The sequence below is a fragment of the Thamnophis elegans genome, chromosome 4, assembly GCF_009769535.1.
Source record: "Thamnophis elegans isolate rThaEle1 chromosome 4, rThaEle1.pri, whole genome shotgun sequence".
NCBI lineage: Eukaryota > Metazoa > Chordata > Lepidosauria > Squamata > Colubridae > Thamnophis > Thamnophis elegans.
The window spans coordinates 121,895,488-122,039,666 of record NC_045544.1 but is presented as its reverse complement, the minus strand read 5'-3'; the positions used below and the strand labels follow the sequence as shown (position 1 = coordinate 122,039,666).

The window sequence follows — 144,179 nt, the reverse complement described above, 5'->3', positions numbered from 1 at the left end:
GCCCATCCTATTGAGGGCCTCCTTTGCAGATCTTACCATTCATTCTGCCTGGCCATTGGAGGCCGGATGGAATGGCGCAACCAGGGCATGTCTGACTCCCTGAGCTGCTAAGAATGTTTAGAATGGCATGGCGTGAATTGGGGCCTGTTGAGACTAGTACATCGGGGAGGCCATGCGTGGAGAATAATCTCCATAGTACCTTGATGACCAATTCCGCTGTAGTGGAATTCATCAGGACTACTTCTAACCATTTTGAATATGCTTCCACAACTATGAAGAATGTTTGGCCATGGACTGGTCCAGCAAAATCAATGTGTATTCTGGACCATGGTGCTTGTGGGCACTCCCACTCCTTGGTGGGCGCTTCCGGGGGAGCCGGTCTGGACTCCTGACAGGGTGTGCATGTAGCCACCCATTCTTGTATGTCCCTGTCCATGTTAGACCACCAAACATAACTCCTTGCTAGAGACTTCATTCTAACAATCCCAGGATGCCCTACGTGCAGTGCTTCAAGGACTGCTATGTGCAATTGTTTGGGAATGACTACCCTGTCCTCCCACAGCAAACAACCGTTAATAACCGACAGTTCATTCTGTTTGGAAAAATACATTTTGAATTCGGCCCCAACAGGCCCCTTGGGCCACCCCCTTCACACCCAGTTCAAAATTTGCTTTATTATGGGGTCCTTTGCAGAGTGGCGTGCAACGTCACTAGATGAGACAGGTCCTGTTTCCAGACAGTCAGTGAGGAGGACCAATGTCTCGGGAGTGGGGTCAGCGAGGACTATGGGCAGTGGCTCAAGGCATCCACGTGCCCTAACGTGGTGCCCGGTCGGTGGATGAGGCAGTAGGAATAGGCTGCTAGAAAGATTGTCCATCTGGTCATCTGGGGAGATAGAGAAACCAGGGTGGGGCAATCCCCAGCCAGCAATCCCAACAAAGGTTTGTGGTCTGTGACTAGTTTGAAATCGTGGCCATAGAGATATTCGTGGAATCTCTTTACTCCAGCTACTGCAGCCCAAACCTCACGATCCATTTGGCTGTAGTTCCACTCTGCGGCGAATAATGTCCTGGAGTAGAATGCAATGGGGGCTTTGGTTTTGTTGGGCATGCGGTGGCTGAGGACAGCGCCGACACCGGAGGGGGAAGCGTCACAGGTCAACACCAAAGGCAGGGTCTGGCTGTATTGTACTAGGAACCAGTCTGCTGATAAGAGTCGTTTTACAGCAGCGAATGCAGTGGCCTCGGTTTTGCCCCAGGATCATTTCTCATTCTTGGCCAGGAGGCAATGTAATGGTTCAGCAACTGCAGCTTTCTGTTTGAGAAAGACGCTGTAGAAATTAAGGAGCCCTAGGAACATCTGTAGTTCGGTCTGATTGCGAGGTGTGGGGGCTTCCTTAATGGCTTTAATTTTTTGTGAGGTCGGGTGGATCCCAGACCCATCAATCATGTACCCTAGGAATTCAACTTTTGGTACATTAATTTGACATTTTTCTTTTTTAAGGTGGGGGCCCTTGTCTCTGATTCTAGCCAAGACTGTTCGTATGCATTTTAAAAGTTGCGCTTCATTTGCAGCCGATACCAAGATGTTGTCGAAATAGGGGACGACTCCTGGAATCCCCTGCAAAAGTCGTTCCATGACACTTTGGAACAGTCTGGGGACAATACTAACACCGAATTGCAGGCGGTTGCATTTGTATGCACCCCTATGCGTCACAATGGTCTGGGCCTCTGCAGTAGCACCATCTACTGGCAATTGTTGCTATGCCTGCGTCATATCTAATTTTGCAAAGATTTTTCCTGGGCCGAGCGAATGCAATAGGTGTTGTACAACAGGTACAGGGTAAGCGCTTTGTTGTAGCGCTTTATTAATTGTACATTTATAGTCTGTGCAGATGCGTACAGACCCGTCAGGCTTGACAGGTGTCACAATTGGCGTCTCCCAGCATGTGTGATTGACTGGCTCTAAGATGCCCTGGCTCACAAGCTTATCGATTTCTTTGTTAATTTTTGGGCAGAGAGCGAAAGGTACTCTCCTGGGCTTTAGCCTAATTGGGGCTATTGTGGAGTCTAAACTAAAGGAAATGGGGGTTCCTTTGAACTCACCCAGACTGGTGCCGAAGACGTCCTCGAACTCCTTAAAGATGGCTTCAGCGGCGTCCTCCTCCATGGAGTTGACTCCGGTCACTTCCATTCCCAGAGCTTGGAACCAATCAAGCCCCAGCAGGCTCTGAAGGTCATCTCTGACCACCGTCATGGGGAGTTTTTTGCAGAATTGTTTGTGGCTTACCCGGAAGGTACCTTGGCCCATGATAGGGACCTGGTTCCCCTGGTAGTCATGTAGGTGGACGTCGGGGCTTCTGAGGTGTCTCTTTTGTAGCTTGGGGATCTTTTGCTTCCATGGAATTATGGTCAGTGACGACACGGTGTCGATCTCCATTTCGCATGGAGAGTCCTCAATGAGGACAGTGACTTTCAACTTTTGGGGGCGAATGGTACAGATTTGTCTAACCAGAACAGTGACATTCAGCCTTTTTGGGTGCCCTGGGCGGCTTCGTGCGGCAGAAGTGAGGTTGCCGATCCTATCATCCCCTTCTGAACCCCGTAGATACTTCTGCCAAGCCCCTGATTTGGGTCGCTGTTTGTGGTTTTGGCCCCCCTTGGGCTGTCCTGCAGCCGCAGGAAAATCGCAGTGGCACACCTTGGTGATGTGGCCCTTCCAGTTGCATCACTGGCAAATTGCTTCGCGGAAACGGCAGGATGATTGGGCATGGTCTCCTCCACAGCTGGCGCAGGGCGGAGTTTGTGAGTTGAATTTTCGTGCCGGCTTTGTGCGGCTACTGCGCATGCGGTAGCTGTCTTCATCCTCGCTTTCAGAGCCCTCGGGCTCTGTCGTCTCGTGGTGGACGCGGGTACTTTTCCACGTGTCTGGAGTTGTGCTGTAGCACTGGAGGGTTTCCATCGATTGGGCAGCTGATTCAGATACTCTAGCTTCATCTAGTGCGATCTGCAGAGAGAGGTTGGATCTAGCCAGAAGCCTTCTCTGCAGATTGATATCTTGCACCCCACAAATTATGTGATCCAGAATAAGGTCATCCAGTTCACGGAACTCACAGTAGGCTGCGGCTTTTTGGAGTGCCGCCACATATTCATTGATCGATTCGCCCTCATTCTGGTTCCGGATATTGAACTGGTACCGGCGAACATATTTGGATCGCTTTGGCACGGAGTGGGTCTTCAGCGTTTGTTGTAATGCAGACCAGGACACTGCTTGTAGAGGGGGTCGGTTCTGAGAGGTTTTTCGCTGTCTCGAATACTTCCCGGCTGCAGTACCCGAGGAACAAGTTCTTTTTCCAGGCTTCTGAAACGCCCGTGAGATCGTTCGCTTCCAGGAAACACTCGAATCGTAGCATGTACAATTCCCAGTGTTCGGTAGCTGGATTATATGGAGTCGGTGGGGTGTACATAGCCATTCTGATTCTCTCTGGTTGTTCAGTGATGGCTAGCTCGATGCCTCACGGGATGCTCCAGGCTGGATGTACTTGCAAGGCTTCACTCTCTTTGTTTGCCTAGTTGCCTTCTAATCCCTCCTTCATCGCTTGTGTTGGATCGGGTAAAGGAGGCACAAAAGGCTTCAGTAAAGAACAGCTCTTTATTGCAAGTCAAGTAAACATCCAGCTGGGGAATGGTCGGGCAGCATCCCCTTTTAAAGGGATCTGTCAGACCTCTTGACCAATGAGATTCAACCTCTGTTCCAGCGGGACCTTGGTGGAAACCTCTGTCAGTCTGTCAGCAGGTGTGGGGGGGAATCTAACATTTATAGAAAATCTACAGAATAACAGAGTTGGAAGAGACCTTGGAGGTCTTCTAATCCAACTCAGCTCAGGAAGCTCAGGAAGGAAACGCAATACCATTTCAGACAAAAGGTTGTCCAATCTCTTCTTAAAAGCTTCCAGAGTTGGAACATCTAGAGTACGAATGTACTCAAGCTTTTCCAGTAAAATTCAAGACTGTGCAGAGATGAACAGATTGATTTTGAAAATAAAGAGGAATCGGTGTACTTCAAGACATGGGGAAGATTTTATGAATGGTTAGAGAAAAACATACAGAGAAGAAATAAGGGAAAAATATGAAACTCAGACGATACCCCATTAAGTAGAAAAGGGGGGGGAGAGGGGGAGAGGAAAGAAAATAACAGTATAAAAGTATATATTCAAAAGTAAGATACAAAGGGTGGGGAGACAATCAGGATAGCTTTGAGAAGAAAAGGGAACAAGAAATGATATTCAACTATTTATGGGTCTGCGGAAATACCACCCCAAGAAAATAAAAATTAAAAGCTGGAAGAGACACCTACAACAATAGAAAAAGAAAGGAAGAGAGGAGGAGAGGAGATAAGAGGAAGAGGAGGGAAGGAAGATAGAGGTAAGAAGAGGAAGATGGAAGGGAGAAGGAGAGAGGGTAGGAAGGGGAAGGGGAAGAGAAGAGTAGGGGAGAAGAGCCAAGGTGGCGCAGTGGTTAAATGCAGCACTGCAGGCTACTGCTAGATCAGCAGGTCAGCGGTTCAAATCTCACCGGCTCAGGGTTGACTCAGCCTTCCATCCTTCCGAGGTGGGTAAAATGAGGACCCAGATTGTTGGGGGCAATATGCTGACTCTCTGTAAACCGCTTAGAGAGGCCTGAAAGGCCTATGAAGCGGTATATAAGTCTACTGCTACTGCTATTGGGAGAGGTAAGGGAAGAAGGAAGGGAAAGGAGAGAGGAAGGAATAAAGTAAAGAAGGGAGGGAGGGAGAAAAGAAAGGGAAAAGAAGGTGGTGTCAAAACAGGTGAGGGATGGTAAACAAAGCAACCCAAACTGTATGTTATAACCCTGTAAATGAAATGACAAATGTATAAGAAAGACGAATGTAAAAAAGAATAATAACTGTGAATGTATATCTATAATTGTATACAGACAACAACAAAAAAAAACTTTTTAAATAAAAGCATTTCCAGTGAGAACATCTGTTTTCTCTGCGTAAGTCCATGGTTGAAGTAATCAAAATATTTTTTACCCAATGATCAAATTTAGGTAGTTTTGGTGCTCCACTAATTTAGACTCACGAGATCTGGAAAGCAGAGATCATTACTTTACTTTTTCTTATGTTCCATCCAGAAGGTACAAAAGGTGCATTCTGTCACTGTATGGTTCACCTGCCGAAATGTTTATTTCTTATGGGAAATAAATGATAGAAAGCATCAGAAGATACTGCAAAGACAGTACCTGAAGAAACATCAGAGGATGCAATAGGACAAACAACATTGGCAGAAGAACGACCTACTGTATGTCTCAGAGTTTTGAAACAATAATATGTATTTATATCCTACCTATCCCCCCAGGGGCACTGAATTATGTACTTTCTCATTAGGACAAGAAATCTGTGAATAATCGTTGGAGCATGTGTGCCTCCCTCTGTAATTATGCCTGAAAGGTTTTGAAAAAAGTAGCAGTGAGAAATGTGTGCTGCTTATGTGTGAAGATCATTTGAGTGTATAATAAGATACTTATTATTTATTTATTATGTCGTTCCATTTGATGCTGCTCGACTCCAAACAGCCCTGGGCAGCTCACAATACACCAAAACAATATAAAACCCATATAATAAAGATAAAGAACAACAAAATCAAAAGGAGAGTGTTGGAAGAAATGCCCTTCTGGGTTCAGTTCCAAGTGGGGAGAAAGACACTGGAAATGTGGAAGCTGCTTGGAAAGATGATTTTAATGGTGGACGGGACCACATGGTTTGAGGTCCTGGGGGAAAAGATGATCACATGCTTCAAAATGTTGGGTGAAGAAGAAAAAGAAAAAGAAGAGGTTTGCTGAGAGTTCCTGGGGTTTTTTTATACTCTCTGTTCGGCCTCTACCTCTCTGTTTCCTGTTCCTGTGTAAGAAATGTATTCTGATTGGTTGTCAGACTCCCATGCGGCCTTGCAGGGGCAACTCTCTAGGCTGTGTTTTGAGTCCAAGTGTGGTTGATGATTGCCTCTTCCCAGGTGCCCTGTGTTGAGATGGGTAAAGGGCTAATACTATCATGCCTTAATCCCATCACCCTGGAGCTGAAGGGGGAGATCTTTGATAAGTAGAATAGACTGGTTCAGGCATTTTAATGGCCCATTGACAAAGGTGGGGGCTATTAAGAGTGAGTCTGTTTCCTGCCTAAAACATGTTTCTCCATTTCTTATCCAGGGAAATATAGTATTCTGCCTTTTCAATATTTCCTAGGATATTTCATTCTCCTAGGAGAGGGGTGGGTGCTAACTTCCTACAAGAGGAAACTGTAAACCCAGCAAACCCCGGAAGATCCCACTAGCAATTGACAAAGGGCAGAAATCATGGTAGCCCAGAGCCTGGGAGAACAGCCTGGTCTTTATGGCTCTTCAGAGCAGGGGTCTCCAACCTTGGCAACTTTAAGCCTGGCAGACTTCAACTCCCAGAATTCCCCAGCCAGAAAAGCTGGGAGTTGGAAATCCTCCAGGCTTAAAGTTGCCAAGGTCGGAGACCCCTGCTTCAGAGTGCCAACATGGGGGTACCAATCAGAGCTCAGGGGGAACTTTCTTCCAGAAGGCAGGTGCTGCATCAGAGAAAGCATACTTTCTGGATCCTGATAGATAGCATTCTTTAATAGAAGGAGCATGGAGCATGCCAACATTGTCAGATCGAGTCCATTCTGGTAGGAACCACATTATTAAATATTTCTGGAGCTTCAATAACGTGATTGTCTTGTTTTATATGCTTTTTTTCTTTTTTAAAAAAAAGAAAGAGAAAATAACATTGACTAACCCACGTCCTTGGATTTTTTTTCTTTACAACCAGAAATAATTAAGAAAAGCTCCAGTCTTAAGGCACACCATCATGTTCATAATATTATGCTTTAGCAGGTCTAAACAAAATATCTTTGGAACGATCTCCCCGTGGAGATTCGTACCCTCACCACCCTCCAGACCTTCCGCACAGCCCTCAGAATCTGGCTATCCCGTCAGGCCTGGGGCTAAGACTGTAACCCGCCCAAATGGTATGAATGTTGTGTTTTAATTATGTATTGTCTTATATGTTAAAAGTTTGTCTCCCCCCCACCCTTTTTGGGTTGTGAGCCGCCCTGAGTCCCCCCAGGGAAAAGGGCGGCATATAAATAAACTTCTACAATCTACAATCTACAATCTTTGTCTTAAGGGCCTTTATTCTAATTTGGCCCTGCTGCACCTTATTTTTAAAAGTCATTTCCATATATTTTAATTCTATGCCTGAGGTCTTTCCTCTTGGGCTACCTTTAGCCCGAGCATGCCTTGGGGAAATGAAATAATATACAAGATAGCTCTCCTTCTAGCCTTCTGATTGGCTGGTGGTTTAGAAGCCAGCTGTGCCCGGTTCTGATTGGTTGCCCTCACCTTCCCTTTCCAAATCCTCACAACTTTTGCACTTTGAAACATATTTGCCGTTGCCTTAAAAATGGATGGGGTCCATAAATGTGCTGAAAAAAATATGCGTGTTTCCAGACAGGTGAACCTTGGAAGCCAGCATTATGGAAGCTGTGCCTCATCCTAGATCTTAGCAAGGGCCGCTACTGCTGCCTGTGGTGTTTAGGAGAGATTAGAAGAAAGCCATGGGATCAGTGTGGAGTACTCAGTCAGTGCATTATCTGCCCTCTCCTGATCCAGGCTTCAGATTATCATCTCACCCAAAGCCAAGCCAGCAGTCCGACATAAAGCTGTAGCATTTGTTAAAGCAGGCAGCCCTTTTCTCTTTGGGGCATCGATCACGCTGGACTCTGGAGATAAACAGGAGAGGAGGTGCATCGGGCAGGCAATGCTGTAGCAGAGTCTCCAAGCAACAGCGGCAAGAGCAGTTAGCTCCTCTGGAAAGGGAATGGGGGAATGGCAGATGAAAGAAGCAGCATTCAGAAGAAGCCAGTAAATCACCACCTCCTTTTTTTTCCGCCCTCGGAATCTGGGAGCTACACAATTGCATCCCGTGGCTCGGATCCACCACCTTTTGTCTGGCTCCCTCCTTGAACACTCACCCAGCCCCATTGTTGCACGGCAGAGCGGATCATTTGCAGCCAGCCGAGGAGAGCATCCTACCTAATTGCCCAGGGGAGGCTTGGAAACGCTGAGAATGGGAAGGGACCTCCGGTGTTCCCAACGCGGGATCTGAAGGAGGAGATCTTTGGATGCAAGTGGCCAAAGTTCAGGAGCAAGCAGAGGTAAGCGAAAGGCTCGAACGTTCATTAAAGACCTCTTGTCGGGCTTCCTCTTTGGGGGTGGGGTGTCTGTGTATTATTTTTGCTTGTCCGATTTGTGCAGGTCAAAGGGCCTTCGGAGATACTTCCAAATTCATCTTTCCTATTTAACTCCGTTACGTGGGCAGAACCAAACTTAAAGGGAAATGAAAGAAGGGATCTGCAATCCAGATGGATCTTTCCTGTCCAAAAGCTGTGCATTTTTAGATGCTGTTTGCTAGGAAGCAACCGTGAGAAAGGGACATCACCATAATTTCCTGGATGTGGGTTTTCCTAGCAGACTGAATGGACCATTGTCAGAAGCAGCATGGCTGTTATACCAATTATGCCGTAACCTCACCCCATGTAATTGAAAGGAGCGTATGTTGGCAGTGCAGTATATGTAAACATTTGCTATTTTTTTGTGCTTATTCTCATTTAACTTTTTAAAGGGGCGGTGCAATGGTAGGCTGGAGAAGAAGGACGCACAGTCTCCAAATAGTTGAATGTACAAGCTTCCCAGAATGGTATGGTTGGAGCACCGTCAGGAAATCCACTATCCTGAAGCACCAGATAGATTCCATGCCTAATTTTTGTACCTGCTTAATTACATGTGATTACTTAGAGTTTGCTGATATTTATAATGAATAAAAACAAAGATGCACATTAAAAATGCTGACTAATGGCGATTAAAAATTAAAGTGTGCAATCTAGGAATGGCCTTTTCAGTGGTAGCCACTTGGTTCTGGAATGAACCTCTGGAATCCTCTGGTTGGAAGGAGTAATCTTGCAATGTTTCTCAACCTTGGCAGCTTAAAGATGTGTAGCCTTCAGGTCCCAGAATTCCCCAGCGAGCATGCCAAGTTGAAGCCCACATATCGTCAAGTTGGCAAGGTCGAGAAATATTGATCCAGGGCATCAAGTCCAACCACCTACTTTTGCAGGAATCCACATTAAAACATTGACCAAATAGATAGTCACTTGGCTTCAGTAGAATGCCTCTAATAAAAGGGATCCCACTACCTATCTTGATTCTTGTTTCCATGGTCAAAACTGCTCTGATATTTTGAATTTTTGTGTAGTATTGTACCATAATCTTCTTGTAACTTAAATCCATTATTTTGTCCTGGAATGATGAAGAACAGGTCTTGACCTTCTAGGTGGCATCCTTCCAGGTGCTTGAAGATTGCTAGCGTATTCCCATCTTTTTTATTTTTATTTATTTATTAAATTTATATGCCACTCATCTCCCCAATAAAGTGACTCTGGATGGCTTACCGTCCAGAGCTGTAAAAATCTATCCCCCCCCCCCCCACCAAGTCAGGCATACCCAACAGTTCTGGCAATTTCTCTTGAGAGAACATCTTTTCCAGATCGTTCTCATTGCTCTACCCCAAACCTGTTCTGATTTCTCTGATTTTTTTTTTTTAAAAGTAGGCTGCCCAGAACTGGAGTGCTCAAAGGGGGAGTGGGGGGGGGGGTCTGTGCAAAGCAATTATATTTCTAATGTTTGGAAATTATATTTTTGTTGATGCCGCCTCCAATTGTATTTACCTTTTTTTTTTGCAACTGCCTCATATTGCCGGCTCACATTCAGTTTGCAATCGATTCTGGTTTTGACAAATCTCATTATAAGCCAAGCCTTGTGTACCTGTGCATCTGATTTTTGTTCCCTAAATGGGGAAAAAAAACCACCTTGTCTCTGATACATTTCATTCGGTTTCAGACCATTTCCCATATGTATCATAGAATAAAGGCATTTTTTGTTCTATTAAACATTTTAATACGTTGATATCATCTCTTATATTTCTATCCTTCAGTGAAACTTTTATTCAGTGCCTGCTGTTTATGCTTCCTCGGTTTCATTTTCAACAACTAATCTTAACCTTTATTTATTTTTTTAACTTACTCTGCTGTAAGCAATCCTGGGAATGGTTTGTTTTAAAGAAAAGAATGAGGGTTTTAAAAGTAAATAAATGGATATAACAGAGTAATCCAGAATGTCCTGCTTTTGTTCTCCTTGCCTTTCTGACTATTTCTATCTTTACTTTAGATTTCTTTAAACTGGACATGGGCATGTATCCTTTTAGGGAAAAAGTGCTGTTTAAAAAAAGATGGAGCAGCATCAGTCTTTCTTATTTGTGCATCCTGGTGGCTTAAAGTAATATCTCTAATTCTCTATATTATTGAGAATATATTCTCTATAATATTGCTTTTATATACGATCTACAGATAGAAGGAAGTGGGCTTGGGTACTAGATATGCAAGCTTAAATAAAAGCATTGTCATGACTAAAGCATAAAAAAGAAGATACTGTAGTCACAATCGCTTTAACAAAAAGAGAACTTCAAATCTGTATCAGGGCAGTCATTTCATTAGAACAACTCAAAGACCAACCAAATGGTTGAATACTAGTGAATAGTAAGAAAAGAGTGTTTTGTTGGCATTCAAGACATAACACTTTTAAATATAGTTGTGACAAGCTTCCAGACAGGAAAACTGTGCATTATCTCTGTAAAATTTATAGACTGCATTGCTAGTGTCATCAAATCGTCTTATAAAAGTCTGTATCTGAGGCCTCAACAAAAAAGTGCACATTGGCTATATGTATTCAAATTAGGATATCATTCGAAGTGCAGAAATGATTTCAAGGGACATCTAAAATTCTCCTACAGGTTTCAGAAATAAAGAACCAAATTGTACTTGATCCTCACCCCACCCCCATTTTAAATATAAAATCAACTTGTTACTCAAAACTGTTTTCATAAACAACCATTTTCCAGTAGAAAAAGTTGGAACAAGATGAAGAGACAAACCAAACAACTATTATATTAATAAAGATGGAGATAATTGTACATCTATGCAGCTTTTTTTTTTTTTTTTGAATTTGGGACTAGATATGGGGTTTGAGCCCTAGAGGATAAGTTCCAAAAGTAGCTAGGGCCAGGCCCAAAATTGGATACAGAGAGATAATTTAAATCAAATGTCAATTCGTGAATAAGCTTTTTGGTGCTATTAAAATATGAAATTGCTTTTTCTTCAAAGGACTCATCCAGTAGCAGTTAGCAGTTAGACTTATATACCGCTTCATAGGGCTTTCAGCCCTCTCTAAGCGGTTTACAGAGTCAGCATATCGCCCCCACAGTCTGGGTCCTCATTTCACCTACCTCGGAAGGATGGAAGGCTGAGTTAACCTTGAGCCGGTGAGATTAGAACCGCTGAACTGCAAATAACAGTCAGCTGTAGTGGCCTTCAGTACTACACCGTAACCACTGCACCACCTCGGCTCCCTTAATCCAGTAGAATTAACCCATCGAGGACATTCTTCTTGGATGGTTTCTCAATTTTGGAAATGCTGGGGTGTTTGGCTCCTGTATTATGGAATAGTTTCTACCCACCCAGAGACCAGATTGATATCTATCCTGACAACTCCATGGAAATTGGTTTAAACTGAACTTTTTGGATAACATTTGGAGGATCATGGATTGGGATAGACTGTGGTTAATATAAATTCATTGTTTTGCAGTTTGTTTTATGAATTGTATATTTATGTTAATGTTAATGTTTTTATTGAATATGGTCAGTGGTGGGATTCAAATAATTTAACAACTGGTTCGCCCAGGGTCAGATGGGCTGTCATGGGAGGCGTGCCATCCCCGCCCTCCCGCTCTGCTGCACATGCGGGATGAGCCACCCCCAACGACCAACCTGACCATGAGTGAACCAGTTGTTAAATTACCTCCGCCCCCTCCGCTATCAAAGTGGATCCTGGGTGCTGCGCTGCAATGGAGAAACGAGAAACGGAGCAGCTGGCATGAGGGAAGAAGAAAAAGGGAAAGCAGCCTCCTTCCCTTGTGCTGGCCGCTCCATTTCCCGCTTCCATTGCAGCACAGCGCCTAGGATCCACTTTGATAGCGGGGGTGGTGTTGTTGTAATTTAACAATCGGTTCATCTGAACCAGCGCGAACCGACTGAATCCAACCACTGACTATGGCGATATGAAAACCTAGCAGTCTATATGCCCACTAAAATTCTCATATCTGTAACCTGAAATGATGCATCATTGGGCAAGATTTTTTTTTCCAACCAAGGTACCTCAAATGAGCTAAGTTACTAAACGCATCTGAAATCTGGGACACAAGACTCCCACAGAGTTGAAAGTTTGCAAATGTTGTAAAATATCCCCAAACATTTTCTATGGCCAACTTCTGTTGTTTGACTGTGCTATACAGATCAACATGGGCTATTTTCAGGGCAGACACATCTCTGAATATCTCCCTGAATTTTAAACAACTTTTCTAGTATATTAGATAGTATGCCGTTGTTGACCCGCGTTGGGGAATCTGGGAAGGATATATCTCTGAAACAATAGCCCAAGAGGTCATGCATTCTCTTAGTAAACAGATAAGGTTGATGTCAGCCGTCCCTCATAAATGGAAGTCAGAGGGGAGAATCTCTGGAGACTAAATTTCTGGATAGCAGAAGTATCTTTGTTGTGGAAATAGACAATGGAATTTAGTTCGGTTTAAATAAGAGATCAAGATTTTCCCAGTCTTTGCAATGCAGCTAAGCTTAGATTATGAGCTTAATGTTCTTACAGGAGAGAGGAGCTTTTGAACAGTAACATGGATTGTTTTCACTTATTTCAGGTTGTAAGAAAGCCCATCAGTGGACTGACATATCAACTTTCTCTTTTATCAGACACTCATTTTTTTTTACAAAAACATTCATTTTCTTCATATCATGAAAAATATTGAGAAAGTTGGGAAGTTGTTGTTGTTGTTTTTTTAAAGAAGGCAATCATATTCTCTCACTTGTTCTTCCATATTGTCTGCTCACCATTCTGGAGAAGACAGAGAAGGGCTGAAATAAAACATCATTTTTTCCCCCCTGTATGTACGCAGGAAGATCCCACGCCAGAGACGATGGAAACTGAGTGAAGGGAAAGCATAGTCTCTGGCTTCCTGTGATCTCAAAATTCATCCCCCGGCCCTCCTGCCACGGATGCCTGAAGGCCGCAAGCTCCACAGCTCTTTGGAGGTATCTGCACCAAGAGATATGCCTGGAAAGAAGAAGCTCACAAGGCTGGTAGCTGACATTCTTCAAGAACTCCAAAGAGCTTTGGCTTATTTCTTAATTGTCTACACTTTATTGTTAGGAGGCTTCATTTGTGCCGGTCTGATATACCAGATCTTAGCTTCTGAGTAAGGGCTGTACCCAAAATATGTTGTGCTTAATGGGGACGACAATGAATTAATGAAGACAATGCATAGCCTTCTTTCCCATTTGTAATGAAAACAAGCACATCTGTAACTTGGGACGCTTCCAGATGGAAGTCCAGATCTTTGATGATCACCTGACACTGCAGCTGGACAGTTGCCATGCCGATGTTTCCCAGCACATCTGTGTGACTGTTATCATCTCTCCTCCAACAAGAGAAACCTGCTTAGGAGTGGTCATGTTTTGCTGCCAGGCGTTCCAATGGACATTCGGCGCTGTTAAGAAGGTGGGGTGGGAGAGAGTTTCACATATCCTGCCTCTTGCACTTAGCCCCACGGTGACGTTTAAAGGATGTGGCGCTTTGCCACCATGGCCAGTAAAAATGTACAGGATTCACCGTGATTTATTTTGTTTAAGGGGAGAAAGCAACAGGGAGTGATGGGAGGCAATCAGTTTCTGGGTAAGGCCTGCCATTCTCTGGGCTCAGGTGGCAGGGAGAGAGAGCAGCTTCATTGCCTGTCAATTTCTCTGTGAGTGCTACAGGATGACAATCCATTCAGGCCCATCCTGACCATTTTCAAGTGGAATTGGAGGGGATGAAGGGGTGTAAACAAGGACCTCTTAGACATTCCCAGAGAGGCCATGAATGACATGATGAAACAGAAGTAAATGATAAAGCCAGTTTACTCAACTGTTGTTCTCTTTCACAACATTAGGGTGGTTTTAAGGCCAGGATATGCCCTGGACATCCAAATTGATGTCAACCCAGGTAGGCCTTTCTCTCTAATAACCAAACATTTGATTTCTAATGGCAAGGAAATCCACCACATAACTGGACTAAAAATCTTGCCTCTGGGGAAAGGTTATAAGACATAATTTCGTTCCCTTTGCTGTCTCCTTTTCACTAACAGTCACATGGTACTGTTTAGAACAGTGTTTCTCAATCTTGACAGCTTGAAGATGTGTGGATAGCCAGCATGGAGAATTTGGGGAGTTAAAGTCCACACATCTACAAGCTACCAAGGTAGAGAAACACTGATTTAAAATCATTACTTAATTGGCAAGGTTCTTTTGATTGATTGATTGGATATTATTTGCTGCTTAACTCCAACAGATTCTGGGTAGATCATGGAGTTTTAGTAACATACACAATGTTTGCAGTGCTGCACCCATCACTTTCCATGGCTGTTTGTAACAAGTTGACCCACTATTTTTTTTTAATTAATGGGCAACCTTTCTGGAAAAATGAAATTGACCAGGAGTGTCTATGGAGATGCATGTCAAAAAAAAGGTCACAATGATAGCACAACCATGTGATGGATGCCTTGCCTCATTTTAACATACAGCCAACTCGAGTTGAGTACACTTCAGTTGAGAACTGGGCAAAAACCTCTTAGCGGGAATGTATTTTTGATAGCTGCTATAAAATTGTTGATGCCAGTGAATTCTGTATGACTTGTGTCATAAATTCTTTGGGCCAGAGCTCTCTCTAACTTATTTCTCTCCTGAGCTCACACAAATACATATCTATATATCTGAAAACACCCAAGAAGTTATTTCCTCTAGGTCAAGGGCTTGTGTCCAAATTAGTATTATCCACTAATTTGATCCAGTTGAAAAATATGTTGGCATAAATGTTGCTGCCCTTGTGGTCGATCTATAAGGAGTTCAGCAAACTAAAAGCTGCCTTTCGTTACTGCTGCCAGTTAAAGAAGGGATTATGTCCGCCCCAAGGTGGCGCAGTGGTTAAATGCAGCACTGCAGGCTACTGCTAGATCAGCAGGTCAGCGGTTCAAATCTCACCGGCTCAGGGTTGACTCAGCCTTCCATCCTTCCGAGGTGGGTAAAATGAGGACCCAGATTGTTGGGGGCAATATGCTGACTCTCTGTAAACCGCTTAGAGAGGCCTGAAAGGCCTATGAAGCGGTATATAAGTCTACTGCTATTGCTATTGCTATTGCTATTAGGTAAAACTACTTTATTGAGATTGGCTATAATAGCAGATTCTTGCAAATCTGTGCCTTCTCCCCCTTTTTATACTCCCCCAGTGATTTAGAGAGGTGTATGCCTGAGCCACTTCCAAATGTTATCTCTTTCTGGACTTAAAAAAATGTTCTACCCCCTTTTAGCCTTGCTAACAGTTTCTGCATGTATATTTTTTTGCAAAGGTCCTCTTCCTTACTCTCTACAACTGATAAATGACTGACTGGTTTCATTTCCCAGTCAGTCAGCTTGTTTTGCCTGCTGAAAAACAATTAAGAGCCGAGGTGGCGCAGTGGTTAGAGTGCAGCACTGCAGGCTACTTCAGCTGACTGCAGTTCTGCAGTTCGGCTGTTCAAATCTCACCGGCTCAAGGTTGACTCAGCCTTCCATCCTTCCGAGGTGGGTAAAATGAGGACCCAGATTGTTGGGGGCAATATGCTGACTCTGTAAACCGCTTAGAGAGGGCTGAAAGCCCTATGAAGCGGTATATAAGTCTAACTGCTATTGCTATTGCTAACTACAAATCTCTCTTCTAATATGGAACTTTTAACAGACATTTGGAATAGCAGATTTAGTCATCTGCTAAATTCTGATTCACCAGTGACAGAACTAAGGCGGGGCGGGGGGTGGGATACAAAGCTAAGTAGAAGGAACTCTCCTTAGGCTCCTGCTCTTTCATCTATATTTAACACTGACCATCAGGTTACTTCAAAAAACTGGTCGAGTCTTCCATGAAACCCATGTTCAAAATTATTTTGTCTGACAATAGAAGTTGCAGGCCACAGCAGGAGGGAGTGATTGATAACAAGCAAGTCCCCCCCTTGTTTAGTGCAGTAGAAGGACAGTAGTGGCAGCAATGAGTGATAAAGAGAACCCAGTTCTGATATTACAGCTGGCAACATCTGGAAATAGCCTAAGAATATATAAAATGAAGAAACATACTAAAGTTAGACTTCCAGAATTAGAATCGGCTTGCTGGTAACAACAGTCATCTCTGTGGCACTCGGTCCTATCAGATACAAAATGAGCAGGCAAAACAATGCACCAGCTTCACTATGGGGGCACTTATGCAGCTGAAGACCATTGCACATATAGTCCTAGGAACAGCAGCTCTACTGAACTCAACCCAGGAGTGTTGCACAGAGAGAGCCATAGTACTCTTGCACAAGTCCTCAGAGCAAATCAAAGTTAAAAAAAAAAAGTATGGCTGAGCAATCCCATGTTAACCAAAACAACATAAAGCTTGTGATGCATTGAATAGTAACAGCGAACAACACACATTTGGCAGGGCCTGGCGTTGTTTTTCCCTTTACAGGTCAGGGTTAGCTCCATCCTCTGACTGGGTCAGCAACCAAATAGGCAGTGAAGCGTGCCAGAGCATTTCCACAGCAGTGAAGGATGACTTCAAGCGGCCTTATTTACGGGCTCCGTATGAGGCTGATTTCTGCACTAGTGGCTCGGAGTATTACCCAGCCGTCACTGAAGCAGATAGGATTATTGTCATTTTGGTAGAAAGACAGACGGCTGGATGGCTGTAGAGCAGTGCATGCAGTATGCTGGCTGGGAAAGTCTGGGAGTGGAAGTCCATGTGTCTTAATGTTGCCAAGGTGGAGGAACACTGCTCTGGAAGGAGCTATAAATTGCTAGGGCAGCAATGTCAGGTAGATATGGAGGGGAAAGGTTGCTAAGAAGCGTTTATGCCATGATTAGAGTTCAAAGCCATTCTTATTCAAGCTCATCTCCCAGTAAATACATGGATGGAACCCTTTCAGAATAGAATAACAGAGTTGGAAGGGACCTTGGAGGTCTTCTAGTCCAACCCCCTGCCTAGGCAGGACGCCCTAAACAACACTTCAGACAAATGGTTATCCAACATCTTAAAAACTTCCAGTGTTGGAGCATCCACAACTTCTGGAGGCAAGTTGTTCCACTGATTAATTGTTCTAACTGTCAGGAAATTTCTTCTCAGTTCTAAGTTGCTTCTCTCCTTGATTAGTTTCCATCCATTGCATCTGCTTGCCCTCAGTCACTGGAGAATAGTTTGACTCCCTCCCTCTTCTTGTGGCAGCCCCTGAGATACTGGAACACTGCTATCATGTCTCCCCTAGTCCTTCTTTTCATTAAACTAAACATACCCAGTTCCTGCAACTGTTCTTTATATGTTTTAGTCTCCAGACTCCTAATCATCTTTGTTGCTCTTCTCTGCACTCTTTCTAGAATCTCCACATCTTTTCTACATCATGGCCACCAAAACTGAATGCAGTATTCCATGTGTGGCCTTACCAAGGCATTATAAAGTGGTATTAACACTTCACGTGATCTTGATTCTATTCCTCTGTTTATGCAGCCTAGAACTGTGTTGGCTTTTTTGGCAGTTGCTGCTCACTGCTGGCTCATATTTAAGTGATTGTCCACTAGGACTCCAAGATCCCTCTCACAGTTTCTACTATTGAGCGAGGAACCACATATACTGTACCTGTGCATTTTGTTTTTCTTGCCTAAATGTAGAACCTTACTTTTTTCACCATTGTTCATATTGTTGGATAGTGTCCAATGTTCAAGCCCGTCAAGATCCTTCTGTGTCTTAAGCCTGTCTTCCAGAGTGTTGGCTTCAAATGCTCATTAAGTGTGATGCCCTTTAACTTTTTGAAATCAGAACAAGTTTGCTAGAAGCTGGTACCCTTTGTGACTTTATGTTCTTTTGAGGAATCAGTAAAAATCTACATTCACAGTCTGATTTCCCATGTTGCTTTTTCCTCCCCTCTGAAACAAACTAAGTTGCAGACACTTCCCATGCAAGATGTCATATTGAGCTGATCATTATAGGAAAGCAAAAAAAGCAATGTCAAATTATTTCTTAGACCTGATTACACCTACGAAATACCTCCAGTTGTAGAAAAGAGAGAAATACGGTCTTAAACATCCCTAATATGCGATTGACATGCTCCAGATACATAACAACCCCTTAATTTTTATGTCTGACTGAAATTCCTTTCAGTACGTAATCATAGAGGCGTTGAAACCTGTTTATATACGGTAATTTTCAGCAAATTCTCCAACTGTGTCTGTTAGCCACCATATTTTCTAATCACTGTGCACATTGAGCAGCATTAGCAAAAATTGCCAGAAGTCATTTTATGCCGTTATTGAATCGTTTTAGGGTCTTTCTTTCAGGTCATGGTTATAAAAAAAATACCACATGGATAGTGCCTTATCCATAATGACTATGAAGCTCTTTTTAGGATTTTTCCTGTTTTGTTTGGTATATGGGAACCAGTCTAACTCTTTTGTATTCTATGAATTGGACACAGTGAGAACCTAGGTAAGAGAAGACTAGGAAATGACTAAGCCAATTTTTTTTTTTTAAAGGAAGAAAAATTTACAAGTCAATTTTGTTGTCAAGAAAACAATGTAGGTGGCCATCGGCTCAATGTTAAAGTGACTTTATCCACAACATGCTTATTATTAATGCTCTGCAAAAACATTATGTTAAAAAAAAAAAGTTATGAAAAGGCAAATGGTAAATAGATATTGAATAGCCAAACTCCACCTCCTGATTTCCCCTAACCTTATCCACATCATGGACAACTGTGGTCACCAAAAGTAAGGGGCTACGCTTCTTTCTTAATATCTGTCTGCTGTCTTCTGTTTCCCCTGCCACCACAATAATTTGGACAAACTGGAGAGAAGTTTATTTATCTCAGTTTATAAAAGAGTCTATTTATTTATCTGTCAGCATGGTAACCAGAAAAGGTTTTCTTGAATGAGTTTTAAAGATCTGTAATAACTGGTAGATTACTCAATGGCAAAACACCAATTATTTGGATCGAGGTTTGAGGGGGAAAAGCCCTCATCTTGTACAAAATCACCAGCTAAAGATTAGAAATGTAAGTTGAGGAGGTCTTGAATATCTCTAAAAATACACTGTGTCCCCTTGAGGGAACCGATGCTGTTTTAAAGACCAGAACTGTCTACCTACGTGCCGTGTTATGTACATTTATAAATAAAGTGCTAATACAAAGTTACTCAAGACTTCGGTTTTTTTCCTCTCACCAAACCTCCCATATTCTGTAACAAAAATGCAACCCTCCAGCAGAAGGACTGGCTGTCCTGATGGTTCAATTGCGGCCGCTGGATGGTTTCAGAGCAGATGCTAGTACTATTTTAGAATTACTACTGGGAGACCGACCCTGTGTCTGCATGTACCTTCCCCCAAACAGTTTAGTGCATTCTTGAATCAGCCTGAAGCAAAGAAAGATACGCTGGCCCTGAATACCAGCTCCTGTAAAACAGCAGGAGCAGCTTATTATCTTGGCTGGGCTTCCCGGAGATACCTGTTGACTAATTATGGGAAAGAAATGTTCTTCTCCTTATTCATTTATCCAGGTGTATTTCCATTTCCCTGCACCAGAGTTCGTTATTATTTTAGGAGGGTGGTTATTAACTAATGCATCCCGTTTTGGTCATCACACTATAAAAAAAAGGTGTTGATACTCTAGAAATAGTACAGAAAAGAGCAACCAGGATGATAAGGGGAGACTAAAATATATGAAGAGCAGTTGCAGGAACTGGGCATGGCTAGTCTAGTGAAGAGAAGGACCAGGGGAGACATGATAGCAGTCTTCCAATATTTGAGTGGCTGCCACAGAGAGGAGGGGGTCAAGCTATTTCCCAAAGCACCTGAAGGCCAGACAAGGAATAATGGATGGAAACTAACCAAGGAGAGATTCAACCAAAAATATAAGGAGAAATTTTTTGACAGCGAGAGCAATCAATCAATGGAACAAAAGTTGCTTTCGGAAGTTGTGAGAGCTTCATCACTGGAGGCTTTCAAGAAGAGACTGGATTGCCATTTGTCAGACATTGTGAAGGGTCTCCTGCTTGGGCAGGGGGTTGGACTGGATGACGTACAAGGTCCCTTCCAATGAGGTTAATCTGTATCTGTATCTACTAATATTTTAAGCAAGGACTATGTTCATAGTAAGGCCTGGCTTAATGTCTACGGAGATTCTCAGTCATGGTTGTCCCAAAGATGCTTTTTTAAAAGGCAGATGGACTTTGTTTTTTCTTGAAGACGGTTCACTTCTCATCCAAGAAGTTTCTTCAGTTCTGACTGAGTGGTGGAGAATGGAAGGATTTATATTCTTTGCAGTCATCTGGTCGTTAGTACTCTTTCTGAGAGTCATTGAGGCCAATTGGAGGTTTATCTGTGTCCCCAGGGTCACCTGGATGGTGCAAATGGCTGTTCACCAAGAAGGTTCCACAGCCATTTGCACTATGCAGCTGACCTTCAGGGCTCAGGTGATCCTGAGGGCACAAATAAAACTCCAAATGGCCTCAACAACTCTCAGAAGAGAGCTTTGAGTAATAATAACTAGTTAACTGCAAAGAATATAAATCCTTCCATTCTCCACATTCTGTCAGAAGTGAAGAAGCTTCTTGGATGAGAAGTGAAACGTCTTCAAGGAAAAAACAAAGTCCATCTGCCTTTCCAAAAAGCACCTTTGGGACAAGGACTGCCTTCTTCCTCTAAATAGTCCATGATTGGGGAAATGCTGGATCTTGGCTTATTTCTAGGGACAAGAGAGATCTGACATGAGAGGAAGAAGAGAGAACAGAAGTCTTTTGGAAAGCTAAATCCCTGGTCAGACATTATGCTCCTGAATGTAAGCAGAGTGCTGAAAGATACTTAAGTAATAGAAGGCCCCATTTAAAAACATCTTTCAACTGCAGTTGCTTTGGATGTAGTCCCTTAAGACCTCCATGGGCTAAGAAGAGCAGCTGTACTGTCAGAGCCATTCTGGAGTATCTGTTTTTGAGCTGCTGTAGGGTAACATATTCAAGTAAGCAAAGGTGTTCCACAATTGGTTAAAATCCCCAGCCTTGATGAGTGGAAAGGTGGATGAAAATTTATCTGCTTATTTAGAAGGTTAATATGGCCACTGAACTTGTGGCACACAATTCCTGGGCAGCTAAGAAGAATGATAAAAATCAGAAACAATGAAAACATGTTTTGGCACATTGTCATCTATCTCTTTCTGCTACCCTTTCATTTCCTTCCCCCTTTTCCCTTACCAATAACTTGGTTCACATTTTTTTTTGCAAAATTCCAGAAAGAATTCCTAGAAAGAGTGGAAAACTTTGAATTTTGAACAGAGTGCTGGAAGATAGGTCATCTTTTTTCTCCCTTTCTTCCTCTCTGTCTTTCTCCGCTTTCTTTCTGGGTAGCCCAGCTGGTGTTCCTATTTCTACAGGTTGGCCATCCTAGAACCCTAATTTTAAGATTATCTATTTCAGGGGTCGACAAACTTAAACACTCAAAGAGACATTTCCTTTCCCACAGAAAAGGAAACACCGGGAGCCACAAAGGTCCTAACTGGAAGCCCCCTGTTCAATTCTGGAGCTGACCGGAAGTTCAGTTCCCCCACCATAGAGTGCCTCCTAGCGCGGCGTACTTTTTCCTCTACCTGTCATAACCGAAAGCCCTATCAATTGTGGAGACAACTGGAAAACCCTCCCCTTGCCATAGAGTCTTCTCCTGGCGCACTGTGCTTCTTCTCCCCCTATCCCACTTAACAAAGGTCTCACTTAATAGAAATTTTGGGCTCAAAATTGTGGTCATAAGTCGAGGACTATCACCTGTATTATAATATCATGATGGCCCAGCTGGATAATTTTAGATTCTGGATTTAATAATTGTACTGGGAGATATTTTAAGAAGCCATATGTGCAACTCAGAAGACAAACGAACAAATCACATTTCTTTCCTTTCTCCCTCCCCATTTGAGATGCTGTTTCTCAATTTTTAATGCTATAGAAGGGAGACATTATGAATAATAATTAATTATTCATAACTATAAATAATTCAAACATAAAGGAAATAAATGCACATATAGTGTTGGTCTCAGTCTACCTCTTCCAAGACCATGCAACTCTGCTTACTGAATGCGAGACTTGACTCAGGAAAGCACTCCTATTATAACCATTCCTACATTCTTGTAGGAAATAAGATACTCTGATTATCCCAGGATAATCCCTACTCTCACCCAGGGGGTGGGCTTCAAAAATTGCAGCAACTGGTTCACTGCCCTGTTGCTGGGTGGGAGTGGCCATGGTGGGCGTGGCCTAGCCAGCCTCCTGCATCATGGCGTGTGTGTGTGTGTGTGTGTGTGTGTGTGTGTGTGTGTGTGTTTGCCCTTCCCAGGCTATGGAGGCTTTGCTCGAGGGTGAAAACCACTTTCCCTGGGCTCCAGAGGCTCTCCAGAGGCCGGAAATTTCTGGAACCTTCGGTAGGCCTGTTTTCCCCCCCCCCCCCCCCGTCCCTGAGCCTCTGTGTGGGCCCTGCACTTACCTGTCATGATGAACGGGCTGCGTGGAGACTCCTGGGATGGGAGGGGCAGGGTGGGTGTGGCCAGCCAGGAGTGGCATTTGGGGGTTCGTCGAACTGGGCAGAATCCTAGCTTGAGGATCGCCTGAACCCGTGTGAGCACCCAGCAGCCCACTCCTGCTTCTCATCATGAACAAATTTTAATTTCTAATACTGCACTTCAGTTGTGGTACTTAGTGGAAATAGTTCTTATGCAGTCAGAGGAAAGCCACCAGATGTGAGATCATGGCCAAAACAAAAGATAGGTGAAAACCAGATCTTCTGCCCAAAGAAATGGACCTCCAGCCTGTTGCACAGTTTGGGCAGGAGGAATAGGTGGAAAAGAACTTGAAGTGTTATTTCACTGTATACAGGATTTGCATTTGATGCACACTAATCGCCGGAATTCTTTCTTAATGGCTTCTTAGCTTTTCACAATAACGTTAATTACCAAATGTTCCCAGATTCTTTTGTGTTTATTTAAATCTTGCAGGAAGTCAGCACCCTACCCCACTAGAGAATGAAATATTTTGGGGGATATTAAAAGAAGCAGAATATTATATTTCCCCAAAGGACAAATGGGGAAGCATGTTCTTAGTTTAGTTATTGTCATTGCACATGGTACAACGAAATTAAATGCTGTCTTCAGTGTACAAGCTTTTGTTCACATACAGGCCCAAACCTCCCCCCTTGCTCCTGCCTGACTCACCACTTCTGTTTTGCTGGTGTGCCACCCAGCCCTCCAGCTCAACAGCTGCACCCAGAATGAGTGAATGAAGCCAAGTCCCCGCGATCAGCAAAACACAGCAGTTTCTGATGCACCTAGTCCCCACAACATGCAGCCCCAACTCATCCACTCTGTTAGCAAGAGATCCCGCACCAGCAAGAAACACAGAACTTAGAGGTAGAAAGCAGCTCCCAGTCTTAATAGCCCATTAAGCCCTGCAGCAGATGCCCATTAAGAAATCCTGGACCAGCCTATTCACAAAATACCTTCCAGGTGTTGGGATTAAGGACAGGACATGACCTCAACCCAATTCATTGAGAAAAGTGGAAAGAATACCTGTCCGTTTAGAAAGACAGGCTAGAGGCAATAGATAACAGGATAAAATCAATTACACATGCCTGACAGGATTAGGACTAAGGAAGTGATAAATAAGACTCATCTTAAGCCTTTGCGAAATAAGTAAAACCATTCAAATAATAAAAACACACAAAGAAAGCCTCCGGATTACAAAATGCTGTAAAAAAAAACCACTGTATAAAAGCCCATGTAAAACCAAATCAATTGGTCAGCTATCCCAGAACTGCATGGCTATGTGGATGTTGGTTCCAGGGGTGGGTTCTGGTAGGCACTACTGCTGATTCGCTCATGGGCCCACTGTGCGTGTTTGATGTGCACTGCGTGTGCATGCGCAGTGCAATAATTGTTTTGTGCATGCACAGAATCAAAAAACAAGATGGCGGCGGCTATGGAACCGGTTTGGGGGTGTGGCAGGCCTGGGTCGCTGCCAGTTCCAGCAACCCAGGCTGCCAAAGCACTACCAGTTTGGCCAAACCAGTCCAAACAGGTAGGAACCCACCATTGGTTGGTTCAATAAGCAGAGTCCTTCTTTCTAATCTAATCAGCCTCTATGTCATTTCCAGCATCTTTCTCCCAGCTTAGAACTGAACCACGTGGATTTTCCTTCCAATAATCTTGCCTGCCTGGGAGAAGCCCAGATAAAGTTATGGGACTAGTGTTTCATTTGGGAATAAGAATCTTTTTCAAGTGGAATATATTTAAGTAAAAATAATAAATTGGATACCTGTGTTAACACTGCAATATTTTCCCTGTGTAATAGACCTTCTTAGCTGGCTAGGATAATGTTGTTCATCTGGGTTAGCATTTCTCAAACTTGGCAATTTGAAGATGTGTGGACTTCAGTTTCCAGAATTCCCCAGTGAGCACGCATTTTCAAATTGACAAGTTTAAAAAAATACAGATTTAGAAAATCTTATTTCGGTCAAGCTGGTGTTTCTCTGAATACTTTTGTGAGTATAAGGCTTGCGTTAAAAACAGGGTGGAACAACAACTGATGGCCTCCTTTTACCGGTCCACAATAGAAAGAGTCCTCACTTATTGCATCACGGTATGGCATTCTGGTTTGACAGCCGCGGGTAGAAAAACATTACAGAGGGTGGTGAGCACAGCACAAAACATCGTGGCCACTAGATGAGATCTCTAGGGTTCGCTGCCTTAGAAGAGTGAGGAAAATCCTCAGGGACGACTCTCACTCTGGACGGCCCTTCTTTACCCTCCTATCATTGGGAAGGAAATAGAGAAGCATAGGCAGCCGCACAAACAGGCTGAAGAACAGTTTTTATCTGTGGGTTGTCAGACTCCTGAATGCGAAATAACATCATAACTACGTAGTACGATGGATTTGCAGTGCCGGCGCAATGTGGAACATGTTCACACTAGTGCAATAGGACTGGGGGTTTGTTAATGTGATTTATTGGATTAGGGATTTCCTGTCTTCACTGTGAGTTGTATGGGCGATGCACTGAGGGAGCTCAACCAATCTCATTGTACATATGTTGTGCACTGACAAACAATTTATTTGTTTATTTATTGAATTTGCACTCTGTTCAACCATTGGGATATTTTCATTCTTATTACTGGGATTTCTGAGCTGAGTTTTTGGCTATAAAAACAAGTCTGAATCGGGGGGGGGGGGGGGGACTCTACAAATCAGAGTTCCCTGCTATATTAAGTCCAGCATTTTCCCCTCAGTTTTTCCCTCACTAATTCCCCAGAAGTAGTTTGAAAGGAACACAGAGAGGCTATATCACAAAACAGGACCATGTAACTCAGGGGTGGATTCCGGCTTCTGTTACTGCTGGTTTCCTCAGGGATGTGTCTCATGTGCACACTTGATGTGCACTATGCACCCATGTGCAGTAGTAAAAAAAATGCTTCTGTGCATGCGCAAAAGCAAAAAACAAAATGGTGGTACCTATGGTGCCGCTGATAGAACCGGTTTGGGGGCATGGCCAGCCAAGTTACTACCTACTGAACCAGTCCGAACCGGTAGGAACCCATGTTGGAACTCATATAGCTCCCTATCATCAGTATTAAACCAGGGACTTTTCTGCGGAAGTTAGTTTCTTTAAGAACACTGCTGAATTCTTTCCAGCTTTTATATCCCTGTTCTTTCAAGATGTTGAGTGCCGTGAGTCTCCAAGCAAGAAAATTAATTTTCTTGTGAGATCCAATTTTTTTAAAAATCCAGTAAAATAAAAACTCCTTGGGAAATGCAATAAAAATAACACAATCACATCTTGGCTGTGAAAGAATATAAATTTACGCTTAATAATATTCATAATTTTGCTTTACAAAAAGAAATGATTTAAAACAGAGAAACCCTATTACAAATCCCTTCAAGTTTTTTTTTACATCAGAATAAATATAACATTAAGCTGTAATGGGAATTGGAGGTGGATCCCATCTTGTCTTGCCTTTATAGCTAGGATTTACGTTCTGACATCATGACCCATGTTTCATCATTTGTTTGTCTTAATGGATTGTAGCACACACTGGTGTTTCTTTCCAAAGATTCTTCAGCCGTGTCTGTAGAATATGTTAGTGATCCTGCTGTCCCACTGTTGTCCTAGTTGGTTAACAAAATGCAGTATTACAGTCTGACTTTGCCCGTTGCCTGCAGTTTGGTCTTCATTGGCTCAAGCCTTCCATCCTTCCAAGGTTGGTAAAATGAGGACCCAGATTGTTGGGAGCAATATGCTGACTCTGTAAAACTGCTTAGAGAGGGCTCTTAAGCATTATGAAGCAATATATGTCTAAGTGCTATTGCTATTGCTACTGACCAATGAGAATATTTTGAGGCTGCTGATCATAATTATATCAACTGTCCACCTCTTTTCCTGAGATACAAATGACTCCAAGGGAACCTACAATGACTGATGAAAGATAGATTGGCATATGAGCATGTAGCCCAGAAAGTATGCATTTTGTACATCATATCTTCTTGGCACCTTAAGCAAGAATAATTGTTTAGTGTTACATGATAGATAGGAATAAAACTAGTTAAATTATTGCATTGGGCCAGCTAAGCTAAGAGCTTAGAGGGTTGTATGATGTTTAGATGTTAATCATAAAACCAACTCACCTTTTCCCACTCCCATTATGCCATGGCTTACAAGTTAGGCAAACTCATATAATAAGCACCTTAACAGAATAACAGAGTTGGAAGGGATCTTGGTGGTTTTCTAGTCCAAACCCCTGCTTGGGCAGGAAATTCTTTACCATTTCAGACAAACGGTTGTCTAATTTCTTCTTTAAAATCTGCAGCGTTGGAAAACCCACAACTTCTGAAGGCAAATCATTCCACTGATTAATTATCCTAACTGTCAGGAATTTCCTCCTTAGTTCTAGGTTGGATCTTTCCTTGATTAGTTTCCATCTATTGCTTCCTGTTCTGCCTTCAAGTGCTTTGGAGAATAGATTGACCCCCCTCTTTTTTGTGGCAGCCCCTTAGATATTAGAACATTGCTATCATGCCACCCCTGGTCCTTCTTTTCATTAAACTCAATTCCCACAACTATTCTTCATATGTTTTAGCCTCCAGTCCCCTAAATCTTTGTTGCTCTTCCCTAGACTCTTTTTAGAGTCTCAACATCTTTTTTTTATCGTGGCAACCAAAGCTCGATAGAATATTCCGAGAGTGGTCTTACTAACACCTCACATGATCTTGCATACTTCCTTCCATCTAGATGCAGTTCCATTAAGAATTATGCCGTTCCATTAAGGAGAATAAGCACAAATGATAACCCTTTTCACAGGTTTTATGTCTCTATTGATAAAAGAAATATTTCCAATATATTTATCACATTACAAATCATTTTTTCAATCCAAGAAGGCGAGCAATTTTGAAAGAACATTGATCATCTCCTCCAGGGGTGTCAAACAAGCATCATCAAGTGACATATAGCGACTTCCCCCCTCCCCCTGCTAAACTGGACATGGGTGTGGCCAGCGCATGATGCATGTGGACCATGAGCCGGGAGTTTGATAGCTTTGATCTACTCAGTTTTCATTAGCTTAAGGGATGTATCAGTTCTAATCACGTCAAGTACTTGAATTACAGAATGAAGCTGGTTTAATTGTCATTTTCTGTTACAAGTAACTATGAAAGATGCAATTGGTGGTGGCAAAGACCTTGTAATTCCAGGATTCTTTTGTAGAGAGAAGAATGCCGTTAAAACTTCAAACACCTGAAAGGCTTTCACTGAGAAAAAAGGTCTGGATTTGCTTCCAAAGCTCCTGGCGGTTGGATAAGGATGGAAGCTTCATAGAGGGAGATCCATATTCAAACTAAAGAGGAATTTCTTGACTATGACAACAGTTAAGCAATAGCACAGCTGAGCTGAAGTTCTAGGCGCTCCATCACTGGAAGTTTTCAAACGAAGATTGGACAGCCATTGGTCTAGGATGGTCTGAGGATTCCTTTCTTCAGAAGAGGGTTGGCCTTCACATTCCCTTCCAACAATTTGATTCTGTGAAGATCTTATATCAACTGATATAAATCGTTGGTATATGATGAGTGTGGCTATCTCAGAATGCATAGCTATCGTTTAATCTTAAGATAGCCACACTCGCCTCCTCCCTTTTCTTCTGAGCAGGGAAGGAACGAAAGATGACAGCCCCTCTCCAAACATAAAAAAACACCTGGAAGTTTGCAATTAATAAATGAAACAGGAAGCAGGCAGGAAAAGGAAAGAAAATACTGACTGATCCTCAGCAACGTAGGAGCTCAGAAGTTGTTGGACAACGGATCATGTCCTTAATGAACGATGTAGCGTACGATGGTTGGGTCCTCCCTTGGCACAAAATCGGCAGACATCGGTTTGTCACAAATGCTGGAACTGTGGAAAAGAAAGGCAAAGGAGAAATGAAGATGGTATACAATCAGTGGTGGGTTTCAAAATTTTTTAGAACCTCTTCTGTAGGTATGGCCTGCTTTGTGGGAGTGGCTTGCTGACTATGTGACTGGGTGGGAGTGGATTGCCGGCCATGCGACTGGGTGGGAGTGGCTTGCCGGCCATGTGACTGGGTGGGCGTGGCCAACTTGTAAAATGTGGTGAAACTCACTTAACAACGCTCTTGCTTAGCAACCAAAATATTGGCTCAGAAACTCTGGCATTTGAAGCACGCAAGTCTTAAAGCTGTCACGTTACAAGACCCTTGCACCACTAACTCTTTAGGGAAAAAAATCCCAGGGGTGTTCAAACGTGACAGCTTTAATACTTGTGGACTTCAACTCCCAGAATTCCTCCTCTCGTTCTTCATCTTGATGATGTGCGGACAGGCGGGGGGAGGGAGCTGGAACCAGTTCTAAATGGCACTGTAGATTTGTGGAACCTCTTCTATAGAAGAGGTTAGAACTGGCAGGAACCCACCCCTGTATACAATGTAGGGATTAGAAATTATGCAGGATAAAAGGGTTAGCCTACCGAGTAGACAACTAGTTGAAGAACATTAAAATTTCCCAATTTGTTTTATGGCAGCCTTCCCACAGCGACTTTAGGTTTTGAGAAGCCTATCACCGCAGGCAAAAGTGTTGTCTTTTGGTATATAAGGTTCCCACTTTGTAGAATCTCAGGTAGCAAATTTGGGGAAGACCTACCAAAGACTATGGAGAACTTCCACCTCAATGTAGGAAATCTTACTTAGGTTCATCATCTCCCTGACGAGTGGGTCCACTCCATTCAGTCAGAGTCCAGATTCGGCAAGAATCTTTTCCCCTCACGGTTGGGAGGACTTTCCAGATGGATGTGTTTGTCTATTGTGCTGAGCCAAATGTTTGTTAAACGTGGTTTTGAGTAAACCACATTTGGCTGGCCTCAAACACTGTACTAAGCTGTAGAAATCTCAATGGCTTACCTCTAAAAGCATTTGTGTTCTAGTGAAATGTGTGAAGTTTCTCACAATGTCAAGAAAAACACTCCAAGCATGTGAGCTATATCACAGAGTGTAAAGAAAGGACTTTTCTCCATGGGTTCAAGATACCTGATTGGGTCAAGATAAGGATCTTCTTCTGTGTGTGTGTGTCCGTGCGTGTGCGTACATAGACCAGGTTTTCCTGAAAATACGACCTACCATATTTTTTTGGAGTTTAAGATGCACCTTTTTCCCTTAAAAGGGGGGGCTGAAAATCTGGGTGCGTCTTATACACTGAATACAGTATTTTTTGCCTCCTGAAACCCCTCCTCCTTCACCAAGATGGCTGTGCAGCACCTTTAGGAGGCTTTCAGTGTGCTCCTGGGGGCTGGGGAGGGCAGAAATGACTGACAAATGGGCCGTTTTTTGCTCAATCTTGCCCTCCCTATCCCCAGGATCTACAAGCCTCATAAAGGCTATGCCTGCCCTTTTTGGGGGGAAAAAACTGGGCCTGTTTTCATGAAAAACGGGCCGTGTCTGCAGAGTGCAAAAACTTTTTTTAAAAAAAATTGACTCTTTAAAACCTTGGTGCATCTTATACTCCGGTGCGCCTTATACTCCAAAAAATATGGTACCCACAAAACAAGATCTACCCTGATTTTCATGCCTGTGCCCAATGTAAGCCCTACCCCTAAAATAAATCCCGGTTAAGCCCTGCCCACTGTCTGGCTGTACAAGGTGGGGCAAGGCGTAAAAATCAAGCTAGGGCAGTGGTGGTGGGTGGAGGTGCCCCATGCGCCACACCCACTTATGTTAGGACCACCACAGCCAGGCCTTCCAGGCCCTGACACCTGTCACACTGCTGCCTGACTTCTGCAGCCATTTGTGGCTGCTCGTGACCAGATGCCATGTGATGCATCGTGCTGCTGCTGCTGCTCTCAGCAAGACACCACAATCCTACCAATGCCGCCGCTCACACACACACAGTGGCACAATGTACCATGCAACCTCCTGCCACATGGCTGCGAATGGCCACAAGCGACCACAGAAGAACTCAGGCAGCAGCGCAACAGGTGTCAGGCATGGGAGACATGGCTGCAGTGGTCCTAAGGTAAGTGGGTAAGACATCCTCCGAAAAAAATAAGACCTAGTGTTATTTTGGGTCCGAAAAGAAAATAAGACCAGGTCTTATTTTGGGGGAAACACAATAGATAGATAGATAGATAGATAGATAGATAGATAGATAGATAGATAGATAGATAGATAGACAGACAGACAGACAGACAGACAGACAGACAGACAGACAGACAGACAGACACTGTATTTTACAGGGGCAGCCCTTGAAGAGCATTCGGAGACTTCAACTTGTCCAGAATGCAGCCGCACGAGCGATTGTGGGTGCACCTCGGTTCACCCACGTTACACCTATCCTCCGCGAGCTGCACTGGCTGCCTATTGGTCTTCGGATACGCTTCAAGGTGCTAGTCGTCACTTATAAAGCCCTTCATGGTATTGGACCTGGGTACTTGAGAGACCGCCTGCTGCCAATTACCTCCAATAGACTGATTAGATCCCACAGATTAGGCCTCCTCCGAATTTCATCCGCTGGCCAATGCCGACTGGCGACCACCCAGAGGAGAGCCTTCTGTGTGGCTGCTCCGGCCCTCTGGAATGAGCTCCCCGTGGAGATTCAAACCCTCACCACCCTCCAGGCCTTCCGCAAAGCCCTTAAAACCTGGCTGTTCCGACAGGCCTGGGGCTAATGAGCTTTTGTCCCCCCTCGAATGGTATGGTTGTTGTGTGCTTTTAAATTGTGTATTGTTCTGTTCATCTTTTTTATTCCTTATTTGTACCCCCCCCCTTTGATGGGTTGTGAGCCGCCCTGAGTCCCCTTCGGGGGAAAGGGCAGCATAGAAATATAATAAATTCAATTCAATTCAATTCAATTTTTCAGAGTATAAGATGCACCTTTTTCCCTCAAAAAAGAGGCTGAAAATCTGGGTGTGTCTTATACACTCAATACAGCATTTTTTTTGCCTCCCAAAACCCCACCCCCTTCCCCAAAATGGCTATGCACAGCCTTTAGGAGGCTTCCAGAGTGCTCCTGGGGGCTGGGGAGGGCAAAAATGAGTGAAAAACAGGGCGATTCCCCCCCGCACCTCCAGGAGCACTCTATAAGCCTCCTAAAGACTATGCATGTCCTTTTTTTTGACAAAACACGGCCCTGTTTTTGCAAAAATTGGGCCGTTTTGGGGAGGTCTGCAGAGTGCAAAAACTTTTTTCTTTATTTGCCTTTTTAAAATCTTGCTGCGTCTTATACTCTGAAAAATACGGTAGGTAGATGGATGGATGGATGGATGGATGGATGGATGGATGGATGGATGGGCGTGTGTGTGTGTGTGTGTGTGTGTGTGTGTGTGTGTACACATAGTCATAGATATATGAAGCATACTATTTATAGATGAAGGTGGCAATGAGAGCAGCCAGGAGAATGGCAGAGAGGATGGAGAGGATGGAGATAATGACGGTCGTCTCAATTCTCCGCCGTCTGGGCTTGGCAACAATTTTGTCAGGATTTCTCCCTGGTGAAAAACAAATTTATATTTTTATCATGTAATCTTTTCAAGGTGCCATCTTAAAAGAATTTCCGTTCCTCCAGGACTAGAATAATTCTTGTAATGCCTGAAATATTTCTTTGAAATCGAGATATGTAGGGAAGTGAACCTGAGAGCACCAAAACACCTCCTCCAACAGGTTAGACTGATATACTACTAGTCTTCCTGGATTTGTACCAGTAGTCCTTGACTTATGACCACAATGGAGTCTAAAATTTCATTCGCTAAGCAAGACAGTTATTAAGTGAGTTTTGCCTCATTTCATGACCTTCCTTGCCACAGTGAATCACTGCACGTTAAGTTAGTAACATGGTTGTTACGTGAATCTCGCTTTCCCATCAATTTTATTTGTTAGAAGGTTGTAAAACGGGATCACATAAACCCGGGACACCGCAACCATTATAAACCAGGGGGTTGAAAACAACTAAGAGTGGCAAAAATCACAATACTAAAACTAACCCTCCCAGGGGAGAAAGGCAGACTCCATAGACAACGGTTTTGCTCCTTTTCAGAAAGAAACCCAGCTGAAGTTAATACTTATTTTCAGGTTAGTGTATATGAAATATTGCAGAGGTAGGCTCCATGTGTGACTGCCTGACCAAAATGAATGGGATTTGAACAGGCTGGACATGTGACAGGTGATGTTAATGGTACCCATTTTTAGTTACCTTGAATCAATCTGATGGGATCAGACCATTTTGATTCCTTTATGATGACGCCTGTTGAATTCATTGCCAGGAACTTGACCCTAGAAAGAGAAGGCTGTGTGTGTTAGTGACAGTGACGGGTGTTCCAAAATTTGTCAGTAATTGCTTTTTTTCAATAAATGGCAGCTGTTCCTGCCTGATCTTTTTTCCCTACATGCCCTTGACTTCAACACTCAGTGAGGCTGAGAAATATGGGGTTTGTAGTGTGATGCTTGTGGCCAACATTTGTTGGGTAAGGCCATTCTAAATTCTACCATTAACATGGATGGGATTCTTGTCTTGAAAAAAATCCAAATAGCTATGGCACATATGCATCCCCATTCTTTTCCCACCTTAAAGATAAAGGTAAAGGTTCCCTTCACACATATGTCCTAGTCATTCCCGACTCTAGGGCGAGGTGCTCATCTCTATTTCAAAGCCAAAGAGCCAGCGCTGTCCGAAGGTGTCTCGGTGGTTATGTGGCCGGCATGACTAAATGCCAAAGGTGCACGGAACGCTGTTACCTTCCCACCAAAAGTGGGCCCTAGTTTTCTACTTGCATTTTTTAATGTGCTTTCGAACTGCAAGGTTGGCAGATCCCCCACCGCCCATGTTGGCTTAGAACCGTGATGGCGAATCTATGGCACCCGTGCGCATGTCACCTGGCACGCGCAGCTTGCCTGTTTGTCTTCTGGGTTTCTGGCATGCATGTGCTCGCGATGATCAGCTATCCTTCTCACACGCAGCAGTGCCAAAAACCGGTGTGAGCATGCCCGCTGGCCAGCTGGTTTTTGGGTGTGCATGCGTGTTAAAACCCGGAAATTTGGCTTTTCCGGAGCATAATCCCTTAACACACATGGCAGTGCCGAAAACCATCCTGTGTATGCACATCAGCCAGCTGATTGTCGGGCCTGCATGTGACAACATCCAATTAGTCATATTTTTTTGGTCCAAGATTCTTGGAGAAATAACCCTTAGACAATGAATCTTGTCGGGGATTTACTGCCTATATTTCCTAAGACAAGCTATTGCAATCTAAATAATTGATTGAGCTTTTTTCTTAGAAGAAGACATTTTAGATCTATTGTTATAAAACACTGGACAATTCAAAAACAAAGGGGAGTGTAAATAGTGACATCAATACGTCTTGGAAGCAAAGGGGATTTGTAATGGTAAAAGGCTACGAAAAGGTTAATAAAGGTATTGATGCAAATCAGATTTCTCTATCTTTTCTTTTTCTCATTTCATATCTTTATTTATTTTTATTTTTTTGGCTTATTGTTTCTGACTTCTTTTCAATGCTCTGCATAACATTGTTTATCCTGAAAGTTAACTGTGTAATAAGTATTGATATTTTCATGTGGAAAACAAAAATACACCTTCCTTTGGATCAATGGCATTTAAAGATGCTTAAAGAGAGGAAATGCTTAGGCTGAAAAACAAAAGCAAAGAGCTTTGAAAAATGTCCCAGTGAGTCACCATTTATTAATAATATTAATAGCTTCATTCTTAACAGATTTCTTTTAATTGAACAAGAATTGTTCTGGGTAACAACATTGAGTATGAATGTTTCAAATGTTTGGATTTCTACTTGATCACACACACACACAGACACACAAATGAAACCTCATGTTAAAGCCTCATGTTAAAAATTAAAATGCAGAAAGAACTAAAATAAACAAGGGGGGGAAACAAATGGAAAATTAAAGTGTGGGAGATTTTGGATGTTTGTGTGTGTGTATCTATACATCTACAGTATATATGTATACTCAGAGGTGGGTTCCTACCAGTTCGCACCTATTTGGTAGAACCGTTTCGTCAAATCTACCGAACCGGTTAGAAGAGGTTCCGCCAGAGGACCCGGAAAACAGGCCACACCTACAGAAGAGGTTCCAAAATTTTTTGAAACCCACCACTGGTCCTTGGATATGATTATTCTACACTATCATGCTCATATTTATAAAACTCGGTGCCTCTGTGAAAGGTAAGGATGACTACTGTGTTTGTGGCACAATCAGAACATTGCGCGTGTTGAAGTTTTAACGCAAACCAAAGATGCTTTTAAAAAAAAACAAGTTTACATCATATTCTTATGCATGCCACTGCTGTGTGTGAGGTAATTTAAGGTGGTTCTGACAAGTGTCGTCGGCATCTTCATATCTGGTCACATGGGCGGCAAGCCACTCCCACAAAGGAGGCCACACCCACAGAGTAGGTTCGAACAATTTTTGAAACCCACCACTGACCTATACCTATAGCTATACCTACCTACCTACCTACCTACCTACCTACCTACCAGAAGTGGGTTGCTGCTGGTTCACTCCGGATTGAGTAAACCAGTAGTAGCAGTGGCAGGAAGCTCGGGAACTTCAGGGAAACTTTGAATATTCTTTTCTCACCTGTACGGTCCAGGGCTTGGGAGGGGACCATTACAATCTGGCCGCGAAAGATCCACAACGCACTCAGTTTCACTCCCCACACGCAGGATGGTAATATCATTGCTTTTTTCTGGACAGGGGTAGTTTGACACGGTGGTATTCAAAGTCATGTAAAAATAATTCTTGCGAAAAGATTGGTAAGGCAGGGCCTCAGGCGTTTTGGGAGCTTTGAAACTTTTTATAGCTGGAGGAACAAAGAGCAAGTGTTTATTTCTCCATTCCAATAAAGCTGAAGTTGTGAGTGATGAATCCATCACGCCCCATCCACCAAATTGTCATCAAATTTAAATATTATTCATCTCACAATACAAGTGACGTTCGTTAATGTACAACAAAGTTACATTAACAAATAACAAAGGATTGTTACGGTTATTAAAACCATTAAAAGCAAAGAAGAGATGTTGGGCAAAGGGATGTTTTGTTAGTTGCGTTGTCGTGTCTGACACATCGTGACCCCATGGACAACGTTCCTCCTTCCTGTCCTCCATCAGCCACTGGAGTCCATTTAAGCTCACGCCGACTGCCTCAGTGACTCCATCCAGCCACCTCATTCTCTGCAGTCCACTTCTTCTTTTGCCTTCAGTCTTTCCCAGCATTAGACTCTTCTCCAGTGAGTCCTTCCCTCTCATTAGGTGGCCAAAGAATTTAAGTTTCATCTTCAGAATCTGGCCTTCTAAAGAGCAGTCAGGGTTGATCTCCTCTAGGACTGATTGGTTGGGACTTGCAGGCAATCAAACCGGTCAGTCCTAGAGGAGATGAAAACCCTGAAGAGACTGAAAGCCTCATGGACAGTACCAAAAAATGGATGTTAATAATCTCAATATTTTGCCAGTCTCTGGGAATCCCTGGCCCTGAGGGCACAACCAAATCTCAAGAGATCTTCAGAAAGTCAAAAGTGATCAAGACAGCATCACTTCAGGGGGAAGATAATCTATAACATGGATATCACAGCAGAAAAGGTCCATCATTTACGGCTCACCAAATATAGCTCCCTATTTGCCAGAACCTGTAGCATGTCCTCTCCACTGGATCTGGTGGGACAGGAAGATATGATCTCTCATATAACCTGATCCCTTACCACTTAGGGCTTTAAACGTCAAATAGCAATAGCAATAGCAATAGCAGTAGACTTATATACCGCTTCATAGGGCTTTCAGCCCTCTCTAAGCGGTTTACAGAGAGTCAGCATATTGCCCCCAACAATCTGGGTCCTCATTTTACCCACCTCGGAAGGATGGAAGACTGAGTCAACCCTGAGCCGGTGAGATTTGAACCGCTGAACTGCTGATCTAGCAGTAGCCTGCAGTGCTGCATTTAACCACTGCGCCACCTCGGCTCTTCAACCACCATCTTCAATTGGATTGGGAAACAAACTAGTAACCAATGCTGAGCAGAGGTGCAATATTTGCTCTGCTAGAAACACATTTAACTGCGCATGCTGCTGCATTTTGTACCCAAATGAATAGATACTGTACAACTAGTAGAGCATGTAGAGCACAGTACAATAGTCCAACCAGTAGCACATTGGCACTGAAGGAAGTTAGCATCTACCCGTCTCCTAGAAAAATGAAATATCCTGGGAAATATTGAAAAGGCAAAATATTATATTTCCCTGGATAAGAAATGGAGAAACGTGTTTTTAGTTAGGAAACAGACTCACTCTTAATAGCCCCCACCTTTGTCAATAAGCCATTAAAATGCCTGAGCCAGTCTATTCTACCTATCAAAGATCTCCCCCCTTCAGATCCAGGGTGATGGGATTAAGGCATGATAATATTAGCCCTTTACCCATCTCACCACAGGGCACCTGGGAAGAAGCAATGATCAACCAAACTTGGACTCAAAACACAGCCTAGAGAGTTGCCCATGCATAGCCCCATGGGACTCTGACAACCAATCAGAATACAAGCTCAAGATCAAAGGCCAGAGAGGGCATAAAACCAGGGTCTTTCAGTATCTCGCACTTTTTTCTTCTTCACCCACCTTCTTCCCCCAGCATGTGATTCCCCTTTTCTGTTCAGGAACTCAAGCCATGTGGTCCTGTCCACCATTAAACCATCTTTCCAAGCAGCCTCCATGTTTCCAGGGTCTTTTTCCCCACTTGGAACTGAACTCAGAAGGACATTTCTTCCAACAGCACAATACAGCAGGTGAATCACCTGGTAGAAGCAGGGAGAATCACATGGTAGCAGGAGAATCACCTGGAACAAGGGAGTCACGATAGAAGAGGGGACTCACCTGGAAGCCTTCTTTCCATCTTATTCTGTTATTGTTAAATATATTAAAGGGTAACAACTGGAATAACCAAAGGCCATTCCCTTTGGGACAGCCTGTGCTTATTACACATATTCTTAATTACGTAATTCTTTTTCCAGTGGTTCTAGAAAGTACTGTCTTTTTGATACACAGTCTTTGAGTTATGACTGTAATAAAGCCTGGCTATTGGTGGAAGAAATATCTATCTGGTTCAGTTCCAAGTTGGGGGGGGGGAGACACTGGAAACACAGAGGCTGATTGGAAAGATGGCCTAATGGTGAAGCAGAACCACCAAGCACATGTGCATCTGGGTAGCTGACTGACCACTTGGTTTAATGAATACATGGAGTTTTATGCCGGTTCTGACCATGAAGATAAACTGAGAGTGTGCTGGATGCAAACTAACCTACTGTTCCTGGAAAAAAGCCAGGACATTATTATTACTATCATTATAATCTATTTTCAGGCTTCTCTTCTGTAATCCATTGTCAGTGCAGGAATCCTGGATTATTACAACCTCACAGAGGTCATTTCTGCACATATGCCATGCAATCATTCCTTGCGATAAAATAAATTCCCTCGACATCCAATTGAGGTCCAGCCCAGCTGTTTTCCTTTCATACTCTGCGGTTGTTAAGTTCATCTGAGAACAAGTCTATGCACATTGCCAGAGTGAAAAAGTTGAGGATGGGGAGATGGGTTATAAGTTGTTCCAATGTCATGGGAAAGTACAACCCTCTAATATCCAAATCTTGTTTGGAGGGTTGTCTCAGAATAAAAAAATAAGATAAAGCTGTTGATCTTAATGATGGCTTAATACCTCTTTTAATTCCCACCCTCCTCTAATCCAATTTCTGAAAATCATTGATTTGCTGCCGAATTTTAATTCACCCTGTTGGAAACAGGGGATTGTAATTCCCCATCCAATCCCACCTGAAGCGATATTAGAACTCCCAAAGCTTTATCTAATGCAATGTTCTGTCTTGGAGCTAAACTGGATCATATAGTAGAGTCTGTAACCATACATTATCTTTGAACCATGAAAAATCTTTTAAAAAGGGATGTTCTATGAAAAAAATAGCATTTAGACTTATATACTGCTTTACAGTGCTTTACAGCCTTCTCCAAGTGGTTTATAGAGTTTACAGCCTATTTCCCCCAACAATTTGGGTCCTCACTTTACCCACCTCGGAAGGCTGAGTCTACTTTGAGCCTGGTGAGATTTGAACTGCCAAATTGCAGGCAGCCGGCAGCCAGCAGAAGTAGCTTGCAATACTGCACTCTAACCACTGTGCCACCATGGCTCATAGGGCTCAAAAAGCACTGCACAGGAATTTGTCCAGTAAGGTTACTGACCACCTCACCTGGTTTTTACAGAGTTTAACTGGGTTAGTGTTTTTTCAGTAACAACAAACAAACAAACAAACAAACAAACAATCTAGTAATTGCAACTGTGATATAGAACTGTTTCTCTAGAAGGGACCACTTGGGGTTGGTTATTCCCTCTCTTTTAGAAATTATTATTAGCTAAGAATCATAACATACCATCACTAAGAGCCACAACCAGCCATATAACATCAGTTGGATTGACAAGCTTGTTGAAAACACAACGCGGTTGCTGTAGGGCAAAAGTGGAAGTAGTGATCTTCCCTTCCATTTCCTCAGAAGTGAGATGAGGCATATAGTTAACCAGCTCTGGAAAACAAAGAAAACAAAGTGAGTTTCCCTCTGCATTCAGACCCCAAAGCTTCTCCATATAGTGCAGGGGTGTCAAACTCAATTTCATTGAGGGCCGCATCAAGTTGTGTTTGACCTTGGGGGGCCTGGGTGGGTGTGGCCAGGGTGGGCGTGGCCAGCTTGATGTCACTCACGTCGGGGACGTCTGTGGTGGCTTGAGCAGTCTGACAGCGAAAAGACCTCCTAAGAGCCAAGGTGGCGCAGTGGTTAAATGCAGCACTGCAGGCTACTGCTAGATCAGCAGGTCAGCGGTTCAAATCTCACCGGCTCAGGGTTGACTCAGCCTTCCATCCTTCCGAGGTGGGTAAAATGAGGACCCAGATTGTTGGGGGCAATATGCTGACTCTCTGTAAACCGCTTAGAGAGGCCTGAAAGGCCTATGAAGCGGTATATAAGTCTACTGCTATTGCTATTGCTATTGCTAAACTCTGTTTTCAGCCACGGGCTGGTCCTTTGCTGTTTCTAGGGCAGCCCCATGGGCCAGATCTAAGCACCCCATGGGCCGGATTTGGCCCCCGGGCCTTGAGTTTGACACCCGATATAGTGCTTTCTGCAATGGGTTAATCATCGGAGATAAAAAAAATTAAAGCATTCCCCTAACAACCCTTGTTTATCAAAATTGTATTAAAGTAGATTAAGCAGTAGGAAGGGAGATCAGAGATGGTGTTCTGCCGATTCGGACCAGTTCACCCAAACCAGTAGCGGAAATAGCAGGTGGCTCCGCCCACCCGCCCCGGCTCTATGGCATCCCATTTAGGCCCTCCTTTTTTTTTTTGCCAAAAGCACATACACGGAAGGCTGAGTGAGCTCACATTTGCGAACTGGTAGGGAAGGTAAGTGAATACCACACCTGGTTATAAAGGACTATGGGGGTCTTCTAATCCAAACCCCTGCCTAGCCAGGAAACCCTACACTACCTCAGACAAATGGCTATCCAACATCTTCTTAAAGACTTCCAGTGTTGGGGCATTCAAAACCAATGTTCCCTCTAATTTTTTTTCAGTGTGAGCAGAAAAATATAGTGTTTGAGCGGCACATTTTCATGCCTGAGCACCTGAATTTTTTTCACAGATGTTCCACCGAGGAGTATGAAGGAGAGAATAAAGGTGAAAGAACGGGGACCGTGATTTTTTTTATGCACTCTTCAAAGCAGTGGTGATGACCTTTAAACAGATAAAGCAATAGCTATGAGAGTAGACCAAATCCAAAGGTCATTATGGGCCAGTGTTTTTATCTGAACCAGTCAAAATGACATACATGAATATACAACCACTCGCAAGTGCAAGTATTGCCGTTTCAATGGCACTTTGTGGCAAGAACACGCGTTAGTTGCGCTCTTTCCTGTCCTCTGTGTGCAAAGAGGCCAGCCTCAAAACGACTCCTCTCCTTGACTTCCAGTTTGACGGTAGGGCCATTTTCACACGAGACGCGTTCTGCTGTGATCCATTCCGCAAAAGAAGGCTTCTTCTCTGCGCAATTATCTGCGCATCCAAGAAGGAGCAGTTAAAGAAAACGGGGAAGAGGGAAGACAAATTAAAAGAAGGAAAGATGGGAAGAGAGCAAAGATGGGGTCTCTCCCCCCCCCCCCCCCGTCCGTGCACCGCCGTCTAGCAATGCAAAGAGAGAAAGCGGAAGGTCCACAATCCACTTCGCCTCTACTTGGACTGAAGTTAGGAGGCTGACTCGTACAACCAGCGGCGACCATTATTTGGAGGAATAACAATCGCAGCCGTGCGACCGAGATTCGCTCTTGCAGAATCTTTTTTTTTTTAACCAAATTATAAAAAAAAGCCTTTGGAACATTCTTATTCCTAAAGCCAAAAACAAAGGATGAGGCTTGCTAGAGAACCGAGTGGAGGTGATGTGCGAGGGGAGGCGAGGTGCTGTGGTGGGGGGAGATGTTGCTGAAATAATTTGATCTATCAGGAAATTGGATCGGGGGGGGGGGGGATCAGGGGAAAGTCTTTGCCGGCCCGACGCCAGCCATAGCTCTGAATTTGCTTTCCTTTCTACTGAAGCAACCTCCGGCGTTTCGCAAGGCAACCGACAAAAAGCCACTTTCCCGGAGAGGGGGGGAGGGGCTTTTGGAAGAGGGAAGTGGCTGCCCTTCACCACTTGCTGCTTTCGGAGTCGTTTTGAGGCTGGCCTCTTTGCACAGAGGAGCCAGGGAAGAGCGCAACTAACGCGTGTCTTTGCCACAAAGTGTGGTTGAAACGGGAATACTTTCTATGCCACCCCACCCCACCCCCAATACTGAAGGCGATTTAAACAGATCGGTGTAAAGAGGAGACAGAAGCCACAACACTCTTGGGTTTTTGTTTTTCAAATATTTTTTAATCATGCAGGGGTGGGTGGGTTACCGTACGCCACTCCCCATCTCTCAGGAGGAAACAAAATTCCACCACAGCTACGTTTAAGCTTTCGAGTTCTTCAGAATTCTTCATCAAGGAAAGAAGATACTAAAACAAACATACTGACAAATTCCGGAGAATGCGAGTGGTTGTATATTCATGTATGTCATTTTGACTGGCTCAGATAAAAACACTGGCCCATAATGACCTTTGGATTTGGTCTACTCCCATAGCTATTGCTTTATCTGTGTAAAGGTCATCACCGCTGCTTTGAAGAGTGCTTAAAAAAAAAACCACGGTCTCCCCGTTCTTTCACCTTTATTCTCTCCTTCATACTCCTCGGTGGAACATCTGTGAAAAAAATTCAGGTGCTCAGGCATGAAAATGCTCAAACACTATACTTTTCTGCTCACACTGAAAAAAAATTAGAGGGAACATTGATACCCAGTTCCTGCAACCGTTCTTCATATATTTTAGCCTCCAGTCCCCTAATCATCTTTGTTGCTCTTCTCTGCACTCTTTCCAGAGTCTCAACATCTGTTTCACATCATGGCGACCAATAGACTTTGGGTAGGGCTTTGGACTAGAAGACCTATAAGGTCCCTTCCACCCCTTAGATTCCATGATTCCAGATAAACCTGAGGTGTGAGTAGGATCTATCTGTTGGTCAAACAGAAGACTTGGATCAAATGGGATTAAGGTGAAATCCTGCTGTTATTCCCCCCCCCCCCGCCCCCAACAATACAGGTAGTCCTCGACTCACAACAGTTCATTTAATTACAAAGTTCAACGTTACAAAGGCACTGAAAAAAGTGACATGATCATTTTTCACACTTACAACCTTTGTGGCATCCCCATGACCAGGTGATCAAAATTCAGATGCTTGGCAATTGGTTCATACTTATGACCATTGCTGTGTCCCAAGGTCATGGGATCATCTTTTGCAACCTTTTGACAAGCAAAGTCAGTGGGGGAGCCCGATTCACTTCCCAACCATGTTACCAACTTATCAACTCCAGCGATTCCCTTTACAACTGCAGCAAGAAAGCTTGTAAAATGGGGCAAAGCTCACTTGACAACTGTCTTGCTTTAATATCAGAATTTGGGGGCTCAGTTGTGGTCATAAGTCGAGAACTCCGTGACCCGTCAAAAGCGCGGAGGACAAAATCGCGCTCGACGAAAGTGCGCATGTGACGTCATCACAGCGCGACGAAAAAAATTAAAAATTGAAATAAAATTAAAATTAAAGCAAGCCGATTCACATAAAGGTAAGGGTTAGGGTTAGGGTTAGGGTTAGGTTAAGGGTTAGGGTTAGGTTGAGAGCGTTAGCGTTAAGTTTAGCGTTAGGTTAAGGGTTAGCGTTAGGTTTAGCGTTATGTTAACGGTTAGGTTTAGGGTTAGGTTAAGGGTTAGGTTAAGGGTTAGGTTTAGGGTTAGCTTTGGGGGGGTTAGGGTAAGGTTTTAGCTTTATTTTTACATTTTTCGATCACAGCGCGATGTTTTCGTCACGCTGTGATGATGTCAAATGCGCGCTTTCGTTGAGCGCGATTTTCTCCTCCGCGATTTTGTGGTGGAACCGAGAACTCCCTGTTGTAAAATGTAGTCTGGCCTCTTTATGGCGCCTGTACCCAAATGGTTTTCGCTTCTAGATTTGAACGTAGGAGTAGGAAGCCAGAGTAGTAAGAAAATGAGTACCGGTGTTTCCTAATCTGCACGAGGGGGGGGGGGGAACCTATGGTCATGTCACTGTCATCAAATTCCTGCCCCTTTTATTTGTGTTCCTGTACAAAGGAGAGGGAATTTGATTATGTTGAGGTGGCTGCCAATTGGCCTTTTTTAAACCATGCCTGTGGACATTGATGTTTGATAATAGGCCACAACTGTGATGGCTAACCTTTTTCTAAAGTTGTGTCAAAACTGTGTGTGTACTCACACTATCATGTGTGCACGAATGCCCACCCACCTGCGCATGTGCAAGCGATCCCCACCTGCACATGTACACGTGACCCCCCCGTGCATGCGCACGTGACCCCCTTGTGGGAGGGGATTTTTGCCCTCCCCAGGCTCTGAGTCTGGAGGCTTTCCTGAAGCCTTGGGAGGGCGAAAACGGCATGGGGGAGGCCCTCCCTAGGCTTCAGGAAAGCCTCTGGAGTCTGCGGAGGGCGAAAAACAACTCCGACGGGCTGGCCAGAAGTTTGGAAGTGAACTTCCGGTTGGCCCGTTGTGCCTATTCTTTGCCCTCTCTAGGCTCTGGAGGCTTTCCTGAAGCCTGGGGAGGGTGAAAACGGCCTCCCCCAACCCTCCAGAAAGCCAAAAATCAGCTGGGGAGCTGAAGCCTGCTGAGGGCTGCTGTGCCGGCAAATATGGCTCTGCATGACACCTGTGGCACGCACATCATAGATTTGCCATCCCAGGACTACAATATCTCTCCCCCATTTGTTTATATCATCCCTATGAGCATGCTGGAGGATGAAGACACAAAATGGGAGGCTTTAACCCGTAGTCTAACCCCCAACTTCATTAAGTTCACTAAACCTAAGTTCACTATGCATTTCTTTGCATATTTTGAGAGGTGGGCTTTCCTTGGCATCTAGTTAAAATGTTGTCTGCAAGTTCCTAAGTTAGCAGAAAGCTTTTTGTAACGTAAAATCTGTTGCTTCTTGGCAGATCCCTATTCAACTTCAGGCCCTAGGTTAGCAAATAGTTTATGTTGATTTATGGGGTAGAGGCATGTTAAAACTCAGCAGTCAGCTGAGTTTCTAGTTTTCTTTCCTTCCTCTCTCACCCAGACATCACCATTCTGCAAAGAAAGATCTGAAGCAAATACTCCAGAAGATAGGCTCAATACATAGAAGGATCGTGACAGACTTGAATGTTGAGCCCTATCTAAAAAAATGAAATTCAATGGTGAAAAAAGTTTGGTTCTATATTTAGGCAAGAAAAAAACAAATGCACATATACAGTATAGATGGTACCTGGCTCAACATTAGTAACTGTGAGAGGGATCTTGGAGTCCAAGTGGACAATCACTTAAATATGAGCCAGCAGTGTGCAGCAGCAGCTGCCAAAAAAACCAACACAGTTCTAGGCTACATAAACAGAGGGATAGAATCAAGATCACGTGAAGTGTTAGTTCCACTTTATAATGCCTTGGTAAGACAACACTTGGAATACTGCATCCAGTTTTGATCTCCACAATATAAACAGTTGAGACTCTAGAAAGAGTTCAGAGAAGAGCAACAAGGTGATTAGGGGACTGGAGGCTAAAACACATGAAGTAGGGTTGCAGGAACTGGGTATTTTTAGTTTAATGAAAAGAAGGACTAGGGGAGACATGGTAGCTGTGTTCCAATATCTAAGGAGCTGCCACAAAGAAGAGGAGGCTAGCCTAATCTCCAAAGCACCTGAAGGCAAGACAAGAAGCAATGGGTGGAAATTAATCACGGAGAGAAGCAATCTAGAACTAAGGAGAAATTTCCTGACAGGGAGAACAATTAATCAGTGGAACAACTTGCCTCCAGACGTTGTGGGTGCTCCAACACTGGAGGTTTTAAAAAGGAGATTGGATAACCATTTGTCTGAAATGGTATAGGGTTTCCTGCCTGAGTGGCGGGTTGGACTAGAAGACCTCCAAGTCCCTTCTGACTTTGTGAGGAAGAGATGAATTTGGATACATGGATAGACCATCAATTTTAACCATGGACATCCATAGGGAAGAAGGAGGGCCATGATCTGTGATGCTAGCTTCACTGTTTTTACATTTGGGTCAGGATAATGTAAATAAGGAAAGAGCTGGCATCATGCCATCGTGATTTTCCAAAGCCCCTGAAGGCCAGACAAGGAATTATGGATGGAAACTGACCAAGGAGAGATTCAACCTAGAAATAAGGAGGAACTTTCTGACAGTGAGAACAATCAACCAATGGAACAGAAGTTGCCTTCAGAAGTTGTGGGAGCTTCATCACTTGAGACTTTTAAGAAGAGATTGGACTGCCATTTGTCAGAAATAGTATAGGGTCTCCTGCTTGAGCAGGGTGTTGGACTAGATGACCTACAAGGTCCCTTCCAACTCTGTTAATCTGTTAATATTCTGTTAATATAATGTCAATATCATTCTGAAAAATATCTTGACTTGCTCCAGATACTCATGGCTTAGAAATCTTCAAAACTCACTGCACTTACCCAAGTGACTTTTGTATGTGCATTTAAGGGGGGGGGGGGCAGGGGCTGACGATAAGTCAAGGTTGCAGGTAAGCTTGTGCTGACTTAGATGCACACGAGGGAAGCTCAGAATGTCATGAATCATCAGCCAACCATCCATGAGAAGGGTGGCTGGGACAGCAACAGCAATAGCACTTAGACTTCTATACCGCTTTATAGCCCTGTCTAAGGAGTTTACAGAATCAGTCTATTGCCCCCAATAATCTGGGTCCTTGTTTTACTGACCTCAGAAGGATGGAAGGCTGAGTCAACCCTGAGCCTGATGAAATCCAAACTGCCAAATTGCAGTCAGCTGGCAGTCAGCAGAAGTAGCCTGCAGTACTGCGCCACCAGTCAAGCATAGCAGTCAAGGCTTATGAACACTTGGAGAGGGTCTTAGAATATTGAACCATAGTCTTAAGAAAACTGCAGGGATTTGTCTAGGCAGGGATTTGTCTAGGTTTTGCAGTGGTTCTCCTCCTACCTCTCGGACAGGTCGCAGTCGGTATTGGTTGGGGGGCAGAGATTGACCCCTAGGCCCCTAACATATGGGGTGCCGCAGGGGTCGGTCTTGTCCCCCCTACTATTTAACATCTACATGAAACCGCTGGGCGAGATCATTCGGAGGCACGGGATAAGATACCACCAATACGCGGACGATACCCAGTTGTATCTGTCCGCCCCGTGCCAACTCAATGAAGCGGTGGACGTGATGAACCGGGGTCTTGAAGCCGTTAGGGACTGGATGAGGGCTAACAAGCTTGTACTCAACCCGGAAAAGACCGAGTGGCTGTTGTGCTTCCCTCCCAATAATTTGGCTAATGTTCCATCACTCAGGCTGGGGGGCCAAATATTATACCCCTCAGACAGGGTTCGCAACTTGGGAGTCCTCCTGGACCCACAGCTGACCTTTGATCACCATCTGTCGGCTGTGACCAGGGGGGCATTTGCCCAGGTTCGCCTGGTGCGCCAGTTGCGACCCTACCTGAACCGGGAGGCTCTCACAGCAGTCACTCGTGCCCTTGTGACCTCTAGGCTGGAATACTGCAACGTGCTCTACATGGGGCTGCCCTTGAAGAGCATCCGGCGACTTCAGCTAGTACAGAATGCGGCCGCGCGAGTGATTGTGGGTGCACCTCGGTTCGCCCACATAACACCTATCCTCCGCGAGCTGTGCTGGCTTCCTGTTGATCTCCGGGTGTGCTTCAAGGTGCTACTTACCACCCATAAAGCCCTCCATGGTAGTGGATCTGGGTACTCGAGAGACCTCCTCCTGCCAATTACCTCCCTGCGACCTATTAGATCACACAGATTAGGCCTCCTCCGAGTTCCATCGGCCAGTCAGTGTCGACTGGCAACTACGCGGAGGAGAGCCTTTTCAGTAGTAGCTCCGACCCTTTGGAACGATCTCCCCGTGGAGATTCGTACCCTCACCACCCTCCAGACCTTCCGCACAGCCCTCAAGATCTGGCTATCCCGTCAGGCCTGGGGTTAAAGATTATAATCCGTCCCCTCCCGAATGATGAATGTTGCTTCTATTTTTAATTACGTACTGTTTTTATATGTCATTGTGTGTACTCCCTTCCCTATACGTTGTCAGCCGCCCTGAGTCCCCTCAGGGAAAAGGGCGGCCTATAAATAAATTTATCTATATCTATCTATATCTATCTATATCAATCACCCAAAGTCAACACTAATTTGAACACCCTGTAATAAATGAAGGTTAAACAACCTTGTTTATTATATCACAAACCGTAACTTTAGTTCTCACTCACAAAAAATAGAATAGAAACAAAGTTTATCGGGAAAGAAATCTTTTAAAATAGAAACTCTTTGTCCATTTAGTTGTTTGAATGAGCATATTACCAAAAAATTAAAGAGGATATCAATCAGAAAATTGTCCATATAAATCTAGGGATTATAGGACATCACTTAGATTACGATTACTAAATGTATTACAATGATTCTTCATTGTCTTAATTATTAAAAAAGTGGGAACATTTTCCACTGGTCGACTTTCAAGTAGCTTTTCCCCTTTGCTTTCATCTATTCCATGTCAAGATCTGCTTACATATTAACGTTTTTATTTTTCCATTTTCATAGCATATAATCACATGTATACTATTACATAGCCAACATCATATTGTACTATTAAATCTTTACATCAATTCACCTTACCATCAACTCCCCAAAACAATTATTGGCTCTTCTGCTCTCCATACACCATATTTGTACCTTATTTATCACTTTCTTCTCCCTCTCTCCTCCTCCTCCCTACCTCCTTTCTTCCCTCCATCATCCTTCCCTTCTCTACTTCCTCTTCCTCTCCCCTTTCCTCTCCTCCTTTCTCTCCTCCTCTCCCTCACTCCTTTGTCCTATCCCTCTCTTCTTCCCTTACCTCCCTACTCTACTTCACACTCTTCATCTCATTTACTTGGTGTATTTCAGATTCTGAGCAAGCTCCATTTTATGTTGATGGTATCTATAATTCCTTTTCAATATACATATTTAATTTTAGCACAGATCTGCTGAACCAGTTTGCTGTCTATGACAGTTTATGCTATTTGGTAATTTAAAATTTTCTCAAAAGTGTAAAAATGCCATTGAAAAATGCCATTTTTCTTCTTTAAAAGCAGAAACTGGAGAATGGAGGGATCTTTTCATAATTAGGTCCTGATTTTTCACCTTATTTTAGGAAAGGTCTCTGCACAAATCATTGTTCATTCTCTTTCCACCAAATCACTTATACATTGATTAATATTTTCCCCGTGAACAGTGAAAATCTAGGGCTTTGTTAATAATCTGTCCATTAAAAGGACAAGCCATAATTAGCAAGAAGTAGACACTGCAGTCCAAAGGCCGCATTCGCACAAGATGCTTAATTTGATTGCTGATTTAATTAATCTTCTGGATTGGAGTAGTACACTGAACCATGTATCCACCACACTGACTGGTTTACCAAAACATTTTTAGCAAGAAATAAATTAACGAAGCTTAGCATGTTATGGGAACATTTCCCTCTGCCCTCCATCTTCCACCAAGTTTCACACAGTAGATTGACACAGAGCCAACAACCCTAAAGAATTTGCGTTTTGCTGAGGAATGCCCGTTTAACCTGAGGATGTTGGATGAGAGACGTAGCACCTTATCTTTTATACCTTCAATTCCAAATGAGGATGCATTAATTTTCCACGGAATCCACTTGAAATGACAGCCAAGCCACAACCCTCTTACCTTGTGCATGGGCGGCATTGATTGTTATCCCAATCAAAAGTACCATGGGGACTGCCAGCGCGTCCATCATCTTGCCTCCTTTTCTGTCCTGCAAAAGTGTCTGTGGAAGAGTTGAGTAGAGTAGAAGTTGTTTTCCCCTCCTCGCCACCCCACTTGTGGTCCTGCCTTATTAGGCCTCGCCCACACATCTCATCCATTTTTAGAACAACCGCGTATTCTTTGTCTTCCTCCTCCTCCATAGAGGAAGGACACAGGAGAACTGGCAGCAAACAGGTAAGGCTAGTTTTCAAGAGGGGGAAGTAAGCTGAATGTGAGCAAGCAAGCGAATCAACTGGAACAAAGAAGTCAACAGGGAGGGGGGAATTGCAAAATGTCTCACCTGGGCTGGCATTCTCTGGATGCCACTTTTGAGGTGATTTATTTCAGGAAAAGAATGAAGACGTATGCTCTTTGTCTTGGGGGATCATGAATTGAAAGGGTAGGGATTTACTGTAGATATGGATGTGTTTTTTCAAGATGCTGCATGTTCCACAGGTTGGCCTGACATTAAGTAGATAAAAGAAAACCATTTAAGGTATGTGAGTTAAAGGACTGGACTGGCACTAGGAAAAGCCAGTTTCTGGTTGCCCACACTGGTAGATCACTTCTTTTCAGCCCAATCTATCCCAATGTTTTTGTTTTGAGGACAAAAATGAAGAGAGACGCTGCCTCTGAGACCCTGAAGGGAAAGAAACATACCATATTTTTCGGACTATAAGACGCACCGGTGTATAAGACGCACCAAGATTTCAAAGCGGTAAGTAAGAAAAAAAGATTTGTCCTCCCTGGCCCCCAAGAGCACTCTGCAGGCTTCAGCAGGGCCGGGGAAAGGCAAAAACGCCCCCATTTTTGTAAAAAAAAATAACCCGTTTTTTGCCTGTTTCTCGCAAAAATGGGATGTGGGGGGTAGGGCCTCGGGGGGCCAAAATTTGCTGTATTCGGTGTATAAGACATTTCCATGCTCTTTGGGGGGGGGAGGTGCATCATATACTCCGAAAAATACGGTAAGTAATAAAATTCATAAATTAATGAATATTATCTATCCCCAAGATGAAGAGCTTTTTATCTATCTTTAAGCTGGCAAAAAATTGTGCCAGCATGAAATTTGTTCCCTCCGCTACTCAGTTTTCTGCCTCAATAAACTCCATTTCAAATCCCTCAGTCACCTGACTTTCGCTTGATGTCAAAGCTTAATATATCTTCTACATCCGGGACTCTCCTTGGATAGTGTTGAAGATGTGGGCCAAGACGATTTTAATACATGCATGGCAATGGATAACTTAAAGCTGTGTACTTAAGGGGCTATAAAAATGAATAAAACAAGTAGCACGTAACAAATGGGCTTTTTATTATTAAAATTAATAAAATGAAGGCAACATCAAGAAGAGATAGGTTGTCTCTGTACCTGAAATTTCCAATTCCAAGTCCAATGGTTTTTATTGCTTCTTTAATGTTCATTTTAGATGATAACATGAGCACTGAGAGGAATTTACCCCTCATCAGTATGTTTGACCCAGGGGCGAAATCAACTTACCTTCGCTACCAGTTCGCAAATGTGAGTTCGTGTGTGCGGCTCTCCTGAGCTCTGTTTTCACTGGCAGAGGATTGCAGGAGGCCGTGGCAGCCAAAAATGGATCTCAGGAGCCCTGTTGTCAGGCCTGCAGCCATCTTTTCTTTTGGATCTTTGGCCTGCCACACTTTCTATTATTCTACTATGCATTTTCTATTGTGGGAAAATGGGAGGGGGGGTTGTAAGGAGTTAGATGCTACGTAGCCATAACAAAATTCTTTCTAGAAAGCCAAGGTCATCCTTTGTCTCTGTACCTCTGCACCTGACAGGAACTGGATGGGTGGAACTGCCAGCATGGCAGTTGGAGATTGGACCATGTGATGGACTTGTGGGTGTGGGGGGCAAACATCTTGAACGTTCAACTGGGTGGGGAAAACCGGGAAGCTTTCAGATTCGTGTTTTCCCAGATGTGCCAACATGGCCCTCTTAATAAATTGGAACTTTGAGCAATACTTTGCCTTGGACTCTGATTTACTTTTGGATGCTATTTGGAACGCTGACACCTGTTTTCGTTGACAGAGCACGCGGGCTAGTCCTTTGCTGTTTCCAGGGCGGCCCCACGGGCCAGGTCTAAGTACACTGCAGGCTGGATCTGGACCCCAGGCCTTGAGCTTGACATCCCTGCTCTTCAAGTTTGAAGGCCTTGCCAGAGAACCATATTTTAGGAAGGAAAGAAAATGGGGAAAGAAAATTAGCACCACAGTGTTTTGGAGATGATACGGTCCCTATTATTTTGAAGGACGTCTCTATGGAGATTCTCAATCATGCAGGTGATTGTCATCGCATATGGTTGTGATGGACTTGGAAAGTCTCATTGCCCTTTGGAAACTACCTTTATTTTGAAGGACTTTTAGAGCAAATACCCTCAATTCACAAACTAGTCCGCTTTCTTTTCACTTCTCCAGGCCCCCTCTGCTTGCTCACCACTCTTGGGCTTAATTCACATCCCTGTTCAGAAAGAGGAGAGACAGGTAAGGTTAAAAACTCAAGCATTCTACATCAGACAGTAGCCACCCAGATGCCCTCAGGAGGGTAATAGCTTTCCTTCTCTGCTGTTTCATAATGCTAGTTCATAAAGCACATTGTTTCTGATTTTTGAGGCAGGAATTACCTAGGGGTTTTGCCACACTGCAGCTTTCATCTAATTCTCTCTTACCTGTAATGCATGTGGAAATGAATCTGGCTTAAGAAGTCCTTTTCTATTTTTCAGTTCTTTCCTTTGCTTTGGCCAGAGTGATGGCTTGATGATCGGACCGGACCAGTGATGGGATTCAAATAATTTAACAACCGGTTCTCTGCCCTCATGATTTCTTCCAACAATCAGTTCACCAAACTGCTCAGAAACGTAACAACCGGTTCTCCCAAAATGGTGCAAACTGCTTGAAACCCACCACTGGACCGGACCATGTTTGACCTGGCTGTAAGGGATGAGTTTTCCTGCTTCTAAAGAAACCCTCCAGGACTGGGGTGGGGTGGGGGTGGGGGTTTATAGGGAAAAAACCACAATGGTTTGGCCATTTTTCTATCCCATAGGTCAGGAGGAGAAAGCATCTAGATCAGTGTTTCTTGACCTTGGCAACTTTAAGATGGCCAGCTGGACAATTCTGGGAGCTGAAAGCCATGCATTTTAAAATTGCAAAGGCTGAGAAACACTGATCTGGATTGTCATCAATTTTGCCTGAAATCTTGTCAATTTCACGGGTCAAAAAAGAGGCTCATCTTTGCACTATTTCGTTGAATCTTGTTCAAATTGGCAGTGGGGAAAGTGGCCAGAGGCAAGAAGAAAAGTGGCATTCCTACAACAGCTCCAGCAGTCATTTGGGATGGAGAGTCGGATAGTGAGGAGGTTGGGGAGGAAAATAGGCCAGTCCTAGGGGTTGAGGAAAGCTCAGACGAGGGCTCTGCGTCGGAGGCAGAGAGGGAGCTAGACAGCAGTGAGGCAGAAGAACAGCTGGAGCCTGTTCCCAGTGTGTGCATGCGCAGAGCTGCCAGAAAACAAGAACAACTAAGAAAGCAGGATCAACTTGGGAGTAAAGCCACCCCTTGGAGGTGATTGACCCCTCCCATAGGAAACAAGAGGAACGAACGGGGAGTGGGCTTTTGCAGGAAACGATTCGTGCATGCACCCCACCCACCACACATGCGCGGCAGCGACCTCAAGACCAGTTGGCGGGAGGTGTGTGCGCATGCGCAATGGAGCTGGGCTGGCATGCCTGCAGAGAGGGGTCGGTGGGCCACTTGTGGCATGCGTGCCATAGGTTTGCTATCACGGCGATAGATAAATACAACAAAAAATTTTCCAGGGCTGTGAAAGGTCAGGCAGATACATAATGGGACATTCCTACACTGTATATATTTGTCTTATCCGCATCTAAATTGGTGGTTTCCACCATATCATAGTTTCCTCATGCATTGACAAGCACCAATAAGAAGCAGAAGTTTCGGAGAAGATGGGACCAACTGATTACAACATACCTAGCAACACTTCTGATTTTTAAAGAATCATAGGACCATGAAATTCAATGTTTCCCAAATAGAGATCAGCCCTTTGTGAAACAGACTGTTTGGACAACGTCCTGCTCAGAGCATCGCAACTTAGCAAGCTCCAGACATCCACCTTCCGCAATCAGCATCTCAAAGACAACTGATGGGAAAGGGTTGGTTTGTACAAACTGACATTTTTACCCTGCTTTTTAAAATAACTACAGTAGTAAATGTAGCTGAAGGAACGACCTCCAAAAATCCCTTCCAATTCTGTTATTGTTATTGTTACTGTTACTGACTATATTACATTAATAAAGAATCATAAAAATCAAAAATATCTACAAGATTTGAATATGACTTGAATATGAACCCTTTTGGTATTCCAGATGTGGGATTCAATGGAATAATATTGGAGCAATTCCAGGAAACACCAAGGGAAAATTAGAATAGGTGGGGTGCAGTGGTAGGATTCCATTTTTTTTACTACCGGTTCTGTGGGCGTGGCTTGGTGTGCGTGGCAGGGGAAGGATACTGTAAAATCTCCATTCCCTCCCCACTCCGGGGAAAGGTTACTGCAAAATCCCCATTTCCTCCCAATCAGCTGGGACTCGGGAGGCAGAGAATAGATGGGGGCAGGGCCAGTCAGAGGTGGTATTTACCAGTTCTCCGAACTACTTAAAATTTCCACTACCAGTTCTCCAGAACTTGTCAGAACCAGCTGAATACCACCTCTGGTGTAGTGTAGAGAGCTATGGTGACTGGTCCAAAGTCACCCAGTTGACTTTCATGCTTAATGAAGACCTAGAAGTCATTAAACTAGACTAGCATTTCTAAATCTTGACAATTTTAAGATATCTGGACCAACTCCCAGAATTCCTCAACCAGCATGCTAGGTGGGGAATTCTGGGAATTCACACAACTGAAATTAAGGAACACTGCCCTTGAAGACTTGCCCTAAGTCATAACTTTCTGTTTGGGTCTGGGAAACAGTCCATGCTTCTTAAAGTTGTCAAAGTTGAGAAATGGTAATCTAAGCAGCCATATTGCCAGCACTTGCAGATGGCCTGTGAGAGTCACTTAAACAAGACGCTTGTTAAGTAAGACATGCCCAATTTTATGACCATTTTGAGAACTTCTCTTTGGGAAGACTAATGTAAATTGAGCCACGAGTTTCTCACGAGTGGGTGCCCACTCTAAATGCAATCCCCACCTCACACAAATACATATATAAATTTCCCCAAGGATGCAGGAAGTGAACCTCAACCGATGCTCTCTGCTAATTACAAGGATCAAACCAACATGACCTTAAATATGAGATGGGCAAAAGTTTTATTAAACGAAGACCCAGGGATATCTCAGAGAAGGAAATTAGCACCCTGCTTTCAATTCAGCAGGAACTATAGCAAACTACTTTGATCTGGAAATGATGACAGTTCTCAAATACCACCTTTACATACTTGTGTGCTGATTCTGATAAAAATACCTAAGTTGCAGCATTTGTGCATGTCTCATTTTTGGTGTCCTCCCCATGGATTCCTCTATCTTATTCAAATCTGAATTTATCTATGTGCTGTGGATGTAGGGTGTGTCCAGGCTGGGTGTATATGTATTTGTATGCATCCAAAATAATCAAAAGGACAGTCATGATCACACCATAAAGCCCTCCCTCCTTGCACATGTGTGCAATCTTAATGCAGGCATCAAAAGAAAGGAATTTGATGGTGCAATCATGGTTGCCTTCTTGACTTTTTTGACCCGATTCACCTTGGCTTCAACAGATTGATGCATGACCTTGGGAAGTCTTTCTCTCAGATGCTGATGGCATCAGACTAACCTCCATTGTTTGAGAGAGATTCCAAGTTGACACAATTTGTGGGAATTATGGAGCTTAAGAGAGTGGCAGAGGTCAAAGTACTTGTAGAGAAATGTTTCTCTACCACGGAGACTTTAAAATGGCTGGACTTCAACTCCCAGAATTCCCCAGTCAGCCAATTAAAGTCCAAGCATCTTAAAGTTGTTGTAAATTTGTCAAGGTTGAGAAAAACTGATCAATATACTCTGTTTCCCTGAAAATAAGATATCCCTGGATAATAAGCCCAATCGGGCTTTTGAGTGCATGTGCTAAAATAAGCCCTCCCCGAAAATATTGCAACACAGCTGCAGCCATGAGGTGACCACGCTTGCCACCTCCTGAACCTCAAAAATAATAAGACCTCCCTGAAAATAAGACCAAGCGCTTATTTTGGGGGTAAAAAAAACAAGACCCTGTCTTATTTTCGGGAAAACACAGTAGTATACATTTGCCTGCACATCCAAAGCAGACTTCATTTATCACATGAAATGCTCTCATTTCAATAAAGCAGTGCCATTCCCCGCTTCACCAGGATTTATTAAAATATCATTTATAACGAAAGATACAAATCCATACAGAATTGAAGCAAGCAAATCCAAATGGAATTTTCATGCATCTTTTTTGAGCATTCACCCTGTATGACAACAAAGCCAACATGATTAATTGCAATTTGGAGTTCTTGAGAATATTGTTTCAAGGCATAAGGTTGTCCTAAATGAGACCTCCTTCTGATGTGGGCTAAGAATACCGGGATTTCCATATCCAGATTATGACGGATTTGTTCTTTTAAAAACTTGTTTAGAAAAGAAATTCTTTCTATTCTTTTCGTGTCAGTCAAATGCAGTGAAATATGGGTACTTAGGGAAGACATGAGTCATAAAACATACGATTTAAGATGGATCTGCCTTGGATAAACAAAGGCAACTCACCTATTGAATAATTTCAAAAGTCCTCTGAAAGTGCCAGATTATTGCCAAATGCAAGCTCTCCCTTTTCTGGGTAAAGAAAGAGAGAGAAGGTGAGGCTTGGTGAAGAACTAAAAAAGATTTTTGTAGCTCTCTTTCAAATACTTGATAGGATGTCACCTAAAACGTCAAACCATATTTTGTCTTGCTCAAACATTTTGGAGTTATTTGGGGAAAAGATTAAGGTGGGATATAAATAAATATTAAAGATGTTAAGCTATAGAAAAAAGGTTCTGATTAAAATCTAAGGGGAAAAATGTCAACAGGAACTCTTTGAGAGGTGAAACCAGTCATCCAAAGAGATTGATGTTTCTCCTTTGTTTGATATGTGTATTCAAGCAGGGGCAGCCACTAGACTATTCTTGCTTTGGATTTGATTTGGTTTCCTGCAGTGAGCAGTGAATTCCAACTTTATGAGTGTGTGTGTGTGTGTGTGAGAGAGAGAGAGAGAAAGAGAGAGAGTGGGGGGGGAGAGAGAGGGTGGAAGGAGAGAGGAAAAGGGAGAGGAAGGGAGGGAGAGAGAAAGACAGAAAGAGTAAGAAGAAGAAGAAAGAGAAAAAGAAAAAGAAAGAAAAAAAGAGAGAGAGAAAAGAGACAGAGAAAGAGAAAGAAAAGGAGAGAGAAAGAGAAAAAAGAGAGGGGGGAGACAGAGAGAGGGACAGACAGAGGGGGACGGGGGAGAGAGAAAGAGAGAAAGTAAGAAGAAGGAGAAAGAGAGAAAGAGAGAGAGAAAAAGAAAGAGAAAGAAAAAGAGAAAGAAAGAGAGGGGGGACAAAGAGAGGGACAGACAGAGAGGGGGAGGGAGAGAAAAAGAGAGAAAGAGTAATAAGAAGAAAGAAAGAAAGAAAGAAAGAAAGAGAAAGAAATAAAGAGAGAAATAGAAAGAAAAAAGAGACAGAAAGAGAGAGAGAAAGAAAGAAAGAAAAGAAAAAAGAAATGGAGAAAGAAAGTGGGGAAGGGAGAGAGCGAGACAGAGGGGGGCAGGGAGAGGGAGAGACAAAGAGAAAGAGTAAGAAAAAGGAAAAAGAAAGAAAAAAGAAATGGAAAGAAAGAAAGAAAGAAAGAGAGGGGGAGAGACCCCCCCCACATACAGAGAGACGGACAGACAAAGATGCTATAGAAAAAGAATGGAAAGGAACACACTTGGCCATTGTTCACCCTTGAGTCCAGTAGTTTCAGAAGTAATTTCTATTTCTATTTGTCATATAGCAGAAGACATGTGGGGAGTGGCAAATGTTTTGAAGGTATGCGTGTCAACTGTGCTTCAGGATTCAAATGAATCAATGTTTTTCATTCAGGACAATCATTACTCATCAATTCAGGCACAACCCTAAGAATTATTTCGGGTTTCAGTGGGGAAAAAATGACCTCCATATAAGCTGCAGTCCATATAAAGACTTATTCCAGAGGATGCTTCAATTGATATTCTGCCCCACCTCTCAAAAATGTCCATGAGGGTTGAAAAACTTAACATTTAAACTTCATTATGTCCAAAAATCTGCAGAGAACAAAAAAGGATAGAAAATTGAATTGAATTGAATACTTTATTTGACCCAGGGTGATTAGACACACAAGGGATTTGTCTCTGGTGCAGAAGCCATCTGGTTCCCTTTCCCCATTTTATTTTATTTTGTTAAAACTAATCAATGTGCAACATCGGGTTGCACCACAAATATCATGTGTGTGTGGCCTATAGGCAAATAGCCCAGGCAGTTGTTTGCGATGTTCATATACTGTAACACACTTAATGAGGCTACTGAATTGGTTGAATCATAAATTAATCATAGATGTTGGCTTTACACATCATGCTAAGCCAGTTGTGCATGCACACGCACAGAGACACACACACACACACAGACACACACCAACATTAACCATGCTAACAAGGATGGATCAGTTCAGCGGTTTGAATACCTAATGCCATGTAACGGAGTGAGCTCCCATTACTTGTCCCAGCTTCTGCCAACCTAGCAGTTTGAAAGCACGTAAAAAATGCAAGTAGAAAAATAGGAACCACTTTGGTGGGAAGGTAACAGCGTTCCATGCTCCTTCGGTGTTTAGTCATGCTGGCCACATGACCACAGAGATGTCTTCGGACAGCACTGGCTCTTTGGCTTTGAAATGGAGATGAGCACCTTCCCCTAGATTCAGGAATGATTAGCACATATGTGCGAGGGGAACCTTTACCTTACCCTTGCCTTATGCTAATTATTAAGTTCAGCATATTTGGAGAATAGCTGGTATCTAACCAAAAGAATCACTTTCTCTTTTAAACCAACAGAGGAGATTATTACTACAAAATACATCAAAACTTCAATAAGGCCAAATATACAGATATATAAAATAAGGGACTGAAATGCATCAGATTCCCTATTTTAACTGGGGGTGGGGTGGGGGTTAAAAATAAACCCAAAGTAGACATTGTATACAGCAGGAATGGATTTCTTGTAGATGGAAAGCTGGAGAGATCTACAGGTCCACATAGCAAATTAAACTGGAGGCATCTTGAAGGTAGCAAAAACTTGGTGCCCCACAAATGATATGTGTCACACTTCTGCTGCTTGTTGCTTTGGTGGTCGTTTGATTGCAGGTTCAATTCAAGGTGTTGGCTATGAATTTTAAAGATCTATGTCTGCATGAATATGATATTTATATGATTTATGGTTCTTATGTTTTGTGTTTTAATTCTACATCACCCAGAGTCGCTTTGTGAGTGAGATGGGCGATCTCCAAATTTGATATGTATATCAATAAATAAAAACATTGTTTTCATTATAAAGAGAATAAGGTAAAGGTAAAGGTTCCCCTCGCACATAGATGCTAGTCGTTCCTGACTCTAGGGGGCGGTGCTCATCTCCATTTCAAAGCCGAAGAGCCAGCGCTGTCCGAAGATGTCTCTGTGGTCATGTGGCTGGCATGACTGAATGCTGAAGGCGCATGGAACGCTGTTATCTTCCCACCAAAGGTGGTCCCTATTTTTCTACTTGCATTTTTACATGCTTGCCAACTGCTAGGTTGGCAGAAGCAGGACAAGTAGCAGGAGCTCACTCTGTTATGTGATGCTAGGGATTCGTACCACCGAACTGCCGACCTTCCTGATTGACAAGCTCAGCATCTTAGCTACTGAGCCACCATGTTTTTTATAAAGAGAATATGGCACCATTTAAGGTCTCAATGTTTGTTGTTCTCCTCAAAGATAGGCTTTCATTCAATTGTGGGGAAAGACTCCAGAAAGCAAAATCTGTGATATAATATTATCATAGAAAATGATCTCTGAAGATTATTATTTTTTTTGCTTTGGCTTGTAAAGGTGTTCCATAAAAACAAGATAATTCATTAATTTGAAAACATGTTGAACAGGAGATATACAGCTATACACAATCACAAAGGAAATATGTACAGAATCCACTGCCCTCGTGATTCATATATATATTTATATAGAAACATCAACGAAACGTAACATATTATGTGAGGAGAATAAGCATCTGATTTATTTTGTTTTTGTTTACATCTTGCTTTATTTCTGTATAGGAGGCATGCATCATGTTTCCACCTCCTATTTTCTCTACAATGGCAGCCCTATGAGGTATGTTGTATTGAGCTATGCATGCATCCGCCCTGAGTCTCTCGAGAGTGGGCGGCATACAAATCCTAATAAACCTCAAACCTATGAAGATCTGCCCAAAGTCACCCGCTGACTTTCAGGATTGATGAAGACCTCATTAAAGTAGACTAGCATTTCTGAATCTTGACAGCTTGAAGATGGGCCAGCTCCCAGAATTCCTCAGGCAGCATGCCAGGTAAGGAATTCTGGGAGTTGAAGTCCACACAATGTGAAACACTGCCCTTGAAGACTTGCTCTAAGCCATAATCTTCTGTTCTTGTCAGGAAATTAAAGTTCACACATCTTAAAGCTGTCAAGGCTGAGAAACAGTAATATCGGCAAAAGATGGGAGTTCGGAAGCAGCCGTATTGCCAGCATTTGCAGAAAGCCTGTGAGAGTCAGTTGGCAGACCCTGTGGTGCAGAGGTGGGTTCCTGCCAGTTCGCACCAGTTCGGTAGAACCGGTTCGTCAAATCTACCGAACTGGTTAGAAGAGGTTCCACCAGTGGACCCGGAAAGCAGGCCACACCTACAGAAGAGGTTCCAAAATTTTTTGAAACCCACCACTGACACACACACACACACACACACAGATTCACACAGAGAAAGAGAAAGAAAGGAAGAAAGAAAGAAAGAAAAAAGAAAGAAAGAAAAAGTGAGAGATGAAAGAAAAAAAGGAAAAAGGGACAGAGACAAAAGGAACGACAGAGAGAGAGAGAGAGAGAGAGAGAGAGAGAGAGAGAGAGAGAGAAAGAAAACACATGGCCGGCAAGCCACTCCCACCAGGTCACATGGCCAGCAAGCCACTCCCACAAAGGAGGCCACGCCCACAGAGTAGGTTCGAAAATTTTTTGAAACCCACCACTGCTGTGGTGGCCCACTAGCGGCCAGCAGAGCTGGCAGCAGAGTTAGATAGTGAGGAGGTTGGGGAGGCGCATGGGCCAGTCCTGGAGGCAGGGGAAAGCTCGGACGAGGGCTTTGCATCGGAGGCAGAGACCGGGCCGAGGCCATCTGGCAGTGATCAGGTGTCTACAGAGCTAGACAGCAGTGAGGCAGAGGAACAGCTGGAGCCTATTCCCAGTGTGCGCATGGGCAGAGCTGCCAGAATAAAAGGACAACTCAGAAATCAGGGTCGACTTGGGAGTAAAGCCACGGGTGGGAAAGTGATTGCCCCCCCCCCCATAGGAAATAAAAGGGGAGTGAAAGGGGAGTGGACTTTTGCAGGAAACAATTCATTTGTTCCATGGTTAGATTCGTTTCAAGAGCGTGAAGATCTGTCCGTGAATCTCAGAGACTCTGTGCCCAGTCTTTTCTTGCCCAGCACCTCATTTGAAAAATATTTACATGGCTGTTTTCCAAGGTAGATAAGGTCTGTAGTCATAATTACTCCTTTGAAAGACTGTTTGCCAGGCCTTGCTGAATGTGAACGAGAGGAATTCACATTTGTTTAATAAAAGAGTTTTTGTCGGGACCAGGACTCTGCCTTGTGCTTTTTGGGGAAGCCTAGATCAGAACAGACCCACGGAGGCAGCCTGGGAAACTGGAGGAGGAGGAGGAGGGAAATATATATGAGCCAAGCAAGCAAAGCCAGAATCTTGTGGTTGCCCAAGCAAAGGCTTGGCTCCAACCCAGCTGCTCCAACCTCATATTAAGGTACAGGTAATCCTTATGAACACAAGGGGGACCAGACTTTCCACTGCTAAACAAGATGATTGTTAAATAAGCCATGCCCAATTTTTTAACCTTTTTTTTTTTACCCATTTGTTAAGCAAATCATCACAGTTGTTTGGCGAATCAGACAGTCGTTAAGCAAATCTGCCCTCCCCCATTGACTTTGCTTGTCAGAAGCTGGCTGGGAAGGCTGCAAACGGTGATCATAGGACCCCCCAGGATACATAGGCAACCATCATAAATACGTGCCAGTTGCTAAGTGCCTGAATTTTGATCACACCACCGCGAGGTTGTAACAGTTGTAAGTCTGAGGAGCAACCGTAAGTTGCTTTTCCCAGGGCCATTGTAACACTGACTGGTTGCTAAACAAATGGTTGTAAGTCGAGGACCACCTGCAAATGCATTTCCTGATTGGGCAGAGCCAGTTTTGATTGTTATTGCATCCTCTTGGCCAGAATGCTGCTACGAAAAGCCAAGGAGATGACAACACATGGAGCATTTATTGCATGTAGCAGCAAGCAATAGCAATAGCAATAGCACTTAAACTTATATACTGCTTTACAGTGCTTTACAGACCTCTCTAAGCAGTTTACAGAGTCAGCCTATTGCCCCCAACAATTTTGGGTCCTCATTTTACCCACCTCGGAAGGATGGAAGGCTGAGTCAACCTTGAGCCTGGTGAGATTTGAACTGCCAAACTGCAGGCAGCCGGCAGTCAGCAGAAGTAGCCTGCAGTACTGCACACTAACCTCTGCGCCACCGAGGCTCAATAGGTTGTGGGTGTGAGTGGGGTCTGACTGCCATGGAAAGGCACAGAGATCCAGTTAGGGGGCTGTTGGTGCAGTTGTAGGTTTTATGAAGATTAAGGGGTGAGATGAGGGCCAGGCATATCTGCAGCAGGTGGTGGAGGAGAGGGCACAGGTGGGGCAGGGGGAATGTGGTGGGTGTCATAGCTGCTTCCTTGGAAAGGGTCCGGGCGCTGCTCCTCTTGATTCTCGGATGGATCGTGGCGCCAACGCTTGAAGCTGTCAAAAAAAGGAAATTGGCTTGAGCAGGGAAGCGGCTGCATGTTAATTTATTTTTTTGATGGACCATCCTTAGTTTTCCATGAGATGGAGGCCACATGTTTATCCCTGTCCTTTTATTCCACCCCCCTCCCCCACGTAAAAAGGGCTCAGGGAACTAAAATATGCTGAAACTTGACTAAAGTCATCCAATGATATAACACGAACTTGACCTCAATGTCTTCAGTCCTGGGACCACTGTACCGTATTATCTTGCCAATCATTGATAGTGGCAGAGGGAATATGATTTAATTCTCACTTGGATTCAGTGATGTGAGCAGAAAGGTCAAAAAGCCAAGCTGGTCAAATCCCTAACTTTTTTTTTTAGATGTTCAGTTGCACAGTCATGGTCTCTATCTTTTGACCCTCCTCACTGTATACAGGTAAGGGTAAAGGTTCCCCTCGCACATAAGTGCTAGTCGTTCCCAACTCTAGGGGGCGGTGCTCATCTCCGTTTCAAAGCCGAAGAGCCAGCGCTGTCCAAAGCCGTCTCCATGGTCATGTGGCCGGCACCACTTTACTTGCCGAAGGCGCACGGAATGCTGATACCTTCCCACCAATGGTGGCTCCAATTTTTCTACTTGCATTTTTACATGCTTTCGAACTGCTAGGTTGGCAGAAGCTGGGACAAGTTACAGGAGCTCACTCCGTTTTGCGGCACTAGGGATTCGAACCGCTGAACTGCCAATCTTCTGATCGACAAGCTCAGCATCTTGGCCACTGAGCCACCGCATCCCTCACTATATAGAAGGGATCAAATAATCAAACCCCCAGATTATACAGGTAGTCCTCAATTTACAACAGTTCATTTAGCGACTGTTCAAAGTTAAAACGACACTGAAAAATCTGACATGACCCTTTTTTCATAGTTATGACCTTTGCAGCATCCCTGTGGTCAGGTGATCAGAATTCAGATGCTCGGCAACTGGTTCAGACTTATAACCGTTGCTGTGTCCCAAGGTTGTGTGATCCCCTTTTGTGAACTTCTGACAAGCAGAGTCAATGGGGAAACCAGATTCACTTAACAACTGGTTTACTACTAATCAACTGCAGTAATTTCAACTGTGGCAAGGAAAGTCAAAATGAGGCAAAACCCACTTAACAAATGTCTCACTTAAGGACAGAAATTTTGGGCTCAATTGTGGTCGTAAATCGAGGACTACCTGTACAGTCCTAGCCAGCACTTGGCTCTGTTGATTCCCTTACGGAGAGATACCTGATCTCATTAGTGCTTCTTTCTCCTGCCAGCAGTGCAGAAGTGGCCTTAAACCTTGCAATGGTTTCCTCCATTAGAGTTAAGAAGGACCCTCAAATGCCACCCGTGCTCCCCATTCAGAAAACCTCTTAACGGGGTAAATGCAAGTCCTGCAATCAAGGTAAGGTACAGGTAAAGGTTCCCCTTGCACATATGTGCTAGTCATTCCCAACTCTAGGGGGCAGTGCTCATCTCCGTTTCAAAGCCGAAGAGCCAGCGCTGTCCGAAGATGCCTCCGCGGTCATGTGGCTGGCATGACTCCATGCCAATGGTGCATGGAAAACTGTTACCTTCCTACCAAAGGTGGTTCCTATTTTTCTACTTGCATTTTTACATGCTTTCAAACTGCTGAGTGGGAATTAAGTAAGGTTTCCCCAAGGACCTGGGTCAATGCTACAATGACCTCAACTGCTCTTTGGTCAACTTCCCAATGTAAACATGGATAAGGGTAAAAGTGCTGGTCGTTCCCGACTCTAGGGGGCGGTGGTCATCTCTGTTTTAAAGCCCAAGAGCCAGCGCTGTCTGAAGATGTGACTGTGGTCATGTGGCCGGCATGACTAAATGCCGAAGGCGCACGGAACGCTGTTACCTTCCCACCAAAGGTGGTTCCTATTTTTCTACTTGCATTTTTACATGCTTTCAAACTGCTAGGTTAGCAGAAGCTGGGACAAGTAACCGAAGCTCACTCTGTTATACGGTGCTAGGGATTCGAACTGCCGACCTTTTTGATCAACAAGCTCAGTGTCTTAGCCACTGAGCTGCCACCGTGTCCCTCGCAATCAAGGTAGTCTAATGAAAAGAAGGACTAGGGATGACATGATTACAGTATTCTAATATTTGAGGAGCTGCATTAAAGAAGAAGAGGGGAAGTCAGTCTATTCTCGAAAGCACCTGAGGGCAGGACAAGAAGTTAATGGGTGGAAACTAATCAAGGGGAGAAGCAACCTAGAAGTAAGGAGAAATTTTCTGACAGAGAGAACAATTGACCACTGGAATGGCTTGCCTCCAGTTGGTGCTCGAACACTGGAGGTTTTAAAGAAAGAATATTGGAAAGAAGGTTTTAGGAAAATATTGCACAACCATTTGTTTGAAACGGTATCAGGATTCCTGCTTGAGCAGGGGATTGGATACATGTGCCTCAGGGGGCATGCCAAGCCCTCTCCACGGGCACACGAGCCATTGCCCAGCTCAGATCCACTGGGCATGCGCATATTCCTCCCACTAACCAGCGGATTTTCAGGTCTCTGCCACACATGGGGGAGATCCGTGCGCATGTGCAGGGAATCATGTGGGGGGAGTCCGGTGCGCCCTCCGCCTCAAGGCCCGTTTTTGTTCCCAGGAGGCTTCAGGGTGGCAGGGGTAGCATGTGTGCATGCACGGTGGAGCGTGGGGTGTGTGTCACATGTGCATCCATGTGGGTGGGGTGTGCAGGGAGGTGTCACATACTCATTGCATTATGGGTGTGGACACGCATACACGCTCACACACTTTCAGCACACTAGGACAAAGAGGTTAGCCACCACGGGACGAGTCACTAGAAGACCTCCAAGGTCAGTGTTTTTAGACTTGCAAGATACTGCTATTGTAACCCTATAATAAATGTAGCTTTAGTATTCATTCATTTGGTGTTCAAACCTTATCTACCATATTTTTCAGAGTATAAGACACACCAAAGTATAAGACAGACCAAGATTTTGAAGAGGCAAATTTTTTAAAAAAAGTTTTTGCACTCTGCATACCTCCCAAAATTGGCTGGTTTTTCGCAAAAACAGGACTGTTTTTTGTCAGAAAAAGGGCATGATTGAATAGCCTTTAGGAGGCTTGTAGAGTGATCCTGCAGGCTGGCGGGGGGAGAGGCAAAAAATGGCCCATTTTTCACTCATTTCTTCCCTTCCCAGATCCCAGGAGCACTATGGAAGCCTCCTAAAGGCTATGCATGGCCATTTTGGTGAAGGGCTTTGGGAGGCCAAAAATGCTGTATTCAGTGTATAAGACGCACCCAGATTTTCACCCTCTTTTTTGAGGAAAAAAGGTGTGTCTTATACTCCGAAAAATACAGTACCTTAAAGAGATGATCTTTGGGCTTTCTTGGAAAATTCAAAAGTTTTCTGTATACAGATAAGTTTTTGCCACCATCTGGTGGTCAGCTGGATCTCTGCAGCTCAGATAGGTTGCCTATCCCACATGAAAGGTGTGGAGCAGGGCAGTGGTGGGTTTCCATTTTTTAAATTACCGGTTTGTTCACGCACATGCGCAGAAGTGTTCGGGTGGGTGGGCAGAGCCTCCCGCCACCGCCACTAACGGTTCACCCAATCTGAGACGAACTGGGAGCAACCCACCTCTGGAGCAGGGGTGCCAAACTCGATTTCATTGAGTGCTGCATCAGGGCTGTATTTGACCTCGAGGGGGGAGGGAGAGGCCAGGTGGGTGTGGCCAACTCAACGTCACTCATGTCAGGGGCACCTGTGACAGCTCAAGTGCTCGGGCAGTGAAAATGGGCTCCTGAGCTCTGTTTTCAACTGCAATGGTCTCCTCCAACTCTCTGCCAGTGGTGGGTTTCAAATCCCGTTCAAACCGGTATGGTTGGAACGGAGTCAGCGGCATCCTCATGGATGCATGCAGCACGCACGCATGCGCATGTGCGTGCATGCATTCAAGTGCCTCTGCGATGCTCCAGCTGCTACGTGGAGTGTCACGTAGGCGCTGTATGCGCCATGCGCCTGCACGGAAGCACAAAAGCCTTTAAACTCCGGTAAGGAGCTCAGGCAGGCGGGTGGGCCCTCCAGAGCACCGTACCGGAATGGTATCCGGTGCTCCGGGCTGGCTCTGGTATGCACATACCGGGACATACTGCCTGCAACTCACCACTGCCCTCTGCCAGCATAAAAGGAGCTCAGGAGAGCCACACATGACCTGCACGAGCTCCATTTTTCATTGGCAGAGGCACCGCAGGCCGGTCCTTCACTGTTTGCAGGGTAGCCCCGTGAACCAGATCTAAGCACCCCACAGGCTAGATCTGGTTCCCAGGCCTTGAGTTTGATACCCCTGATGTGGAGGAAGGAATGACCCAGAAGTTAAGAGCTCTCTGGGCTTCCCAGTACTGGTTGGCCTCCCCTGCCTCCACTATATTTATGCAACTGTCTTCAGCATTGTTTTCACCCTTCAACCTTGTCTACTGTTTTAGGACTCCAACACCTCATCTTTCTCTGGCTGAAGCGAGGATGATCACTTGTCATTTGCAGCACCAAGGTTCTAGGTGTGGGTACTTACCATTCATAACAGACGGTGCTCAAGAAGCCAATGGTGACAATTCCACAGAGAGCAGAGAGAATGACAGTGATGACAATCATGTCTCCACTACGTCGTCCAGGCCAAGTGTCTATTGTTTTCCAGATTTCAGCTGAGAAGAATGATGATATATAACACTATTCATTAATGAAATTGCTATCTGATAGGGAGGGAGGAATAACATATGTCTGGACATAATCATGTAAATGATCCAGATTATGCAATATGCCTGGCACAAATTACTTAATTTGTGTATGTGAAGGCTGATGCATTGATGCGATCATGGCTTTTATCTAACCAATGAACCTCTGGTTTTATCTTCTTTCCAATTGGCCGTATTAGTTTATTTGTTAGATTGTGGTCTTCCTTTTGTTCCTGGGATCAAGTGGCTTACGTACATAGAACAGAATAGCTGGCCACCATGACAAAAAATGGACAGAGTGTGTGTGGTGACTTCACAATGCAAACACTGCTCTTTCACACTTGGCCCTATGATTGGACACCAATATGTAAATCCTAGGGTTGCATCATGATATTAGGACACACAACTTATCATTTCTTCCTTTGCTCTAAGACCAGGGTGGGTTCCGGCTGCCATTACTACTGGTTCGGTAGTAAAAAAAAAAATCCGTGTGCATTTTCATTTAAAATGATCTGCACATGTGCACAACATTAAAAAATGAATAAAATTTACATTTTTAAAATGAAGATTTTAAAATGTGCAGAACACAAAATCAAGATGGCACCGCCGATCATAGAACCAGTACAGTCATGTGTCCACCGGAGTTACTACTTATTCGGCTGAACCAGACCGAATAGGTAGGAACCCATCTCTGTCTCAGACATATATGGATGCATGGGGATCTCCTTCCTTTTTATCCTCATAAAAATAACCCTACAACGAAGAGAAAGTCTTCCAGTGAACAGTGAGGTCCAAGTACAAGAGTAGACTTGAGCTTAGATCTCCCCAGCCCTTGTGCAACACATTAATCACTACATCACACTAGGTCACTTATTCTATATATTAATTGTAGTTTGAGAGTGAGTGGGTTAAAGATTACAGAATGAAAACATACATGTGAGGAAAAAAACATGACCTCAGTAGTTGGAAGAGATGTTATGGAGAGTCCTAGCAGTTGGTATTAATAAAGGGACTCATACTAGTTCTCTGGCTGTGTTGCCTTTGTACCACGTCCCGGGTCTTCACAATGGAGATTATTTCTGTCTTCTAGAATAGCTTTTTCCAACCCGATGCAACTCCCATTATTTCCCAGGTCCACAAAACTTTACATTACCATACATTTCTCAGCTTTTTAATGGGCAGCAAATTCCTCTTCTTACATACCTTTATTCAGCCAGATCGGGGAAGACCATCTTGTTTCTGCTGTCGAACCCGAGGAGTTCATGGCGAGGAATTTTACTCTGAAAAGTATAAAGTGAAATTAAAAAACTGGGAGAAGGAATGGAAAGAAATATCAGTGATATTCCAAGTGCATATCAACTCAATTAATGACCAGGTGTGTCCATAGAATTTGGTTAAAACTGTCAAGGTGTTGGACATAATGGTGAATGAACAAAACAGGGAGGTAGGTCCAGAAAGAGAACAGAGGACCAATCTATTTTGGGCTGCTTTGATCATGACCATCCTGAATGAAAAACTGCAAATTTTTCTTTAAGCTACCAGCTTAATATTAATAATATTAATAATAATGTAAAAATTAATAACAATAATTAATATTGTGATCAATATTTTATAATCCTTATTCAACAATTAAATTGTTCTATAATTCTTGATTGAAGATAAATCTTGTCCTTTTGGAAGTAATATTGGCCCCTTTCCAAGATTTGGATTGAATGATTGATTAAAGGGGAGGCTATGTTAACACATAATGTGGGGATTTAAAAATCCTCCCATGACTTTATTTGATTTTGTATGAAAAACATAGAAAGTCTCCCTGGAAAAGATTGATGGATATCGTTCTGTCTGAGGCTTCCCAGGAGCATGAAGCAAACTCCTTGTTCCGATAAAAACCCCTTTTATTAATTTATTGTGAATTCTGCTCATTCACATCCGGCAAAGTTTTTCAAGGGAGGATTTACAGTCACAGACCTTATCTGGCTTGGAGAACTGACAGACCAATATCTACATAACTTGTCTAGGAGTGTCGGAAAGTTACGAATGAATTAAGCGAATTAATTGTCTCCTGCAAACTCCACTCCCCTTTCATTCCTCTTTTATTTCCTCTGGGAAGGGCCATTCATCGTCCACCTGTGGCCTTACTCCCAAGTCGACCCCTGTTCTTTAGCCCAGTTTGTCTGGCAACTCTGTGCATGTGCCCACTGGGAACAGGCTCCAGCTGTTCATCTGCCTGACTGATGTCTGACTCTGAAGGCAGCTGATAACTGGCATGCGGCTCTGGCCCCCTCTCTGCCTCCGACACAAAGCCCTCATCAGAGCCTTCCACAGATTCCAAGACTGGCTCATGTTCCTCCCCAACCTCCTCACTGTCTGAGTCAGCTGCCAGCTCTGCTGGCCACTGGCGGGCCACAACAGATATTTGAAAAAATGGAATTTACCCAAACTTTCACAATCTCAAACAAAATATAAATAGTCCAATAACAACTTTTGAAATATCAGAAGCCTTCGTCCCATTTACGGATGTCACGCAACCCCTTGGGATTCCTGGAAGGAACCAGAACAAGAAATACACACACACCTCTGCCCTCTGAGGCTCTGTAGCTACAAAACCCATCATTATCTGATCAGAGCTGTAACTTCCTTTTGTATTATTCAAGCCTGCGGAAACCTTCCTGCCTCTTGACTTCATTCCATTCTCTTACAGGGTGGAAAGTCTGGTTGAATGGGTCTGCATTCCCATGGCTGTTTTCTCAAGGGATGCCCCCCGCCCCCAGGTGTTGAAAACTGGTTATACCTCCAGCTTCAGAATCAATAGTTTTTTCCCCCTTGTTGTTTTTCCCCAGAATTGTGACATTTGGTTTCATTCTTCCTTAATTTCTAAGGCAGATGTAGGTCGGAGTATCTCAGGGTATCAAAAAAGGTTTAAAAAATGGCAGCTATAACTGTGCAATCAGAGGGATATAAAAAGGGTGTGGTTTTGATTGCATGGTTATGGCTGCCATCTTGATTTTTTGACATGGGTAAAAAGCGGGGGGGGGGGCCTTCAATCAATGAGTTATGGCCATCAGCTTGACGATTTTTTTTTTACGCCCTTCCCTCTAAAGAAGTTTTTGGAGAAGTAGCTGCTCACCCCAAATATTTACTTCTCTCCAATTGGAAATTTTACAGAAAAAGATCAATGAATGCAGTTGGTTAAGAAAATTGGCTATGCGGAGCGGGGTAGGCGGGCGGGTGGGTTTAAAAATAGAACATAATCAAAGTCTCTCAATCATAAAATGCTGCAGGAAGTTTTGTTTGTATCTCTGCAGGCAAATATGACTTAAAAATAAATATCTTAATTGCATTGTTGGAAGAAATGTTCACCTAGGTTCAGTTCCAAGTGGGGAAAAAGACCCTGGAAACATGGAGGGTGTTTGGAAAGATGGTTTAATGGTGGACAAGACAGGGATGGGTTTCAACCGGTTCGCGGCGGTCCCCGCGAACCGGTTCGTCGGCAAACCCGGAAGTAAGTAACTTCCGGGAACGGCGAAGGGCCCACCCGCCCGCCCGCATTCCTTACCCGGTTTTGACAAGTTCTGCGCTTCCACGCATGCGCAGAACGCATACAGCACCTGCGCGATCCTCCAGGAGCAGCTGGAGCATCGCACAGATGCTAGTACGCATGCGTGCGCTGCGCGCGTGCACGAGGACGCCGCCAGCCCCATTTCAACCTACCCGGTTGGAACGGGGCGAGAAACCCACCCCTGGGACAGGACCACATGGCTTGAGGTTCTGGGCAAAAAAGAGCATATGGAGTGGAGAGAGGAATATATTTATACACTCTCTTGGGCCCTACCTTAGAGTTTCCTGTTCCTGTACAAGAAATGTATCCCATTGGCTGTCAGACTCCCAGGGGGCGGGGTGTGTGTGTCTTAGCTAACTTTGTAGACTGTCAGTGTCCCAGGCTTGGTTGAGCCTTGCTGGGTGATGTAATCTTCCCAGGTGCCATGTGGTGAAATGGGTATAGGGCTAATCCTATCATGTCCTGAGGACCATGCCTTAATCCCATCACCCTGGAGCTGAAGGGCGGGGGGCAGGGAGCTGCAGGGAGCTGCTTTGTCTTTTAAAACATGTTTCTCCTTTTCTCATCCAGGGAAATATAATATTCTGCCTTTTTAATATTTCCTAGAATATTTCATTCTTCTAGGAGGGGGATGGGTGCTAACGCCCTACAGCATTAAGAGAGAGTTTGGTCTCATGGTTAAAGCCTCAGCCAGTCATTCTCTCTCAGCCCAACCCACCTCATAGGGTTGGTGTTCTGGGGAAAATAGGAGGAGGAAGAAGGTGTGTTGCATATGTTTGCCGCCTTGAGTTACTAGTAAGTAATAAAGGTGGGATACAAATAAATAAATAAATAATCTATTCTTTAACAGGAAGCCTCTTCAAACTTCTCTTCCTACCAGCCCGGGGGGAAGGGGGGGGCTGCTGAAATTCTGCTGCAAAATATATGCATTTTGTCTGAATTCTCCCAAGCTTGCAAAATTCCAAAAAGAAAGAGCCAAAGGTTGCATTGCTGCTCTGACCCTTCAAACTGAAGGAAAGAGGGAGGAGAAAAGAGAAAAGCCTTTGCTAAAATTATGGACATCATTCTTTGATTTACATCTTGCCTATCAGTCCAGTAATCAAGGAAGCTTCCCTGCTTTTTAACTTCATATACAGCAAACAAAAGACTCCAAATCTGATCATCCTCACTCTCCTAATGACTTTATATGCCTCCCATTCCTTCCCCCAAATAAATGGTTTCTGCAGTGAGGTTCCCCAGATTCTCCAATGTTTTTTGTTTCTCTTCCCCCCCCCCATCCCCATCCCCCCCCCCAAAAAAAAACATTTCATGGCCAGTCAGGTCCAATAGCTTCCAAGAGAATTTGAGAATGTATTTGCACGGCACACTTATCCATGCTTGTAAACGAAGCCAGCTTAGCCAATGTGGTAAGCCATGTGCATCCATAAAAACAAACCTAGTCAGGATTAAATTGCGCTTAACGTGCCCTGCAGATTTGTGACTGGATGCAATCTGAGACAGCGATAGGTCTGTTGGCTTAGATAACCAAGTGGAAAGGAGGGGATATTTATCCATTTTCTGTCTTGATTTCTTTTAGGATATTATTATTATGGTTGGTCACACCGTCAGCCAGATGTTTAGGACAGATTTGGCATTTTGTGAAGTCTATCGAGTCCTTCCTAAGGACCTGGAATAGGCAGACCTTGTGTTATATTATTATTATCGCAACAACAGAATTGTATCACAGCGGCCAGTTGTTTCGCCGGATTTGGCATTGATTACTAGTCGGGCCCCACCCAGGGGCCTAGGACGTCGTAATGTATTTACGTAATATGCGTGCAGATCCAAGCAGTGTGGCTTTTTGAATTTGACTGATGGTGATTTTGTCAATTTTTAACTGTTTTAAATGTAATTCCAGTGCTTTTGGAATAGTACCCAGTGTGCCAATTACCACTGGAATTACCACTGCTGGTTTGTGCCATTATTATTGTTGTTGTTGTTATTATTACTATTGGTTGCATACTTTTAGACTGCATTTGTTGTTATCATTATCCACTACTGATCCTTTCCCAAGGACCTGAGATAGGCAGATACCAATAGCAATAGCACTTAAACTTATATACCGCTTTACAGTGCTTTACATACCTCTCTAAGCAGTTTACAGAGTCAGCCTCTTGCTCCCAACAATCTCGGTCCTCATTTTACCCACCTCGGAAGGATGGAAAGCTGAGTCAACCTTGAGCCAGGTGAGATTTGAACTGCCAAACTGTAGCTAGCAGTCAGCTGAAGTAGCCTGCAGTACTGCACTTTAACCACTGCGCCACCAGATGTTATTGTTGATAGTGTTAAAAAAAGTATCATGAGGACCCAGATTGCTGGGGGCAATAGGCTGACTCTGTAAACCACTTAGAGAGGGCTGTGAAGCAGTATATAAGTCTAAGTGCTAAGTGCTATTGCTGTCAGTGCAGGATGTAAGCTGTTCCCAGTAATGCTGTATTTTGCAGCTGATGGTGAATATCTCATCTCTAGTGGTGTTTTGGGATTGTCTCCAAAGTGCCTATTATGGTGTTTCCCCAAAATTAAGACCGGATCTTATATTATTTTTTGCTCCAAAAGGCACATTAGGGCTTATTTTCCGATTGGGTCTTATTTTCAGGGAAATACGATACTAAATGTGTTGGTCCAGCTGACAATCTTAACTGGGGCTTATTTTGGGGGGATAGGGCTTATATTACAAGCATCCTGAGAAATCATGTTAGCCTTATTTTCCAGTTGATTGTTATTTTCAGAGAAACAGGGTGCTACTGTTACTACCTTTGCTTTCTTTTATTAATAATTGTTATAATTATTAATCATAATTACATTGCAACGACTACAACTCTTATTTCTGTTTGTTGCTCTTAAGGATTTTCAGGTCCCAATCTTGAGAATAGAATATCAATTTTATATCCCGCCTTCAGAGGTGATCGCCGGTAAAAACAAACAAAGAAACCAACCTCAAGATGGTGTCCACATCCATGCAATCAAAGCCCCGCCTCTTTTTACTTGCATCATGATTGCCACTTTTGACTTTTCCAGCATCCCTTCCCTTGTGGATGCCCTCTCTACCTGCCAGGGTTCCCTCTAAGGAGATCAGAGGGTCAAATCGAAGGCCATATGCCACCCCCTCTTTACCTGTAAGGTCCAGTAGAGGGCAGAGGACCATTGCAGGGGGTCCTGCTGTCATCATTTTTGCAGGATGATTCATTGCCAACCCGGAGCACGTTCGTCGCTTTGCCTTTAGTACATGGGTATTGGGAGAGGGTGGATTTCATTGTCATGAAGGCATAAGTGGTATATAAATCTTCATACGATGGAATTTGCTGTGTGGATGTGGGGTTCTTGAAGTTACTTGTGGCTGTGGGGAGAGAACATGTAAAAACAAGGTAGGCAGAGTGACCCAGAGATGAGTTCATCTTATCAAAAATCAATTGTTTTAATACAGTGATGGCGAAGTGCCAAAAAGGGAGCACACGCATGCTTGCACGGCACCAAATGCCGAAAAGGAGCACTTCGTGCGCATGCACATAAACTTGCCTGGGCTGGGCCAAGGAAGAGGAGCTGCCCAGGGGCATGCACAAACCAGAAAATGAACTTCCGGTCAGCAAGTCTTCTGATTACTGCCATGCATGCACATGTGCACGCACCGAACAGCTGGCTGGCGGGCATGCTCACGATGGAAAATGGAAGACCAACTCTTCCGGTTTCTGGCACTGCCACAGGCACAAAGGCCAGTTGATCATCACATGCACATGCACGCCAGAAACCCGGAAGAGGAACGGGCGACACCGCCAGGCAACATGGCTCCATGTGCCACTTTGGGCATCGCCATCACAGGTTTAATAGCTCATCCATCTCATATGAATCCTATTAGACCCATGGTTTGGGGAACCTGCCATTTACCCAGCATATGGTTTCCAGAAATGGACAACCAGGTGCCTCCCAGGTACTAATTCCGGTTCCACCACAAAACCGTGGAGGACAAAATCGCGCTCAACGAAAGCGCGCATTTGACGTCATCACAGCGCGATGAAAACATCGCGCTGTGATCGAAAAATGTAAAAATAAAGCGAAAACCTTACCCTAACCCCCCCAAACCTAACCCTAAACCTAACCCTAAACCTAACCCTAAACCTAACCCTTAACCTAACCCTAAATCTAACCCTAAACGTAACCCTTAACCTAACGCTAAACCTAACGCTAACCCTTAACCTAACGCTAAACGTAACCCTAACGCTCTAAACCTAACCCTAACCCTTAACCTAACCCTAACCCTAACCCTAACCCTTAACCTAACCCTAACCCTAACCCTAACCCTAACCCTAACCCTAACCCTAACCCTTACCTTTATGTGAATCGGCTTGCTTTAATTTTAATTTTATTTCAATTTTTAATTTTTTTCATCGCGCTGTGATGACGTCAAACGCGCACTTTCGTCGAGCGCGATTTTGTCCTCCACGGTTTTGACGGGTCACGCTAATTCCAGCACTTGAAAGCAATCAATCTTTTCCAGTTGTGTTCTCCTTATCAAGCCACAAAGATGTTAAAATTGTTGCTCCCCCAGTGATTAATCCACTGAGTGCTTTAATCAATTAATCTATTTATGGAAACAGTTGAAATGTGCACCTCACCTTTTGACGCTGTGAAACTATCTATCAGCATGCCATAATTATTGCTTAGCATCTATCTGGATAAAGCAGTGTTTCTCAGCCTTGGCAACTTGAGGAAGTGTGGACTTCAATTCCCAGAATTCCCTAGTCAGCATGAATTCTGGGAATTGAAATCCACACTTCTTCAAGTTGACATAGTTGAGAAACACTGGAATAAAATAAGGCAGCATCCACATCTGGGAAACATGTCAACAACTAACATTCAGAAACAAGATTTTTAATTGCAAGTAAGGAGCCATGGTGGCGCAGTGGTTAGATGCAGTATTGCAGGCTAATTCTGCCGACTGCCAGCAGTTTGATTCTCACCAGCTCAAGGTTAACTCAGCCTTCCATCCTTCCAATGTCAGTAAAACGAGGATCTAGATTGTTGGGGGCAATATGCTGACATTGTAAACTACTTAGAGAGAGCTGTAAAGAACTGTGAAGTGGTATATAAGTCTAAATGCTAGTGCTATTACTAAAATTTGAATGAATTAAAATCTCTCATACACTCTGCCAGCTTTGCCCAAATTTCCTTTCAATCTTTAATTGGGTGGGGAAAGCCATTTAATGCAGTGATTAAAGTGTTGGACTAAGTTTGGGAAGACTCAGGTTCTGTGTGCCATCAGCCATGGAATCGCAACGGGCAGCTTTGAGCTAGTCCCTCTTTCTGAGTTCAACCTATCTCATAGGCGGCAGCAACTGAAGGTGAGGCTGAATGACAAACGCAGCATTGCACCATAAACCCCACCCGTCTTCTGCACACATTGGGACATTGTGGGCCAACCCAAAGGGGCAGGGCTTGTGGAACAATGCTGCTTTCATAGTTTTACTCAAAGCAGGAAGCTTCAGTAGATGTTCACCTTCCAGGTGTGGCGTTCTAGGGATAAAATCGAGGGAACCTCCTCCCTATGCCTTGAGTTCCTGATCAAAACGTGAAAATAAAGGAAAATACTTGTAGCTTGGCGTTGAAATGAGAGGTCCTTGATGCTCTCTGAGCTTGGTGGTTTTCTTGCAGATGTTTCATTATCCAAACTGTTTCCTAATGAAATATCTTTAAGAAAACCACCAAGGTCAATGAGCACCAAAGACCCCTCAGAGGCGATAATGAAAAAAGGACAGAAATGGCCTGGAAGGGAATATTCAGAAGCTGTAACAGAAACAATGAAGGCAAAAGTATGCGTTAAGGCTGTGGCATGCGTGCCTCAGGTGGCAACCTATCTCATAGGCGGCAGCAACTGAAGGTGAGGCTGAATGACAAACACAGCATTGCACCATAAACCCCACCCGTCTTCTGCACACATTGGGACATTGTGGGCCGACCCAAAGGGGCAGGGCTTGTGGAACAATGCTGCTTTCATAGTTTTACTCAAAGTTTTACTGTGGGCACGTCAGCAGTCGCCCCATTCTAGTTCCACTGTGCATGTGCGTGTACCCCCCGCCGGCCAGCTGGTCTTCGGGTCTCTGTCGCGCATGCGCGGTGGCAGAGCACATGCAGGGGACATGCACATGCATGCACAAGGATGCAGGTGTGTGTGGGCGCTCGCATTGCATTTTGGGGGTTCGCACATGTGTGCCCCCACCACCCCATTTTCGGCCTGGAAGCCCTCCTGCACCAATCTGGAAGCCAAAAATAGGTGAGGGGACATGGGGTGCATGCATGGGGGGACGCTCACATTGCATTTGGGGTGTGTGTGTGCACACTTTGGGCACTTGTCACCAAAAAGATTAGCCATCACTGCTTTCAGGCCTAGGAAACGAGGTAGCATTAGGAAGAAACAGGCTTTGTTCCTCTTGATTCAGTGGAATATATGACAAAGAGAGAAGAAGCTTACTTAAGACTTGCAAAATTCAACTACTATCTCAATAAAGTTTAGTTATAGTTTTCCTTGGGTGTTGGGTTTTTTGCTCGGGTCTATCTTCTAGAGCTAACAGATAGAAATCCAATGAATAAAATAACATGATTTTCTTCATAAAATGTCTTGGGATTTTGGCTATTCACTCACCATTAGCGAAGGTTATTACCAACCAGATGGTGTCCGAGGCATTGATGAATGAGTCAAAGACACACTTGGGTGACTCTAAAGCAAAAGTAGTAACGGTGACTTTTCCTGCCATGTTCATGTCCGAGACTCGAGGAGTGTAGGGGACCACCTCTGAAAATACATTGAGAAGTCATCCACATTAGTTGGTGATGCAGAAATGCAAGAACAGATGATGCATCTAATCAAATGCAAGCACGGAACAGAACATTTCTCACCAATAAAAACAACATTCTTATTTTTTTTCTGCTTCCTAGACCAAGAATGGACACTATAGCCCAGGGGTCTCCAACCTTGGCAACTTTAAGCCTGGAGGATTTCAACTCCTCCAGGCTTACAGTTGAAAAGCTTGGAGATCCCTGCTATATAGCCTGCACCCCTTGAGTTGAAGGACCCTGGGATGGGAAGGAAAGGACACTGTATCCCCTTTTTTACAGTGGTAAGGTAAAAGTTCCCCTCGCACATATGTGCTAGTCGTTCCCGACTCTAGGGGGCGGTGCTCATCTCCGTTTCAAAGTGGAAAAGCCAGCGCTGTCCGAAGACGTCTCTGTGCTCATGTGGCCGGCACGACTAAATGCCTAAGGTGCATGAAACGCCGTTACCTTCCCACCAAAGGTGGTCCCTATTTTTCTACTTGCATTTTTACATGCTTTTGAACTGCTAGCTTAGCCATTACACGGCGCTAGGGATTCGAACCACCGAACTGCCGACCATTCTGAGTGACACACTGAGCATCTTAGCCACTGAGCCACCACGTCCCTTCTTTCAGTGGTAGTGCTCCTCATAGCCTCCTCAATCAGAAAGGCTGTCCAGGAGCTCCCTATTAGAGAAAACATTTGTCCATTTATTACATATGTATCGTTAATATGGGTTGTTGTTGTTTTTTGGTTTTAAGGAAGGTGTGCTTCCCTCTTTAATTCCCTCCCTCTACTGCCCCAAAGTCCTATTTCCTTGGGAGCAAAAGTTTAGAAACAAAAACAAAACTGCACCACCAAATTAAAAATTAAAGCATTTTTTACCCTCCTAAAAGCTAAAAATCTAACTTGGATAAAAAGTCTTCCATTTCTGGAATCACATTCAGTCCACCTTACCATTATCCATCTACTATAACACAATAACAGAACAGAATAACGGAGTTGGAAGGGACCTTGGAGATCTTCTAGTCCAACCTCCTGCTCAAGCAGGAAACTCTACACCTCTTCAGACAAATGATGGTCTGATGTCTTCTTCAAAACCTCCAGTGTAGTAACACACACAACTTTCAAGGCAAGCTAAGATGTTTAAAGATAAATCAGATAAATGTTGGAAATGTCATCACACCTGGCTCATATTATCATGTATGGTGGACATGTGTAGAAGCTAAAAAACATTGGATAAAAATATGCAAGTGGTTGGAAAATATGATACAACAACATATTGATTTGAAACCTGAAATTTTCCTGTTGGGGATCTTACCAGAAACTATATATTTGATTATTCATATAATAACCACAGCTAGAATTGTATTTGCGCAAAACTGGAAAAGTGAAGAGATTCCCACGGAAGAAAATATGATAACGAAAATATTAAAATGTACAGAAATGAACACATTAACACTGGCAATTAAAGAGAAAGAACAAACTGGTTATTATTTGATATGGGAAACATTTTATCAATGGTTAGAGGATAAATATAAAAATTAGATATAAAAGTAGATGAGTAAAATATAGAAAATAGTTAATAGAGTTAAGAGAACTAAGAAGAGGATGTAAAGTATCAGATATCTAATGTGTTGGTATTAGGCTAAGAATACATTAAATAATCAATATGATTGTAAATTATAACTGTTATTGCACAAATATTTATACCCAGATGACACAGTTTAATGGAAGATGGATTATTTGTACTAAAATAAAATTAAAAAGTTTGGGGGGGGAAACTTTTAAAGGCAAGCCATTCCATTGATTAATTATCTATCCGCTGTCAAGAATTTCTCTCCTTGTATCAATTCTGAGCATTTCTGTGCAACCTTAAAGCATCCCTTGGACTGATTGAGTACATTATTTGAGTCTCCATTTGACTGCCCACTCTCCCTCCCTTCTTCCAGCATCTAATAGGATTAGCCAACCATCTCACTTATCCAGAGCTGACATGGAAGTGGAATGTATATCATTTGGAAATGAAAGCAGAGCTGTTCTTCTGCACATTTCCCCAAATTCATTTGATAGTATTGACATTTGTATTTAAACACAATCCACTTAACCATGGCAAGTAAAACCTTAAGCTAGGTTAGTATGGTCCAAGCCCAGCCTGTTGGGTCCCCTCCCCCTTCTTCCCATTTATGGATGGATGTGTTTGTGAACACAGAAAATAGATTAATTCAGGAAGCAGATCCAGCACATTATGTGAATAGAGCCACCCAGTTTTTGCTTGTACTTAGTTACTTAGCCCAGATTATTGGAAGATTAATCCTTTTTTTTTTACTATCTCATTACAAAAGAAGATTACTTAAGTGTCTGCTAATGCCCAGAGCAAAAGAGACAGGATCTTTAGTCTGGAAAGTTTAATTCAAAATGGTAGGTGATACTCTTGACTTAGGAAATGACACCAATGATTGAGAGAGAAGCAAGGAAAGAGACATTTTAGGCAATCTTCCCCAAGTCATCCTACAGATAGTTGAGATGGCACATCATTTCTAATAATACAAATAACCATTTGAGTTGTATTTGAACACGCTTGGAAAATACCAGGTTGAGAAAGGTTGCACCATCAGCCCATTGAGGTAGATCTTTCCTTTCATCGAAGAGTACCAAAAAGCATTGAGTTGCCCCAAATAACCCCCTTCCAACTGTATGATTTTATGATTCTATAAGATAATAATCACCTAAAGCGGTGGTCTTACAAGCAATTAAGCACAGAAGTAGAAGGGAAGCAGCCATCGTTACGGAAGTTGGTTATTCTTCTCAAGAACTTTCTTCGTGCTTTGAGAGAAGATGTCCCAAGCTGACAAAAGGATGTTCCTCAGAGTCCAAGGTGCAAATAAAGACAGGGTCAGTAAGGAAAAACACCCTTTTCTACTCTTCTGGCCAATTCCTTATCACATTGTCTTCAGCAACTGCCCCTGTCCCACCCCTTGCCAACTTTCCACATTCTTCTCTTCCCTCGTAAGGATCTTGACCCCTGATAGCAAACAAGTTTGGCTTGTTCTTTCTCGAGACAATAGAAAACAGCCACTAACTGGACAATTTGAGTGGGCATCATAGGGCTGGAGAATGAGGAGACATGATACTGAAAGGTAAAATGAAAGATAACTATGCCAGAAAATACCAGTAATATCAAGTATGGTGCAGTGATTAGACTTTAGGAGACTCAGATTCAAATTTTCACTCAGTCACAAAAATATGAATGAGGAGCACTCAACCATGTGAAAATAAGTATACAGTATACAGTAGGTAGACCTCACTTAGCAACCGCATTTGGACCAGCAAGTCTGTTGCTAGGTACCACAGTCACTAAGCAGAAAACCATATGACCTCGATGGGCTTATATGTCATTTCCCCTGAAGTGATTAAGAGAATCACCCCAGTTATTAAATAAAACATGGGACTGCGATTTACAGTATTACTTCTGTCTTCTCTATTATTTCTGTTTATTGCAAGCCAGTTGCGAACCACACAAATGGCAACCATAAGACTGCAGGACACTGCAACAATGCAAAAATTGGTCACAAAGCTTTTTTTTAAACAGCACCATCAAAATGTCAAGTGGTCATTAAACAAGGCAGTTGGTAAACGATGTCTACTATACATTGGAACCTGGAACCTGCTGGATGATACCACTCATTTTCCTAAAATGGCCAATGGGTTGCACTTGAAAAGTTCAGATTCTTTTACTCTGGCAATAATTAGAATCAAGCCTCAATGAATGAGCCAAATATTGATCTGAAATTTATATTCAGATTAACAGAGTTGGAAGGGACCTTGCACTGTAGCTCATCTAGTCCAATCCTCAAGCAGGAGACCTTACACCATTTCTGATAAATGGCAGTCCAATCTCTTTTTAAAAGCCTCCAGTGATGAAGCTCCCACAACCTCCGAAGGCAAGTTCTGTTCCATTGGTTGATTATTCTCATTTTAGAAAATGTCTCATTTCTAGGTTGAATCTCTCCTTGATCAGTTTCCATCCATTATTCCTTGTCTGGTCTTCAAGTGCCTTGGAAAATAGCTTGACCCCTTCCTCTCTGGGGCAGCCCCTCAAATATTGGAACACTCATGTCTCCCCTGGTCCTTCTCTTCACTAGACTAACCAAGCCCAATTCCTGTAAGCGTTCTTCATGTTTTAGTCTCCAATCCCCTCATCGGTTGCTCTTCTCTGCCCCTTTTATATAATAATCTTTCTTATATAATTCTTAACATGAATTTATCCCAGGACCATGTCGTGTATTGCTCTGTTATCAAGATCAGGTCTCTGTTTCCATTGGAGAATAATTATCCCTATATTATCTAAGCTACAGTTTTTGACATTATTTTTCGCATGAAAGAAAATTCTTCCTTTGATTAAGGAGTAATCTTTGACTACTCATTCAATTACTCAAATCAATCAAATAAATTAATAAAAAATCTTTGATTAAAGAAATCTTTGGTTTCAGTTGCATAATTTTGTAGTATTGTACTTTGGAAAGCAAACGTTCAGAAAACATACATTTGAGGGTGTGGAAATGCAAAGTGTCTGTACATTTTTAAAGTTTCTGGGCAACCGCAGGAAGACATGGCTGCTTTAATGAGTAGCTGATGGTGTTAGATTTGCACTCATATATAATCATACCACTGGAAGGGATCTTAGAGGTCTTCTAGTCCTACCCACTGCCCAAGGAAGGAGTCCTTATACCATCTTGGACAAATGATTGTCCTATCTTTTCTGGAAAACTTCCAGGGATAGAGCACCCACAGGTGCTGAAGACAAGCTGCTCCACTGCTTAATAGGCTTACCTTGTGGCGGGAAGACAGTTGATCCTGCCATTACACTAGGAGCAGAGAGACTCAGGTTGAAGTCTATACTCAACAACTGAAATTCTCTGGCTGATTTTAGGCTAGTCTCTGCAATATTTGCTGCTTGAGATCATAGAAGAATGGCAAATATAACTTAACTAAGGAGAACGACATCAACACTAGACCTTACTTTAACTTTATTTGTGGTTTTCTATGCCATGATCCATCAAACCTGTTTCGAAACCTTCAACAAATTTTATGAAACCATCCAATACCAGTTGGCCAATAGAACTTGGAGAGCCCTAGAAAAAGCAAAGCGAGATAGGAGAATAAAAATGTGAAAAATGCCATTAAACAGGCATGGGGAAAAATTGCAGCTACGTTAGCGACCAGACCAGTTACAGTCAGGTAAAGCAGGTAACGCTGCTTTTAACAGGTTCTATAACTTTGGACAGTTATGCTGTGGTTGGACAGGTCTTGGGGTTGCGTGTGTGCGCACCTTTTCCCATACCCTATGCATTCCCAAAGAGAGATACAATTAAAAATGGAAAGAGCATCACACATAGAAACTAAACAATCCCCACCCCACAAACAAATGATGGGGCTGGTTACATCTTTGGAAGATTTATAGCAATAGCAGTTAGACTTATATACCACTTCATAGGGCTTTCAGCCCTCTCTAAGTGGTTTACAGAGTCAGCATATCACCCCCACAATCCGGGTCCTCATTTTACCCACCTCGGAAAGATGGAAGGCTGAGTCAACCCTGAGCCGGTGAGATTTGAACAGCCGAACTGCAGAACTGCAGTCAGCTGAAGTAGCCTGCAGTGCTGCATTTAACCACTGCGCCACCTCTCTCTGATTTATTCTCATGACCTTTCTTCCTTTCAGCCATTCTTTGGGGGTCCAGAATGATCAGCCAGATTTCGCCTATGGATTCATATCTCCCAGAATTTCCAGCATAGAATCCTAGAGTTCCAAGGGATCATGTGGGACACACTGTCCATCAGCTTCCCCTGTGCATGATAATAATACAATAGCAGAGTTGGAAGGGACCTTGGAGGTCTTCTAGTCCAACCCCCTGCCTAGGCAGGAAACCTTATACCGTTCCAGACAAATGGCTATCCAACATCTTCTTAAAGACTTCCAGTGTTGGGGCATTCACAACTTCTGGAGGCAACTTCTGTTCCACTGATTAATTGTTCTAATTGTCAGGAAATCTCTCCTCAGTTCTAAGTTGCTTCTCTCCTTGATTAGTTTCCACTCATTGCTTCTTGTCCTACTCTCAGGTGCCTTGGAGAATAGTTTGACTCCCTCTTCTTTGTGGCAACCCCTGAGATATTGGATCACTGCTATCACGTCTCCCCTAGTCCTTCTTTTCATTAAACGAGACATACCCAGTTCCTGCAACTGTTCTTCATATGTTTTAGTCTCCAGTCCCCTAATCATCTTGGTTGCTCTTCTGTGGATTCTTTCTAGAGTTTCCACATGTTTTTTACATCGTGACAACCAAAATTGAATGCAGTATTCCAAGTGTGGCCTTACCAAGGCATTATAAAGTGGTATGAATCCAAATTAAAAGCATTGTGGATGGGTGGCAACTTGAGCAAAAGGGTAGGCATCAGGCCCCATAGATTTCCTCTCCTGAATTAAAGTTCATTTGCTTCCTTGCCTCTGGAATTAACTCATGATACTCATTTACTAATGGAGGACTTTGTTCTAGAGGCCTTAATTCTATACGGACTTTAATTCGGGAGTGAAGAACTGATAGAGAATGATGGGATTGAATGACGGCCAGTGTGTAGATTGTGAAAAGGATGGAAGCGCAGCTAATGAAAGACCTGTTTAGCCCAATGTTCTCTCACCATACTTTATCAACAGGAAGCTTCCTACATTTTAGTAATTTTAGTTAAAACATAGCTATATGGCCTGAATCTTAAGGCAAGGTTTTGAATGTGTATGGAACTACCTTTGAAAGTTTTGGGAAACAGCAAGTATGGCAGTGTGTGGGTTACTAGTGTATTGAGCATGATAAAGTAAGTCCAGTTGCCATGATTCAACTTTCAGACTTTAACTGGATGACTGAGAATCTTCACTGACATTGTTGAAAGAAACTTTTCTTCTGGGTTTAGATTTTAGATTTTAGATTTTATTGGAAATTTATATGCCGCCCTTTTCCCTGAGGGGACTCAGGGCGGCTTACAACAGTGAAGGGAAGGGAGTGCAAGACAAGACTTAAAAAGAAAGGAATCGTGATTAAAAGAAAATTGATCATAAAAACACAACATTCACTCAACATTCGGGTGGGGTGAGAGTAATCCTATCCCCAGGCCTGACGGGATAGCCAGTTCTTAAGGGCTGTGCGGAAGGCCTGGACTGTGGTGAGGGTACGGATCTCCACGGGGAGGTTGTTCCATAATGTCGGAGCAGCAACCGAGAAGGCTCTCCTCCGCGTAGTCGCCAGTCGGCACTGACTGGCGGATGGAATTCGGAGGAGGCCTACTCTGTGCGATCTGATGGGACGCAGGGAGGTGATTGGCAGGAGGCGGTCTCTCAAATAGTCAGATCCACTACCATGGAGCGCTTTATAGGTGGTAAGTAAGACCTTGAAGTGCACCCGACGATCAACAGGTAGCCAGCGCAGCTCACGGAGGATTGGTGTTATATGGGCGAACCGTGGTGCGCCCATGATCACTCGCGCGGCCGCGTTCTGGACTAGCTGAAGTCGCCGGATGCTCTTCAAGGGCAGCCCCATGTAGAGCACATTGCAGTATTCCAGCCTAGAGATCACAAGGGCTCGAGTGACTGTTGTGAGAGCCTCCCGGTTCAGGTAGGGCCGCAACTGGCGCACCAGGCGAACCTGGGCAAATGCCCCCCTGGTCACAGCCGACAAGTGGTGGTCAAAACTCAGCTGTGGATCCAGGAGGACTCCCAAGTTCAGCTCCAAGTGGGGAAAAAGACACTGGAAACATGGAGGCTGCTTGGAAAGATGGTTTAATGGTGGACAGGATCACATGGCTTGAGCTCCTGAACAGAAAAGGGGGATCACATGCCTCAAGATGGGATTTTTATCTGTTTGGCCCCACCTGTTTCCTGTCCCTGTGTAAGAAATGTATTCTGATTGGTTGTCAGACTCCCATGGGGCCATGCAGGGGCAACTCTACAGGCTGTCTTGAGTCCAAGTTTGGTTGAGCATTGCTTCTTCCCAGATGCCAGGTGGTGAGATGGGTAAAGGGCTAATACTATCATGCCTTAATCCCATCAACCTGGAGCTGAAGGGGGGGAATCTATTTGTTATGTAGAATAGACTGGTTCCAGCATTTTAATGGCCCATTAAGGAAAGTGGGGGCTATTAAGAGTGAGTCTGTTTCTTGCCTAAAAGCATGTTTCTCCTTTTCTAATCCAGGGAAATATAATATTCTGCCTTTTCAATATTTCCCAGGATATTTCATTTTTCTAGGAGAGGGCTGGGTGCTAACTTCCTACAAGAAGAGCCGAGGTGGCGCAGTGGTTAAATGCAGCACTGCAGGCTACTTCAGCTGACTGCAGTTCTGCAGTTCGGCTGTTCAAATCTCACCGGCTCAGGGTTGACTCAGCCTTCCATCCTTCCGAGGTGGGCAAATGAGGACCCGGATTGTTGTTGGGGGCAATATGCTGACTCTGTAAACCGCTTAGAGAGGGCTGAAAGCCCTATGAAGTGGTATATAAGTCTAACTGCTATTGCTATTGCTAACATATTGCCACTCACTTTGGGGAAGAAACTCTTGAGATACATCTCAGATGCTCATAGGTCCTGCTTATCTTTGTTGTGTTGCAATTGAAGTGATTTTGCTTCCATCTTTCTTGACCATTCTAATTCATTTTAAGTTCGTACACTGTACATTGTGTTACGTGAGCTGATCTCCAAAACTATCACCAAATGCAAACTTGGCACTGGGAAATGTGTGTTACAAGAGGAAGATAATTTCCAGAAATTAGAATTGCCAAAAGTAGAAAATCCACCTAGAGATCCTTGTGAATAGAAATCACATGTAGGATGGATCTGATTTCCCATCTCTTTACTTCCCTCTTAAGGCCAGCTTTGGTAAAACAGCTTTTTTTTTTGTTTCAATGCCTAATTCAGTGTTTCTCAACCTTGGCAACATGAAGATGTCTGGACTTCAACTCCCAGAATTCCCCAGCCAGCAGATGCTGGCTGGGGAATTCTGGGAGTTGAAGTCCGGATATCTTCAAGTTGCCAAGGTTGAGAAACACTGGCCTAATTGTATGCACCGGACCCACTTTAGAAATTCCACCTTTCCAAGCTCTTGTATAGGATGGTTAGGTCAATTTACCTCTCCCCTGTTTTTGCCATCACTTTAAAAGTATTTCTTTATACTTTTAAATATAAATTAAGAGAATCAGGAAGATACTTCTTATAGGATGAGTGGGAAGAAAATTGCTATATAAAACAGAGATGAATATATAGCTTTTAAAATCAGGGATAAGCAATTGATGTTAAGGCTCTAATTTTTGTCCTCAAGTTTGAAAATTACTGTAGATCCCAAGCAATGTTTCCTCAATGAAAGATATTTGGACTAAAAATCCCTTTTCTTTCTTTCTTCAATTTTTTTAAAAAAAATCAATTACAAATAGGAAAGGGCAGGGCCTAGATTACCAGTCATTTGTCATCTATTTCAATTTAGAATAACAGAATTGGAAGGGACCTTGGAGGTCTTCTAGTCCAACCCCCTGCTTAGGCAGGAAACCCTACACCACTTCAGAAAAATGGTTATCCAATATCTTAAAAACTTCCAGTGTTGGAGCATTTATAACTTCTGGAGGCAAGCTGCTCCACTCATTAATTCTTCTGTCAGGAAATTTCTCCTTAGTTCTAAATTGCTTCTCTCCTTGATTAGTTTCCACCCATTGCTTGTTCTACCCTCAGGTGCCTTGGAGAATAGCTTGACTCCCTCTTCTTTGTGGCAACCCCTGAAATATTGAAACACTATCATGTCTCCCCTGGTCCTTCTTTTCATCAGACTAGCCATACCCAGTTCCAGCAACCATTCTTCATGTTTTAGCCTCCAGTCCTCTAATCATCTTTGTTGCTCTTCTCTGCACTCTTTCTAGAGTCTCCACATCTTTTTTTATATCATGGTACTCAAAACTAAATGCAGTATTCCAAGTGTGGCTTACCAAGGCATTATAAATGGTATTAACACTTCACATGATCTTGATTCACTAAGCAAAATGCTCCAAGCAAGGGACTTAAGGGTTTTCATGTTTACGTTGCTTTTCAAAATTAAGATAAAAGCATAGAACTGGTATGTAAAACTCAGGAAATGTTTTTGGATCTGAATATTTTTGAAGTTAGCCATTTAGACTAAAGATGGGGGTTGAGGGAGGTGCTTGAAGAGCTGCTAGTGACAAAAAAGAATTTGGAGTTACATTGTTAAAAATGCTTGAAATTCAACATGTGGATGGAAATGCCAGATATTGGACTCCTTCACACATCTCGATGCACAAGTGTTATTGAGCCAGAAATAGTGATTTAAGTCAGTGATTGCTAAGTGGCTTATGACAGGTTGTCATTTATAATTGTTGCAGCATTCCTGTAGTTACAGGAACAAAATTCAAGTGCTTGCTAACCGGCATGCAATTACAATGGTTACAGCACCCTGTGGTCTCAAGGTGGGGAGTCTCACCATTGAAGACCTTGTGGTGGGCGGTGGGGGGTTGTTTCCAACAAGCAAAGTCGAAGGGGAAGCTGGGTGTGTGATTTGTTTAAGGACAGTAGTAAAACAATTGCAACGTTGCAACTCACCTAATGATTCCATTGCTTAATGACTGAAGTTCAAGCCAAAGAAAATCTGCATCACCCTATATAACTATAGGCTATAATTCTGTAACCAAACTAGTATATAATATGGCACACTGGTCACCCAGTTCAGATTTCTGAGAAGCTTGATTTTCCAGAATTTTTTCTTTTAGGAAAAAGTTTCTCCTGGTTACAGCTGTGACAAAACGCTTCTGAACAAACACACACACAGACACAGCTGAAATCCCAAACGAAACTGTAAAAAATGTATTTCAGGACTCTGCCTCAAACTTTACTTCCGTCCATGTTGAACAAAATAAGCAGCAGTGGATTATGCAAAATAAAGTTATCCAATATGAAGAATTTATGCAATTTACAGAGTCCAGTTTTTGCTGATACAATAAAAAAAAAAAGATTAGTTCTCCAATTACATAAAGCAGAAACATTTCAGGCTTTTAGTCTTAAAAGCTGCAGCCCTGCAGCCCTAAATTTAAGTACATACCCAAATGTGATCTTGACTCTGCGCACTCAAAAGATCTGTCAAATGGGAATACTGAAAGGTTATTTTACAGGGCATGGATATAACAAAAAATTAAACGATATTAAAAAATTCTGGAATTCTGGGCAATGCCTCGGAAGTTAGCAATGTTCTCACGTTTGGGTCATTGCTGTGTGGTTCTACATGGTATCAGAGCCAAAGAACAGCAAAAAGAAAAATCATCAATTTGAACGTTTACTGAACTATGAAGTGTCACAAAATTTCAGGCGAGGACGCCCAATGGTTTGCATGGGAGCACGGAAGGATCACATGGCTGCATTTACATTTTTAAAAAATGTTATTTGGGGAATTGTAGGTACCAGCTAGAACAGGGGTTTCCAACCTTGGCAACTTTTAAGACTTGTGGACTTCAACTCCCAGAGTTCCTCAGCCAGCTTTGCTATTGAATTATATATATATATATATATATATATATATATATATATATATATATATATATATATATATATATATATATATATCTTTTGGAACCAAGGGATGAGATTTCCCTGCTTCGATGCGTTAACAAAATCATGTTGTTTAGCAACAAAAAATCATATTAGAATCTGGATATATATATATCATCCCTTGGTTCCAAAAGATCTGCCTCAAAGCAGCATCTGATTCTTGATAGAAAGTAAGAATGAACAAACAGTAGACTGTGTTCCTTCTCTTTCAGCCATTTGCCGTATCTTCAACACCCCCATGCAACCACATATGGAAGGACACAATATGAGGATTAAGCCACCATCCTTTTCTGTGTTTTAACTAGGGGAAGGGAGATTTATTGTATATGACCAATCTGTGTCAGGACTGTAAAGGCTCTTAAAATATCTTTTTTTATATATATATTTATATAAACCCTCTTCCTCACAGTCATGCTGTGCATTCCCAGAGACTGTGTTATTGCTCAGCAAAAGGGCAAGCAAATATAAGGCAACAGAGGTGGGGATTTGTAGCTGCCATCCTCCACGGAGAGGCACCCATAGTCATGGAGAAGACGAACTCCACTTTTGGCTGCAACTCCAGCCCAAGATGGAGGCTAAACTCATGGACTCAGGCAATCTTCTGTGACCCCTTGAGCTGCCAGCTCCGCTAGGACATTGTCAAGGTAGTTAGGGTCTGGGTAGCCGTGGCCTGAGACATTGGAGGTCATCTCTGTCTTGTGGTGGATCTCATTCCACACCACAGTGTTGTTCTCGCCAGTTGTGCTGGATGTTCCTACGGTGAAGATCAAGCGCCTTCTCCATGCCACCTTCAAAAGTTCCAGCACCTAGAGAGACAAGAAAGAGGCTAACATGAAGCTTCTCACATTCCACAAACGGAAGACTCCAATCTTTTATGTGCCCACTTTGCTTGGTTGAGATCTACTGAAAAGCAAACAAAACAAAACAAACAAAAAACAAAACAATCATATCAGAATCAGAATAGAGGAAGGGACCTTGGAGGTCTTCTAATCCAGGCCTCTGCTCAAGCAGGAAATCCTACACTATTTCAGAGTATATCCATTCTCTTCTTAAAAACCTCCAGTAATGGAGCACCTACAATGTCTGAAGGCAAGCTGGTTAATTATCCTCACCGTTAGGAAATTTCTCTTTAATTCCAGGTTGCTTCTCTCCTTGATTAGTTTCCATCCATTGTTTCTTGCCTTGCCCTCTGGTGCTTTGGAAAATAAATTGACTCCCTCCTTTTTGTGGCAGCCTCTCAAATCCTGGGATACTGCTATCATGTCCCTGCCTAGTCCTTCTTTTCTCTAAACTAGCCAAACCCAAATCCTGCAAATGTTCTTCACGTTTTAGTCTCCAGGCCTTTAATCATCTTAGTTGCCCTTCTCTGCACTTTTTCCAAAGTCTCCACATCTTTTTTGTAAAGTGATGACCAGTACTGGAGGCAGTATTCCAGATGTGGTTTTACTAAGGCTTTACAAAGTGGGTACTAATACTTCATGTGATTTTGATTCATTCGTTTTGATCATTAACAGTCTTTGTTTAGTTAAGCTGCTGATTGGGCAGAAAAAGGAGAATTAACTTCATATTCTTTATTCCATCGCAATACGTCAACTCAGGCAAGATCTTAGCATCACTGTACCTTTCGTCCCTTCTCGCTATCGGGTAGGTAACAATATCGTGGGAATCCTCTTGCAGTGTATGGCAGCCCTGGGCTGGGATGCTCTGGACCCTGAAAAAATAAAGGCAGAGAACATTTATACATGCAGATCCATTCATTTATACACACTGGCTAGGAGCCCATTATAGATTTAATTTAGTTGTTGAATTCTGGATTAACATAATTTGCTGAACCACGTCAGAATATTCATGAACCGGCAGAGACATGGTGACAAGGTCAGCCAATGAATAGGCATAGTAACAAGGTCAGCCAATGGGAGCTGAAAGAGTTTGGAGTCTGGGTGTGGCTTAACTCTGAACTGAAACTAAAAGAAACTCATTCTCTGTATAGCCTGCCTGTGTTTGAACCTGCTTACAATCTCTCTTCTCTACCACATTGGAAGAATCTGCTGTTGGTATTGTACATTTATTCATGTGTTATTATGTATATAAAGAAGTTAATGAATCCTGCTGATATCTGTTTGCTTCCTGGATTTGATTTTTGCAACAAACTCTGACATACACGCTAATAAAAAAGCAGGATCTGCACAACACATTAAGGCATCAAAAGGAAGCCAAGGTTCAAACTATGTTACATACCTAGCTCAACACATTGTACAATAAATGCCGATCAATCATTACGGGTTAAGTTTGGAGTGCAAACCCAGCCATTGCGTACCAACTGTGCTGTTTAATGTCTCTTTATCCTTTTTTTGGACCATTGGAAACACCCAAACATTGGACGACTGTTTCAAACTGACGTAAATAAACTGCTCAGACAGAATATAATAAAATTCTTTAAATGTCTCTATGTGCATTTGTTTTTGTGAGAAATGAAAGAGCAACTCTATAAATTTATCTGGAAAAGATTTTTGGAAAAACAAAACAAAAAACCATTAGAGATCCCAAGTTGCATTTGACTTCATGAGGGAGAGAGCATGTGAAAGAAGATTTTCCACTAGTGCTCTGCCCTTTAATGGAAATGCTATGGATCATAGCGTTATATACCAGGGATATACAGTAAATACATAAGATGTGCATCCTATGTGATTTCTAGGATTATTTTTTTAGGAAGAAATTATTACTGCATCTTGAAGGAAGAAAGGAATCCATCTGTTCAAACTTTCTCATTCCCACCTAGCCAAGTACCTCCCACTTTGAAATGCAGAGAGCTCTCCACTACAGGTCTCTGCTGTAGACATCTACAGCAGAGGTGTCTAACTCACGCTGGCATGTGACAATCGCAACTCCCCTCTCCCCTTTGCTAAACCGGGAGTGGCAGCACATGACACCCCTGGCCCGCGGGCCACGACTGGCCTACAGCATCATCTCGGGCTTCCTAACTTTGCTTTACCATCAATCTCCTTCCCTCACGATAGCTTTTAGTACATACAACATACTCATAGATGTTATTCAGCTGGTTCTGGCGAACTGGTAGCGGAAATTTTGAGTAGTTCGGAGAACCGGCAAATACTACCTCTGGTTGACCCTGCCCCGCTGCCTCCTGAGTCCCAGCTGATCAGCTGGGTCTTCTTTTGTTGCCCTGCACACGAGAACGGAGCTGGAAAGCAGATTAGTGGGGTGGGAATGGAGATTTTGCAGTATCCTTCCCCCAGGAGTGGGGAGGGAATGGGGATTTTGCAGTATCCTTCCCCTGCCAAGCCCACCAAGCCACGCCACGCCCACAGAACCGGCAGTAAAAAAAAAATTGAATCCCACCACTGGACATACTCACCTGAATGCCTCTGTTAATATTGTATGTAATCTGTATTGACCCATAGTTCTCGTACCCTGGTAGACACTCTGGGAGTTTGTGAACATCCATCCTGCCATTGGGTTGTGTGCCTGTCTTCTCACCATAGATGGCCTTACAAGAGGGACACTGTAGGCTGCCATCCTAACAGAATATTTTTTTTAAAAAAATGTTACAATGGAGCATAAAATAAGGGCTGTGCAAGTTACAGATTTCTGGAAATCTCTCCTCCTTTTTACGTTCAGGACTGCATAAAGCCCCCCCCCCCCCCAATGAATTGGATGCCTGCAAAATGTTGGATGCCCCTGGCAACCTACAGCTGCTTCTAATATAAGCTACCTTCTTACTTCTTATTCTATGAAAGCAAACGGACTTTTGTCTCCACGAGCACGTTTCACAGACAAGGATAGAAAACACACATATGGGCACCCTGGCATCTGTTCTCATATAAAATACCTTCTTCCTCCAAATCTGAAAGAGCATCCATTCCCCTGTGCTTTGTTGATGAGAAAGGAGCCTCCCTATTATATTTCCTCCCACTTTAACAAGAGTGGTTACATGACACCTGTCAAGCACTATTCTAGTTGATGCATGCTTATACTAGGTGTACCACTCAAGTGGTGTACCAGATACTATCTTTACATCTTTTGTTTTTCATTTTGCCCACTATGACCCACTGATAGTCTTTTACTGACTTTATTACATTTTTTTTTTAAAGATAGTTATTATTAAATTTTCTTTTCCACTGCCAAGGAATCTACTGGTTGTAGGAGTATCAAACTGCTGCTTCTGATGAAACATCTAGCCCCAAAGCCAGACCATGAAGCATTATAAAAAGAGAGAATTTTCTGGCTTTCTCTAACGCCTGGAGCAGCTCTGGCATTGCTCGACAAAACTTCTCTCCTTTCCCTTCTTTTCCCGAAGAGTAAGGTGTCTGTCAGATGTCTGATAGATGATCATCTGAACAGATAACGCGACTGGTAACTCGGGAGCAGCTATGTTTAGCTGCTTCCATCAGTAAGTCCCGCCCAGGAAGCCCAATCAAGCCCAATTGGTCTTTTGAGCGCATGCGCTAATAAGCCCTCCCCTGAAAATATTACAACATAGCAGCAGCCATGAGATGACCACGCTCACTGCCTCCTGCATCTCAAAAATAATAAGAACTCCCCCAAAATAAGGCCAAGCGCTAATTTCAGAGGTCAAAAGAAAATAAGACCCTGTCTTATTTTCAGGGAAACACGGTAGTAAACTTCTATTCCTCACATGATTGTTTCTGGATTCCACTGCACAATAACTCTATAGCTGTGGTGGCGAACATGCATGCCCGAAGCAGCACAGAACACTCCTGCGCAGGTGGACTCGCTGGTTCCTCTTCCGCGTTCCTGTGCACACACATGCTGGTCAGTTGGCTTTCGCGGGCACGCTGAAACCTGGAAGAGCAGCGTTCCGGCACGCATATGAGCGCCTATACCCAAACTTCTGGGTTTCCGGCGTGCATGTGCGACGGCCAGCTCGTTGGGTGCACGCCTGTGCCGGAAACCGGACGTTTGGGTGCCAGTGTGCACGTGCATGCCGGAACGCTGCTCTTCCGGGTTTCGGCACTCCCACGAGCGTGAAGGCCAGTGAGGCTGTGTGATCCAAGCGGGACGGTTTTGCGTGTCATTTCTGGCACGCAGTGACATAAAAGGTTAGCCTCACTGCTCTATAGGAAGACAGCCACCAGACGGCTAGCTTTATCATTAAGTGAGGTTGGCTATTGCGGCATCCACACCTGGTGCTTTGAAGCAAGATAAGCAACAGCCAATCCCCCTCCTCACTTGCTACTGTACCTTGTTGCCACTGGTGTACATGGCCAGCACACAAAGTAAGTGAAAGGTGTGAGCACATTTGGCCAGCCTCCCCACACTTCCAGGTTGGATTGTCTTGCTCTCATTGACTTCGCTGTACCCTGAAGGGGCACCCAGTTTCTCCATACAGATGATGCAGTCCTGGAAAACAAACAAACCTCGTTTACAGGTTTCGCTTCTGGGAATTGAAAACAACGTAACAACCAGTCATCCCCTTCTAGATTAAGGCTCTTGTTAAGACAACCGTATGTCATTTTGCTCTAGGAGAGAAGAAACATTTATTAATCTCTTCCCCATGGACAATTTGCATCTTTCAAATTTTCTATGGCTGCTTCGTCTCTCTGTAGGACTTTAGAACACGGAATAGAGTTGAAAGGGACTTTGGAAGTCTTCTAGTCCGAGAGGATGATGAGAACTGTAATTGACACCTGGGAAGGTGTTCAAATGGCTTTAAGAGTGGCTTTAAGGAAGGTTTCTATGACACATCCAGCAATGCTCTTTGAGGGAGATGGGCCGTATAGAAATGTGTGAAATACAGATAAATAAACCGATCATGTGCATCTCTTCCACATACCTCGTCAACTGGAGGTGCCTTCAGCTCTTCCAAATACTTCTTCACAACCTCTTCTGGCCTGGTCTTGCTATCTGAAGAAAAGAGAGAGAGAAAGAGAAATCCCAGAAGGGGGATATCATTCGGCACTAAGGCACTGTGAGGGAAAAGAGGTGAAGGGGAGCAGCAGGAGGCATAGGCAAGTTAAGATGGCAGGCAAAGAAGAAGGAAGAGTTGTTTCCAGAAAGTTAATCCAGCACAGTCAATCCTGAATGTCTAATTTGAAAGCAGCCAGTTTTAATGGTACACAAGTAAGGAATACGGGCTATTCCTACTGCTGCAGAGGCATCTACGGGCAGAAAAAAGAATTAGATCAACTATGGCTAAGGATGTCATTTTACTTCAGGCTGGGGAATTCTGGGAATTGAAGTTCATACCTGTTGAAGTTGCTGAGGAGGAGAAACATTGTTCTAGTTTATTACAGAGTTTGGAAATAAAATGGAGTTAAAACTTTGAAGCTGGTTTTGCCTTTGGAGGCTTCAAGATTTAACTCCCATTTTATTTCCATGCTGGTTGGGAAATTCTGGGAGTTAAAGTCCATAACTGATACACAACATTTGGGGTGAAGAGGCTTTCAAAATGTCTTTGCTGTGACTTTTCTCTCCTTAATGAAAATCTACATTGCAATAGTGGCGAAAGCCTACATGGTCCGAAACCCAGTAATTTTTTTTTCAACTATTGAAATTTGTGAACCCCCAAAATAACACTTCTGCTGTGCATGTACATCCTATTCATTTCAGAAAATGGATAGGTGAAGATACTCTGGGTCTACAGGTCAAAAGGCAAGGAAGGGATGTAATGGCTTTCTCAACAAAAAACTGATCTGAGAAGTCAAGTTTACTCCTTCCAAACACATAAGGCTGGATTAGAGTTAGAATTAACAGAGTTGGATGGGACCTTGGAGATCTTCTAGTCCAACCCCCTGCTTAGGCAGGAAACCCTATACCACTTAAGACAAATGGTTATCCAACATCTTAAAAACGTCCAGTGTTGGAGCATTCACAACTTCTGGAGGCAGGTTGTTCCACTGATTAATTGTTCTGTCAGGAATTTTCTCCTTAGTTCTAAGTTGCTTCTCTTCTTGATTACTTTCCACCCATTGCTTCTTGTTCTGCCCTCAGTGCTTTGGAGAATAGTTTGACTCCTTCTTCTTTGTGACAACCCCTGAGATATTGGAAGACTGCTATCATGTCTCCCCTAGTCCTTCTTTTCATTAAACTAGACATTCCCAGTTCCTGCAACCGTTCGTCATATGTTTTAGTCTCCAGTCCCCTAATCATCTCTGTTGCTCTTCTCTGCACTCTTTCTAGAGTCTCCACATCTTTTCTACATCGTGGTGACCAAAACTGAATGCAGTATTCCAAGCGTGTCCTTACCAAGGCATTATAAAGTGGTATTAAAATTTCTTGTGATCTTAATTCTATTCCTCTGTTTATGCAGCCTAGAACTGTGTTGGCATTTTTGGCAGCTATTCTTAAAAAGTATAAATAGCTTCGTACTCAGTTTTCACTAAACTCACATAAAAAGGGGAAAATGCTCTGTAAAGCAAGGGTCTCCTAACCTTGGCAACGTTAAGCCTGGAGGACTTCAACTCCCAGAATTCCCCAGCCAGCTGGGAATTCTGGGGAGTTGAAGTCCTCCAGGCTTAACGTTGCCAAGGTTGGAGACCCCTGCTGTAAAGGATAAGACCATCTAAGAAAAGAACGGTATTAGTGGATGATTCCAGCATCCAGTTTAATGCTAACAAGTTGAAATATGTTTTCAGAGGCCTTTAACGTAAAATACTGGAAACTCTCTAGCAGTTATTAGAAGAGATCTCAAAAAGTAATTTCACAGTGCAATTCTGAGTATTGTGCTATTTTTCTTTCTATAGCTTGCCTGATATTAAATAGTTAAAAGCAAATGCTTAGCTCTGGTCTTACAGATGAATGAGAAACTGAGCTTTCTAGAACAGTGTTTTTCAACCACTGTGCCGCGGCACACTAGTGTGCCGTGACATAGTGTAAGGTGTGCCGTGGGAGAATTACTTTATATATAGTCAATATAGGCACAGAGTTAAATTTTTTTAACATTTTCTAATGGTGGTGTGCCTCGTGATTTTTTTCATGAAAAAAGTGTGCCTTTGCACAAAAAAGGTTGAAAAACACTGTTCTAGAATAACTAAACTAATCATGTATAGTTTTCTTCAGGAGAGGGAGGGAAGGGAGAGGGTTCCACTTCCATAGAGGAGGCCACGAATGCTAAAACCAAGGACATTATTATGGGATGACGGCAGAGCACAACCATAAGTAGGCTAGAGTGCAAAATGGATCCCAAACCGTGATTCAGGGATCAGTGATAGTCTGTGTGGGTTTCAAAGGAAGAGCCCTCAAAATCTGCCATGAAAATAAAAATTAAAGGGCTGAAAACTCAAGCAATTGCAGAAATGTTACATGCCTATATTTACATATAAACAATTCTGCTCGATCCAGAGGTCTTCTGGATGCCATGCGGAGCAATCGCATGTACCTGCATCAAGCTGTGCTGCTGTGAAGGTTTTTTTTCAAAATTGTTAATAACAACAGAGTGGTTTGCATCTAAGAAAAAGTAAGGATCTGCTAGATGTATAAAACACAGATTAATGAGGGACAGAAAAAAATACAATAGCAATAGCAGTTAGACTTATATACCGCTTCATAGGGCTTTCAGCCCTCTCTAAGCGGTTTACAGAGTCAGCATATTGCCCCCAACAACAATCTGGGTCCTCATTTTACCCACCTCGGAAGGATGGAAGGCTGAGTCAACCCTGAGCCGGTGAGATTTGAACAGCCGAACTGCAGTCAGCTGAAGTAGCCTGCAGTGCTGCATTTAACCACTGCGCCACCTCGGCTCTTCAATGTACTATACTCTTCCACAATAAGCTGCCCCTACCAGCTTATTCTAAAAGATAAGGCAATGCCAATATAATTGTGACAAAATAGTAGACTACTACTACCACCAGTAGGCCTTTTGCCAGTGTGGAAAAATGTTTTAACTGGACACTTTTGTATAAGGAAAGAAAAGGTGAAAGCTAAGGGCAGGGGTAGGCTTCAAAAATTTCAGCAACGGGTTCTCTGCCTGGTTGCTGGGTAGGCATGGCCATGGTGGGAGTGGCCAAGTCGGCCTCCTGCCCACAGGAGGAGGGGCATTTTCACCTTCCCCAGGCTCTGGAGGCTTTCCCCTAGCCTCTGAGAGGGCGAAAACTCCTTCCCCCAGGCTCCGGAAACCTTGAACTTCCGGGAGGCCCGTTTTCCCCCCACCCCGAGCCTCCGCGCAGGTCCTCTCATCCAAAACGGGCTGTGTGGAGACTCTTGGGAGGGTGGGCGGGGCCAGAAAGGGGTGGGATTTAGAGGTTTGAACTGTCCATAACGTTAGCTGTGAGTTCTCCCGAACCCGCCCGAACCTGTAGCAGCCCTCCCCTGACTAAGGGAACTTGGGAGAGAAAAGAGAGGCGAGAGGCAGCTTTGAGAAGCCCTTGTGTCAAAGTAAAAATTATTATGTAAACAAGCAGAGTTCTATATCTCTAAACTGGAAACCTCATATTATCCATTCAAATAATCATAAAGGTTTAAGGAACTTTTTAGGAACTGGAGACATGAGTAAATAAGACAGACGATAACATCCCCCGTCCATCCCCCACTTGCTATGCCACCAATCAAGAAAAGAGCTGAGAGAGAAGAGTTAACATCAGTATAAGAACTTCAAAGGGATTATTTTGGAGTGGTGGCAGCATAACCTGAAAGTAGAGCTCCCAAATTACACTTCTGACCAATAAATCCAATTCTACCGTGGTGCCAGCGATATTTTTTAAAAATTGGTGTTTTCCAAAAACCAAAGACTCAGAGGGTCTCTTAGTATTCCTTCCCCCCCATGTAGCTTCTTATAGCTGCTTGTATTAACCATTAATATATGGATGGCTATCTAGTTTTAATCTCTCTTTAATCTCTCCAAGCAGCTCTTCTAACTCCTCCATTTTTCTTAAAAGCCAACCAAAAGCATCTGACATAATTACAAGCAGCCATCTCGTTACCTTCATCCATCATTTCCTTGCAACTGGTATTTTGAGGCATTAGTATCCTTAACTTAGGGGCAGCATAAAGTATCCAAAGCTGATAGCCTTTGACAGTCCTGATTTCCATACACATTCAATTTATTCCATCCCCTAAAGCCATGATGGTGTGCCAGAGGTGGCACACAGAGCCCTCTCTGTGGTGCTGTCACCAGCTGCCCTTCTGGTTTCCGGCATGCATCTTCACAGGCGCCGGAGTAGGGCCTGGAAAAGGCCAAAAACCCAGGCCAGCCAGCTGGTCTTTGAGTTTCCAGTGCTCACGTGTGAGCAAAGACCACCTGGCTGGTGTGCATATGCGTGCCAGAAACCCAAAGACCAGCTGGCACGCACATCGACCACACGCGCACATGCACGCACATTGCAATTTGGGCACTTGGTGCCAAAAAGGTTCACCATCGCTACCCTAAAGCCACCCGAGTTAGTGGCCCATCACTGGATATTGTGTAAGGAATCCACAGGTTAATTAATGCATAAATCATATATAGAGGATTTGGCAACGATTGGTGCAAAATTACTTTTTAATTTAAAATTCTAATGAAGAAAAAATAAAATTTTAAGTTCAAAAAGCTACAAACCCTAAAAACATTTTAATACCAGATGTAACCAGTAGTGATTACATCTTCAGTTGCCACGTTCCTTCATCAATGCCTTGGATGAACAAATGTTGCATGAACAGTTTTATCTTTTCTTTCCCCCATTTTAAAAATCTTTTCCCATTGTTTTTTTTAAACAATTCTGCTTTAATTGCTTCAAGCTGCAACTGCATAGAAATAAATGACGCAAACAGTTTAATAAAATGCAATGTTAATCTCCGTTGGTAGTCTATATAGGTAGTCCTCGGTTATTGGCAGCAAGCGGAACTGGAGTAGACGTTGCTCAGCGAAACAATCACAAACAGTGCAGTCTCACGTGACAGTGCTGCTCAGCAATGGCAATTCCAGCAGCCGCCGTTGTTAAGCAAGGACTTCATGTAGCTGCCATTTGCAACCTCCTGCTGGCTTCTCCATTGATTTGGCCTGTTGGAAACTAACAAGGAAGGCTGCAAGCGGCAACCCCATCACAATGGGGATGTTGCAACAGTCAGAATTCCTCAGGCTAGTTGTAAGTGCCACTCGTTCAGTGCTGTTACAAGTTCAAACAGTTGCTGAACGAGTGGCTGTTAAGCAAGAGTCACCTGTATAGGCACTACTCTATCACATCTTCTCCTTACCATGTTTCTCCATTTAGTGTGTGTGTGTGGGGGGGGGACCCTTGCCACAGCTGGCTTCTCTATTTGGGTACATGGGTGGTCTTCATAACTGCTAAAATGCTCATGCTGATGCTGAAAAATAAGACCTACAAAGCAGCAGCATATAAAGCAGAATTGCGTCAAAATTCTCGGGCAACAGGAAAGCTAGGCCTTAGTACAGGGGTGTCAAACTCAAGGCCCGTGGGCCGAATCTGACCCGCCTTGGAAATAGCGAAGGGCTGTCCTGCGGTGCCTCTGCCAGATAAAACAAAGCTTGGGAGGGCTGCACGTGCCTCCTCTCCCCCGCCTCCCAAGCTCCATTTTCACTGGCAGAGGGCGGCAGGAGGCCCTGGCGGCCAAAAACGGAGCTCAGGAGCCTGTTTTCACTGGCAGAGTGATCAGGACACCACAGACACGAGTGATGTCAAGCTAGCCACGCCCACCCCAGCCCCCGAGGTCAAACACAACCCTGATGCGGCCCTCAATGAAATCGAGTTTGACACCCCTGCCTTAGTAGAAAGAGTAACCAAAGCCATTATTTTTTTTCATCACACTGTTTCTGGGAGAAGTCAGAAAAATAAGAAAGAGGAAACGCAGGGCAGGAAAGAGAAAAGAGGCGGCAAAGGTGGCAACAGAAGCAGCAGCGGCAACTGAAGGAGACTCCCGGGGAGTCCAAGCAAGTCAGAGAGCTACCTTTGGTGACCACTCTCCTCCTTCCCTTAACTGAGCAGAGTTTTTTAGAGGCTCTATGGGCACGGGCAGGCTGAGGCGCTTGGGTGAGGTGCACAGGAAATCCAGGGACTGACATCAGAAAGGCCATCATGCCTACAAGGGACATGGGACAGTCATGCACAGGGCAGGAAAGGGAGAAGGGGTGGAAAGAAAATTTGCATCATACCATTTGTAAGATTAAAACAAGGAACCCATCCCCCTTGATTCAAGAACCTCTGATTCCATGGCTTGTTTAAAAAAAAACAAGTGACAAAGCAAACCCCAAAGGAAAGCAAGCAACACAATACAGGGATGGCGGTGGGTTGTTTTGAGGCAAGGGAAGGCAGACACAATGAAAAGCTTTCTTTCTTTCTTTCTTTCTTTCTTTCTTTCTTTCTTCTTTCTTTCTTTCTAATATGTTGTCTTTGTCTCGTTCCCCCCTTTCCCTTGTCTTTTGTGAGCCGCCCGGAGTCCTCCGGGAGTGGGCAGCATACAAGACAAATAAATAATAATAAAATAATAATAATAATAATCTTTCTTTCTTTCTTTCTTTCCTTCCTTTCTTTCTTGGTGGGGCAAAGCCACACAAGCAACTGCGTGCTTCAGAACAGCACTTCCATAGCGCTGCACTGACATCACCTAAGACAAAAAACTTCTTGCTATTAAGAAAGTTAATATATGATAATATATCGTTATACAATAGTATAGTATGCAATGTGGAAAAACAAAAACTGTGGACTCTCAAATGTATACAATAGCCATTTTTGTCTCCCCCCACCCCGGACATATGTAACTTTCAAACTTTTTGTGACTCCTATAAAGCCTGCTAAAAGTTGCTAGTGCATTTTGAGAGTAGGATTATATGAGACACTGCTGTGTAAGCTCTCCAAGTGACATAACATAGTTTTAACAGCATCACCTCTAAAGGCCCCCAGAAAAGCAGCCCCAAATCCTGTTCATTGCAACCTTTGCCCTGCCAAAAATTCTCTGTAGGTCTCCCCATCACCAAATGATTGCCTATCCCTGTGATATACTGTTTTATGACATTGTTAACTGAATTACAACAAACCACAGGCAGACGTTTGTCATATTACATGCTATGTGCAACCAATTCCTCACAGAGTGTCCTTTCACCACAAACAAGCCAGAAAAGCAATAGCAAAGAAACACACAGGGGAGGCTGCAAAACCAAACAAAAACCAACCTCTTTTTATGTTTTGGAAATGCAGCTCCATGTTCACTGCTGGTGCCTAGTCTCTGCCTCACTGTAAATTCATTCATTCACTCATTCAGTTAGTCAGTCTGTCTATATCCTGCAGCATGCATGCTAGTAGATGTTACAATACAGTACAGTGAGAAATATTATACAAATATTTAAGAAGGCTTTAGATTGCTGACATAAAAGCTATATGCGACATTCTTTTTACATGGAAGCGCAGGGAAATCATGGAATGCTTCCCAGGAACTTCATTTCCCTTTCAAACTTTCTGCCATCTTTGTGGATGTGAAGATACTTAGGAAAGCATCTTCACAAGGTGTGCAAGCACTGTAGAAACCGTGAGTGGGAGTTAAGTAAGGTTTCCCCAAGGACCTGGGTCAATGCTACAATGACCTCAACTGCTCTTTGGTCAACTTCCCAATGTAAACATGCCTAAAGGTAAAAGTGCTGGTCGTTCCCGACTCTAGGGGGCGGTGGTCATCTCTGTTTTAAAGCCCAAGAGCCAGCGCTGTCCGAAGACGTGACTGTGGTCATGTCGCTAGCATGACTAAACGCCGAAGGCGCACGGAACGCTGTTACCTTCCCACCAAAGGTGGTTCCTATTTTTCTACTTGCATTTTTACATGCTTTCGAACTGCTAGGTTGGCAGAAGCTGGGACAAGTAATGGGAGCTCACTCCATTACGTGGCGCTAGGGATTCGAACTGATGAACTGTCGACCTTTCTGATTGACAAGCTCAAAATCTTAGCCACTGAGCCACCACATCCCTAAACCTGCCTCCTATACAGCAAAAATTATAATCGGAGAGAGTAGGCTTTTGGGCTGAATTCAAAAATTGTGTTTTGTTGTGAAACAGATTTTGACTGCTGGTGGAGCTGAAGACAAGAAGTAAAATAAAAAGGTGAAAAGGGATCTTTTCCGGGGGGCGTGGCCTGTTGCCGAGGAGGGCTCCACCGAGCTCCTCAGAGATCTGGTCTGTATATCTAAATAAGATCATAGATAGCACCCCTTTCTGGCTAAGAAAGGGGCAGGGAGAATAGCCCCGTAGGTTAGGATCTAATCGTAAACCACAGCCTTTTTTCTTTTTTGGCTGTGGAAAGAGATTAGTTCCGGCCGAAGCGGAGCTCTTATCTCCAGCCATTTCTTCTCAGCTGCCTTTTTTTTTGGCAGCCCCAGACAGGCTAGCCCCCCCCCAGGACAAGACAAAGTTTTTTTTTCAAGCTAGAATTGATACGGGCGGGTCCCACCCCTGTGAGATTTATGTTTTCAGTACTATCGTAAATACCAGCACCATTCGTCTTAGAGACTTCTTTGTCTAATTAGACCTCAAAATGGCGATTTCTCTCCGTGGATGATTGATATACTTAGCCGGTGTTATCTTCCTGCAGACTGCTCCTTAAGAAAATAAATTTTTCTTTTTTGGAAATAGAGGGGAGCGAAGCTCTGCTTACTTGCTTATTTATTATGCCATCCAAATCAAAGAAGCGTCTTGCTACAAAAGAATTTAAAGAATTTTCATTGGAAACACAGCCTTTGTCTCCTATGTCTTCTGTTGAGGAACTTTTAACACAGGAATATCTCCTTAAAATGCTTAACGCTTTTAAGAAAGAAATCAGGGAATTTGTATTGGAATTATTTGATGATTTACAATCTAAAGTTAATCAAATGAAGGCGAATACTTTTGCAGCTGTGTCTGCCCTGTCAGATTACTCTGCTGAAATAGAAAACAAATTGGAAAGTCTGGAGAAGGCTAATTTTAATTTGACTACCAATATTCAAATTTTACAAGAAAAAATTAGAAATAACGAAGAACAGCTTATGATACTAAATTTTAATAGGAAGGCATTTGCAATTAGAGTCAGAGGATTCCGTGAAAAGAAGCAAGAGAATTTAAAACAGACCTTTGCTGAAGCCTTCAGCCACGCGCTGGGAAGCCCGGGACTTAACTTTGATTGGCAGATTCGGAAAATCTATCGCCAGAACTCATTGATAGCGGAACAGCGACAGCTCCCGAGGGACATAATTATATATTTCTCTACAAAAGAATCTAGAAACGCGATTGTGCAAAATTTTTATAATAACAGGCTCCGAATTGATGACCAGGACCTGATTGTCTTCAAAGAGATTCCTTTCCAGATATTGAGAGCAAGAAGGGACTATGCCTTTTTAACTAAAGAGCTTAGGAGTCAACAGATTCGATACAGATGGGAGGCCCCTGCCGGCATCACGGTTACATTTGAGAATCAAAGATTTCGTCTTAACTCTATTTCGGAGGCTCAAGATTTCTATTGTAGGATTCTGAAGGCGGGACTTCCTGACGCGCTCGGAAGAGAGGAGAGACAAGCGGAAGGAGAAAGCAAACGGCTGGCCATGCGGCTGCAAGATGGAGGGGGTAGCCCCTCCTCCCTCGGAGAAGCAGAAGAACGCAGATCGAGAATTTAGATACTTCAAAAGACTTCCTAAAGTTGAGGACTGAATGGGGGTTTGAGACCTCTCTCCGGTAGAAAAAGTGGACTAATTTTTATCAGAAGGGAAAGCTGGACGAAACTACTTTGAGCTAGATTCTAAAGTAACGTTAGCACAAATTTGATAGTGGTTAAAAGAATGAGGAATGATTTATGTTGTTTAAACTTTGTTAGATGGGACTATTTTAAAATAGAAGGTTAACTGACTCTTGCTGAAAGTATTATTTGAAAATGATCCATGCTATTTAACTTTTATTTGAAGGGAAAGTTGGTTGTTATAGTTACTTTTTAAATAAACGCTAGTATAAATTTGATAGTGGTAAACATTAGACAAGCAAGAGATGAGGGTAAAATGTATGTGGAATGAATTATGTTATTTGTGGTAAATACCAGACAAGCAAGGGAAGAGGGCAAAATTTACGTTGTTTAAAGCTTATTAGAACAGGAAGCCGCTTGGGATTATCTTAAGATAACTGTAAAAAGAATGCGGAATGATTTATGTTGTTTAAACTTTGTTAGAAGCGACTACCTTAAAATAGAAGGTTAACTGACTCTTGTTGAAAGTATTACTGGAATATGTGGAATGATTCATGCTACAAATCGCTCTGAGCTATATTTTAAACAAATGTTAGTATAAATTTGATAGTGGTAAATATCAGACAAGTGGGGGATGAGAGTAAAATGCATGTGGAATGAACTAAGTTATTTAAATTCTACTAGAAGGGGAAGTCGGTTGGAATTATCTTAAGATAGAAATTGATTCCTGTGTAAAGTAATATCTGATCTATGTTGCTTAACTTTACTAAGAAGGGGAAATCTGGTTAGATTATTTTGAATTACGGTTTGAAAAAGGGGTAAAGAAAGATCATTCACGTTGTTTAAATTTTACTAGAAGGGAAAGTTTGATTACTTGTCTGTAAAGTTATATTTGAATATATGGCAGGAACTATGCTGCTTAAATCTTACTGGAAGGGATCATGAGGTTTAGGAAGGGAACGGGAGAGTCTACAGAAGATTGGGGTAAATAGCAAAGAAGTAAGAGACGAGAATAAAATATAGATAGAATGATTTATACTATTTAAGCATAGATAAAGATGGGGGGCTGAGATCAACACAAAGAATGGTTTCTTTTTTTTTTCTTTTTTATATATTACTTTTATTTTTTAATCCATATGTATACAAGATATTTTAGATAGAAGGTAGTGCCAGGTGTGGGCCCTGGGAAGCCGGGAGGATTAGGGATGGGGATTGTGGGGGGTGGGGTGGGGGGGGGTTAACATAATCTTAATAAGAACAAGAATGTATTTATATACGGTGGTTCCTTTTTTTTTATTATTATTATTATTATTTTTTTTTTCCTTGGTTCATTTTACATTTATTAGATCAAACAACACTCGAATAAAGGCATACACCAAGGAGGGAGGTAGAGGGAAGGAAGAGGGAGGAGTAAGGAAGGAGTAAGGGGAATGTAAGGAGTATGTAAGGAGGGTGTCTGGGGAGTAAGGGGAGAAGGAAGGTTTGAGGGGAAAGGGAAGTAGGAGGGGAGTGTTAGAGGGAGAAAGGAAAGTTGGAGGGGGTAGATGGGGTGTATGGAGGATGCAAGGGTTAGGTGGGCTTGGGAATGATGAGTTGTGTTTCCTTTTTATTTGTTCGTTTTATTCCTTTTTTCCTTTTTTTTTTTCTTCTTTTCTTATAGTAAATACCCTGTGTATAAATGATTGCAAATGGAATGTGAAAATTGAAAATTGAATAAAATATTTTACAAAAAAAAAAAGGTGAAAAGGGAGTAAAATAGACAGAGCATCACTATTTCAGAACGTAGCTGTCTTTATAGTTTTGTGCTCAGAGGCAAACCTTTGTTTTTATAATTATAATAGTCCTTCATGCAAATGTAATACAGCATGCAGAAAGAAATTTGAGGGAACTGGGATAAAATAATTTGTGGTTATATTATTTTAAAAAATTCTAATTCCTTCTGTGGATCTTATTCTAAAAACCTGTGTGTGTGAGAAGCACTCTACTACACAAGTTAGTAACAAAACCCTCTCTGTACTTCCAAAAATCTCTCTTAAACAAAAGGGTTTTTTTGCCCAGGTCTCATGAGATTTTGGGGTAGGAGGAAGAGGAGAACCACCAGAGCTATTATATAGTAGAGCCTGATTTTTTTTTAAAAAAAGTTTGTCAATCCTTGCCATGATTTGGTCAGATCCTGCAGACAGAATACTAGGCACATGGCAAGCACACAATGCTTTTCAATTCACCTTGATCTGAAGCCCCCTTTCCCCTCCCTTGTGAGAAAGAGATATGAGTGAGCTTCTTTGTAATATGTTAGCTGCAGAAAGCTCATTTATAAAATCTGTCTGATTGCTGAGAGAGTCCAAGCATACTCTGCATTTCTGCAGTGCAGGACCTAGGCTACAACAAAGAAATTCAGCCTGGAGACAGCAGTGCTGTTTAAGCTTCCGTAAATGCTGAGTCTGCACTCTGCATTAAAACAGGCAAGGCAGGAATGGTTAAATTTTTTGCGGCTCTCATGTACTATCAATGGTAATTTGCACACAGTATTTCCTATTTGGCCTAGTGAGAAAGAAACCCACTATGTGCTTTCCCACATAGGCACTTGGTATTTTATTCAGGCATCATTTCAGGATTGTCCTCAACCTTAAAGATCATAAACCTGCTCTTTAAAATATGAATGCCAAGATTCCTAGAATGCTGGGTTTCATTACAAAGAAGCCCTGATCATAGATCATCTCTAGCATTTTAAAACAAATGCAAAAGCTGCTTAATCAGTTTCTAAATCAGCTCTCATAAGAGGAGTTGAATTGCATAAGAGGTTGCAATCAGATAGGCTGGAATTTGGTATATTCATATGCTAAGTGGGGAGAGCTTAAGAACAGTTAGCAATTTTAGCTATTTTTACAGGGAGTTTCCTGTAAAAGATACCCCCCCCCCCCCGCTTCCTTAGGTATCTCTCATTTCCAAAATCCAAAACCTAAAAACAGTCCCTATAATATTGCTTTATTAATTATCAAATATTTGAACAGGCATTTTTTCCTGGGTATGAAGACTCTTGACCTGACTCTTGATCAGAAAGGTTGGATTAAAAGACTTCCAAAGCATGTTATAGACCTATAATTCTTTAATTATAATTATATAAAATAGGGAGTTACTTTCCAAACATTTATAGAAGGTTATACCACACGGTTGGAGCAGTAAAGATGGGGGTGGAATTATCTGAGTGAGAAACTAGAAATCTCAGCCACAAAAAACAAGGTTTCTCTGCATTAGAAAACCATTTTATCAAAGCAAGAGAAAAGGGGGGGGGGATCATTAGCAATAAAAGCAGAAAGATTAAAAAATGTAGCTATACAATTCCTGTTTTTGTTGTTTATGGTTATTTCACGATACTAGAATTTGCACAGTAGTAAAGACTGCAGCTATTTAAAGCAGATTCTAGCTGCAGTGAAAAAGTGCATTAAAAAACATAATCACTATGAAATTTACAGAAATTATGGCATCTAGCTGTTCTCCCTTGATCATCTGATGAGGATATAAAAAGGAAATATATGCAGCAGCTCAAAACAGGAAAAATAAGGCAAAGAGGAATGTGACACCAAGGGCCAGGAACATCCTTTTATCACAATTAGTGCCCCCGCCCTTTCTCCATGGGATTCTTGCTATGTAAAAACTAAAAGAATTCACAGATTGAAAGAAGTCTCTTTACGAGGATTTTTTTAAAAAAAAAAACATATCTGACTCTGGATTTTCTAATATTAGATAATGCTTTTTGGCTGCAGAAAATCCCAGATTAATTAAAAAGCCCAGGACAGGAATGCAAATCCTGAGCAAATGAATCATGAGTTTTATGTCCTTTTGCCTCAAGCTCATCTACTGTGTCAAATATCAGCTTATAGTAGTGTTTTTATGAACATGCTATGTTTAGTCCCCAGATTTTCAAGTTAAAGGACTGGGAAAGATCCTTCCTAAAGCAAAACTGTGGTGAGAAAAGACTAATTTGCCGTTTTAGAATAATCAACCGGATGCGCGATTTATATATTTGCAGGAACCAGTTAGTTGTTTATTACATTTCTACATTACCCATATTACCAAAAAGATTCTGGGCAGTTCACATTATAGTAAAACAGTATAAATAGACAGATAAAAGCATACATTATAAGCAGAATTAAAAACAGATTAACACAGTGTTTCTCAACCTTGGCAACTTGAAGATGTCCGGACTTCAACTCCCAGAATTCCCCAGCCAGCATTCGCTGGCTGGGGAATTCTAGGAGTTGAAGTCCGGACATCTTCAAGTTGCCAAGGTTGAGAAACACTGGATTAGCACAAGTTAAAAATTAGGATAAAATTTAAAATTCAAAAAAGGGTAGGTTAACAAAAATATAGTAGCTGACTAGAGCCCTGCAATATCACTTCCAAGATATCTCCCAGAAGAGGTAAAGAAAAGGGCCGCTGACTATCAAGAGCAAATAAATGTATTTAAGAGGATGGTCCAATTCCTCTGTATTGCAACCTGGCAAATCCAAAGGTCAGAGGATGGGGTTATTTCATCAAGGCAGCTGTTGGAAACGCAGAATCCCTTAAAGAAACAGATTCACCCGAGATGAAGACATTTTGTGATGACTTCACCTCAGTTGAATCATTGCTTAAAAAATATAGTCAGCATCTTTATTCCAGCATCCTTATTCCAGCATCCTTATTCCAGCACTTACCAGTTGGTAATTTGAGCAACTGGTAAATTACCAAAAAGTCAAGACTTTGAACTGAGGCTATTACTTTCCCAAAGTAAAACACTGTAGGGTTGTGTGGAATTGGGGTGGGGGTGGGGGAGGTGGAGGCCATTACCTGCCAGAGCTTCATTCACTTTGCTGGGTCTGGGCATGCAAACTGGTAACTTTGGTAAGCTGAGGAGAGAAAAGAAAAGAAAGTTTTGGAAAAGATCATTAGGGCAGGCAGAGAGAATCAGGACAAAACTTGGACAATGAGAATTTTATTTCCAGTGGTTAAAAAAAAAGTTCTTTATTGAGGCAGCACACATTTTGTCCCATGAAGATGGCTGAATTCTGAAACAAGCATAATTTAGATAACAGAATAAGAGATCGTTGGAAGGGAGCCTGGACATCCTAAGTCAAACTTTCCACCCAAGCAGGAGATCCTATATCTTTCTAGAGAAGTTTCTTCGTCTAAATTATCCTGAATAAGACACTGGAGTTTGGTGTGTGTGTGTGTGTGTGTGTGTGTGTGTGTGTGTGTATGAGAGAGAGAGAGAGAGACAGACAGACAATAGAGTAGCTCACAAACAGAACATGGATGATTGGGCCCCACTGATTGCTATGAATGGTCTCCAAATTCTTCTCTCTCATGATCCTCCTGAGTCCTCCCTGCAACTCCTGGAGAAAAAAGACCAAGTAGCTCACACCAGCTACTTTACTTCCAAGAAAACCTTTCTGACACCGATTTCCCTCTCTCTCCCTTTCATAGTCTGACTATGCGGAAGAGGCTAAGAGCCTTTGGGCAAAATGAGAACCTCTGATAAAGACTTTTAAACCTTTATTATGAAAAGGGAGGCCAGAGATCTGAGAAAAGGAAAGGAAAAAAGGGAGAAAGCAATGAAAAAGCAAGGCTTTTTGAGAAGGTTGATCCTTCTCCATCCTGGACCCAGGATTCTCTCTTACCAATATGGACATTAGAACAGTTCCCAGTCCATAAAACCTCAGCTATTACACTGACCCCAGCTTGCTATCTTCATTCATTCATTCATCCATTCATCCATCCATCCATCCATTCATCCATCCATCCATCCATCCATCCATCCATCCATCATTGCTGCTTTTAATTCTTACCGCCATTCAGCCATCTTCTCTGAAACTCGGGAGGGGAGAGGGAAGAACAGAGAGGGGGAAAAAGAAAGCGAAAGCACAGGTAAAAACAATGGTGGCTCCCTTTCTATATAAGCCCACTTGGGAGGGGAAACCCACTCTCCTGATTGGCTAATCACTATTCGACTTCCCCAGTTTTGTCTGTCTCCACCTATTACTTGGATGGGCAAGTCAGCTGCCCCCCCCCCCTTTTTAAAAAGTATTTCAGTGTCTGCTTGAACCTCCTGAAATGAAATGAAACCCAGCCAGCTATCTTTCAACTTGAGATTTCATTGGATCATCTAACTTGAGGGACAGAATCTGCTTTTCAAAAGCATAAAGCTGCAAGAGATTCGACTCTGCAGGGACTTGTCCAGGGAGTTGCCAGGAGTCAACACTGACTCAAAGCTGCACATAAATCACACAAAAGCTTACAGAAGTCCCTTGGTTTCTTAGCAAGTGTAGATCTAAAAAAAAAAATAGTGTTAACTTTTGTGGGAAGTTATCATCCAGCCCTCTCCCAGAAAAATGAAATATCCAAGGAAATATTGAAAAGGCAGAATATTTCTCTGGATGTGAAAAGAAACATGTTTTAAAAGACAGAATAGTTGCCTATAGCTTTCTGCCCACCCCCAGCTAATGGGCCATTAAGATGGCCAGGCTAGCCCACTTTACATAATAAAGACTTCTCCTCACTGCAGCTGTAGGGGGAAGGGATATTACTCAACTGACCACAAGGCAACTGAGAACTCATCACAGCCTAGAGAGTAGCCCCCTGCATGGCACCATGGGAGTCTGACAACCAGTCAGAATACATTTCTTACACAGGAACAGGAAATAGAGGTGGGACTGAACAGGGTATAAAAGCCTAGCAAGCCCCTTCCTCAGCCCTTCTCTTCTTCTTCACCTACATTGAAACATGTGATCACCTTTTCTGTACAGGGCTCAAGCCATGTGGCCCTGTCCAACAATAAACCATCTTTCCAAGCAGCCTCCATATCTCCAGTGTCTTCTTCCCCACTTGGAGCTGAACCCAAAAGGACATTTCTTTCAACACTTTCAAGATAGATTTCCCCCCCCCCTCAATAGTTTGCAAACTTAAGAGCTTTTTAAGGAGGTTTTACTGTACATTCCAGCAGTATCTGCTTTTGACAAGAGCGGTATCCAGTCCTTGCTAAATTCTGGGAGAGGAGCCAAAGCGAGGGAGGAAGACACAATCTCTAAAACTCTTAATCACAACCATTCCCTATCTGTAAAATAGAGAACTCCTTCAAGGTCAAAACAGGATAAACACAGGCAAGGAATACATTAAGTTTTAATTAAAGGAAAAATACAGGTTTCATGTGACTTTTTTTGGGGGGGGAAGATGAAGATTTAACTCAGTGGTTTGCTGCTCTCTCAGAGGTTTGCAACTCTCTCCCCTAGAGTAACAGTTGATTTTAAGCTAGTTTGAAACAATTAAATCTTGGCAACTTTAAGAGTGCATGGTTGGCTGGGGAATTCTGGGAGTTGAAGTCCAGAAGTCTTAAAAGTTGCCAAGGTTGGATATCCTTCAGTTAAACCTATGCTGCAGCCAGTCCCTGCTGCAGCTGAATCTCTTGACCCCATCTCCTAAGGCAGGGGTGTCAAACTCAAGGCCCGTGAGCCGGATCTGCCCATGGGGCTGGCTTGGAAATAGTAAAGGGCTGGGCCCCAGTGCCTCTGGCACACGGGTGGGATTCAATTTTTTTTACTACAGATTCTGCGGGCGTGGCTTGGCGGGTTGGCAGGGGAACAATACTAAAATCTTCATTTCCTCCCCACTCCAGGGAACGCTTACTGCAAAATCCTCATTTCCTCCTGATCAGCTGGGACTCGGGAGGCAGGGAATAAATGGGGGCGGGGCCAGTCAGAGGTGGTTATTTACTGGTGGTATCGCTGAACTACTCAAATATTTCTGCTACCGGTTCTCCAGAACTGGTCAGAACCTGCTGAATACCACCTCTGCTCTGGCAGCCAAAATGGGGTGTGGGGAACACCCCCCCCCCACACACACATACGGCCCACCTTTGGCATGGATGGCCTCCTACTGCACTTTGCCAACCAAAAGGAGGTCCGGGGGTGCACATGCCCTCCCCGCACCCCATTTTGGCGGGCGAAGTGCTGCAGGCGGCCGTCCAAGCCGAAAGAGGGCTGTGCGCGGTACCCCCACGGGGAACTACAATGCTGATCTGGCCCCCCGAAGAAATCCAGTTTGACACCCCTGCCCTAAGGGAATGCTCCACTTACAACTTGTCATTCATTATTGCAAATCAACTCCACCCACAGGAGCCAGGAACTGGGGCATCTTTTAGGATCAGATTTTGTCACTCTGATCCTATTTGTGTTATCAGTTGGGTCTTAACAATCCAGTCACCTACAGCTGAGTGGCAGTAAATTTTTAGTGCATTCACAAATCTGTGCCCCATGTTGATCAGCCACCAAATAATTAAATCCTGCTCTCAAAGTTTCAGTATAGAGAGAGCTCCCTAGTTTGACAATATTGTTCAATAAAAAGGAAATGGAAGACAACTATGAGATTTGCTCAAAGGTGTTCCGCTGTACATTTTCAAGCTAAAATGCTGGCTCTAGGAAGAATATAATCTAAGAATATGTATATGATGAGAATATAACGTAAGAATATAAATATAATGAGAATATAGCTCATTAAATCGAAGATAAAAAGTTAATGCTTCTTCAATTTAGTCAGAACTAAATTTAGTTCTGGGTCAACTATCAGCAAGAAGTCATGGCTACATTTTGGCACTCTAACTGGAGTTCTGAAAGCAATAGCACTTAGACTTATATACCGCTTTACAGTGCTTTACAGCCCTCTCTAAGTGGTTTACAGAGTCAGCATATTGCCCCCAACTATCTGGGTTCTCATTTTACTGACCTCAGAAGGATGGAAGGCTGAATCAACCTTGAGCTGGTGAGAGTCAAACTGCTGGCAGCCAGCAGTCAGAAGAATTAGCCTGCAATACTGCTTTTTAACCAGTGTGCCACCACGGTTTATACTATTCTTAGTACATATAGTACTAAAGTAGGCTTACAACCCCTAATCAGTTTTTGAATTATATCTATATGTACCTATATGTAATTCAGAAAGATCAAAGATTTGCATATGATATACCAATCTCTGCCGAGATTGGAAAAACTATTATCATTACATATTGGGTCTCAGAATCTGTTGAGAAACAGTTACTAAGTAGAGATTTACTACCTACTGCACCTACACCCTTCTGGCCACCAATATTAGAAAACAGAATTGAATCTATTATAAAAGGCCTGGTGAAGACTTTCCATCAGCCAAGCCATTAAAAAATAGGCTTACTGGTGGACTCTCTTCTGGGTAAGTTTATTTACATATATAAATAAAACCTGCAATATCCTATCTGGATGGAAGAGGACAACTGTAGTTCCTATATATAAAAACAGGAATAAAAAGGATCTTAACAATTGCAGGCCCATCAGATATTGTGACTAATATATATATATGCCAGGTTCCTCTGGAGTAGAGCTGACAGATGGGTAGCTGAGTAGTACATTCTCCCAGAAGAATAAACTGGCTTTAGGCAAAGTTGATTCACTTTTGAAAAGTGATTTGTCTTGAACCATCTAATTACAAAATATGTCAGATGGTTTCAGTGTCCCCAGGTCACGCGATCTTACCTTTTGGGACCTTCTGATAAGCAAAATCATGGGGGAAGCCAGAGTCACTTAACAACTACTTTGCTAACTTAACTGTAATGATTTACTTAGCCACTGGGGCAAAAAAAGGTTTTAAATGGTGCAAGATTCACTTAACAACTGTCTCACTTAGCAACAGAAAGTTTGGGCTTAATTGTGGACCTAAGTTGAGGACTACCTGCATTTCCTGGTTTCATACATCATTACAACATAAAGTACATTCTGTAATTGTAATCCAGCAAACAATACTCTTCATAAAGGTTTTCTAGTCCCTATTCCCGTGATGGCGAACCTATGGAACGCATGCCACAGGTGGCACGCGGAGCCGTTTGTCAGGGCACATGAGGTGTTGCCCTGTCAGCTGGCCAGCGCATGTACGCGCGCTGGCCAACTGACTTGGGCCTCCTTTTGAGGCCATTTTTCACCCTCCAGAGGCTTCCTTGAAGCATCCAGAGCGTGAAAAACCAGCCCAATGGGCAAACCAGAAGTTCAGGAACGTACATCTGGTTTGCCCATAGGACCAGTTTTAGCCTGAAGGCCCCTGAAGGCTCTGGAGGACGAAAAACAGCCCTACGGACAAACCAGAAGTCACTTCCGGTTTGTTCGTAGGGACGTTTTTTGCCCTTTGTAGCCTTCAGGGAAGCCTCCTGAAGGCTCTGGAGGGCTAAAGCCTGTCTTATGAGCAAACCGGAAGTCTGTTCCTGAACTTCCGGTTTACCCGTAGGACCTGTTTTTCTTGCTCTGGAGGCTTCAGGGAAGCTCCGGAAGAGGGCCTCCGGAGGGGGGGGGGCAGGGGAGGCTATTTTCGCCCTCCCCAGGCTCCTATAAAGCCTCTGGAGCCTGGGGAGGGCGAAAAAAGCATGCCAAAAATGGGGGGAGCGCTGGCCGCGCACGCATGCATGCTGGGGTCATGGGCATAGCATTATGGGTGTGGCATGCCCACGCACGACCCCCCCCTGTGCTCCCCCTGCTTTTGGCATGCAAGCCAAAAAAGGTTCGCCATCATTGTCCTATTCACACAAGTGCAACTATGGTAGGAGCAAAGGTTCAAAGTCTTGTAAGTACTATTATTAGAGACAGACATTAAGAGGGCATTTATAACCCCTTCAATGTTGCATACTATTCTTAGTACTGTATAGGCACAAAAGTAGGCTTACAACTCTAATCACTTTTTGAATCATACCTATATGTACCTCTATATAATTCAGAGGTCAACCAACTGGCTAAATTTGAATTCTAGGAGAAGTGAGGCAGGAAATCCATCATGCACCAGCACCTATTTATAAATGACGGCTCTGAATTACAGTTGCAATCCATTTTTTTAAAATCATTTTGGAAAGGCTTCACTAATTTGGTACTTTTTACACATCCCTTGGTATTTTTCCACTTGAGTGTCAGCACTTCATCTAGTTTGCATGGGAACTGTCTCTTCTTTTGAGAATTATTTGGTGTTTGGAGAACCATTTTTGTTAGAGCCGAGGTGGCGCAGTGGTTAAATGCAGCACTGCAGGCTACTTCAGCTGACTGCAGTTCAGCAGTTCGGCTGTTCAAATCTCACTGGCTCAGGGCTGACTCAGCCTTCCATCCTTCCGAGGTGGGTAAAATGAGGACCCGGATTGTTGTTGGGGGCAATATGCTGACTCTGTAAACTGCTTAGAGAGGGCTGAAAGCCCTATGAAGCGGTATATAAGTCTAACTGCTATTGCTATTGCTGCTATTGCTAAAAGTCTCTTTTTTAATATCTTGTCATAAGCTACACAAAATCAAATCTTCTAGAATATGGGTGTCAAACCTGCGTCACGTTTCTGTCATATGACATTTTGCAATGTTTTTCCCATTTATGGAGCTGGTGTGGGCATGGCCTGCACGTGACTGCCAATGCAATCTTAAATTGCACTAACAGAGGGATACAATCAAGATCAAGGGAAGTATTAATACCACTCTATAAAGCCTTAGTAAGACCACACCTAGAATACTGCATCCAGTTTTGGTCACCACACTATAAAAAAGATGTTGAGACTCTAGAAAAAGTGCAGAGAAGAGCAACCAGGATTAGGGGACTGGAGACTAAAACATATGAAGAACGGTTACAGGAACTGGGCATGGCTAGTCTAGTGAAGAGAAGGACCAGGAGAGACATGATAGCAGTCTTCCAATATTTGAAGGGCCTCCACAGAGAGGAGGGGGTCAAGCTATTTTCCAAAGCACCTGAAGGCCAGACAAGGAATAATGGATGGAAAGTGACCAAGGAGACATTCAATCTAGAAACAAGGAGGAACTTTCTGACAGTGAGAACAATCAACCAATGGAACAGACGTTGCCTTCGGAAGTTGTGCCAGCTTCATCGCTGGAGGCTTTCAAGAAGACATTGGACTGCCATCTGTCAGAAATGGTATAGGGTCTCCTGCTTGGGTGAGGGGTTGGACTAGATGACCTACAAGGTCCCTTCCAACTCTGTTAATCTAAGAAATTTTGCATATGTGACACATCTGGCCCATGGGTTGCCAGTTTGACACCCCTGTTCTAGAATAAGCACTATGATTTACTCTGAATCATTTATTTCATTTTCCACACATATATCTCTTAATACTTTCGTGTAAGTACACAGCAGAAGATATATAGACAGGAAGCAGAGAGTAACACAAAAGGGATCTGTTTTGGCCAGCTGAAAATACAAGAGAAATGTTCTTATTTGAAACCCAGAAGAAAAGGTAGGCAAGGAAACTAACCTAACACAAGCATTGGAGCTACTGCTGTTTTCCTTCTCGGATTTCTACTAATTGTGTAGGTTAGATTTGCCCAGACAGAAGTAATTACAGGCTTCCGATGGAGTGCTGTTATGTGGAGATAGAAACAAAAGCTATCTAATGTTGTCTCCTGGTGTTGAAATAGCCCTTTCCTCGGCTTAAGCTTATACTTTGTTCTGAAATGTCAGCATTGCTTTAAAAAAAAACAGGTCTCTGTTTAGAACCTGAAAGTGAAGGTCACATATAAAAAAAAAATCTCATAGTTAGTAAATTCTGAATCCCAATGCACAGTGGATGCCCAACTGCCCAATCCAATTCAAAACTACAAGTTAAATCACCTGAGTATAAAATATTCACATCTGTACCAAAGGTGCTTTTTCAAAGGCAACTAGACTTTCTTGCTTTTCCACTTGAAGACATTTCGCTTCTCATCCAAGAAGCTTCTTCGGTGAAGAAGGGAAGGATTTATGATCAATTCTCTACTATTCAGTCAGAACTGAAGAAGCTTCTTGGATGAGAAGTGAAGTGTCTTTTTAAAAAAGTCCAGTTACCTTTTGAAAAAAGCATCTTTGGGACAACCATGACCTGGGAGAATCTCAACAGACATTCATAGCTGTATGTGTAACTGCATTAACAGAGATGTGTTATCGAGGCAAAAGTGAAGGAAATATTAGTTCAGATTCTCTATCCACTTTATTCTGCCAATAGCTTTCCAAGGCCTTAAGGTTTACCTATTTCAAAACCACCTCTAAATTTGGAGGGCGAGATGTCACTGAGAAGTTCAAAATGAAGAAAGACACCTGGACTTGAACTCCAATGCTGGCTGGGGAATTCTGGGAGTTGAAGTCTACGTGTCTTAAATTTGCCAAGGTTGAGAAACATTGCCTTAGAATATATAAACCAGGGCCTCACATGGCAATTTCAGTGCTAGATGACATGAATTTATTCCATTTCAAAAAGTCACCTGAGTGGATCATTAATACCAAAGACTCTGGCAACAAATTCCATAAATTAATTTACACCTTCTGCCAGGTAAATATTATTTTATTTTGGTCAAGTCCAGTATTAACTTACACTCAGGGCATCAACAATTACTGCAGGGCCAACAATGACCATAACATTCAGCCCGCACTGAAGAGAATACTCTCTCACGTCCACATCATTCATAAAGCCTCCATCTCTCTATTAATGCACTTGTAAACATCATAGAACTCACGAAATAATGAATCTGAAACATTGGGACCCTCATTCCCATCAGTGGCAGTTTCCCTGCGCTTGGAAAGTAAAAGAAATTTGCCATTTTGCTTCTACCACCAGGATAGAGAGTCACTGGGGAACTGCATTCTCTGGCATGATATTTAAAAAAAGAGGAAATGTTTCCAATCCATCAGCAAAAAAACCAACAACCCAGCAGTTTCGGACCACTGGCTTTTTCTACTAGCCAAAGGATCAAGAGCTACCAAGGGCTATTTAAAGAGAGGACACTGTCAAACAATGATAAAAAAAAGCCACAGCTGAGCGCAAGGTATCCGATTCCTGATGGCACGATGACTCTTCTGTTTTATTATCGACACGAGCCTTTCTGCGAGTCAATAACTGTCTGAGAAGCAAGATAAAAATACTGCAGGTAAGTCTATAAATAACCCTACTCATGGATGGGACATCGACATCCAACAAAGCTGGAAGACCCTTAGGAAAGCATACCTGGTTCCTTTGGGTGCTGGGTGCGCTGAGCTGGACGCACCAATGGCTGCAGATTGTGATGCTGACCCTGCACTCTGCATGTTCAGTCTTGGCATTGATCTTGCTCCAGAGAGGGCTGGTTTATTGTAAGGCACAAAGCCCACCAGAGAAGCACTGAGTCCTGAGTTTCTATTGGCCCCCTGTATCCCAGTAAGGAATTTGGGACTTGTTCCTGATGAATGTCCAGGAAGATTCACCATCGAGTGCCGATACCGTGAGGTTATGGGGCCAGTTCCACTATTCGACAAGCACTGTTGGCATGAACAGGTGGGCCCGCTGTGAGTAGGCCCTGTGGCTGCGGCTAATGGGTACGGAGAGTCCACATTCCGACGGATTCTTCGCTGGTACCCAGTGGTTTTATTGGTCTGGGTCTGTGATACAAAATCAATCCCATAATTGTAACCAAAGGGCCCAAGATCCACCTGAGGGCTACTGAGCGAGAACGCTTGCTCCAAATATACACAAATATTCATCTCGTATGGAAACCAGCTTCCTTCATCGTTCTGCCACTCCCAAACCACTCCCTGTCCAGGTGCCGAATCAAGCTGGAAGACATGTCTGTGTACAGCTCTCATGGTCCCTAAGAGGGAAAAATCATGACAAATCAGAAAATAAAATTAGACATCAAAATTAAAAGCCCTAAAGGAAGGATTTTGTATAGCCCAGGAAACTGAGTATTACCATATTTTTCGGACTATAAGACGCACCAAGATTTTGAAGAGGTAAATTTTTAAAAAAGGTTTTTTCCCTCTGCACGCCTCATTTTTTGTGAAAAATGGGGCACCCAGAGTGTTTGAAAGACTTGCAAAGTGCTCCTGGGGGCTGGGGGAGCCAAAAACGAGCAAAAAATGACCCATTTTTCATGAAAACGGGCCCGTTTTTTGCAAAAAACAGGGCATGCATGGGCTTGGAAAGGCTTGGAGAGTGCTCCTGGGGGCTGGGGGGGTTAAATGATTAAAAACGGTCTGTTTTTGCTCATTTTTGCCCTCCCCGCCCCCCAGGAGCACTTTGCAGGCCTCCCAAATCCTCTGCAAGTCCATTTTTGTGAAGGAGGCGGGGTTTCAGGAGGCCAAAAATGCTGTATTCACTGTATAAGATTTTCACCCTCTTTTTTTTGCGGGGGGGGGAGGTGCATCTTATACTCCAAAAAATACGGTAATTTGCTGTGATATTTCTCATTCACATTAAACTAGGAGGGAAAAAAAACCAAGAATGCCAGATACATTATTTGAACATTTTTGCAGCAGTCCAGTAGACCAGACATAGAAAAATCTTTTGAATCACCAGCTACCTGATTATTTTTTCAGAAGAAATGCCAGAAGTTCTCCCAAGGAGCATTTGCATTCATGGCAGCGCCACTAAGTAGGAGGATCCCCCCCTTTTTTTTGAGAATCGGGTTCAAAAGTTAAAGGCCAGTTTAAAATTGGCCAACTTCCATTGTATTTGAATTGTATTGTATTTGAATTGATAAGGTAATACAAAAATCAAAGGGTTTTACTTTGTTTTGCATAAAAAGCTAACTGCTTATCTACGTGTTATTTAAAAACACACAATATAACAATGCTCACTTTACTTTTCCCTCCTTCCTTTTTCCTTTGTATCATATTATTTATAGCTGGAGACTGAGGACAGAAACTGTCTCAACTGTGCAGCATATATTCATTTTTAAGCATTAAATATTGTCATAAATTAAACCAGTTTGGTGACATGGTTAAAGGCATCAGGATATAAACTGGGAGACCGTAAATTCTAGTCCCAATGTAAGCAATGAAGACAGCTTGGGCCAGACAACCTCTTCCAGCCTTAAAAAGCAAGCAGTGGCAAGTCACACCTGAGATCTTGCCAAGAAAACTGCAGGGACGTGCCTAGGAATTGCCAGAAGTCAAGACTGATTGAAAGGCACCAAAAAGAGGCACCAAAACCGGTCACAAATAATTGCCGTACATCCTCCACCTGCATACTGGACCCGTGTCCCTCTTGGCTGACTGCCAACAGCAGAGAGGTGACACGAGGCTGGATCCAGGCGGTTGTCACCGCCTCTCTTCGGGAGGGACACCTCCCCACCGCACTTAAGGCGGCGGTGGTGAGGCCCCTCCTGAAGAAACCGTCCTTGGATCCAGCAGTTCTTAACAACTATCGTCCAGTCTCCAACCTCCCCTTTCTGGGGAAGGTTGTTGAGAAGGTGGTGGCCTTACAGCTTCAGCGTACCTTGGAGGAAGCTAACTACCTTGACCCCTTCCAGTCTGGCTTCAGGCCCGGTTACAGCACTGAAACCGCTTTGGTCGCATTGACCGATGATCTCTGGAGAGCCAGAGATGGAGGCTATGCGTCCATCCTGGTTCTCCTTGACCTCTCAGCGGCTTTCGATACCATCGACCATGGTATCCTTCTGCGACGACTGCGGGAGGTGGGGGTGGGCGGCACTGTTTTACAGTGGTTCTCCTCCTACCTCTCGGACAGGTCGCAGTCGGTGTTGGTGGGGAGGGAGAGATCGTCCCCGAGGCCCCTAACCTATGGGGTGCCGCAGGGTTCGGTTCTGTCCCCCCTGCTATTTAACATATACATGAAACCGCTGGGCGAGATCATTCGGAGGCACGGGATTAAGTACCATCAATATGCGGACGATACGCAGTTGTATCTGTCCGCCCCGTGCCAACTCAATGAAGCGGTGGATGTGATGAACCGGGGCCTTGAGGCTGTTAAAGACTGGATGAGAGCTAACAAACTGGTACTCAACCCGGAAAAGACCGAATGGCTGTTGTGTTTTCCTCCCAAAAATTTGGCTGACGTTCCATCAATCAGGCTGGGGGGGCAAAATTTATTCCCCTCAGATAGGGTCCGCAACTTGGGAGTCCTCCTGGACCCACAGCTGAGTTTTGACCACCATTTGTCGGCTGTGACCAGGGGGGCATTTGCCCAGGTTCGCCTGGTGCGCCAGTTGCGGCCCTACCTGAACCGGGAGGCTCTCACAACAGTCACTCGAGCCCTTGTGATCTCTAGGCTGGAATACTGCAATGTGCTCTACATGGGGCTGCCCTTGAAGAGCATCCGGCGACTTCAGCTAGTCCAGAACGCGGCCGCGCGAGTGATTATGGGCGCACCACGGTTCGCCCATATAACACCAATCCTCCGTGAGCTGCGCTGGCTACCTGTTGATCGTCGGGTGCACTTCAAGGTCTTACTTACCACCTATAAAGCGCTCCATGGTAGTGGATCTGACTATTTGAGAGACCGCCTCCTGCCAATTACCTCCCTGCGTCCTATCAGATCGCACAGAGTAGGCCTCCTCCGAATTCCATCCGCCAGTCAGTGCCGACTGGCGACTACGCGGAGAGCCTTCTCAGTTGCAGCTCCGACATTATGGAACAACCTCCCCATGGAGATCCGTACCCTCACCACAGTCCAGGCCTTCCGCACAGCCCTCAAGAACTGGCTATCCCGTCAGGCCTGGGGATAGGATTACTCTCACCCCGCCCGAATGTTGAGTGAATGTTGTGTTTTTATGACCAATTTCCTTTTAATCACGATTCTTTCTTTTTAAGTCTTGTCTTGCACTCCCTTCCCTTTATTGTTGTAAGCCGCCCTGAGTCCCCTCAGGGAAAAGGGCGGCATATAAATTTGCAATAAAACTAAACTAAAACTAAACTAATTATTCAGCATAAAGAACGTAGCCACTTTTCTTACATGGATAGTCCTCAACTTACAACCACTGTTGAGCCCAAAATTGCCATTGTTAAGTGAGTTTTGCTTCATTTTACGATCTTTCTTGGCACAATTGTGAAGCGAATCACTGCAGTTGTTAAGATAGTAACAGGGTTGTTAAGTGAATCGGGTTTCCCCCCATTGACCTTGCTTGTCAGGCGGCTTCAAAAAGTGACTCGGGGACATCGTAAGTACATGCCAGTTGCCAAGAATCATCATAAATACAGGCCAGTTGACAAGGATTTTGATCATGTGTCCACTGCAAAGGTTGTAAGTATGAAAAACAATCATAAGTCACTTTTTTTCCAATGTTGTTGCAACTTCTAATGGTCACTAAACAAATGGTCGTAAGTCGAGGGTTACTTCTATATACCATATTTTTCGGAGTATAAGACACACAAAGGTTTTGAAGAGGCAAATTTTAAAAAAAAGTTTTTGCACTCTGCAGACCTCCCAAAAATGCGAAAACGGGCCTCCCCACCCCCCCAAAAAAGGGCATGAATAGCATTTAGGAGGCTTGGAGAGTGCTCCTGGGGGGTGCCCCCACAAAGGAGCAAAAAATGGCCTGTTTTTCATGAAAACGGGCCTGTTTTTTGTAAAAAAAAGTGCATGCAATGGTCATGCAGAGACTGTAGGAGGCTTATAGAGTGCTCCTGGGGGACTGGGGGGGGGGGTATTTTTCACTCATTTCTGCCCTCCCCAGCCCCCAGGAGCTCTCTGAAAGCCTTCTACAGTCTCTGCATGGCCATTTTGGTGAAGGAGGCAGGGTTTCGGGAGGCCAAAAATGCTGCATTCAATGTGTAAGAGGCATTGATTTTCAGGCTCTTTTTTGAGGGAAAAAGGTGCGTCTTATACTCCGAAAAATACGGTAAGCTCCTCCTATGGGGGATGGGAATGACATCGACTGGTGCAGTCAATAGACAGGGGAACAGAGGCAGACGCCATCAGCATCCCCCACTTCCTTCTTTTAGCCATTATCTTCATTGCTCTCAACTGAGACTCTAAATGCTTAGGAGCCCATTTCTAGATAAGCTGCTGCTTGTCTCAGGAAAGGTGGTTTCCTCTCATTTTTCTCTCGCTTCCTCTGAAGAGACCAGAATGCCTGGAAGCAGAATCCAGAGTTGTCTTTTTTTCACAGGGCGTATTTCAGATGATTTGCAGACAGTTGTTTTATTTTATTTTTATAAAAATCCATCCGATGTGCTGCAGAGGTTAATTGGCCACATAAAAATAACTGTTCTATTTTGCAGGAGGAGGGAGGGAGGGAGGAGCCCGCAAAAATAGAATGCCCGCATTTTAAAAGAAATGCAGAATCTTTTATGATTAATTATAATTGGCATTTGTCTTGGATATCCTGAAAGTAGCTGTTGGCTGCCAGCTATTTTATGTTATTTAAAATATTAGCATTGATACACTCAGAAGACAGCTATCAGAGAACAAGAATGGGTTCACACACCACACACCAGCCAAGATTTGTTTAGCAAGCCATAATTTACTCAGTGCGTACAATACTCTTAAGTCAAAAGCAAACACACCTCATTATGGCTTAGTCGGGGATGTAAACAAACAGACACAAAGTCTGCCCTTTCATAAAGCTAAAATTGTTTTATGGGAGATACCATTCTCCTTTATTTCATAATAAAAGCTGAGGCCAAGAAAATATTGGCAACCTAATAAATGAGAGTTAATCCAGGTTTACAGCTCTTTCTCAGCACTTCAGCCTGCGCCTAGAAGAGAATGCTCTACAAACATTATTCTCAACCAAGCAACGTTACTGGAATTCCTTAGTCACCATTGAGAAACACTGCTCTATATCATCATGGATGTGTACGCTATTAAGGTATATATAAGAGACATCACCCTGCCAACAAAAGTGTGTATAGTCAAGGCTATGGTTTTCCCAGTTGCAATGTATGGCTGTGAAGGTTGGACCATAAGAAAGGCTGAGCGCCAAATAATTGAGGCCTTTGAACTATGGTGCTGGAGAAGTCTCCTGTGAGTCCCTTGGACTGCAAGGCGATCAAACTGGTCAGTCCTAGAGGAGATCAACCCTGACTGCTCTTTAGAAGGCCAGATCCTGAAGATGAAACTCAAATACTTTGGCCACCTAATGTGAAGGACGGACTCACTGGAGAAGAGCCTAAAGTTGGGAACGATTGAGGACAAAACAAGAATGGGACAACAGAGAATGAGGTGGCTGGATGGAGTCACCAAAGCTGTAGGCATGAGCTTAAATGGATTCCAGAAGATGGCAGAGAACAGGAAGGCCTGGAGGAACGTTGTCCATGGGGTCACGATGGGTCGGACACAACTTCGCAACAAACAACTAAATAAGCAGATAATGTAGCTGCTTTTTACCTGTATCTTGCCGGAACTGGGTGAGACTCGGTAGGTCAATTATGTAGGGAGCCAGAGTTGAATCAGCCTGTCCCAAGGGTATACTGCCATTAGCAGGCCAGTTTCCCAGTGATCGCCGGCCTTTCACCATGAGAACCTGGAAAGACTGCTCAATGTAGCTGCACACGTTACTTCGGTATGGCCTCCACCTGCCAAACTCATCCTGCCACTCCCACACAGCCACTCCTGGATCCGTGAGGGACGGTGGTGGCCCAGCAGACGTACTAGGCAAAGTTGCCATTTTTTAATAGTTTTTGCCCACTTAAATGGGCAGGAACCTGAAAGTGGGGTCACTTCAGAATCCAATTGGTCATCTTCAGCAACAATACCTTGACAGACCTGTGGTGGAAAAGGAAAGGAATCGTGAGATGCTAACCATTATTTCTCAGCTGTTAGTAGCTGACCTACAGTGCATGAGTTGGATTAGTATCACCTCTTCCAAGACATATTCTATTTAGCTTTTTAATTCCTGAGCTACAGTCTGCTAATACAAATAATCTATTTAGGTCAGGGGTGTCTAAACTTGGGAACTTTAAGGCTTGTGGACTTCAACTCCCAGAATTCCCCAGACAGCTGGCTGGGAAATTCCGGGAGTTGAAGTCCACAACCCTTAAAGTTTCCAAATTTGGACATCCCTGCACTAAATGATATCAACACTACAGGCTGGTTTTGGAAGAAATAAAAATCCCCTCAAATTTCTTCCATAACTGCCAAGAAAACTACTGTATAACGGTGCCTCCATGAAATCACTAGGTTTGAAATGAGTGTAAACTCCTTGTTAAAAGGGAAAAAAAGGCAAAGTCGATATTCCAATCCAGTCTATTATGCCACTCCCAGGATGCACCATGGGAAGAAGACCGCCCCGACTTCAAGGGAGGGCAATAGGAGGGACCGTGGGCTTCAAGGACTACATTACCCATGAAACTCCGCGCCACGTCCCCCGCATGGGCATCGAGCAGGAAGGGGAGGGACCATGGCCTTCAAAGACTACATTTCCTGCAAAGCTCCGCGCCACGTCCCTGGCTGGGGAATTCTGGGAGTTGAAGTCCACAAGTCTTAAAGTTCCCAAGTTTGGACAGTCCTGATCTAGGTTTTAGAGCTGTCTTTACAATGTCTGCTTAAATTAAGGTGAGCAGACGTCCCGCTTTTGGCGGGACAGTCCCAATTTTTAACAATTTGTCCCGCATCCCACGTTGTTTTAAAAAAGTCCTGATTTTTTTTTAAAAAAAATTAATCAAGAACACCCCCACCCCCCCGGTCAATGGTGTCCCGCTTTACCGATGTTAAAATCTGGTCACCTTAGCTTAAATATACTTTCTACTTCTCTGGAAATCTGATTCTATTTCTGCTGCTGGAACTGTACTTACAGCTAGAAAGTTACCCTATCATTCAACCATAATCCCCCACTCCTGTAATTTAAGCCCATTATTCTATTCCTGGAACATTAATCATATAAATCGCTGCTGGGGGAAAAGGTGAGTAAGTAGCAGTGAGAGAGAACGGGAAAGTTAGGTCTTTGCTGCCACAGTTATTAAATTAACTATCCCTAGCACTAGGAGAAGTACACCTTTCATAAATGGCTGCTAAATCAATGGTCGTAAGTTGAAAACTGTGTGTAATTCTGATTCATTGTACTCTTCAGTGGTGCAATAGCAATGTAATACAGGTAGCCCTCGACTTACAATAGTTTGTTTAATGACCAAAGTTACAACAGCGCTGAAAAAAGGGACCGATTACCATTTTTCACATTTATGATCTTTGCAGCAGCCCCCATGATCATGGGATCAAAATTCAGATGCTTGGCAATTGGTTCATATTTATGACCGTTGCTATGCCCTAAGGCCTTTCCAATCTTTTGACAAGCAAAGTCAATGGGGAAACCAGATTCACTTAACAACTGAGTTACTAACGTTAGCAACTTCAGTGATTCACCTAACAACTGTGGCAAGAAAGGTTGTAAAAAGAGACAAAACTCCCTTAACAAATGTCTCATTTAAGAACATACATTTGGGGCTCAATTGTGGTCGTACGTCGAGGACTACCTCTACAGGGCTACTTCTGAATGATTCAAATGCAGCCAGCACTAATTGCTTTTAATTTAATCTGAGAAAATCCAGATGCACTTTTTAATATTCTAAAGAACTGGCAATAAAACTGCTACATCATATTCATGACGTATATCACAACGTATACCTAATTCTGTGCATCGTTCTCCCCTATGGGATGAAAGAGTTTAGTTTGCATTTTCTTAATAATCTTTCAACTCCTAGATTTTACAGCATCCAAGAATGTGCAAGAGTTATAGCTCAGCTGTTTACATAAAAATCTCTGTTGGCTCATTATACTCAGAATGGACATTGTACTCAATGATATCTAACAAACAAACTGAGCAAACAATCTATATTGCTTAAGTATATGCAAATACTTAACAATTAGTTTGCTTTCCTCTATAGTAACACTCAAAAAGCAACTATAAAAATATTGATCTGCTCAAAAATATATGATGTGCATGGCTGGGCTCACATAAATCAAAACAAAATAAAACATATTATAGAATTGTAGAATCATAAGGCTGGAAGGGACCTTCTAGTCCAGTTTATTCTTCAAAATCTCCAGTGATGGAGCACCTACAATTCCAGGAGGCAAGTTGTTCCATTGGTTAATTGTTCTCAGGTGTGCTATGTGATCTTAGCCTAGTTTGACCTATCTCATAACGAGCATAGACAAACAGATCATGACTAACTTACAAAGGGATCCATACAAAGCGGAAAGAAAATACTGCATGTTATAGTTTCCTCACTCGGTTGCCTGGAGGCAATGCCTGGTTATTGCAAACCAGGTGAGGACACAGTAATGCTTGCCTTACTTGCTCCAAGGTAATTCAGTCTTACTGTGCCTCTGGATTAATTCTGTAACCACCTTATACATTATGAAGGTTGGGATATAAACCAATGGCTGAGGGGTAACTGTATGCCATTTTTAAATCTATGAAAAACACCAATATTTATCCAAGATAGTAATATTGTCCTAAGCCATAGTATGGTCAGAGTAGTTTTGGTTAAGCACGTACTGTATATGATTGTTTTTGGTTTAAGAACCATTATTACACAAACCATTTCTTAGCCCACTGTATGACTCAGTGCAATGGATCACTAGGAATTTGCCAAGTGATTCAAACTAAGTACCTAAATTGGTTCATTAAAATGACAATCCCTGAGCATTATAAAAGGTCAGGGAGTATTTGATTATTCACTGTACTTTATGAATAACCTGGGCAACAGATTCTAGCCAATTACCACCATTTTTATGATGCATTACTTTTTGGAAATGAGTCCCGAAGCCTTCAAGAGAAAAATGCACATTGTCCTGTTTCCCACCTTTCATGTTGACTGGAGATTACAATACAAAAGACATACTTTGGAGTAGCAAGAACTGGGAAAATGTTGCCATGATAGCCGTTTCTTCTTCTTTCCCATCCCTTACACATTAAAAATGTCTACATTTTTATATGAACATAAGCAGGGGAATGCAGAGAATTCAGACATGACCTGTGCTAAAAAGCTAATGGCAAAACCAGCAGATTTTAACCGCCCTAATGGTTCAGAGGAAAGACTGTCTATCTAGTGGCCTGTAACTATCAAGAAAAGCTACTTTGGAGCAAAGTCATAATCTTCAGCAGCAAATACTCAGAAAATGGTACCTCTAGGCATTGAGGTTAGCTCATATATACTCTTTACTTTAGGAGAGGAAATCTGACACACACCTTTTTAAATTACCAAATAGTTTACACACTTGCATGTTTAAATAAAAGTCTTATAATAATTTATAGAAAACAATCAAAGAATGTAAGAGTAACTGACAAAATACCACATGCTTGTTATTATGACCACAAGCTTAATCATCTCCTTTTATGAAACAGAAAAGATACCCATTCTTACACAAACACAGCTTCTTTACACAAACCCACAGCTGGGAAGAAAGGTCAAATTACCAAATATACAGTAATTCCTTTTGGCGTAAGAGACAGCAAAACAACTGTCCAATCCACTTCATAGGGTTGTGGGGAAAACAGGAGGCAGGAATATTAACTATGTCTGCTGCCTTGAGTTCATACTCACTCACTCTCTCTCTCTCTCATACACACACACACACAATGTACACGCACAGTGACCACATTTTCTTAGAGAAAAAAATAGAGGAGAAATATGAAAAAGGGGCAAATGTAAAACAGACGCATAAAAGATAAAACTAATTATTACTTTGATTTACAAAGGAAAATTCAAGAGCAAAAGCCAGAAAGTAATTAATTTAAAGGACATAATAAAGAGCTGTTTTTTAAAAAAATAAACTGTATGATCACTGTAGATAGATGGACAGGATAAAAATATAATCATCAATAGGCCACCTCTCTTTTGGCAAGAGTTAACACTGTGAATGTGCTGACTGGCAACTAGGAAACCTGATCCAGACATAACATTTCCACTACAGAGAAATGTAGAGTTAAGTTTCTTTCTTCTTAAACTAAGCTTCCTGGTTACTCTTATTGTGCTCAGCTGGATTATCCCAGAGAGAGAGGTGAAAAAGAAAGAAACCAATACCCTACTGTCTTATGCTTTGTCGAGAAAGGCAGTGGTGTACAAAAGCATACAAATAGAATAGAATAGAATTCTTTATTGGCCAAGTGTGATTAGACACATGAGAAATTTGTCTTTGGTGCAGATGCTCTCAGTGTGCATAAAGAAAAATAAAATAGAATACATTCATCAAGAATCATAAGATACAACTCTTAGTGATAGTCATAGGTTACAAATAAGCAATCAAATTACACTAGGAAACAAAATGTCATCACATGCTGAAGATAGGGTGACTTAAAGGTTATACCTAAACTCCCGCTCCATCGTGGAAAAAAACACCCCAACTCATTCCCTCTTTCAGTCTTTCAACCATGCTGGCTGGGGAATTCTGGGAACCAAAGTCCACCCTGTCTCCCAAGTTTGTCAAGGTTGAGAAACATTGACTTTAAGCTAGGGGTCTCCAACCTTTGCAACTTTAATTAAGCCTGGATGACTTCAACTCCCAGAATCCCCCCCCCCAAAGTAAACTATACATGATTAGTTTAGTTACTCTAGAAAGCCCACTTTCTCATCCGTCTGTAAGGCCGGAGATAAGCATTTGCTTTTAACTATTTAATATCAGGCAAGCTATAGAAAGGAAAATAGCACAATATTCAGAACTGCTTTGTGCAATTACTTTTTGAGATCTCTTCTAATAACTGCTAGAGAGTATTTTGCGTTAAAGGGCTCTAAAAACATATTTCAACTTGTTAGCATTAAACTGGATGCTGGAATCATCCACTAATACCATTCTTGTGTTAGGGAACATGGTCATATCCTTTACAGCAGGGGTCTCCAACCGTAGCAACGTTAAGCCTGGAAGACTTCAACTCCCAGAATTCCCCAGCAGGCTTAACGTTGCCAAGGTTGGAGATCTCTGCTTTAAGCAACTACGGGAGTGACTGTCAAAATATGAGGAGGGGAAAGGAGGTAAAGAATCAGGCACCCCCTTTCTCTCCCCACAGTTTTTGGGAAGTAAGGCAACATGCCAGACCAAACAGTCCCCTCCCCTTCCTTGCACCTCCATTGAAAAGGTGGTTAAAAAGCCTTCTGCAAGATCCTCCTTCGGCAGAGAATTCGGAAATTTATTCTACCCCTCCCCTCCTTGGAAAGAAATCCGCTATCAACCCCTCACCCCCACACACCCCACACCCTCCACACCCCAGCCGAGGCCTCACCTGAAGCGGCTACCGGAAAAACACTCCAGAAGAGGGAAAGCGGCAGCTTTTTAACAATTCCCGCATCGCCTCCTCCGGGTGACGGAAATGCGCACGCGTCAGCCTTGTCCTCCGCTTCCTGCTCGACGCGCCCATCTTGGGGGACGTGGCGCGGAGCTTCGCGGGAAATGTAGTCTTTGAAGGCCACGGTCCCACCCCTTTCTGCTCGACGCCCATGTTTGGGGACGTGACGCGGAGCTTCACGGGAAATGTAGTCCTTGAATCCCACGGTCCCTCCTACTGCCCTCCCGCGAAGTCGGGGTGGTCTTTTTACCGCGGTGCATCCTGGGAGTGGCATAATAGACTGGATTGGAATGTCGATTTTGCCTTTTTTTCCCCCTTAAGAAGTTTATACTTATTTCAAACCAAGTCGCCTCCTAGTGATTTCATGGAGGCATCGTTATACAGTAGTTTTCTTGGCAGTTGTGGAAGAAATTTGAGGGGATTTTTATTTCTTCCAAGACCAGCCTGTAGTGTTGATATCATTTAGTGCAGGGATGTCCAAACTTGGGAACTTTAAGGGTTGTGGACTTCAACTCCCACAATTCCCCAGCCAACTGGCTGGGGAATTCTGGGAGTTGAAATCCACAAGCCTTAAAAGTTCCCAAGTTTGGAGATCCCTGATTTAATGGCTTTCCACCCAGGTTCTAACCATACTTAGTTTTCCAAATTAACCAAAGCTATTTCCAAACCCCAAAGTGTCCAGATCATTGTGAATACATAGCTTCTTTTTTGGTTGGAACTTTGAATAATCTTATACTGGTAAAGCTAACATTGCAAATGACAATTCATATTGATAGAATTTTTTACATTCCTGTGTTTATTTTCAATAAATAAAGCTTTTAAAGTAACATAAGGGACAAATAACATGGGTTTTGTTATTTGTTAACTAACATAGCTACTTTGTATTTTAATCTGATGTATATTCTTTCTTTTAAAGTGATGTTCAAGATTTATTAGCTTTTAACATTTAACTGATAAACAAGCTGGAGACTAGCTCTTGATAAGAAAAGTTTGTTAGTACAAATTGGGGTCTGTCTTATCTCTTTTGGGAACCCTAAACAACCTTTCTCCTTACAATGTATTCCCCTTCAGACCTCATTTTAATAAACATGTGTGCTATTATCCTGTTTAGGAAGTTAAAACCCAACCCTCTCCTAGAAAAATGAAATATCTGGGAAATATTGAAAAGGCAGAATATTATATTTCCCTGAATAAGAAATGAAGAAAAATGTTTTTAGGCAGGAAGCAGACTCACTCTTAATAGCCCCCACCTCTGTCAATGGGCAATTAAAAGGCCTGAGCCAGTCTATTCTACATAACAAAGATCTACTCCCTTCAGGTCCAGGATGATGGGATTAAGGCATGATAGTGATGAAAGAAATGTCCTTCTGGGTTCAGCTCCAAGTGGGGAAAAAGTCACTGGAGACATGGAGGCTGCTTGGAAAGATGGTTTATTGTTGGACAGGACCACATGGCTTGAGCCCTAAACAGAAAAGGTGATCACATGCTTCAATGTTGGTGGAGAAGAAGAGAAGGGCTGAGGGAGGGGCTTGCTAGGCTTTTTATAACCTGTTCAGTCCCACCTCTCTGTTTCCTGTTCCTGTGTAAGAAATGTATTCTGATTGGTTGTCAGACTCCCATGGGCCCATGCAGGGGCAACTCTCTAGGCTGTGTTTTGAATCCAGGTTTGGTTGAGTTCTCAGATGCCATGTGGTCAGTTGGGGCCAATATTATCATGCTTCCCTGTAGCTGGTGGAGAAGTCTTTATTATGTAAAGTGAACTAGCTTGGCCTTCTTAATGGCCCATTAACAGTGGGGATGGGCAGGAAGCTACAGGCAACTATTCTGTCTTTTAAAACATGTTTCTTTTCATATCCAGAGAAATATTCTGCCTTTTCAATATTTCCTAGGATATTTCATTTTTCTGGGAGAGGGCTGGGTGATAACTTCCCACAATAGTATTAGCCCTTTACCCATCTCTCCACAGGGCACCTGGGAAGAAGCAATGCTCAACCAAACCTGGACTTGAAACACAGCCTAAAGAGTTGCCCCTGCATGGCCCCATGGGAGTCTGACAACCAATCAGAATACAAGATCAAGATCTAAGGCCAGAGAGGGCATAAAACGAGGGACTTTCAGCATCTCTGCCCCTTTTTCTTCTTCACCCAACCATCTTTCAAAGCAGCCTCCATGTTTCCAGTGTTTTTCCCCACACTTGGAACTGAACCCAGAAGGACATTTCTTCCAACACCTGTCCAATCAACCTTCCCCTTTCAGACCTCTTTGTTATGTTTGCTATGTTAACTATAAAAGGGGATGTAAGCTAAAGGTAGGGATTCCCTCTTTGAATGAGGAATCCCTTTTGTCTAACTATTCTGCTAAATTGTAATAAAATGATCATCCTGTCTCTGTTTGTCTCGTCTCATTGGAAAATATGCACACCAGGGGTGGGTTTCAACCAGTTCGCGGCGGTCCCCGCAAACCGGTTGGTCGGCGAACCCGGAAGTAAGTAACTTCCGGGAACGGCGAAGGGCCCGCCCGTCCGCCCGCGCTCCTTACCCGATTTTGACGAGTTCTGCGCTTCCACGCATGCGCAGGATGCATACAGCGCCTGCGCGATCCTCCAGGAGCAGCTGGAGCATCGCACAGATGCTAGTACGCATGCGTGCACTGCGCGCGTGCACGAGGACGCCGCCCGCCCCGTTCCAACCGAACCGGTTGGAACGGGGCGAGAAACCCATCCCTGATGCACACCGAGGCACAAGCCTGAAAAAGCCATATTTGGCCATCAAACAAAACTTAACTTTTAATCATATAAACATTATGGCATAGAGATCTGTACTGAATTAATACAACTTGAAACTTTGCAATATGAGTAATCTTCAACTTACGACCACAATTGAGCCCAAAATTCAGGAGACAAATACTGTGGGGGCAAGACACCCCTAACACCCCTCGAATGGGGGGGGGGTGTTCTGTTAAGATGCAGCCTGTTATGCCTTTAAATGGCTTCTACTATACTGCCGTAAAATGGCTTCTACTGTATAGCACAGTGGAGTTGCCATAGTAACAGCTTCACAGTACTCCACAAGGAGGCTCCCTCTGGTAAGGGGGAAAATCCAACATTAGAAATTATGTTTGGTCCGGACATTTTCCCACTATAAATAAATACCCAGGCAATGCTGGGTTATTGGCTACTAAATAAATAAAAGTCACATTGTACCATTGCAAGACAACCTCCGCCCCTTTTTATCCATGCATGCAGCACCATGAAGCACATACCCGAGGAAAATGGCCTTCACCGTTTGCCTTTGCTTTCCTCCTTCTGTGGACCCCACTGGTAGTAGATAGTCAGGGCAAACAGTGCCCGCTTGATGGAGCAATGATTTCCTTTGATGCAAAGCGATTTCTCTTCCTGAAACTCCTTCACATATCCTTTTTCATTTTTAATGTGGCTAATAGAGGAGCATCACAAACTGCACGTAGACTAAACTTGGCAGGGAAAAATGCCACAAGGACCGGTGTCTGTGTGTGTGTAGAGAAAGGCTGACCTTATTAACAAACTAGTAGTGTATTTTGGCTTTCTTCAATGTCACGTAACTGGCAGCTATTCCAAGACCAAGAGGGAATATTGAGGATTTCATCAGCAGGGGGAAAAAGAAAGTAACATTTAGGCAGGAATTTATCATCTCCCCATTCTGGTTAAGAAAAGCCACTTGGCTGAGCCAGGAGCCACAGGAAGTATTTCTTGAGAGATAGAGCTTTGATTTAGGATTTCTCTCTCTTCTTAACTTTTTTCACCCGGCTGTTGATGAAAGAAATGTCCTTCTGGGTTCAGCTCCAAGTGGGGGAAAAGACACTGGAGACATGGAGGCTGCTTGGAAAGATGGTTTATTGTTGGACAGGGCCACATGGCTTGAGCCCTGAACAGAAAAGGAGATCACATGCTTCAATGTTGGTGGAGAAGAAGAGAAGGGCTGAGGGAGGGGCTTGCTAGGCTTTTTATAACCTGTTCAGTCCCACCTCTCTGTTTCCTGTTCCTGTGTAAGAAATGTATTCTGATTGGTTGTCAGACTCCCATGGGGCATGCAGGGGCTACTCTCTAGGCTGTGTTTTGAATCCAGGTTTGGATGAGTTCTCAGATGCCATGTGGCCAGTTGAGTAAAGGGCCAATATTATCATGCTTTCCTGTAGCTGGAAAGCTGCTGGTGAAGTCTTTATTATGTAAAGTGGACTAGCTCGGCAGTGTTAATGGTCCATTAACAGTGGGGATGGGCAGGAAGCTACAGGCAACTATTCTGTCTTTCAAAACATGTCTCTTTCTCCTCACATCCAGAGAAATATTCTGCTTTTTCAATATTTCCTAGGATATTTCATTTTTCTGGGAGAAGGTTGGATGATAACTTCCCACACTGTAAAACTGGGACAGAGCATAAAGTGGAATGGCTAGAATAGCCTAATTCTACACGAATCCGGTTTACAGGATGACATTGAGACAGCCACTGCTAGAGATAATTATTTTACAATAACAAGGAAAGCAAGAACATGGCTGCTAGAAAAGTTCTGACCCCTTAATAATAGGTGTACTGTATGAATGAAGCATGTTTAGATGGGAGGTATTGGCTACTGCCTGACTCCTTTATAGGGAGATATTTGGGGGGGAGGGGTTGTTCCTAGATTTTTTTCTCTCTCCACTAGGTAGGTTTCTTCTGCCTTCAATTGAGGTGCCAACAGTGTGATGGCCATGTGTCCCAAAACTGCATTGAGTGAAAGATCTTCTAAAGTAGCAGTTGGGTTGGCAACAGTGGTGAAATTCATTTTTTTTTTACTACTGGTTCTGTGGCCGTGGTTTGGTGGGTGTGGCAGGGGCAAAATCTCCATTCTCACCTGTTGGAAGAACTCTCCTTCTGGGTTCAGTTCCAAGTTTGTGTGTGTGTGGGGGGGGGGGAAGACACTGGAAACATGGACGCTGCTTGGAAAGATGGTTTAATGGTGGACAGGATCACATGGCTTGAGCTCCTGAAGAGAAAAGGGGGATCACATGCTTCAAGGTGTTGGGTGAAGAAGAAAAAGAGGCAGAGATGCTGAAAGTCCCTGGTTTTATGCCCTCTCTGGCCTTTGATCTTGACCTTGTATTCTGATTGGTTGTCAGAGTCCCATGGGGCCATGCAGGGACAACTCTCTAGTCTAGGTTGTGTTTTGAGTCCAGGTTTGGTTGAGCATTGCTTCTTCCCAGGTGCCCTGTGGTGAGATGGGTAAAGGGCTAATATTATCATGCCTTAATCCCATCACCCTGGAGCTGAAGGGGGATCTTTGTTATGTAGAATAGACTGGCCCAGGCCTTTTAATGACCCCAATGACAAAGGTGGGGGCTATTAAGAGTGAGTCTGTTTCCTGCCTAAAAACATGTTTCTCTATTTCTTATCCAGGGAAATATAGTATTCTGCCTTTTCAATATTTCCTAGGATATTTCATTCATCTAGGAGAGGGGTGGGTGCTAACTTCCTACAAGTGGCAGTTGGGTTGGCAACAGTGGTAAAATTCATTTTTTTTTACTAACGGTTCTGTGGCCGTGGCTTGGTGGGCATGGCAGGGGACTGATACTACAAAATCCCCATTCCTTCCCGACTCCTTGGGGAAGGATATTGCAAAATCTCCATTCCCACCCCACCCTGGGGCCACCTAGAGGAGGTATTTGCCGGTTCTCTGAATACTCAAAATTTCTGCTACCGGGTCTTCAGAGCCTGTCAGAAACTGCTGAATTTCATCCCTGGTTGGCACCCTTTTTTCTGCATAGGAAATGAAGGCCATGTTACTGCTGCCATTTTGTCCTCCTCCTCCACTTCATGGCTTAGTGTTAGGTAGAGGACTTCTTCTGACCACCCTGAAGTGGTTGGTGAATCCAGAATAACCACTGAGGAGGCAGCAGACTGGATAAATATATTTCTTTTGATTTGATTTATTTATTTGGCTTGTATGCCGCCCTATTCCCGGAAGACTCAGGGCGGCTAACAATAAAAAGGGGAGGGGGTACAAAAATAAAAATAGAAAACAGCAATTTAAAATTCAACAACAGTCGTAACCTCGAATGGGGCTGGATAATTCAACAGCCCCAGGCCTGCCGGAACAGCCAAGTCTTAATTGTTTTGTGGAAGGCCGGAAGGATAGTAAGGGTCCGGATCTCAATGGGGAGAGCCACAGAGAAGGCCCTCCCCTGGGGGGGTCACCAGCCGACATTGGCCAGCAGATGGAATTCGGAGGAGGCCTAGTTTGTGGGATCTAATAGGTCTTTGGGAGGTGACTGGCAGGAGGCAGTCTCTCAAGTAACCAGGTCCGATACCATGTAGGGCTTTGGGGGATTATAGACTGGATGATTTCAGATGACAGACCAGATGTGATGCATAGGTCATGGATTGCCAACCACTGCTTTAAAGAGTTCTAAGCATGGTCTTTCAGCTGATTTTAGTACAATTGGTGCCAATTACAGCAAACTGCCTGTTAATCCAAAGAATGGAGACCTTTGAACTGTGGTGCTGGAGAAGACTCCTGCGAATTCCTTGCCCTGCAAGGTGATCAAACCGGTCAGTCCTAGAGGAGTTCAACCCTGACTGCTCTTTAGAAGGCCAGATCCTGAAGGTGAAACTCAAGTACTTTGGCCACCTAATGAGAAGGAAGGACTCACTGGAGAAGAGCCTAATGCTGGGAAAGATTGAGGCCAAAAGAAGAAAGGAATGGCAGAGAATGAGGTGGCTGGATGGAGTCACTGAAGGGTGAGCTTAAATGGACTCCGGGGGATGGTAGAGGGCAGGAAGGCCTGGAGGAACGTTGTCCATGGGGTCACAATGGGTCAGACAAGACTTCGCAGCTAACAACAACCTGTGCTGTAGGCCCTGCACTGGTTCCAAATTGGTTTTCAGGTGCAATTTAATGTCCCATGCGATTTGGTGCTTTCCCAGCCAGCTTCCAACAATCAAAGGCAGGGAAGCCAGATTTGCTTAACAACTGTATGATTCAGTTAGCAACTATAGCAAAAATGGTCATAAAATTGGGTGCAACCCAGGTGTGGGTTCCGGCAGGGACTACTGCCAGTTCTCTCGTTGGTGCCTCCTGTGCGCATTTGATGTGCGCAATACATATGCGCACTACCATATAAATTACTCTGCGCATGTGTAGAAGCAAAAAACAAGATGGTGGCCCCTACAGCACCACTAGGAGAACCGGTTTAGGGGCATGGCAGGCCTGGGTCACTGCTGGTTCCAGCGACCCAGGCCGCCAAACCACTACTGGTTCAACCGAACTGGTCTGATCCAGTAGGAACCCACTACTGGTGCAACCCCCTTAATAACCAAAACAGAAATGTAGCTGTATGTTAAGGTTGGAGTATGTATTATACTATTTAATCAACAGTTACATAGTAAAGAAAAAGGTTACAGAAAATGTTTAAATCCTATTTGCCACTATTGCAATGTTTAAAATCCTTGTCAGCTCCAAATTTCATAGTCTCTCTCTATTTTACCCATCATAGAGGCAAGCAGGCTAAGTGAAACAAAATAAACCCCCAAATGAAAATGGGAGAACTCTCTCTCTCTCTCTCTCTCGCTCCCTCTTCCTCCCTCCCTCCCTCCCTCTCTCTTTTTTTTACTAGCATGAGATTGGTATGCAAGAAATTCCAGCCAAGTTGGTTGTAGCCAAATAATCATTAATAACTTCCTCCCAATTTAGATTTTCTTCCTGTTTAAAAATGATGCCTCCGCCCAAAACAGCAGCAGTACCATCAGCAACATATTTTTCTCCAAAGAATTTCTAATCTGGTATTCACTTTCTATCAATAGCTTTGAGAAAACACCTCTTGCATTTCTTTTGCCCTCTCTAGAAATTTGACCCATTCATCAGAGAATTATGTACCTTCAGAAATGTCTCGGCTGAAATATTTCCCAATCGCTGCCTCTTTGCTTATGGTTATGGTCTTTTTTTTAAAAAAACAAACTAAATGAAGATGTCTTCCTGCATAAAGAGAACGATTGCCATACAATTTAATTTTAAGCCTTAATTACCTGCTTTACCAGCTCCAAAAATATCTATACATTTAATACAAGGTTACTGCAGTGACAGACTGGAACCAAGCGATTAATAGATGAGACTTTTTCCTCCATGCTTCTTCAGAATTTGCAAGGAAAGAAAAAGGACAAAGAAAAAGGGGTTGGTTTTCTTGGCATACAGATTGCCCTTCAATTTTTAAAGAATATATTTTTATGAGTTGCTTTTCCCCCCACTTTTCCTTCAATCTTCATAGATTTTGGGATGTAACCCTGATTTTGTTTCGACAGTGGAAAACAGAATAGCAAACAGGTAGGTGATCTTTACAACTCCTTTTTCTTTCGATATTTGCAACATTTGTGGAAATGCCACCTTATATAAGTTAAGAAAGTTATGTAAGTTAAGAAAAAATAACCACTCTGCATATTCTAAGTACAACTCTCCATGGCTAGAGTTGGACATTAAAAGGAATAGAACTGATGTGTACTATTTAGCATTGGTATTAATTTTCCATACTTTTGGACTATATTTTACTTTTCTAAAACTATTTTAAAGATGAGAATTGCAAATAAGCAAGTACTGAAAATACACCAGTGACATGTCATCCTAAGAAAATCTTGCTCTCTTGTGAAATAATTTGTCAATGAGGGAGACACTTAACAGGTTAGTCTTAACAAGGTGTATGCCATGATGGAAAATTTATCCTGTACTGCACTTGATCCCAACAAATTCTCACTTTCCAATAGTTTGTTGAATATCCAGTATATTTTGGTGATGTTTATTGGAATTCTTGGAACCAGAAGATTCTCAATTCAATTTCCAAGAATGTTAAATGGCTACATGCTGAATTTTTATACATTTAAAACCATTGAAGGCTTAACCAACTGACTAACTATAGAAAAGTAACAAAAATAGTGAGAATTCTGGAGTCAAACCTTTGCCTATGAGGCAAAACTGAAGGGCTGGATCTATCGGTATGAAACTTGAAGGTGAGATCATCTCTAGATGTTTATGTACACTTGTATTTGATTAGTTGTAACTAGACTAAATTTATTTGTTTAAATTGCTAGGATTCCTCTCTTTCCTGATAGAGGGTTAAATTAGCATTTAACCCCCTGACTGCATTTGAAATGGAACAGAAAGATTGAATGCTTAATTGTGAATTATGCTTAAATGCTTAATTACATTACAGCCAGCATTCTTATCATCCCCATTACCTGCAAACAGTAGAAATGATTGGGTTTGAAATTCTGCTAGATGGGTTTTGTAATCTTTATATGTGGATGTATGCTGTATATATGTGTGTGTACCTATACATATATGTAAACATACACATATACAGACACATCTTCCTTTCAAATTATCTACTCTTGGATTAGTAATTCACCTAAACCCCATAAAGCTTTTAGATGAGTCCCATGATTAAAAATTGCAGAAGGGTTAAAACTCAACCAATAGACCATTCCCCAGAGAATCACACTCTGTCACTTAAACCTAGATTGACTTAATAAGACATAGCTGACTGGGCTTTCACACAACAAACTAAATTATTTATTAGCAGATTACAAAGCACTTAGCAAAATTCACACAACACACTGAGGCAAAACAAAGAAATCATATGATGTGCAATCACAACTTTAGCATCTGCCATGAACCAAAGAGATACATCAAGTTAAAATGCAGTATGAAATCAAGGAATTAAAAATCAGAACAGTCACGTTCATCCAGAAATTCTAGACCAGAGCTATGCCATTTACCTGTTAATTATGTAGCCAAGTTGTATGAAAACAGATACACATGGGTCTGTAATTATTCAGGAGCACAGGGTCCAAGGATAACCTCTATCAGGTGGCATAGCTTAAACTAGAAGTCAGTTTTACTAAGCTATCTGTAAATAACCAAAAACTGTAATTGTGTGATTCACCAGAATGTGGGTCTACAGATTAAATAACAAATTCAATCCAACAAAGAAAATAGAAAGAAATGTTCTTTTCTTATCTCAAGAGAGCTTTTTCAAAAGTCAACTGGACTTTGTTTTAAAATAAAAATAAAAAACAATAACAAAGTCTACTTGCCTTTTGCAAAAGCACCTTTGGGAAAACTGCGACCTGGATGACTGAGAATCTCCATAGATATGAACCATGTTCTTAGATATTCAGGTCCCCATTGATGTATGAATCAATAGCATTTTTATCACCCTATCTTTCACTTGCAAAAGGACCTTTGGAGTGGCCTATTAAATATCAGATGTTAGGCTTACCAGCTAAAGGACATGTCACAGATCAGAAAATATTAAAGGGTGGATAAAGAAAATCTGAGTATTAAATCTCAGTCACAGAGGACAGAAACTTCAGGCCTTCTAAAGATTTCATTCTTATCTTCCCTGAGGTTAGCTATATAGTAATGCAGTTTGAAGCCTTGTTCAGATTTTTAGATTTTTTTTTATCCTTCCTGCTGTAGCACAAAACAGAAAGGCAGAAACGGGAAAAGAGAAGGCATCAGATGCCTGAAATATAATTCAGGTCTGTATATTTTTGGCAGATGCTTCTTCTATTTAATTTGCCTGAGAATTTGGCTAATTCTGTTGAAGTCCAAACATTCTTAGAGTTGCTGGGGTTGAGAAACACTAAGCTACAAAAATTGTAGTTTCTCAATCTTTAGTGGTTTTAGTTATTTTTTAGGAATCTTTAGACAACTATCTCTCAAGTACGGCTTAATTGATCATAACTGGTGCCCCCAAAGGAACAAGACGAGTCAGATCAATGAAAGCAGTGTTGTGTCATTGTGATGCCAATTTTGTCCCTTTTGTACGTGCGTTGTGATGTCACACACAGAGATGCCACAAAGAGGTGGAGCTTCTGTTATCATGCCACTATGCTGCTGTTGTCATTGTTGTGGTTTTCCAGCTTATTTTCAGAGTCTTGGTCTCCATGATCTGTGGGGTCTTTTCCAATTCTATAATGTTGTTATTCTATAAAATATTTGCAACTATTATTGTAGCATCCAATCACCAGGACCAGAGGTTTAGTCTTCTGAGCTTTCATACACTTTCATCCACAGGGAACTTCTCTATACTGGAACGTTTAGCAAAAATAATATCTACCAGAAAGCCTAGAGTTATTATGGCAATCATCAATACACCATTGCAAGAAATGCATGAAAGTAAAATGCAAAATGTACATACAGATAGTCCTTGACATATGACCCCAATTAGGACAAGAATGCTAAGCAAGATGATTGTTAAATGAGTCACACCCAATTTTAGACCTTTTTGCCATGGTGAAGCAAATTGATGAAGATTGTAAGTGAATTGTGTAGTTGTTAAATAAATCTGGCTTCCCTTATTGACTTTGTCCGTCAGAAGCCGGCTGGGAAGGTCACAATAGGACCCTGGGACACTGCCATTATCATAAATGCATGCTGGTCGCCAAGCATCTGAATGTTGATCATGTAATGTAATTGTGGGGATGCCGCGACCATCATTAATATGAGGCCCAGTCGTAAACAGAGGTGGGCTTCAAAAATTTCAGCAACGGGTTCTCTGCCCAGTTGCTGGGTGGGCATGGCAATTGTGGGCGTGGCCTAGTTGGCCTCCTGCACCATGGGGGGGGGGCATTTTCGCCTTCCCCGGGCTCCGGAGGCTTTCCTCAAGCCTCTGGGAGGGTGAAAACTGCCTCCCCTGGGCTCTGGAGGTCCGTTTCTGGCCTTCTGAAACTTCTGGGAGGCCCGTTTCCCCCCCATCCCTGAGCCTCCGCGCGGGCCCTGCACTTACGTCACATCCAAAATGGGCCAAATGGAGATTCCTGGGAGGGGTGGGGTGGGAGGGGCCAGCCAGGAGTGGGATTTGGTGGTTCTCTGAACCGGCCATAATGTTAGCTACGGGTTCTCCCAAACTTAGGCGAACCTGTAGCATCCCACCCCTGGTTATATACATTTTTAGTGCCATTATAAGTTCCAACAACAGTAAACATTTATTAAGTCAAGGATTACCTGTACCTTGAAAGATATGCCTATATACAATATGTACACATTGAACCATTCCAAAATCGCTCCCTTTGAAAACTGTTAAAATATGCATGCAGTCCATTCCCTGGCCATTGCCAAGGTGGAGATGCTCCTTCTCCTGTTGCAATTTTCTGAAAGGGAGGCGGGTGAAGAAAAACCTGAAGCCAAGCCACACACTTCCCCCTAAGCCAGGACAGGTTACCCCCGCTGGCTTGAGGCCGACTCATCTGCCATCACTCAGTCTTTCTCAGTGGCCAGCAGGAGAGGGAAAGGCAGGTAAGGGCCCCGCAGGACAAAAGTCGACATTATTTGCAAAGGAGAGTCCGCCGTGTGAGGGATGAATAGAGCATTCAAACACACACACATTGATGAGGTAGATTGTTTTTCATTCTCAGATGCCATTTGTCTGCCAGTGTGCAGAATTCAAGGATGGAGAAAGGGTGTGTGTGAGAGAGAATGTGTAGGCAGGGAGGGGGCAGATTCCATGCTTTCACACTACCTCAAATAGTCCCTGTTCGGCTGGAGTAATGGAGGTTAAGAAAGTAAGAGGAGGTGGGCAGCTTTAGGGTTAGAGCAGTTCCCCCACCCACAACTTTAGCCATTTAAAGATGTATAGATTTCAACTCCAGAATTCCTCCCCCAGCATGCTGACTAAGGCAGTGGTGAAATTTATTTTTTTTACTACCGGTCTGTCGGCGTGGCTTGATGGGCGTGGTGTGGCTTGGTGGGCATGGCTTGGTAGGCATGGCAGGGGAAGGATACTGCAAAATCTCCATTCCCACCCTACTCTGAGGCCAGCCAGATGTGGCATTTGCCGATTCTCCAACCTACTCAAAATTTCCGCTACCGGTTCTCCGAACTACTCAAAATTTCCACTACCTGTTCTCCAAAACTTATCAGAACCTGCTGGATTTCACCCCTAGACTAAGGGATTCTAGAAGATGAACTTCATGCATCTTAAAAGTAGCCAAGATGGAGAAATGCTGGGTGAGAGCAACCTTCCCAGCAAAAATCTGTAGAGATTCTTAGTCATCCAGGTCATGGTTGTCCCAAAGGTGCTTTTTCAGGAGGCAACTGGACTTCCTTGGAAAGGAAAGTTGGGAATAGCAGGATTTATATTCCTTGCAGACAGCTGGTCATTTGCATCCTTTTAGAGCAGGGGTGTCAAACTCATTGTCACGATAGTGTCACATGACATATAGGAACTGTTTTCCCCTTTGCTAAACTGGGCGTGGGCATAGCCAGTGCAGGACGCATCCTGCCTGCAGGCTGGGAATTTGACAGCCCTGTTTGAAGCCCTTGGATGTTTATCCTT

At 43.2% G+C, this 144,179-nt stretch overlaps 3 protein-coding genes and 1 long non-coding RNA gene across 5 annotated transcripts; 1 reads left to right on the top strand and 3 right to left on the bottom strand.

Moving 5' to 3' along the window:
* Positions 1-28,454: 28,454 nt before the first annotated feature.
* LOC116507787 (uroplakin-3b-like) lies at positions 28,455-49,352 on the bottom strand. The gene is made up of 6 exons (XM_032216117.1): positions 49,283-49,352; positions 39,306-39,455; positions 35,466-35,688; positions 33,049-33,128; positions 32,218-32,347; positions 28,455-28,750 (listed from the first exon to the last, which is right to left on the bottom strand). The coding sequence occupies exons 1-6, from the start codon at positions 49,350-49,352 to the stop codon at positions 28,669-28,671; spliced, it is 735 nt and encodes a 244-aa protein (XP_032072008.1). The 3' UTR covers positions 28,455-28,668.
* Positions 49,353-62,328: 12,976 nt separating this feature from the next.
* On the bottom strand, positions 62,329-82,481 carry UPK3B (uroplakin 3B). Its single transcript, XM_032216116.1, has 6 exons — positions 82,451-82,481; positions 77,448-77,597; positions 73,928-74,150; positions 68,419-68,495; positions 67,056-67,185; positions 62,329-62,491 (listed from the first exon to the last, which is right to left on the bottom strand). Exons 1-6 carry the CDS (start codon positions 82,479-82,481, stop codon positions 62,329-62,331), a joined length of 774 nt encoding a protein of 257 aa, XP_032072007.1.
* A 6,767-nt stretch (positions 82,482-89,248) lies between these two features.
* On the bottom strand, positions 89,249-130,891 carry DTX2 (deltex E3 ubiquitin ligase 2). Of its 2 annotated transcripts, XM_032216196.1 has the most exons (10): positions 130,781-130,891; positions 124,951-125,328; positions 118,852-119,470; positions 109,680-109,738; positions 101,112-101,243; positions 95,068-95,138; positions 94,476-94,634; positions 92,629-92,790; positions 90,877-90,966; positions 89,249-90,061 (listed from the first exon to the last, which is right to left on the bottom strand). In XM_032216196.1, the coding sequence occupies exons 2-10, from the start codon at positions 125,228-125,230 to the stop codon at positions 89,837-89,839; spliced, it is 1,797 nt and encodes a 598-aa protein (XP_032072087.1). In that variant the 5' UTR covers positions 125,231-125,328; positions 130,781-130,891; the 3' UTR covers positions 89,249-89,836. The 2 variants fall into 2 exon arrangements, with proteins under 2 accessions (XP_032072087.1, XP_032072088.1); XM_032216197.1 differs by lacking the exon at positions 101,112-101,243 and having other exon boundaries at positions 130,781-130,890.
* Positions 103,084-108,548, top strand: LOC116507848. Its single transcript, XR_004255239.1, has 2 exons — positions 103,084-103,249; positions 106,589-108,548. It is a non-coding gene; the product is annotated as an uncharacterized LOC116507848 (long non-coding RNA).
* Positions 130,892-144,179: the final 13,288 nt, after the last annotated feature.

Excerpts from the sequence above, each read along its gene's own strand:
- LOC116507787 (XM_032216117.1), bottom strand. The coding sequence starts at position 49,352 with ATGATGGACGCGCTGGCAGTCCCCATGGTACTTTTGATTGGGATAACA. Across the intron at positions 32,348-33,048 it reads TCCCATCAGATTGATTCAAG|GGAGAAATCCTGACAAAATT; the intron begins GTAACTAAAAAT and ends GTTTTTCACCAG. Across the intron at positions 28,751-32,217 it reads GCCACCTTCATCTATAAATA|TTCCAGCATTTGTGACAAAC; the intron begins GTATGCTTCATA and ends TCTTTTCCACAG.
- UPK3B (XM_032216116.1), bottom strand. The coding sequence starts at position 82,481 with ATGGCAGGATCAACTGTCTTCCCGCCACAAG. Across the intron at positions 77,598-82,450 it reads AACTGTCTTCCCGCCACAAG|AGGTGGTCCCCTACACTCCT; the intron begins GTAAGCCTATTA and ends ATGTATTTTCAG. Across the intron at positions 67,186-68,418 it reads CCCGATCTGGCTGAATAAAG|CTGAAATCTGGAAAACAATA; the intron begins GTATGTAAGAAG and ends CATTCTTCTCAG.
- DTX2 (XM_032216196.1), bottom strand. The coding sequence starts at position 125,230 with ATGGCAACTTTGCCTAGTACGTCTGCTGGGCCACCACCGTCCCTCACG. Across the intron at positions 119,471-124,950 it reads CCAGTTCCGGCAAGATACAG|GGACCATGAGAGCTGTACAC; the intron begins GTAAAAAGCAGC and ends TTTCCCTCTTAG. Across the intron at positions 90,967-92,628 it reads ATATTAACAGAGGCATTCAG|GGTCCAGAGCATCCCAGCCC; the intron begins GTGAGTATGTCC and ends TTATTTTTTCAG.